Genomic DNA, 144,179 nt, shown 5'->3' with positions numbered 1-144,179 from the left:
TTAGTGTGTGTATGAATTGTGCGAATGAGTGAGAGTATGAATTAATCTGTGGATGAATTGTGTGAATGAGTGAGAGAATGAATGCATTAATGTGTGGATGAATAGTCTGAATGAGTGAGATAATTAATGAATTAATGTGTGGATGAATTGTCTGAATGAGTGAGACTATTACTTAATGTGTGGATGAATTGTCTGAAAGAGGGAGAGAATGTATGAATTTGTGAGAATGCATTAATGAATATGTGTAAATGATTTGTGTGAATGAGTGAGAGAATAAATGATTGTGTGAATGAATTATGTGAATTAAAGAGTGAATGAGTGAGTGACTGTAAAAGTGATTGTGTGCATCATTGATGTATAATTGATTTGTGGAAAGGCAAAGATGGCACAAGCAGGGTATTTGAGCCTTGGGGACAAAGATGGCGCAGACAGCGTGTTTATGGGACAAAGATGGCATAGGACGGGCTGTTTGGGGACAAAGTTGACTCATGCTGGGCTGTTTGGGACAAAGATGGCAAGTCCTTTGTGTGTTATCTGGGTGCTGGTCAAGTTCTATGTGGGCAGTATGGATGCCAGGCTTTGGGATTTTATCTATACCTTTAATGCTTTTTATGTGAATTTCAATTGATCTATACCTGCAAAGTTGGGTTTGTGTATTATTCTGTTGATCCGTATCTGCTATGCTATGTTTCCATACATTATTTATATATACCTGCAAATACAGGGTTTGTATGTCTTATTCAGTTGATCAATACATGCAATGATGGTTCCATGTGTTTATTTGATCTATACCCCCAGTGCTGAGTTTACAAGTGATTTCCAGTTGATCTATACCTGCAATGCTGGGCTTGTCTGTTGATCTATACCCGCAATGCTATGTTTCCATACATTATTATTGTATACCTGCAAATACAGGATTTGTATGTCTGATTCTATGCCTTCAGTGCTGAGCTCACATGTTAATTTCAATTGATCTATACATGCAAAGCTGGGTTTGTGTGTTGATGTGTTGATTTATACCTGCTATGCTGTTTCCATACATTATTTATGTATACCTGCAAATATAAGGTTTGTATGTCTTATTCAGTTGATCTATACATGCAAGTGCTGTTTTATGTATTGTTTATTTGATCTATACCTATTTTCTGGTGCGGGAGCGGAGGGAGTGCTAGGGAGCGTGGAGCGGGGCCTAAGAAATTCAATATAAAATGTATTGTCAGCAGGGGTTAATATTTATATACCATATTTGCTAGATTATAAGATGACCCTCAGTATAACGACCCCCCAAATCTGAATATTAATTTAGGAAAAAAAGAAAAAGACTAAATATAAGACAACCCTATAGGAAAAAAGTTTTACTAGTAAATGGAAATTCATGTAAACTATTTTTTTTAAAATAAAAGCTATGATTGAGAAAAATATTTTTTTTGTTTTTATTTCCTTTTATTTTCCAACCTGCCTCCCAGTTATGCACATCTGCCCCCCAGGCTTGCCACTCTGCTCCAGAAATGCCTTATACCCCCCATATACCAATGTGCCCCATGATATGCCTTTTAACCCTCTAAATGCCACTGTGCCCCATGATATGCCTTTTAACCCTCTATATGCCACTGTGCCCCATGATATGCCTTTTGACCCCCTATGTGCCACTCTGCCACCAGAAATGCCACCCGCTGCTAATGGCACCTCCTTCCGGCTGCAGCGGAAGTTGCCTACGCAAATCGCGTAGATGTCTGCCCCGACTACACACCAGGGAGTCAGAAGCACCGGTAGCTTTGGGGGGGTGTTAAATGGGGGGGCATAACACAGAAGGATCCAGGTCCCCTACAGCGCTGCGGGGGATCTGGATCTAAGTCTCATAGTCAGACCTATTTGAGGTCTGATTATAAGATGAGGGGTATTTTTCAGAGCATTGTCTTATAATCAAGCAAATACAGTATATATATTGGCAGCAGGGTCTAATATTTACCGTATTGGCTCGAATATAGGCCGCACTTTTTTCCCCCACTTTAAGTTTTTAAAGTGGGGGTGCGGCCTATATTCGGGGTCTAGCGCCCGACGCCCGGGACATGCAGTCCCGGGCGCCGGGCAGGCAGCGGGGTTAAGATACAGATCCCCCGCAGCGGTGCAGGGGACCTGCATCCTACTCCCCGATACGCTCAGACAGCCTCCCCTGCCAGCACTTCCCACGGGGGGGGGTGCCGGCACGGGAGGTTATCTAAGCGTTTTACCTCTGCCCACCCCCGACTTACCGGAGCAGACTCCCGGGTGTCTTGCGGGGCCGGCGGGAGACATTTACGCAATACGCAAATGCAACTTCCGGTAACGGTACCGGAAGTTGCATACGCGTATTGCGTAGATGTCCCTCGCCGGCCCTGAAGACACCCGGGAGTCTGCTCCGGTAAGTCGAGGAGGGGGGGCAGAGGAGGACAGCGGCAGCGTATCGCGGGGAGGGAGGACAGCGGCAGCGTATCGCGGGGAGGGAGGGCAGCGTATCGCGGGGAGGGAGGGCAGCGTATCGCGGGGAGGGAGGGCAGCGTATCGCGGGGAGGGAGGGCAGCGTATCGCGGGGAGGGAGGGCAGCGTATCGCGGGGAGGGAGGGCAGCGGATCTCGGGGAGGGAGGGCAGCGGATCTCGGGGAGGGAGGGCAGCGGATCTCGGGGAGGGAGGGCAGCGGATCTCGGGGAGGGAGCGCAGCGGATCGCGGGGAGGGAGGACAGCGGCAGCGTATCGCGGGGAGGGAGGACAGCGGCAGCGTATCGCGGGGAGGGAGGACAGTGGCAGCATATCTCGGGGGGGAGGACAGTGGCAGCATGTTTTTTTTGGTGCTTTTTTAAAGAAAAAAAACTTTTTCTTTAAAAAAGCACCAAACTTTTAGGGTGCGGTCTATATACGGGGGCGGCCTATATCCGAGCCAATACGGTATATATTGGCAGCACTGGCTAATATTTATATATATCGGCAAGAGTCTAATATTAATCTATAATGGCAGCAGGGGCTAATATTAAAGAAACAGCCAGTTCAGCTGTTATTTTGAAATCATATTTCAATCATAGTCTTTACTTCAAGGAAATAAGTACATATTATGTAGTTAAAAATGAATGTCTAACATACATATATATATATATATATATATATATATAGTATGGCACAAAAGTGAGTACACCCCTCACATCTTTGTAAATATTTTATTACATCTTTTCACGTGACAACACTGAAGAAATGACACTCTGCTACAATGTAAAGTAGTGAGTGTACATCCTGTATAACAGTGTACATTTGCTGTTCCCTTAAAAGGGTAACTCAACACACAGCCATTAATGTCTAAACCTTGGCAACAGAAGTGAGTACACCCCTAAGTGGAAATGTCTAAATTGGGCCCAATTGGCCATTTCCCATCCCCGGTGTCATGTGACTCATTAGTGTTACAAGGTGTCAGGTGTGAATGGGGAGCAGGTGTGTTTAATTTGGTGTTATTGCTGTCACACTCTCTCATACTCGTCACTGAAAGTTCAACATGGCACCTCATGGCGAAGAACTCTCTGAGGATCTGAAAAAAATAATTGTTTCTCTACATAAAGATGGCCTAGGCTATAAGAAGATTGCAAACAGGGAAAAGAAAAAATGTCGGTGCGGTAAGCTTAGCGCACCGACATTTTTTCTTTTCCCTGTTTGCACATATTTGAGGTTGTTGGCTCCTCATCAGTCTGGTTGCAGCTTGCTGTTCAGGGGTTAATAGGGAGGAGGTTTAATTGCACCTCCCCCAACACATTAATAAGGTTTTGGTAGCAGTATAAACTGCTTTGTGTGCCCACTATGTAGGAGGTGAGAGTAGGTTCTCACCCTATTGAGATTGTGCCTTGACGTGGCGGGTGAGCTTAATTATGCTTTGGCCAATTCATATAACCAAAACCTCTCATTTATACCGTATTTGCTCGATTATAAGACAAGGTTTTTTTCAGAGCAAATGCTCTGAAAAATACCCATCGTCTTATAATCGGGGTCGTCTTATAATCAGACCTCAAATAGGTCTGAAAATGTGACGACTAAGATCCAGATCCCCCGCAGCTGCAGGGGACCTGGATCCTCCTGTCTCCCCCCCGCCCCACTTACTGGTACTTCTGAGTTCCCGGTGTGTAGCTGGGGCAGCGTGTAGATGTCTACGCGATTCGCGTAGACAACTTCCGCTGCAGCAGGAAGGAGGTGTGGCTAGCAGCGGGGGTTGTGTGCGTCCATCGCACAGATCTTCCCCGGCTGTCAGAGATCAGAGTTCCCCGCACCAGTCACCGATTGCGGGGAACTCTGATCTCTGACAGTCGGGGAAGGTCTGCGCGATGGACGCAGACAACCCCCGCTGCTAGCCACGCCTCCTTCCGGCTGCTGCGTAAGTGCGTGGGATCTACACGCTGCCCTGGCTACATGACAGGGAAGTCAGACGCACCGGTAAGTTTTGGGGGGGGCGGGGGGAGTGTTAAATGGGGGGCATAAGGCATTTCTGGAGGCAGAGTGCTCTGTGAAATGCCTTTTAACCCCCTTAATGCCACTCTGCCTCCAGAAATGCCTTTTTAACCCTCTATACGCCACTGTGCCTCCTGAATGCCTTAAACCTTCCTATATGCCACTCTTCCCCATAATATGCCTTTTAACCCTCTAAATGCCAGAGTGGCATATAGGGGTATAAGGCATTTCTGGAGGCAGAGTGGCACATAGGTGGTCAAAAGGCATATCATGGGGCACAGTGGCATATAGGGTTAAAAGGCATATCATGGGGCACAGTGGCATTTAGAGGGTTAAAAGGCATATCATGGGGCACAGTGGCATATAGGGGGTATAAGGCATTTCTGGGGCAGATGTGCATAACTGGGGGGCAGGTTGGAAAATAGAAGAAAATAAAAACAAAATATTTTTCTCAATCATAGCTTTTATTAAAAAAAATAGTTTAGATGAATTAAAATTTACTGGTAAAACTTTTTTTCCTATAGGGTCGTCTTATATTCAGGCTTTTTCTTTTTTTCCTAAATTAATATTCAGATTTGGGAGGTCGTCTTATAATCAGGGTCATCTTATAATCGAGCAAATAAGGTATTACGTTTATATATTTGTTGCCAACTTTATTAGGGTAAGAAGCGCAGACAATTTTTGTTTTTTGTATACATTGTACAGCCAATACACTGTTTTTGCAGCATGCTTACACCTGTTTGGTAGGCCTCGTATTATACATTTGTATTATTTGAGCCTGTGACTAGCTTAGCGCACCAACATTTTTTCTTTTCCCTGTTTGCACATATTTGAGGTTGTTGGCTCCTCATCAGTCTGGTTGCAGCTTGCTGTCCAGGGGTTAATAGGGAGGAGGTTTAATTGCACCTCCCCCAACACATTAATAAGGTTTTGGTAGCAGTATAAACTGCTTTGTGTGCCCACTATGTAGGAGGTGAGAGCAGGTTCTCACCCTATTGAGAGTGTGCCTTGACGTGGCAGGTGAGCTTAATTATGCTTTGGCCAATTCATATAACCAAAACCTCTCATTTATATTATGTTTATATATTTGTTGCCAACTTTATTAGGGTAAGAAGCGCAGACAGTTTTTGTTTTTTGTATAAGAAGATTGCAAAGACCCTGAAACTGAGCTGCAAGACGGTTGGCAAGACCATACAGCGGTTTTACAGGACAGGTTCCACTCAGAACAGGCCTCGCCATGGTCGACCAAAGAAGTTGAGTGCACGTGGTCAGCATCATGTCCAGAGGTTGTCTTTGGGAAATAGACATATGAGTTCTGCCAGCATTGCTGCAGAGGTTGAAGGGGTGGGGGTCAACCTGTCAGTGCTCAGACCATACACCGCACACTGGCTGACGTCTAAGAAGGAAGCCTCTTCTAAAGATGATGCACAAGAAAGCCCGCAAACAGTTTGCTGAAGACAAGCATGTCCTGTGGTCCGATGAGACCAAGATAAACTTATTTGGTTCAGATGGTGTCAAGCGTGTGTGGCGGCGATCAGGTGAGGAGTACAAAGACAAGTGTGTCTTGCCTACAGTCAGGCATGGTGGTGGGAGTGTCATGGTCTGGTACTGCATGTGTGCTGCCAGCACCGGGGAGCTACAGTTCATTGAGGGGGCCATGAATGCCAACATTTACTGTGACATACTGAAGCAGAGCATGATTCCCCTCCCTTCGGAGACTGGGCCACAGGGCAGTATTCCAGCATTATAATGACCCCAAACACACCACCAAGATGACCACCAGCTATCTAAAGAAGCTGAGGGTAAAGGCGATGGACTGGCCAAGCATGTCTCCAGACCTAAACCCTATTGAGCATCTGTGGGGCATCCTCAAACAGAAGGTGGGGGAGCGCAAGGTCTCTAACATCCACCAGCTCCGTGATGTCGTCATGGAGGAGTGGAAGAGGACTCCAGTGGCAACCTGTGAGGCTCTGGTGAACTCCACTGCCTAAGAGTTAAGGCAGTGCTGGAAAATAATGGTAGCAACACAAAATATTGACACTTTGGGCCCAATTTGGACATTTCCACTTAGGGGTGTACTCACTTTTGTTGCCAAGGTTTAGACATTAATGGCTCTGTGTTGAGTTATTTTTAAGGGAACAGCAAATGTACACTATTATACAGGCTGTACACTCACTACTTTACATTGTAGCGGAGTGTCATTTCTTCAGTGTTGTCACATGAAAAGATATAATAAAATATTTACAAAAATATGAGGGGTATACTCACTTTTGTGAGATGCTGTATATATATATATATATATATATATATATATATATATATATACAGTGGGGCAAAAACGTATTTAGTCAGCCACCAATTGTGCAAGTTCTCCCACTTAAAAAGATGAGAGAGGCCTATAATTTTCACCATAGGTACACTTCAACTATGAGAGACAGAATGGGGGGAAAGAATACAGGAAATCACATTGTAGGATTTCTAATGAATTCATTGATAAATTCCTCAGTAAAATAAGTATTTGGTCACCTACAAACAAGCAAGATATCTGGCTCTCACAGACCTGTAACATCTTCTTTAAGAGTCTCCTCTGTCATCCACGCATTACCTGTATTAATGGCACCTGTTTGAACTTGTTATCAGTATAAAGGATACCTGTCCACAACCTCAAACAGTCACACTCCAAACCCCACTATGGCCAAGACCAAAGAACTGTCCAAGGACACCAGAAACAAAATTGTAGACCTGCACCAGGCTGGGAAGACTGAATCTGCAATAGGCAAGCAGCTTGGTGTGAAGAAATCAACTGTGGGAGCAATTATTCGAAAATGGAAGACATAAAGGACCACTGATAATCTCCCTCGATCTGGGGCTCCACGCAAGATCTCACCCCGTGGTGTCAAAATGATCACAAGAACGGTGAGCAAAAATCCCAGAACCACACGGGGGGACCTAGTGAATGACCTGCAGAGAGCTGGGACCAAAGTAACAAAGGCTACCATCAGTAACACACTACACTGCCAGGGACTCAAATCATGCAGTGCCAGACGTGTCCCCCTGCTTAAGCCAGTACATGTCCGGGCCCGTCTGGAGTTTACTAGAGAGCATTTGGATGATCCAGAAGAGGATTGGGCGAATGTATATGGTCAGATGAAACCAAGGTAAAACTTTTTGGTAGAAACTCAACTCATTTTGTTTGGAGGAGAAAGAATGCTGAGTTGCATCCAAAGAACACCATACCTACGGTGAAGCATGGGGGTGGAAACATCATGCTTTGGGGCTGTTTTTCTGCAAAGGGACCAGGATGACTGATCCGTGTAAAGGAAAGAACGAATGGGGCCATGTATCGTGAGATTTTGAGTGAAAACCTCCTTCCATCAGCAAGGGCATTGAAGATGAAACGTGGCTGGGTCTTTCAGCATGACAATGATCCCAAACACACCGCCCGGGCAACGAAGGAGTGGCTTCGTAAGAAGCATTTCAAGGTCCTGTAGTGGCCTAGCCAAAGTATTGATATGAACTATTGTTATTGACCACATTTTCCACCATATTTTGCAAATAAATTCTTTAAAAATCAGACAATGTGATTTATGGATTTTGTTGTCTCATTCTGTCTCCCATAGTTGAAGTGTACCTATGGTGAAAATTACAGGGCTCTCTCATCTTCGTCAGTTGGAGAACTTGCACAATTGGTGGCTGACTAAATACTTTTTTGCCCCACTGTATATACACCTGTGTGTGTGATCTCATGCGGTTCATAGTGTGTCCCTGAATGGCAGAAATAAAATGTGGCCGTCCATACAATTAAAAAAAATATATATCACGCATTACACTTACTTTATGCCTAATCCGATATTACTGGGGGCCTCACAGTACCTGTAGCCCAGGGGCCTACAATGTCTTAATCTGGCCCTGCTCACGGGCTTTGTCAGTCGGTTTTGTTTGTTCACTGTAATATAGCCTTTATATGACTGTGATGTATTTACAGGCATACCCTTGCTTTACGAACACTCAGGAGTAAGGACATAGTTGCAGCGCAACCATTCCCCGGTTTACGTACGTTCGCTCCGTGAGAACTGACACATAACAGCATGAGTTTTTTGCATTTTGTACTGGAAATGAGCTGATTGCAGTGCAGTACATGCATTCATAAGTGAAAAGAAGGTAGTGCTTCACTTTAAGTACATTTTCGTTTTACAAATATGGACACCATTGTGTATGTTAATGTGGGGTATGCATGTATTGACAGAATGAAATATGATAGGAAAAGACAACACATATGTGCTGTCAATGACTAAAGCAAGAGTTTGCATGGGAGTCATTGTTCCAACTTCACTTTGCATTATAAAGGGACACACCAAATAAGCTCCTTTTACAAGGAGGGCATTGCATTTATGCAGTTATACAGGGCCAGCTCAGTCCTTCTTATAGGACATGTTTATTATACTTGCCTTTCATAATGTATAGTTATGCCTCTAAAAAAGTAATGTCTACAAAACGTTAAATGTGGCATTTAGACCAACCAACTATGCAGGTCTATGTCTAATTTTGCCAAAATGAAATAACAAAAACAAGTATAAGCTGACCAGATGAAAGACTGCATATACAACCACCGTGTTATTGGAATGAGAGCAATGTACAGGTGAGTACATGAATATCCAGTCACATATATATATATATATATATATATATATATATATATATATATATATACCGTATTTGCTCGATTATAAGACGACCCTGATTATAAGACAACCCCCCAAAATCAAAATATTAATTTAGGAAAAAAAACAAAAAGCCTGAATATAAGACTACCCTATAGGAAAAAAGTTTTACTAGTAAATATTAATTCATGTAAACTAATTTTCATATTTAATAAAAGCTATGATGGAGAAAAATATATTTTTTATTTCCTTTTATTTGCCAACCTGCCCCCCCAGTTATGCACATCTGCCCCCAGGCTTGCCACTCTGCCCCCAGAAATGCCTTATACCCCCCTATTTGCCACTCTGTCCCATGATGTGCCTTTTAACCCTCTATATGCCACTCTGCCTCCAGAAATGTCTTATACCCTCCTATATGCCACTGTGCCCCATGATATGCCTTTTAACCCCCTATATGCCCCTCTGCCCCATGATATGCCTTATACCCCTATATGCCACTCTGTCATATAGGGGGTTAAAAGGCATATCATGGGGCTGAGTGGCATATAGGGGGTTAAAATGCATTTCTGGAGATATATATATATATATAGCAGTATAGCATACTGGCAAGGCAGCCAGTACATGCTGGAAATATCATAATCACGCTCAACATAATACATATATATATATATATATATATATATATATATATATATATATATATATATATATACTGCTAACAGCAATCACACTCCTATCAAGCCAAGGCAGCCAGTACATGCTGGAACCTGGGGATGTTAGAAGTGTGATTACAGCCTCCCTATGCCATGCTACCACCCCCACCCCCCTTACACATCCATGCTATCACACACACACTCATTCACAAACATTTAAATACTCATTCATTCCATTAATCACACATACACACACACGCTCAAACCCCCCCCCCCACTCCCTTACCTGAACTGCAGATCTCCCACTTGCAGACTTCTGCAGGGGCCCGGCTGTGCGAGCAACTTCTCTGGCCCCGCCCACAGAGGAAGGAGGGGGTAGGTAGAGTTATGTGAGGACTGTGCTAGCTTCCTGTTTCCTGCTGCTAATAGCAGAGACGCTGCTCGCGATCAAAGCCCGGTAAGCAGCACGGCCGAAGCAGAATGAGGTCTGATTGGAAGACGACCTCGATTATAAGACGAGGGGTATTTTTCAGAGCATTTGCTCTGGAAAAAACCTCGTCTTATAATCGAGCAAATACGGTATATACAGAAGCCTCTAGGGGTAACAATAGCTCAGCTGTTAAGCAGTTGACCACACAAACTTACAGAGCGGGGATGCTGAATACTGAAGCATGTAGTGCGTAAAGATTTCCTGTCCTCTGTAGCATCACTCGCTACAGAGTTCCAAACTGCCTTTGGAAGCAACATCAGCACAAGTACTGTAGTTATAGTAGTTATAGTATAGTAGGTTGAAAAAAGACTTCAGTCTATCAAGTTCAAACTTTCACACATACCGACTTCTAACGTTCTAATGTTAATCCAAAAGAAGGCAAAAAAACCCTACTTGAGGCAATTACCAAATTCTTATTGTTCTTACTGTGAACAATGCTATGCTGATGCTGAAATCTCCTTTCCTCAAGTCTCAACTGATGACCCTGTGTCTTTTGTAGAGACCGCTTGGTGAATAGATCACTAGAGAGCTGTTTATACTGACTTTGTATGTATTTGTATCAGATCCCCTCTTAGATGTCTTTTTTCAAGTGTAAACAAGTTCCCTTACTTTGCTTTAATTAGGCTGCCTCTGCACTTTCTCCAGCTCTATAACATCCTTCTTAAAAACTGGTGCCCAAAATTGCACTCCATATTCAAGGTGAGGCCTCACCATTGCTTTATAAAGAGGTAAAATTATATTTTCATCTTGTGACTTAATACTCCTGTTTATGCATGTCAATACCTTACTGCCTTTTGCAACCATTGTTCGAAGTCTATGGTCTACAATTAACAACTCTTTGCACCCTGTTACTAATCCAAACACAGGTATTTTCTCCAAGAACGATTTGTCCTATACAATAACCACTGGTGTGGAACAGTGTCAAATGCTTTTGCAAAATTTAACTAGACAACATCTACAGCAATACCCTGATCTACACATTTACTCACAACACAATTAAATTGGTCTAACATGATGTCCTTCATAAAACCGTGCTGACTCCTACTGATAATATAATATTGTTCGCAATATATTCCTTTATGCCAATTTCCCCATCGCAGATGTTAAGCTTACAGGTCTGCAGTTCCCAGGGTCAGATTTGGATCCTTTTTAAAAATGGGAACCATATCTGCTTTATGCCAGTCCTTTGGTATAATTCCCGACTGGAAAGAATCTTTGAAAATCAAAAACAGTGGTATAACTATTTCCTGACTAACTTCCCGTAGTATCCTTGGGTGTATCACATCTGGCCCTGGAGCGTTGTCTACTAAGTTTACTTAATTGTTTAAAAACTTTTTGAGTCAGCCTTTCCCACGATTGATTTATGGTTTCTGTAGTGCTGAATTGCCAATCAGCAGGTAGTGGCTCTTCCTTGTTATATACAGAGGAAAAAAAGGCATTTAGTATTGCCTTTTCTTGATCCTCACTAGTTAACTTACCGTCTCCAGATTTCAGAACACCTACATTGTCACTCCTAAATTTGTAGAAAAAGCTGATCTTTCATATCCTGGTTGCTGTTTGGGGGGTTGTAGCAAACTCCCAAAATTAAGGAATTACCCCTTTTATTTCTAGTGGGTATATTCTTCTCCAAGCATAGGTCCCTCAACCCAAGTGCTAGAGCGGTATACAATAAAGCCAAAAAAAAGATTCAATTGCTTGGAAAAGGAACAGTTAATAAATGGACAGGATACATAAAATAGATGTATGAAACAGCTTTTATTTCATCTGTAAAAATCCACAATATGCCAAACAGTCTCACGATCAAGCTGCCAAACAATGAGTTTCAGCTGATTTTATGGTATGCAATGTGACTGATATACCGAGTGCGATCACGAGTTTACCTCACTAAAGATTGAGTTGAAGGAAGAGTTGTGGTTTCAACTGCGTAAATTCAATATTGGAAATGGATGGGGGATTCTGCAGAAACCCTCCATTTGCATTTGCTCCTTTCTCAACCCCCAGCTATTTACTGTGCAGGAGAAGTATTCGGTCAAACACATCTTCTGACACCAGGCCCAGACTGCCCATCAGACATGCCAGGCAAATACCCGATGAACCGCTGGCCAACAGCTCTCCATACTCGCCCACTCCAGCAGCAGATCAGATGTGGCAGTGTCTCCGTAACAAGTAAAAACTTTAAAGTGCCAGGGCCACCCAGTCATCATGTGTTACTTGCCTACCAGTGCTGGTATGGCAAATGTTGCATATATGGTAACTGTTCCCATAGATTTCACAAAGTACCATACTTTAATACCCAGTATTCATTGGTGAAGCTGTCTGGGACATTAAACGGTTCCTTTAATGAAAAACATTATGCGAGTGCCAGTGACAGTGATGAAAGCTTAAAGAGGGCATCCATGGAGCGCATTAAACATAGGACAAAATATGAAGACAAAGAGTGAAATTTACAGTGGCAGACAGAGAAGCTTAATGTATTAATGATGAACATTAGAAGTGAAACAACAGATTGAGTAATTTCTTGTTGTCAGAGAGTAAGACATATATGAGCAATGAAAGGCACAAGTACAGCTGGCTTGTTTTTATAGGCAGTAAGACATCTAGGAGGAATGAAAGACATAGGGACAGCTAACATAGCATCTGAGATACAAACATGTGGGGGGACTTCAGTGTGGCTATGACAGGCAGTGTAAGACAGGTGGCAATGAGTCAATGAATCTGAGTGATGGGTGAATAGAAGAAAATGAAGTGTGATACTGATGGGCAGGGAGATAGCATGGAATGAGGTAAAGCATAATAAGATAAGACAAAGATTGGAGACTAGGTTGAAAGAGGGTTGGTGGCTCCATCTTGCGCTCAATGAGTCTCACACAGAATCGAGGAAGCATAAGACCTGTCACAAGAATCTGTGATAGAAAATGTGCCGTCTCCATGGAAACAGCCATCAAATGAGGCCTGGAAGGGGCAGGGAGCCAAGACTAGAGTGTATTAATACCAGATGCACATACATATATAAAATACATCACATCCTGTTCATTTAAAAAATACACAATCAAGGTTTTTGTATTTCATGAAGACTAATGTGTGTGAGAATGAAATAATGCAATGTTTTATAGAGACCTGCAAACATAAAAAGGGGATAAAAGAGCAAGTGAAAGAAAAACAAAAATAAGCATGGATGATTGGGTGAAAAAGAGGCAAAATGTATGAGCGGATATGAAGTTAAGGGAGAAATGTGTTTGAATATGAGCAGAAGATGTATATTATATAGGCATATTCAGCTTTGTTAAGAGAGATAATAACATAAACATAAAACTGTTCAAAAACACAGTATTTAGTATGCCGAAAAGGTGGAAGTCTGCCAGAAAAAAAGGAATATGGAGGGCGGGTGACTAAATGTGAGAGAATTAAAAACCTTTCAGGAGAGAAGAGATAATCCAACTAGACTTGTGGTCTTATTAATAAAGGAAACAAAATACTGTACTAATGCCTTATATTTTGTTGCTAACATTGTGAAAGCTCAATAGTAATTTAGCGAAGCAAGTGCGTGGAATTAACGACATAAAACAGAAAATGCCTTTGCATGGCGAAATGTCGAATTGGTGCCCTTTTATTTGTGCGGTTTTGAATTTTCTAAATAATGCTCAGCTCACGTCATTCTGCAAAATGTGTCTGCATATTGTGTAATACACACAGGATTAACAGACAAATGTGTATATGTGCATCAAATGCACTCAACAAAACTGAATTGGATTTGCAAAAATGAGCATCTGATTTAGCATTACTAATGCAACAAATTACACCCACGGCTCACATCTACACAAAATATAACCCATACCAACATATTTCTTAGGGCTTCACACTGCTAGACAACGCACAAGCACCCTAAGCTACACACAAACACCTTGCAGCTACACAATCACTTACTGTACAACTGCTCACAGATGCATTGAATAGAAAGGAGGATGAGATAATCTATGATGCTTTGGGGAAAAAATGGCCAATGGGCAGTATTTTTTGTTTTTCTTTCAAATAAATCAAATCCTGCAATAGGATATGTGATGAAAACAGAAAGAAACTGATTGCCAATGTGGTCCATTAACCCATTTTTTAAAAATAATATCACCTCAGTATTTACTGAAGACCAAGAAACCATAATAGCCACAGGAAGACCCTATGTCTTCTACAACCTTCCACAAAACCCACAAGCATCCGAATTGCATTGCAAGGTGTTTTTCTTGTTCTTGTGCATTGTGGCCTCCAAAGGGTTAAAATCGATTTGTACAGATACCTGTTAAGCCAATGGCCCTTAATCGATTCCTATAAACAACCTGTAGAACAAGCCATATTTCCCATTTGAAACGGAATCCCTGTAATTCTACTTGATCCCCATCAAGGAGACTACTTACCCCCTGGACAGTCTCTCCGAGCTGCAGTTGCTCACTGTCTTTCTCTGTTTGGCTATTCAATGTATTCTCTGGGAGGGTGAAATGCCCCCCCCCCTCTTCCAACCTTACTGATCCTGTCGCCAAGTGCAGTCCCCCAGTGACACCCACTGCCCTCTTTCTTTGGCACTGCAGACTCTTCTGTCCCTCTCTTTTCACTGGAAGATGTGAGTGGGATGCAGAAGCAGGGGAGGGAGGGAGGGAAAGAATGATGGGAGGAGGGACCGCTTTCCTATCCAAACCCACTGATTAGAAATCATACACAAAAACACAAGGTAGAGGCAGGGGCAGTGGTAGCCTGTGGCAAAAATCAGTACAGTGTGATTTGGGATACCAACCTATGGCAATAATGTTAACTCCTTGCCCTCCCAAGAGGCCCTTGATTAAAAAAAAGAAGGGTGTCTAGGAAACTGTGATTAAGGGCTGTAAAAGTCAAAATGTTTCTATTTTAGATTTTTAAAACCCCTCATATCCACAAGCTATGCAACTGATTGACCAGTAGTACCATTATCCAACCCTTGTGCTGACATAAAGATTACTGCTTCTTTTCGATTTACCTTTAACCAATTATTACCTGGGACTTTACAGATAACCAGTTGTCTATTAGGACAGTTCTACATAATCTATCCATTAACCCTTTTCTCCACAGTGTATGCCATTAGCAATTGTTTTTTTCCTCTGCTCAACCCCAACCTAGACTGTAGTTGCTAGGAAACCAAGTGATAATTTGTAGGTGAGAGATGACAGAAAACCTGTGGAAGAGATGATGGGATTGATTGACAGCATCCTTATCCGTTATCCTTTTCCCATACTGTATGGGAGTGTATGCACTCCTCTGCTCTTGTGCTGTGTCTGTATGGGACACATGAAATTAGAGAATCAGTATGCAGGAAAGCCAGAGATAGGCCTTAATCCACCAGTTTCAGTGGAGGCATTGGCACAATGTGCTGTACGGTGTTCAGCTTTGCAGCGAGAGTGTGTGCTGCTGGGTGTGCAGTACCGAAACAGATTATTATGAGGCGATGCCACATAAAGAGGGCTGTGTGGTAGGGATAGATCAGACATTTAAATGTTTTAAAACAGGGAATTTCATTAAAATATATGGTAACGGTATTGTGACAGAGAAGGAACAAAGTAGAACGTAATTTACAATTACTATATATATACTGACAAATAAAGAGGGCATGCATATTTACACAAACACAATATTGTTCGTTAATGAACAATTTGATATACAGCCACATATAAAAGAAGAATGTATATCTGCTCTATAACTGCAGTATGACAGAGTTTCATGTCAGTTGCACCACACGGTTCCCAGTATCTTCTTGCTATCTGCTGGCAGAGCCCTTAGCACTAACTCTACCCACACATTTACTGTAATTAAAGATCGATAACCTCTGGCACTCATTACTATCAGGAATAAAAAAACTTCAAGAAGGAACAAAGCATTCATCCATACAAGGCCAAATGCGGCTCCTGGGCTTTTTCATATGTAACGCGTGGCTTGTGGAAATATGTCAGCCAAACCAACATATTGTTCATATCACCTCACTCAGACCTCAGACAGACCTCTTTTAAGCGTGACCGTGCACTCTCAAATGCTCTCTCTCGCTCTCTCTCAATATCTCTCAACCGTCTTTGCTTGCTGATTACTTTCTTGTCCTTGTCTCCTTTTCTGCAGCTCTACTCCTTCTCTTGCCTCCTGTCTTCTCTCTTTGTTGGTTTCTCCCCAGCATCAGCTATGTTATCCAGGTGCTTCTGCAAAAGGACGGAAACTCCGTGCAACTGGAGAACTTGGGAGAGGCTGTCCGCGTGGTGCGCCTTGGCTCCATCCTTTTGCGGAAGTACTCCAATAGTAGTGCGGACAGATTTGCATAGAAAGAGAAGTGTTTCTGCGCCTCTCTTTCTCCACAAATACGTCCACATTAATCTGGCTTAGAGTACTTCCACAAAACGACAGAGGCACCACATGGACATCCTGTTGGGACATCTCCTTAAGATTGGGTAAGAGTGTGAAAGTGTAAGACTGAGAGTATGAGTATGAGAGAGAGTGAGTGGGTGAGCGTCAGTAAGAGTGAAAGAGAGCGTGAGAGTGAAAAAGCAATGAAATGTTTTATTTTTGTGTTCGTCCTTGCTTTGTACAAAATTAGCGAAATTGGCAAATTTTGTTAAAATCAAAACAAATTCGAATGTACAAGTCTAATTTGGACTAAAAAAAATACATGCATTTCTAACATTTTGTTGATTTTGGACGAAGGGAATATTCTTTAAATTCACCAACAAATGTTGGTTACTCACAAGGCCTCTGCTATCACTAACTAGCCTTTGAAAATATGTGGTGTGTATATGTGTACTTTGTGTTTATTGGAACTAATAAATATAACAGATTATATATGAATTAATATAACAGATTATATTACTTATTTATAAATGTAGTTTATAAACCATATAAACTACATATGAATAAATAATGTTACCCACATGTAGTTCTTAATATTTATATATAAGTTTTGTAACAAAATGTGCATGTCTTGTGGCTCTCAAACATCTGAAGTCTATCGTATGTGGCTCTTACAGTAAGCAAGTTTGGCCACCCCTGATCTACACTATACTATACAGCAGTAGTATTTTGCACAATACAAAGTATTTACTTACAAAGCACCAACATGAAGTAGAGCAAGTCATTTTTCAACAGCAAACAATTGCTCATCTTTTGTTCTAGTGATGGGTAACTGGGCCATGCAGAATCTCCTGGAAGTGTGTGAATTATAGAGAAGCTTTCTATTGATGTGGTAAGGGTCTGTTAAAGTAGGTCACTCAAGATCCTGGTTGGATTTTTAAACCTAGTATTTCACACCAAAAATGCCTATGTCAATTAAATATTTTGTTTCTGGGGAACAGAGAACCTAGCAAAAAAAAACAAATGTTTATAAGGCCTCTAAAATCTTCCCCTGTAATAACTAAGAAGGTTTTGGCTTAAAAGTGCATTGTTAGTAGTAAGTAAATTTCAAAAAGAAATTCATGGTAACTTAAGGGGAAAATGAGGCATTTATTTATGGGTCAGCAAGGTGTTCGAAGCACAAGCTAAAGATTATATTATTAAATGGTTGTAGAATATTCATAAAAATAAGACAAATGCCTCAGAATATAATAAAAATGGCCATATATGCCTAATATTGTCACCTAATGCAGGTCTACTTTTTGTAAGTCACAATATATCTGTCTGGAAGAACATTCTACCAATTTTCAGTTTAGTAACCAAGCTCAAACCAAAGGCTGGGAATGGGAATGTGATGCTTTAAAACCACACTTTGTACATGCAATCATTTATATGCCAAGGCAATAATATTAAGGGTGAGCTTAAATCCTGAAGTCATCTACAGTACAGTGCACATCTGTGTTAATAAGATCACATCTGCAGATTTTAATTTTTAGGTACTTGATTTAATCTTTTCAGTACAATGGAACAGAAGAAAGGCCATTTTTTTTAAACAAAGCAGAAGTCATATCGCTTCAGACTGCTTTGCTTTATGTAAGTTTTAAGAAAACAGCAGGTAAAAGAATGACAAATACCGGTATATGCCTAAAAATCTCTGCCCCCACAGAAATGCTGCAGTCATAGCTCATTGCTGCTTACTGTACTTCTTTCTGCTCCTGAGCATAGTGTGTAAAAGTGTGGAATCTAGGTGTATCACCTACCCACTTTTCCACCATGTGGATCTTGGGTTGCTGTTTCCTTCGGCCTCTCCTTGGCCATGTTGTTCCTGCGTACTCTGGACACACCTGCCCCTCGTTCAAGCAATTGAGGCCTAATATAAACTGGGCATTATCCTAACCTCAGTGCTAGAGCATTGTGTTGCTGGCCTTGTATACTGAGCTACTGGTTTGCTGCATTTGATCTGTCTCCCGTGTATGACTCTTGGCTACATGCTCGATCCTGATTTGTGTACCAGACCCCAGCGTGTCCCAGACACCGTGTCCCAGCTTCCAAGCTGTGTGTCCTGCCGTGTGTCCTGCCTGAGGGCTTTCAAGCCGTGCTCCTGTCATGTGCCCTGCCAGAGGGCTTCCAAGCCATGCTCCTGTCGTGTGCCCTGCCAGAGGGCTTCCAGCTGTGCTCCTATCTTTTGCCTTAGCGGTGCGCTTCCAGTTTCCTACCTGTACTGAGCTTGTCACCCCAAGGTTATATCCTGCTCGTGCTCAGAACACCTATAGATGGCGCCCAAGAGAAGGACTAAGGCTAAAGTGGAGCGTAGCCCTGAACTGGATGCATAAGCCTGCCTACAGCCATGCTCTGAACCCGAACCTGCCCCTGCATCGAGACTCCTACCTACGGTGCCCTTACACTGTACCAGTGAGAGGGGTTTGATTGCCCGCTAATTGTAGTATAGAGAATTTAGTACAGTAAATAGTCAACCCTGGTAAAAGCAGGATACATTTAAAATCATTTGCAAAAAATTGTGAATAATAAATAATAATTGAGCTTTATTATTAATTCAAATTGATCTCAAGTTTACCTTGGCTGTTGGGAATCCATCCAGGTTTCAAACACGTCTGAACATCTTTAAATTAAATTCTACATGTAAATCAGGAGTCAAAGGTCCGTAAGAGCGACTCTAACTTGATATGTAATGTCCCATCTTCCTATATTGACATTGAGTTTGTGAGTTAAGCCTCACTGCATTTGTACTGACATCACAGATGTACTTTTGCTTGTCCATTGGTTTTGTCAATCAGCAGGTAGCAAATCAAAGAAGTTATAACACAAGCTGACAGAGATGTAACCTAGCTAAAAAATGTCTATATTTGAGAGCGTAGTAGTTCTGCCAGGGTGTCACAGGTTTCTACACATCATCCGTGTGGGGTGCTTTTCTAGGTGCAAAATTTCTTATTTACTCTACTGCCTGTGGCATTATATCTAAGATGGTTACAATCAACAAGCTGCACAGCCCTGTTGGGAAAATGAAATGAAACACAGGTTAAGTTGCTCCAGGGGAAAATATGATCGAGCTTTTTCTAACTTGAGGCGAAATTGGTTGTAATGTGGATGCATGCTTTTTTTTTTTGTAATTTACAAGATCAGCAAAAATGTTTATCCCATTTAATAATATTTTGTACACACTTCTATGATTTCTGTGTAGTAGGGGATCTTCTAGTCCCATTATTTTATAATCTTTTTCTTTCCATATACCGTTCCCTGGTATTTCCAAATCTGTTTCAGGGCAGGATCTTTGGACCACAAAGGCTGGGTAAATAAGACAAATTATCTGAACAGTTGTTACATTACAAAAATCTTACACTGGCTACTGGAGTTAGTGATGAAGTCATTGTGTATTGGTCTAATTTTTTACAGTGCACTGTGTTTAAATAGCACACAGGCTCTAATCAAGGTCCAGACAGCATAAAAAGGTCAGTCAGGAGTATGATAATTTGTTCTGGGACAGCATCGTAGTTATTATCATTTCTGAGACAAACTGAGGAGTAAGCATGGGTAAAGGTATTATATAATTGATATTGCAACCTATAAATTCAGCAATGCAGAACCATCTTCGTTGTGACTCTGTCTGAAACATAACAGACTGCAGCTCGAAACCACTCTAGCAGAGGCAATGACTCATTTAGCCATCGGATCTTAGGGCTTTTTTCTTTTATAAATGTGCCTGTTCAGAAAGCATTAACTGGTGGTTTTAAAAAGGAATACTGTACTAGCAAAAAGATGGAATATATTTTAAAATTTTGATGGACATTTCAGTAGGCTATACCTGATGAAGCTTCTACCTTGATCATTCAGAATTTTGTTTCACAAATTTAAGCTCTGTAAGACAGAATAGGCCTAGACTAGAGAGTCTTTTTTTTGGGCACCTACTCCTGAATATGATCTTCCATTTCTAGCACTCCTTTTACCAGCTTTATGTATAAATTTGTCTTAAATATGTTATGATATTCATCTAATTAACATTCATGAACAAACATAATCTATTTTAAATTATTGTATTTTCCATGTCCATTTTGAATACATCACTTTAACATTCACAGTGTGGGTTGGAAAAGTATGTAAACCCCTTGGCTAATCACTTCAACAAAAACAAATTGGAGTCAAGAGTTAGCAAACCTGGAGTCCAATCAATGAAGAGGGATTGGAGCTAATTTGACATAAAAAAAACACATTTTAAGTTTAACGTCACAAAAAAGCATCTCAGAAGAACTTTTGATTTGCATAAAGCTGGGTTTACATATTTATCAGTTGTTGTGGTCGTGGCCTGTTTTATGCAAAATTATGCTAATATTTAAATACACAATTTAGACAAAACACATCTAACAATACAACAATAAATTTGATTGAGGAATACAGTTAAATTATGTAAAGACGAATACCAACAGATGTTATGATATATAATGATATACTTTATTAATACCTCTAGCGGTAAAAACAATATATCGAAAAAGGTTACCATAACAAAGTTACAGACAGTCAACAATTATATTCTAATAACATTGTAATAACATATGTACTTAACTTCAGAGAGTATCAGCATATCAAATGACTCCTTTGGTGTTCAGTTTCCAAAATGGCTCTAGATACCAGGATCATATAGAAGACTTTAAAGGATTCTTTCAGTAGTTGTTTTCTAATTCTTAATTACAATACTAGGCACTAAACTAGTCCTAGCTTCTTGGCACTTAACTAGCCCAAGATGGAAGAGCAGCTTTCTATTTCATACTTTTTCCCTGGCAAACTTTCACAGCTCCCTTAGCTTCTGCCATGCTGCTTCCTTTCTGTCCTTCCAGTCTCCTCTCCTCCTCCCCCGTCTTCCTGGCGTTCCTGATATCCCATTGTTCCTGGTATAGCCCACAGAGTAATGACTCTACTATATGCAAAATATTGAACAGGCTTGGAGTCCATGGCAGGTCACCACGGAGGAAGCTAGACCTGAGAGCAGACCACGGCAATCTCCCAGAACAGAAACCAGTCACCTGTACAGTAGCAGATATCCAACAGTGGGTCAATAACATAGCCTACTGGCTGAAGAAATGGACAGCGGTACATCAATGCCTGGCAGCACAGATAAACCACCTGCTAGCAACAGGCTCCCACCCAGACTGGCTAACACAAAGAAGGACAGTGCTGATCATGAAAGACCCCCATAAGAGTACAACATGTTCCAACTACCGGCCAATAACCTGCCTCAACACAACATGGAAAGTCCTATCAGGCATCATAAGCCACCAAGCTACAGGGCCAGAACATGAGCACAGCTCAGAACGGCATTGGGAACAAGACCAGAGGCTCCAAGCACCAGTTGTTCATAGACAAAGCAGTTGCCCAAGACTCAAAGTCTAGACAGACCAACCCGAGGACAGCCTGGATTGACTACAGGAAAGCCTATAATTCAATGCCACACACATGGATCTGTGAATGCCTGGAGCTATACAAAGTAATCAGGACACTAAGAACCTTCTTCAAATAGGAATCTGGAAGCCAACACTGAAAGCCAACTCAAGACAGCTAGCATAATTGACCATCAAGTGTGGCATAGACCAAGGTGATGCGCTGTCAGCCACCTCCTCTACAAGGATAACATCAAGCTGTATGCCAAGAGGAAACGCGACGTTGACTCACTGATCTACCTGACAAGGATTTGGGATATTGGGATGCCATTTGAACTGGAGAAATGTGGCTTGCTTGTGGTGAAAAGAGGTAATAGCCTTACGACCGATGGGGTGGACCTACCAGCAGGGCACATAGCAAACATACAGACCAGCTACAAGTACCTTGGTATCCTGCAGTGTCAGATATTTTATGATACAAAACATGTATTCTATATATATGTATTTTACATGAGCACAAAATGGAGTCAGACTGGCGCCCGAGGCTGCTGTCATGACTTCCCCCTCCCTAATTTGGTTGCTTTGTTGTTCCCTGTTTGTTTACCTCCCTCGTCTCTCCGAGTGGGCTCGCAGCGACTTTCTCTGAGAGTGATGTGTACTTTGCCATGTCTCACTATGTACCTTGCACACGACTGCTGATGCTCTCCTGCTCAACTGTCATGATGTTTCTCATTTTGTTACCACAATGCTGTCTGGTGCCTCTTCACTGGCACCTTGTGTTGCTGTTCTGACTCCCCCTCCTCCCTAATTTTTCCTTCTGTACCCTCCATCCACAAAAACAATTTAAAATAAAGAAAAACTGATTTACCCTAAAATGGAGTCAGAGCCACTTTATTTTACTTAATCATATAGTGATTATTTCTTTTTGTCTTTGTTCCCTCTATAATTGAGAACAAAGAAGTATTCATGTATATAGATGCTTCAGTATATATGATCCAATTAATATTATCTTCCATGAGAAAGTTAAGGAGTAGACACTACATATCCTTAGGAATGTAAATTGGAATGGGGGATACGTCGTAAGACCACCAAAACCTAATTTACTACCTAGGAGGCAACGTCTGGAGATATGGGTGACTACAAAGACCTGATTTACTATCTAGGAGGTAACATCTAAAGATAAGGGTGACCATGGATAAATTCCAAACACATATGTAATGGTCTTTAGTTATTTCTTAGACCAGAGCGTCTCTCAGAGGTAAATTAAGAAATTACAACGGTGTAAATAATAGTAGAATTCCTAATTATAATGGGTAAAACCCACCGTTATGATTGGATAATTCCAATCAAGAGGTGGAGGCTATGATAATAAGCCTTGTCTTTAAAAGCTTATGTCTTTAATAATTTTAAAAGACTCACCTAAACCCTGAAACAAAGGCACCCTGAAACAAATTGGACCTTGACGGACTAACTCACCAAATTTACCCCAGAGAATTGGAATCTTAACATCCTGGCACCATAATTTTCACTTCTAACATATATAATTTTTAGAAAGTTATATTTCTTCCCACTTAATTTCTTGCCACTGAACCTGGATTAATTTCTACAAAGACCAGTTGGGCCACAGCAACAAGTGATGGTAATTATAATTGTTTTATTATTCTGAATAGAAATGAATTTTGTCTTCTTCGTATAGAATTCCCTGTTTCTGGGAAATAGTATTTGACATTATTGTATATGACGGCTTGTGAGACTGCAGCTTATAACCCGTGATAATAACAATAATGAAAAGGTATTTTTACCTATAGATGAAGTTTGACATTATTTGCATCTATTAGGAACTTCACTAATACTCTTAGACATTATTAAATTACTTTTAAATGCCATATTAGTTGAACTAATATATAGATAGAGTTAGTGATGTTTTTATTACTGCCCTGATTATTATCATTTTTGGTTGCTGAGTGGACTGAAAATTAATTGTGTGTGTCAGACTCATAAAGTAGTAATTCATATTGATAACTTTCGATAATATACTGTATTTGGTCTGATTCAATTTGACATGTTTTAAGAATTTTCTGTTTTCTATTATGCACTGTGTGACTCATATAGATATTTTATAAATTGTGTTTACAATAAATAATATTTTTTTGATTGATTATCGTTGTGATATATATCTAATTTGTATGATAATTTTCAGCGATCTGAAAGAATTTAGGATCGGAGATAAAATATAGGGTATCTCCTTAATTAACATTGTGGATGTGGTTCTACAATATTTGGTAGCGTCGTTATTTTGCGTGTGTGATAAAATATTGGTTTTGCCTATTTTGTCTCATTAATATCCCTAACAGCAGTCACATATAGACCATGATGTTGAGTAAAGGAAGGCCGGAACACCCAAGTATCCCCAAAGGATAAGGCAGATCCTGAAGACCCAGCTCAATGGGAAGAACAAGATGTGCGCCATCAACACATACGCCCTGCCAGCCATTAGGTACCCTGGCGGCATAGTGAGCTGGCCAAAGGAGGGCATGGATGCCGACATGTGTGTTTTTGTTTATTATTTTTATCACTATATTTTGTTATTTGGTCCAAGGTTTGCCCCAAATTGGGTATCTTTGATTAGTTTAACTTGTCATGAAAAAAGGAGTCTCTAGGTAAAACTTAAGCAGTTTATAAGATTGTCACCTAACAATTACTATAGCTAAAAAATGAAAATTGCACTGGCATCCCACCAGGGTTGCCTCCTATGTTTCGAGAAGTGTGGTTGGGGTGTAGTTTTATAATTGATGTGACAGAATGACCTGTCATACAAGGCCCCAAGGTAGTCAGAGATGGCTCCAGCCTGGCTGCCAGAGATTGCACAGGCAGGAACTCCATTGTGTAAACTAATCCCATTAACAGGATGGCTGCCAGGGGGATATTGAGTAGCTAAAGGGGATTAAAGGTTGGGTTGTCTACATGTACCTGTTTATCAATGTTAATTTATGTTAATGAAGTTCTGTGGCTATATGAGTCTATGTTTTACATCAATAAACTGTTCATTCCTGCTGTACTCAATTCAAGGTAGTTGTGTCTACTTATTGGGTACACATAGCAGGGTTCCAAGGTGTGCATGCTGGCTGGTGCTGGAAGTGATTCCGGGGACAACAGGAGGATACTGGGTGATCTCTGAGAGTTACTACAGCTCTCTTGGTGAACCCGTTACAATTGACAACACCAAAAAATGTAATTCTATTTATTAGTGAGAAAGGAGAGAGGAAAAAAATGAAAGTGGAGGGAGGGAGACTAGGGAAAAGGAGAGATGTAAAAAGAGGTAGGAGCGGCAAGAAGGAAGAGAGAGACAAAAGATGGAGATGAGAGATAGAAGAAATGAGAGTAGGTGGAATGAAGACACGAAAGAGAACACTAACAGGAAAGAAGAGAATGGAAGTGGAAAATGTGGGTGGAGCAAGAATACAAGAGGAATGCAAGAGAGAAAAAGTCACTAAACACTGCAAAAATGATAAACTGAAGCAAAGGTTGCTCTGACAAACTGGAGGCAAAGATGGCTCTGACAAACTGTGTGGGCACAAATGTGGCCAGACAAGCTGTTTGGGGACAAATATGGCACTGACAAACTGTTTGGGGAACAAAGATGGCATTGAAAAGCAGTTTGGAGCCAAAAATGGCACTAACAAGCTGCTTGGGGCAAAGATGGCACTGACAAGCTGTTTGAGGGCAAAGATGGTACTGACAAGCTGTGAGTATTGCTCTTCGAAGTGCAGATGGTTTGGGGCACCAGTTTTGGGAGGGCATTGATGGGCCAAATGAACTGACTGACTATGGGGTCAACCCGTTTGGGGTCTCCTCCTGGGTCAGTCCCATTCAGAAGTGGGGAAATGTGACAGAACCCTCCATAACTGGGGCCACTGGAGAGGCCTGAGAGCCAGCCTCCAGCCTTACCGACTATGGGCCCTGGCTTTGTAAATACTTCTGTGTCTACCCCTAGAAGTATCTCATCACTTGCTGAGGGGATTATCTCCGGCATTAGCCAGGATATGCAACCAGCGAGTCACTGCCATTGTTGCAGTTTTCAGTACACTGATATGTTGTATAAGTCAGTCTACACCCCCCCTCCCCCAGTTCCACCACTACAGACATTTACCCCGGTCAAGCCATCCCTGGAACTGATTTCGGCCAGTAATAGATAGTGGAGGGGGGGACCCCATTGTGTTGTTAATCCCTTTACTGACCCTATTGTCTCTGGGAGGCAGATCAAGGGGTCAGCTGTATCCCAATATCTTGATTTATGTTAATGTGTGCTTTGCTGGCTATATCCAGCCATGTATGTGAAAAATAAAGCAGTCTTCATTTTGTTTAGGCTAAGGGAGCACAAGTCAGTAGAGGTAGTCAGTTGGTCTATCCAGCGTGACACTTTGTACAGAAATAAGACTACTACCAATCTAAAGGAACTCAGATCCTTTCTTGGAAAAAGACAATTATTCCAGGAAATTTATTGATAACTATGCTGAAATTAATAAACCACTGGTAATGCTATTATAAAAGAATCAACTTTGAAATTGTGGTGAAGCACAAATGGAGGCCGTCCATACATTGAAACAAAAGCTAAGTCAAGGTCCATGTTTGGCTTATGTACAAAAAGGAAAACTTTCTACTTGTCACAGTAACCCTTTATATGTTTGAGTTTGGGAGGGGACACTGGAGAATTTCCTGGGAGACTCCTTACCTGCCTGCCAAAGTACCCATGTGCTCACTGGGGGACACAGGGTGGCCAGGAACCCCCGTCTGGTCTGCTCTACAAGCCAGGAAAGGCTTCTGACTAGGACCTAGCCGCAAATTCATGAAACTGTGTGGTGGCTAGGAACCTCACGATGCCCACCGACAATTTGCCCCAACACGTCACTCTTTTCAGGGTACATTAAGCTTGTGGTGGTTCCAAAGAGGGAGCTTGTTCGGGAACCCTGGGTTTTATTACCAATCTTTAGGACCAGGGTTTACCCAGCCGCGGCTATGGAACTCTGGCCCGACTACTGCATGAACTTGAGCACAGAGTTTCTCAAGTGGATTAAGTTGTCTAGAGAGTTGTGGATCTTTAAGTAACAGTCAGGTAGTGCTTCAGGTAGGGTGGTTCTGCACCAATGGACGTCTTAAACATTCAGAGAGCCAAGGGACCACTGTAATATGATAAGAGGAACAGATGTTTTCTAGTTGAACCCACTACTTTGGACCATTCAATTCTTCTTCTCATATGGGAGGCTAACCAATAGCGTTCTATATTAGGGACTGCCATGCCACCTTTGCACTTAGGTCTGATTAAGTGGAAAAAAGAGAGTCGTGCAGGGTGGATCCTAAAACATCTTTAACAAATACCATGTGGCATAGTTTAAAAAAGGACCTAGGCAGAAATATGAGTAATGTTTGTACAATATATAGTTGCGCAAGATTCAAGCGTATTTTCAACCCCAAATATGTTAAATAAGAATCACACCATTTAAATGGAGACTTCTGGATAATGTTATTTCTCATGGTTTCTGATATATTAACTCCTAAAATTTCAGATTTTTGAATGTTTATTTTATAATTGGATATCTCAAGAAATACCCCTAGCTCTGTCATAGTACTGGACAGTGGGCTGTGGGATTCGTGTATAATGCCGTGACAAGTTTGTAAAAATAAGGGCCCACGGCAATGTGTTTAAGGGCACTAAATAGGAAGAGCCAGGCCACCCTTTCACAAGCTTTTTCTGCGTCCTGAACGATGGACAAGAAGTAATAGATTGAGAACTCTTACAGTGTTGTCTCTGGCTTCTTTGACGGGGACAATCTGACGTGGTTGAGGTGTTAGCATAGGAATAAGAGGATTAAGTCTTAAAGCAAGAGTTTTGGCTATAATCGTAAAATCAGTATTAATCAATTATAAAGGTCTGTGGGAGCGCAGGAGTGCTTGAGTGCCGGTTTTGGAATAATATTAATGTGGGTTAGGTTTGAATGTGGATTGAGGCATTGTCCCTGTGACAGTGCTTCAATTGAGGACAAGTACATGAAGAAACGTTTTATAGTAAGTTAGCCTGAAGCCATCTGGTCCTGACCCTTTCCCGTGTGGGAAGGATTTAAGAGCAATTTCAATCTTTTCCAGTGATATTGGGGAGTCCAGTCTCCCTGTCTTCCAACATAATTTTCTTTGTTAGATATTTATGCATATAAGCGTCTATTAATTGGGAATTTAGCCAATCCTCCTGGCATGAATGTGGTTATTAAGGTTTTGATAGTACTGGTGAAAACAATTTGAAAGAACAATAAAAAAGAATAAAACACTCAAACTGGCAATGGATGTATCAAGTACAAACCTAATTACAGGATCAGTGTGACTCAAGAAGAGGTAAAGAGACATATAGTTTGTGATTCTGGCAAAGGATAAAGCTGAATTGTTCTGTATTGTAGCACCACATTGTTAAAGTGCAAGAACATTGGAATTTGGCAAGTTGCAGATTAATATGTTGAGTACATTGACACTTCTCGTACTGTAGCCTTGGCGACCATGACCGTGATGGGTCTGTCAATAGAAGAGGTGCCGTAAAGGACATTTCCCAGTCAGAGGTTGATATCTTGGGGAGAATGGTCTTCTTCAAAAAATCTGGTACGTCTGCTACTTGCCGTAATGTGACCGTCTCTGATCCCTTTCTTGCTATGAGTGCAAAGGAAAAGCCCCATCAATAAGGTATACCTGCATCCCAGAGGGCAGATGTAATCAGCCTCAGATGTCACCTGATTGCTAGTGTGTGCGGAGAGAGATGTGGGAAAAGTTGTATGGTGTGGCCTTCCCATGAGATGGATTCTCTGGATCTATATTTACGTAAAATTTCATCTTTTAAAGTGTATGCATGTATGTAGCAAATGACATCCCTCGGAGGCATGGAATCATTAGTAGCACACGGTCTAAGGGCTCTGTGTGCCCTGTCAAACTCAATACGGGTGTCAGTCGGCCATTGTAAAAAGTATTAAATATGGATTGCAGAGTTAATATGGGTGTGTCTAGCGTGATGTTCTCTGGGAGACCACGGATTCTGAAAATTGTTCCGTGTTCCTTGTTGTCAATATCGTTTAAACGTTGTCAAAGCTGCACCAACATACCTGTTTGAATTGGATTGTGACCTGATCCCCAATCTGGCAGATATCATGTTTGATCTCAGTCAGGTCATCACAAAGACCTCTAATCGCATGTCTCCATACAGACATGTCTTCCAGAATACTTCCATGCATGTGATCACCTTCAATAGACAAAGGCAATGCTAAGGAGTTAGTAGAATTAGTCCCGGAAGAATGAAAAAAGAAAGAAAGAAAGAAAGAAAGAAAGAAAGAAAGAAAGAAAGTGATACAATGAAAAAAGAAAGGGTGAGAGGAAGGGATATAAAGAAAGCAACACAGAACAAATGGTAGGGAGGAGACAGCTAAAAAAATAGAAAACAGAAAGGGAAGCGAGAAAGATAGAGGGGAAAGAGAAAGAAAGAAAGAAAGAAAGAAAGAAAGAAAAAGAAAGAGAAAGAAAAAGGGAAGAGAGGGAAAAAGAAACAGGCAGGGGATAGTGAATGAAAGGGGAGAGAGAAAGATAGAGGGAGAGAAAGAAAGCAAATAAATAGGGCTAAGAGAGAAGACAAAAGAAAGAAGAGAAAGAAAAATAGCGAGGGAAAGAAAAAAGAGAGAGAGGGATAAAGAAAGAAATAGTATAGAGACAGAGAAAGAAAGGTGGTGAGGGAGGAAGAGGGAAAAAAAAGAGGGATAGTGAGAGAACAAAAGAAAGGGAGAAAGAGAGAGGAGAAAAAACTGCATGTAATTTTATTGAATGGCATACACTCTAGTTTTTATTTTAATATTCATAATTAAAAGTTACATTTCCTCTAATCTCCATAAAAAATCTACAAAAGGGCTTGATCTAATTTTATCAAAACTCCTCAATAGTAATTGGCAGTTTTTTTTAAAATTAGCCTTTACATTAATGTTTAATTCCAAGGCTGTTGTCTTATATTCATCTGGTTATAGTATATTTTTCCACTTTCCTCTTTTGCCATTGCATGATGTGATATGCCTTAGCAGCAATATTCAAACTGAGGCTATGTATCTCTATTACTTGACAAGAAAATCTGAATTTGGATATGAAATCGAATTAGCATCTATGAAAACTGCTGTTCATAGTTCATTTTGCTGCTAATTATATTGCTGCAATATAGTAGTTTTTGAAATAGGGCTGTTTCTCTCTATTTGTTCCAATTTAACAAATCCAAAATATATTTAATTTGTATTAAAAAAAATAGCTGGGCACGATAATGGAGTTTCTGCTTCATTCTCCCTATTTCTTTTTTATTAATTGTGACCCATATCTTTATAGTAGCACCCCATATCTTTTAACCCTTTACATTTTTTAAAAAAAAAAAATACTAATAATCATGCATTTCAAAGTAATCTCCTTAAATCTGACATGTTTCCGTTCCCTTAATATTTTATGCTCTCACTGGGTTGTTGGCACATATCATTTCGATTCCATGTATCCCTTCAAACCAAACTGCAGGGCATGATGTCACTTTCTAAAACATACTAACGGCAGTAGGTTTTTTTCTGTAGAGAGCTTAAATAGAGTTATTTCTAATATTTATAATAGCAGAATTAAAACATTCTTCTCCCTCTCCTGCATGTCGCCTGTCTGGTTTCTGCTTAAGGAGCTGTAATCCCTTTTTAGAGAAATGGGACAATTAGTGGATCAGCACTAGACAAGCTCTCAGCAGTCATTTAATCAATGCACCGGCAGCAGAAGAAACCAAGATTATGCAGTCAGGGTGACAAACACGTGCCCCCACTCCCTCCCGCTTCATCCCACAGCTTTCACAGGTGCTGTCAGCTTGTACAATTTCACTGAAAGGTGCAATCCCACTTAGCTGACCAGACAACAACCTTTTGTGAAGAATTTTACAGTTTAATTGGTTCCTTAGGATAATCTAGACAATAGTAGTCTCTCTAATTCTGTTTTTACATTTACTATAGTAATTATAATTTAAATATCTTCAAGTCATATGTTTTTTGTTTTGTTTGTCAGTAGTCATCTCAGTTGTCATCATTGTCTATAACCAATAAAAATAAGAGGTACCAGGAAGAAGGAGAGTATGAGGCTTGCATATTCCTATTCTTAATCCCCCCCCAACCCAAGGGCGCCTGCTGGCTCATGCACACTCAACAGTGCAGACTGACACGAACTGAGCAGTTCCAAGCCCGCCACCCTGCTGGTGGGCCATGCAGGGCCGGCCCGACAATGGAGCTGAGTGGGGCAACAGCTCCAGGTGGCACTTTTGAAGGGGCGGCACTTTGCCACCCCAAGCCCTTTTTTTTTTTTTTAAAGCGAAAGACAGAGAAAGGGGCGCCGAGTGGTTTTCACTTACCAAGCTGTCAGTACCCGCTCGGCGCCCCTCTCTCCTCTACAGTGAGTCTCCCTGTTCGGTCTCGGTGCCGGCTTGTAATGCTGAGTGCCGGGAGATTACCTCATTTCCGGCACTCATCATTACAAGCCGGCACCGAGACCGAACAGGGAGACTCGCCGCAGGACTGCTGAAAAGTAAGTAAAAGGGGGGGGCGGCGGCAGGGAGAGGAAGGGTAGATAAGGGGGGGGAGGAAGGGTAGATAATGGGGGGCGGCAGGGACGGAGGGAGAGGAAGGGTAGATAAGGGGGGGCGGCATTTTAAAATTCGCCCCAGGCGGCATTTTGCCTTGGGCCGGCCTTGGGGCCATGACACTCACACTCTCACTTGCTCTCTGGAATGCTTTGATATATATATATAGAAGGTACAATAAATAGTATAAGGCAAGCACTAATTAAAACTGCACGGAAAACAAAGGTGCATGTAAAAAAATATGTATATATTTGTAAAACTCGATGCAATAACACCATAGTGCAAAATACATAGAATATGCAAAATAAAATGGAAAATTCAGTACAAATAGTACAAGGACAGCACAGGGAGACACCTAGTGTGAGATCCTCCAATGTTTTGGCTGTATAAACCTTTGCTACTCTCTATACTCTTGCTGCTATATAAAGTCCATTGAGTACGTTCTTATGTTTCAAAATACCTGTTTTTGCTTGTTTTTTTTTATCCCTTGGACTGACACCCACCTGCTTTAGCCTTCGATTCCAAAAGGTACTATGCCATTGACACGTAGATTCACTTCCATTGACCTCAAAAGTCTTAAAAATGGCACTAACAAGATAGCGCTGACAAGCTGCTTGGGCAAATATATGTATTAACAAGCTGTCTGGATACACAAATGGCACTGACAGGTTGTTTTTCTCTAGACAGCTTATCAGTGCCTTCTTTGTGCCCAACCAACTTCTCAGTGCCATTTGTGCCTCCAAACAGCTTGTCAGTACTAGTTTTGTGCCAAACAGCTTTGTAGTGCCATCTTTGTGCCCAAACAGCTTGTCAGGACCATTTTTGTGCCCAAAGATGGCACTGACAAGCTGTTTGTGGTCACTTTGGGATGTGGGTGATTGTTACTTGTTGAAGTTAGGGGGGGCAAATAGGTGGAGTGGTTGTCATAAGAAATGGGTGTGGTTAGAAATGTTACATTTGTTAAGGGGAGGGTTATCAATATAGCCACACCCACCTGTGGTGCCAAAAAATAATTGGACTAAGGTGTCAGTGACCCTAGGCTCATAATGTGTAAAAAATCTGAATATGTGCTTCCTTCTTTACATTGTGTAAATAAAAGTAATTCTGCCCTGCTGAATTATGGCAAGGCTGAATTGAGTGTCTTAAAATATGATAGAGCATATGCAGTGAAACACAAAATAGTGTTTATTTGCAGTATCTTCATTTAATAAATAATAACATTCTTTCACCAAACCTTGTCATGAAGTCATTCTTCCACAAAGAGAAATTGCTTAGTTGTCTTATATATTTAAAGTGCACTACATATTCAAATTAAGGCATTCAATTAAATTAGATTTAGAAAAAGGAATCTGAATGAGTTTGATAAAACTCTATAAATTGCAGTTCATGTCAATGGTTTGCAAATCTGCAGTGATTGGCAAGAGTCTGCTTTGGTACTGGAATGACACTTTAAAACATAATACATTTAGAAGGCATCTGGGCAGAGCTCCAGCAGCTGAATAGTTGACTGATAGTAAGACTGATTCATATCAGAAGCGATCTCTACCTTTTTGATGCCTGAAGATCTGGCACTGGGTGCAGTCATAGAGTAACGGAATCACACGTTGCTGCCACACTCAACGTTCTTACTCAAACAGGAAGTTTTATATTATGTTTGCCAAGAGGTGGACGTTATTGTGTTTATATGGGAACTTCCTTGGTTTGATGGCATTAACGATCCCCTAAGGTATACTAAATATGAAAAACAATAAAGAAAAACAATTTCTTAATTGTCATCAGGGGGATTTCAACAGTTGTATTTGGAAGAGGTTACGCAAAAATGGGTGCTGTTCTGACCATCCAAAAGCTGTCTAAGAATTTGCCTTTGTTGGGCTTCTTAGCTAATTCTTGGACTTCTTGGATGCATGGTTAATTGTTTGCAAAGATATATGCAAAACGGGCATCACAGCAGTCCCAAGAGTCTGAAACATATCTGTTTGAAGCCTCCTCTAATTGCACCAGGGGCAATGCCTCAGTGCCTGTCCCTTTTTTTCAGCTGGGTAAGAGCCGCCCCTCCAGATTAAGCTAAAAAGCGAGACAACTGAACTGTTTTCATCACAGCATCCCTAAAGTAGGATTTGTGGCAAATCTATAAGTAGACAAAACTTGTTGTAATACCCACAAACCAATGTTGTTAAAAATGTCTTTTTGTAGTATGTTTTAACATCACTGTTGAGCAAAAATGATTTTTAGTTGCAGTCTTTAACACAGAAATATCAGAAACCCTTCATCCATCGTTAAACTACAAGTACGTTTTACATTATTACACCAATGGTTCCTCCTGTCAGGGTCTTTAACAGGGTAAAAAAGAAAGCAAATATAATGAACAAAATTAGCTTTTTTTTTAAATAGCTTTAGATATGTAGTCATTGTAAACAAAGACGTGTATGGCACAAGCCACCAAATTCTTAAAAGGTGAATTTTAAGTGTCCTTATTTTTATTACCAAAAGGTGGTAACCCTTAATAGTCCTAAACCTGTACTAAATATATATTATATATATAATGTAATATATTACAATTATTACATTATGCTTAATGTTGCTTCACAGACTTTTTTAAATATCCAGTTGACGTGTAGGTAACATTTTAGACAGAAGTCTTGCACACATTTTTGAAGTGCAGGATGTCTTTGTAAATTTGTTCTTGTATTTTTTTCAAGACTGTGGTGAAAGTGGTGAAATAGGAAATCAACTCACATATGTGTCTCCATTGTGTTCTACTTAGGATCCTCTGATGGTCCTTACAGTAGAAAATATACAGTAATCCCTATATACAGTATACATTTTACTCACTGTCTCCTGTGCTTTCAAATGCACCAAAGCAGTATGTTGTTTTAGAGAAAGCAATACAGTTTTATCACCTCCAAGATCTTAGCTTGGATATTTTATCAAATCCAAAGAAGCTTACTGTTGCTATACAATGGCAAAAACAAACTGTACAGGTGGCACAGTACTGTCTCCCTGAGTCCAGAAGAGTTTGACAGAAAGTATGTCACCCCTTTCTAGCCAACTTGCAGAGATATCTGAGACGGAGACCAGTACTCTGAGTGTTCACCCAAGCACTAGTCGAGACTTAGTGTATGGTGCAAACAGAACTAGGTTTATCGGGAACAGCACAGATATTTATGCGCACACACGAACATAATCAGATCAGGAGTATAATCCCAACAACTACCAGACAGCCCACCACGGTTTCCCAAATGAGCTCCCTCACTGTAATCACCTCCGATTGTGACCCACCAAAAGCCTAGTATAACTCCACAAGAACAACGTGGTAGCGCAACAGACATCCGTAGCAACTCAGTTCCAAATGTCGGTCAGGCGCATGAAGCATGCCCAGCCATGTAGAGCCCCCATCGCCAGCTAGTCCATGGAAGTCTGGTTAGGGCAGACCCCCAGTTAGGACAGGGTGACTTGGACATAAGTGGGGAGGCAGGCAAGGAGTCTCCCTATGAATCTGTTATGGCCTCCACTCCAAACTCAAACCTACCTCCATGTGTCCTCAGGGGGATACCGTGACAAGATCTAGCCTGGCAGGTTGTGCACAAGTGTTTGCCTACTAGGCCAAAATAGTAGTATTTTTAATTAGTACCAACTGAGCAACATTTAAATGCGACAGCCCACCCAGTATTGTTGCTGACCATGTCCATCTCTTTATGACCACAGTGTACCCATCTTCTGATGGCTACTTCCAGCAGGATAATGCACCATGTCACATCATATTACATTGGTTTCTTGAACATGACAATGAGTTCACTGTACTCCAATAGAGCACCTTTAGGAAGTGGTGAAACAGGAGATTCGTATCATGGACAAATCTGCAGCAACTGTGTGATGCCATCATGTCCATATGGACCAAAATCTCTGAGGCATGTTTTTAGCACCTTGTAGAAAGTGTGCCACAAAGAACGAAGGCAGCTCTGAAGGCAAAAGGGGGTCTCACCCGGTATGAGCAAGGTGTACCTAATAAAGTGGCCAGTGAGTTTATATTGACATATAAACATTTTACTTGAATTGGTCTGATATTCCTAAAGACTGCTTTTATGTATTTATTGTAATTTTATGTAAATGTTTTAAATTGTTTTATGTTTAAATGTTCCATTATATCCTTTGAAATATTTTAAATGTATTAATTTATTGTACTGTTGCTTATAGCTAATAAAAGTTGCCTGTGCTTTGGACTTCGATCTTGTTTCTGTTTTTGCCTTGTGTACCTCGCCTGATGGATTATCCGGACTGTGACTATTCTTTGGATCATTGTTTGGTTCCTTGCATTGTTTAACCTGTGTATGACCTTGGCTTGTCTGACATGGTTTGCCAGCCTCCGCCAGCCATTAGCCTGCTGCTGACTGCCAGTGACCCGGCCCACTGCTGTCTGCCAGTCCTGTTGAGATGGCGCCTAGAAAGAAGCCTTTGAACACTAGGTGACTATATGTAGGTATGTGGACTGATCACACCTATATGAGCTCGTTGGAATCCCGTTCCCAAACCATGGGCATTAAAATGGAGTTGCCCCCTTTCCCTCTCTGTAGCTAAAACAGCTTCCACTCTTCTATGAAGGCTTTGCATAAGATTTTGGAGTGTGTCTTGTGGGAATTTGTGCCCATTCAGCCAAAAGATCATTGTAAAGCATGGATCAGACATTGATGCTGGACTAAAAGGCCTCACTCACAATCTGTGTTCCAATTTATCCCAAAGTTGTTCAGTGGAGTTAAGGTCAGGGCTGTGTGCAGACGTCTCTAGCTCTTCCACATCGGACTTGTCAATTCATGTCTTTGTGGACCTTGCTTTGTGTACAGGGGCATCGTCATGCTGGGACAGCAAAGTGCCTTCCCCAAACTGGTGCCACAAAGTTCAACACATACAATAGTTTAATATATCGTTGTATGTTGTAGCATGAACATTAACCTCTATGGTAGGCACTATGCATTCCAGAAGGTAGCATTCTCCTAGCATCCGCTAATCCCAGATTCATCCATCAGACTTTCTCTCCTGTTGATGCTTGTCATAGTGCATAGCGATGTTCGTCTTGTGTGAAGCTGCTTGGCCATTCAAAACCCATTTCATGAAACTCCCGATGCACAGTGCTGATGTTGCTTCCAGAGGGAGTTTGAAACTCTGTAGTGAGGGCAGGTGAGCTTTATGCACTACTACTGCACTCAGGAGCCCCTCTCTCTTACAAAAAATAGCAGTTACAGTGGAGCAGGGCAGATCTAGTAGGGCACAAATTTCACGAACTGACTTGTGACAGTTCCATGTTTAAAGTCACTTCAGTACGATGTTTGTCTATGGAAATGGCATGCCTGTGAATAATTATTTACTTACACTATTTATTTTGAAAAGCTGTTTCTGGATACATTATTATTGTGTTGTTTAGGGCTATAGAAAACTTATACACAGTAAAACATTCCCTAAGAAGATACCACAAATAGACATTTGGAAGGTATGTAGAAGAGGAAAATCTTCCACAGTGGAACTAATTCCTTTAGACCCAAAGCACATGTAAACTCTAAACCAGGCTGACTTCTAACCCACATACATATAGTATCTTCAGAGATTTATTGCTTTATAACTGTTCTGGAGAACATAATGTAGTTAAGGGATTATAATTATGCAGATATGAAGCTGAGAGCTGTCTTCATGACATCATAAAAAGAGAGACATTCATACAGTGATAGAATATTAAATACTTGATGGAAGGTTTTGCTAAAAAGCCTGAACACCTTCATATAGAACAGGCAATTGGCACTCTAGTAACAATAAGGATAAAAATACATATTCGTAAACAAGAATAAATGGAAAAAAAGCTTACTGCTCAAAGAGAGCTAAGATCTTCTAATAGAAAGTGGAAAATCAGAGTCAGCAGTACCAAAGCAGTGAGTGAAGTAAATGAGCATGATAGGAAATACAGTATAATGGCCTTTATTGTGAGTAGTATCAAGTATTTATATGTCATTATATTTGCATTATAAAGAAATCTATTCAATGTAGAGCCTTTTTAAAGGGGAAATCCTACAGAAAAAAAAATTCTTCTTAAACATAAAATGCGCTGGTGTATACAGAATTGTAGGTTAGACAAAAACTGTGATTTTTACTTTTTTTCAGGGAAGTAAAGAAATTAAATTTTTGTGTTCCAAAAAACAAAAACGAAATATTTGTCCAAATAATTTTGCTCGCCATATAAAAGGCAGTACGATACAGAGTCAAACTGACTAGTAGATTGGGCTAATAGAGCTAAAACACATACAAATGGCCAATATACAGTTGCCCGAACAGAGTCCTCCTTTACAGCTCCCTCATGTGCCTTTGCAACACTAGCATCATGAGCTGGCTGTTCAGGTTTTCACGCTTCCAGGACAGGTTTTTCTCACCACCCTCCCAAGCCCTTGTCATACAACCTCAATATAGGCGTCTTAATTTAGATGCTTGATATCTTGGGGGCTATGTTTCACCTCACTTCTTTAGTTTTTCACAAGGGCCAGCTCCAGTAGACCCTGGGTAATACTTCCACGTTGGGCAGCTATTTGCAATGTTTTCATAAAGGAGAGGAATTGTGTGATGTGCTATTACCAGGTTAATACTTAAGGAGTTTCAGGATAAACTAATTTATAAAGTTTCCAGGTACGATGATGTAAAGGACATTGATTGTAGTAGGTGTCTTTATCCTGGCTGGATATAACCCACTTAAGTTGACTTCCCCCCAGCCAACCACAGACCACTGAGCCTCTCAATAGTTCCTTAGTTGTAGTTATTAGGGGACATGCAGACATATTTATACCGAACTATCCCCCCAGACAAAAAAGGATATCCTTGACATTAAATACAACAGTACAAGTCCCAGGATAAAATTACATCAACAAATAAGCAAATAAAGGTCTTAGAGGACAAGATTTTCACACTCCAGGAGAACATTAGTACTATAGATTCCTTCCTGGCACCTAGCAGCCGGGAGGTGGTAATACAGTCTAGTAAGATTTTACAGGAACTGATTGTTCTCTCACACCAGGGAGTGATTATCTTAGTAACCTAATGACGGTAAATATTAACAATAGCTGATGCCGGGAGACCTGTACAATAAAATTCAGTTTCCCATAAATTCAACCAGGTGCAAACCCTTTTCAAAACAGGGGTACCCGGACTTTGTATCCAAGCTTTAGAGTCTTTAAAGTCTCTAGCAATTGGGGAAATGTACCAGGGGGAAAGTAGTCTCAGTGGACCCCTTGTACCCACCTCTCCAAAAACAGAACCCTTTCCAAGGCCAGAGACCCCTCCAGGGTCCCAGGGCATGGAGGCTTTCGTGACAATTACATTTTGGAGAAAGTCTAGAGGAGCATTACTAAAATTATGAATGGTCTGCAGAATAAAAATTGTCAGGAAATACTAAGGGGTGTTAATATGTATAGCTTGAAGGAAATAAGAGAGCAAGGAACTGTGAAACATTTAAATACTTGAAGTACAGGACGAAAGTTTATTTCAAAAGGAGAAATAGAGAGTAAATGGGTTGAAAATTAGGTCATAATCTAAAACTAGTGGACCAAAGGGTTAAATGTAATGTAAGTAAGTTTTTCTTTACCGAGAAAGCGATAGATAAATGGAACAGCCTTCCAGCAGAAGTAGTAGAGGCACATTCATAGAACTGCTGTTTCTCTACTAAAACCTAGTAGTAATTTTGCAAAACAAGGACCACATAAGTGGATTGAATTCAGTTTGCTGTGAAGCATGAATCACTGCAACAGGAGGGGGCTGCGGAGTCATATTATTTCACAGGTTGACAGGTATTCAAGCAATGGAACAAAACAATAGCAGGAATAAAATGCCTTTTCCTGTAAGGAAAAATGCTAAATTTTTTTACATTTCTGTAGGGATACACAAAGACGGGTGCTGCAGGTGCATGGCACGTGGTAACTGAAGCCCCTATGGGATCGCCTAACATGCGTTACAGTATGCCTGCTATTCAGGAGAGTGGGACATATAGATAGATAGATAGATAGATAGATAGATAGATAGATAGATAGATAGATAGATAGATAGATAGTTCGATCAAGTCAAAATCTGTGACAAGCTTGTCCTTTAAATGGAACGTTGGTCCAACAAAAAGGTATTATTTTATATTGCAAAAACTCATTTCTTTTTTTTTTTTTTTAATTTACAATACTAGACTAACATCTAAATATATATATAGTTTAGACTAAACTTTTATAGAGCTTTTCTGGTTCGGAAACAGAATTTGTTGTAATTTTCTCTCACAGGCTCTCTTTCACATGCTCACTCTCTAACATGCACACTCTCCGTCACACGCTCTCTCTCATTCACTCATATGCTTTTTCACTCTCTCTACCAATGTCTCCCTACCTTCTCCATGTCTCCACTTCTAATGTTAATTTTACTGAAATTTGCCAAGTTCCTCAATTCATAGAATGTTCGAAAATGAGGAGGGGCCACAAAGAAACAAATGAAAATAAAGCAGAGAGCTCCAAGTTATCATTTGCATCTCAATGGGTTTTTCGCTCTCATACACTCTCTCCCCCGCTCTTAGTCACACACTCACTCACATGCTCTCTCACGTTCTCTGTCAGTGTCTCCCTACCTCCACCACTTCTCCTTCGCCCCGCTGCTTGTCTGAAAAGACACATTTTGCACATTTCGTCTGTTGTAAGTGCAACATTTTACCTTATCCACATGACCAAGTGATACTGTGCCATTGCTGCTGTGTTTTTATATTTTTTAGCCACAAAGAATTAAAGAATATTTTATGATGAGCGCATTTATGTCCTTGGAAATGCGAGTGCACTATTTACTTGCAGTATTGCTAAGCCTTATTTGCATACAGAGTCACACTATATTTTTTTCAAAAATCGTTTTTCCCCTATGTGGATGTGCGCCCCATTTGGAAGAATTGTATTCATAAGAATTGACAACATTTAACAAATCTGAATGCGCAAGTCTAATATTTTATTACACACCTTTAAACATACGGTGCAAACAATATGATCTCATGACTTAATTCTCAGAGGAAGTCAGGTGGATCACACAATGATGGACTCCTTTGTGCTACTGTATTGGATTACATCTTAATTGCTATTAGCAATCTTACCATTTTATATATCACTTACAAATTTGCTAACATGCCACCTTAACTTCAAAAGGAATGTTTGTACCTCGCATTTAAGTGTATATCAGCATAGAAAGCAGTAACAAATAACTTAAGAGATAAGTAAATGGGTGCCTAAAATGTCTGGTTCCTTTTGGAGTTTCATTCCTCACTTTTGTAATGTTAGTCTGTGAACTTTCATCTACGCAGGAACACATTTTTCAGTGAAAAGTGGTGCTGAAATATGTATCCAGAGGTGCAATAAATGTAAATCCCAGACACGGGTGAACAGTATTCATATCTATAGTATATAGTAGATAATAGTTCATGATGTAGAGCATTTGAGTTTATACATACTGCAGTACACAATGGGTGCTTAATATTTTCACAGCAAACATTTGCATATGAATTTATTAGAAATAATGGAAGTGGAAGTTGGGGAGAAAACCTAGAAACACAGGATGTATACATACTGTAGACAAGGAATTGCTGCTGTTATCTATTGACTAAACTATAGCCATGCTATGTGTACCTCTATAGTACCAAATACACTTAACTTTCTCAGATTTTTTGCTACACAATAGCCCCCCTGCTTCTTAAGCCTTTTATACCCTCAACCCTTTTAGCTTCTATATAGAGTCCCCCCCAATACATTTACCATATATATTAAAAACACATTTGTTTTCCTCCTGTTTTATGTTCTCTAACCTTCCTACCCCAATCTCAGAATTCAGCTTTGTTTCTGTCTTCTCTACCCACTCCTGAAAAAATGAGGGTCCTGCCTCACTGGCCTGCCTAGAAATGAGAGAGGAATATGTTACCAATGTTGAATACATTAGCAGACTCAGCAAAGAATGTATAATTTGAAAAATGAATAGAGATTAGAGAGTAGAAATCTTGTTCTAAAAATGGAAGATTGCAGCTATGAGGAAATTTGATAATAAATACGCACTCTGCTCTAAAAAGGATGCTGGATTCATGAAATGTTGCAATATGTTAGAATAATTATGTTTGATTCATCAAACAAAATGAGGCTTTACGTTATTAAATGGTACAAAAATATAATTTTACCCATGTATTTAATGTTACTGTTTTTAAGGTTGTGTTTAACTTGTCTAAAGAATGGTACCAGTTTACTCTGGGACGTGACCCCTGTGACCACTTGTCCTCCCATTTAAAGCCGTTAGGTGCAGGTAATACCAGCAGCCAGTGGCACGGAGAGCAAGGACAGACAAGTCCCTCCAAAACTCTCAAAAAAGGCAGAAGTGGGAACGCGTGAGGGTCATGGCTGCTTGCCCACTGTGTAGGAGAAAGAAGACTCCGGGACAGTAACGGGGTGAGGGTGAGAGTATGAGGGGTGAAAGAAAGGGTTAGTGAGCAAGGAATGAGAGAGTTGAAAAGAGATGGAGTTAGAGAGTATGTATGCATGCATGTACATTATATGGACAAAAGTATTTTGTCCACCTGCTCATTATGCCAAGAAGGACCCTTATAACATCACATTCTAAATAAATATACATTAATATGTAGTTGGTTCCCAGTTTGCAGCTTCCACTCTTCTGGAGTTGAGGTAAGGGCTCTGTGGGGGGCCACTCAAGTTCTTCCACACCAAAATCATCCAACCATGTCTTCATGGACTTTCCTTTGTGCACTGGGGCACAGTCATGCTGAAATAGAAAAGGGCCTTCCCCAAACTGTTCCCACAAAATAAGAAGCATGGCATTGTCAAAAATGTCTTAGTTTGCTAAAGGATTAAGATTTATCTTCACTGGAAGTAAGGGGCCTAGCCCCACTCCTGAACAACAGCACCATACCATTACCCCCCTCCACCAAACTTTACAGTTGGCACAATGCAGTCAGACAGGTAAAGTTTTCCTGGCATCCACAAAAGCCAAACTCAGCCATCAGACTTCCGAAGAGAAAAGCGTGATTTGTCAGTCCACAGAACACGTTTGCACAGCTCCAGAGTCCAGTGGCGGCGTTCTTTACACCACTAAAGGAAGAGAGATAAACCACTTCTTTAGGTACAGTAAGTGGTGTGGGCAGAGGCACAGGAAGGATGTTTTGGGATGCAAAGATGGCACAGACAAGCTGTTTGAGGGGCTGACAAGCTGTTTGGGGATAAGGACGGCACAGATGAGCTGTTTGGGGGTACCAGCAAGCTGTTTGGGGACAAAGATTGCACTGGGAAATTGTTTATGGGCACTGACCGAATGTTTGGTGGTAAAGATGGCACAGGCAGGCTGTTTGGGGCACTGACAATATATTTGGTGGTAGCAATGGCACAGGAAGCTGTTTGGGGACACAGATAAGCTGTTTGGTGGCAAAGATGGAAAAGGTAAATTATTAGGGGGCACTGACAAGCTGTTTGTGGACAAAGGTGGTGTAGACAAGCTGTTTTAAAGCTAAAATGGTACTGATAAGGTGTTAAGGACAAAAGTGGGACTCACAAGCAGATTGGGCCCCATGGGTAATTTTTGCACTGGGGCCCTATGGTTTCTACTTACACCCATGAGCTTACTTCAGTTTGGAATGGTATGGTATCAAACACTACTGTATGCAGTTCTGCTGGGTATAATACATATTGTCTGCCCAGCTACTTACCAAGGAGCAGTGTTGTCAGGCCTAGGACAGCTGCCAAGATGCCCCACTGCTACAGTCCTGTCTGTTAAGCACCAGGATATTATGCGATATCCCAATGCTCTGCCTGAGAAGGAAGAAAGATACCAGAAAAAGTAATTAGAACGAAGCAAGTCAGATCTATGATCTCCTGACACCAGGTCACTGAACAATCCACTAGTAAGGAAAGCCACTATAAAATGCTTTAATATATTTGTAAGAAGGTGCACACGGAAGGGGTAGCCTGGGACATAGTTCATTTAGAACTGCACAGTCCCTAGTCTGCCTGTGATATTATGTGCACTTGGCTGTCCTAGGAAGAGAACATCTGAATATTGGTAAGAATAGGTAAGCAACACATTCTATTTACTGTATCCTAGGGATGTGTTTCATATGTTTTGATGACAGGACACTAAAGCACACTCAAGACATTTCTCCATGAAATGTCAATATCTTTTTTGATTACACATCATTCATTTCTGCTCATGAGCTGGCCTTTTTCTATCTTTTCCACTCATGTAACTTTTTACTTTTTAACATTCTTCACCCTGTGCATGAATCAAGATGGCATGACACCTTATCACTGAGTATTAAGCACTGGTAACACATGACTGCATGAATATTGCAAGCTAAGGCTTCTCATATTCCGTTAAAATGCATCTACAGTTTTCCTGGAAGCAGGATCATTCATCTTCCAGATTCAATATCTGTTCGAGAAACTGCTCAATATTTTGGCTTGTGGTAGTCCGTGTACACATATTTTTTACCATTATATGTAGGGTTGCCATATCGTTCATTTCTGTCCAAGACACATATGCATTTCACCTGTTACTTACCAGCAAATGCGTAGTACTAACCTGCAACATTTGAGATGTATAAACTCACAAAAAGAAATCAGTTACTGATGTGGAGTCACACCAGTATATTGTCTGTGTAGTATATGTGTATATTTTTGTTCTGTTTCACTGATCTTTCTCTCTATTTCACAAAATATTAATGGTTTTACTTATAAATGCAGCTTCTTCACTTTACTGGAACAATCCAAACAACTGGAAAGGGAACCAAGAATGTTGGCCGCCATCTGGATGTAGCACGTCTGTGCATGCTAAATGTGGGATTTGTACCCAGAGTGTATCTCGCATAAACACAGTGAACAAAAAGTCTAGGGAAGCACATTTTTACAATAAATGTGAACATAACACTTTAAGCTACTAATATAGTTCAACTATGCAATGACTAGTGGTACTATCTAAGCATCTGCTCCCTTTATGATAATAATGCATTGAAACATTTCTGCATACTGTATTTGCACCCAGATTTTTTTTTCCTGTTAGATGAGTTTCATATCTGATGTCACTAGGTGGCGCTGCTTAACAATTAATTTGATTAATATCTGGTAAAGCACTTTAGAGGTTAGACAAATAATTTGTATTCTGTAATCGTTCATTGAAAAACAATTTTAATCCAGAGTTACTGGGTGTGATGTAACCAAATGTGTGGCAAATGTGTAGTCCAAACAATGCATGTGCATACACATAGCAAAAAGAAATAGAAGTTAGATTGAAATTTTTTACTACTAGTATCCTAACACCCAACATACAATAAATTAAACATGTTAGCACAACTATATAGGCATATAAGGACATTTTCATTGCATGTGCACTTGCACTCATCTATATAACAAAGCAATCCGGTGTACATCTATAAGCAGATGCAAGACCCATTAATGACATATTTCAGGCAGCCCACTGCAACTCCCTATCAGCAACAAGCCAAATTTGTGCATGGAAGAAGACGAATAGGAGGCGGGAAAATGTGCCTGGTGTATTGCACAATGCACCACTGGGGGGAAACGTAAAAAAATTACAGAGCTACTGTTGATAGGGCCTAAGGGACACCTACTGTAGGTCATACTCTAAGAGCTGCTCCTTTTGGCCTACATTAAAGAGAGCTCTGAGAAGATATAGCTACTTATGACAACTGACAATGACAGCAGGGAAACAAAAGAAATTCTGCAGCCTTTATAGGATTTGTGAGAAACACCCCCGATATGAAACTGAAAAGATACGCTGAGCTCTTTGTTGTAATAGCAGCTGTCCTTCTTGCCTATCCCTAGTTACTTCTCTGAAAACTAGGACAGATAAGATGAACCAGCAGGCCCACAATGGTTTCCAGTTTCAGATCTGCAATTGGTCGGTGTGCAAAGAACTCGGAGGACAGGTACGACATGTCCAAACATACAATTTATTTCAAGATATTGTACTTTGTACACAAACGTAACACAGTCTGACCCTGCATAGTTGACTGTTTAAGTTTCTAATAAGAGACAAAATGTACACAGTGAGTCTATACAGTACATTAGTGCATCACATACCTGTGGTATGTACAGTTTAGTGACACTATTTATAAAAAGCTGCACACAACATTGATTCTCAAAAAAAAAACCAAATAAACTAAAGATGTTCTGGGCTGTTTTGTGACAGTTTGAAATTTTAGCCAATCATATCCAAAGAGCTCTCGAAGACAACAACATATGTGCTTGGAGATAGATTTTGGGGTATATTCACTGAAGGGGAAATTGGCAAGAGAGTAACCAGGAGTATTTTGGTTGCAACATCATACTTTATAAAGAGCCAACTCCAGTGAGCTTCTACTTCGGAAAGAGCTTGGCTAGTCCTGGATAATGCATAGTGAGATTTTCTCAAATCTGGGCCAGCTCAGTCTTTTTTTGCGGGAGAAACTTGCCAGTGTTAGCCCTTCATAATGAATGGTGAAGAGATGGAGCTTCTTTTCCTAGTTATCCTAACCAGACCACTAATTATCTTAATAATGTTGAAGCAACTGCAACACTGTACTGAGCATGGGTATATGTAAGCAGTAAGAATAGCCTGGTAAAGGTACAAAACTTTGCAAAACCAAAATATTTTTTTGCTATACGTTATTATACATGTGCAGTGTTTTAAAAGAGGATCTAGTCAGAGATGGGAAATCAATTCAGGTGATAGGATGAAATGTACATGTAAAATTTAAGGAAGATGTACTGAAATGTAGAAAAGTAAGAGAACACGAACGTCACAAAATAACAGAAAACAGAGAAGCTTCTTTTTGGTATATATATATATATATATATTATTTTTAAATTATTTCATTGAGCTTGCTATAACTGAGATACAATAATTTGATGACATTAAAAAGTACATACATTTATAATCTGGTAATTTATGTTGTCAGTGGTACGCTGTATAATACATTGGATTTTGTATTGTCAGCTCATGATTACTAGGTATGCCTCTTACTACCAGGCCAGGACCACAAGATATGGACATCATGGCAATATTTATAAGATTATGGTGGTGTTTGTGGGGGATGGGCATATATTCTATGTCAGGACTGGATAGAAGAAGTATGGGACTCCTAGGTGGAGGAGGGTGTCTCCTTTTGTGAAATCAGCTGTGCATGCAGAGAAGATGTGTGGGGGATGGCAGAGACATCCCTCAGAGCCTTGAGTGTTTTTTCTGACAATGATGCTGCTTGTGTTCCTGTAACTCTTATGTGAACTGACCCTTTTCAGTGTTATTAACCCTGTGTCCCGGACAATTAGACGACTTGTCTTGTGGTACTCAAACACAGTATACACTTTCAATGGCTTCCTGGTTCACTCATTATACATAAATCTCTCGCTAGAATATAATTGTATAGAACAAAATCTGAGGCAATGAAAGCAGCAGTGTCTATGTGACTGTGCCAGCACTGTGTGTCAGTGTGTATATCTCTGCACTGCTATCACTAGAGGCAAAACATTTATTTTCTCCACAATACTACATATAAAAAGCTGAATGGCCCTTTTTTGACACTTAACATTTAATTGCTAATACAGATGAGTGATTAGCATCAGAAATACTGGCCTTACACCACACATACTATACATAATTGTGATAAAAGGTGACACCATGTGCAATGGTGGTTTCTTTGGACTTGTTATATTGCAATTCCCAAAAGAAAATACATGTCTTAAAGAGTCTTTCAAAACATGATATCAGAAAATGACATTTTTAGCTTAAATATGTGTCTGGTGGTATGAAAAATTAAGATCATATATATGTATTGTTTTAGATATGAGTCATTTTTATAAATATGACCAACAGTAGGCACCCAGTGTTTTACTCCTTCTTTTGGGTGTCAGGATATCATGGGCAGCTTCTTAGACAGAGAGTGACATGTTTAGATGCTACAACCATTGGGTTAGATTTGAGCTTCAAAGCTATTTTATAAATATTATTTTACAGCTGAAATACCGATGGGAATACAGGTGACCAACTCATATATATGACCATCACACCTCTATAAGCTTATTGGACGTCCCATTCAAAAACTATGAGCATTAATATGGAGTTCACCCTTTGCTGCCACTGAATCTGTGCCTTTTCAGCCAAAATGACATTTGTGACATAAGCCCCTGATGTTGCATGAGGACTGGCCCACAATTAATGTTCATATTTATTCCAAAAACGTTCAATGGGGTTAAGGTCAAGGACAGGGCCGGCCCAAGAAAAAATCCTGCCTGGGGCGAAGTTTAAAATGCCGCCCCCCCCATTATCTACCTTTCCTCTCCCTCCGTCCCTGCCGCCCCCCCATTATCTACCCCCCCCTTGTACTTACCTTTCAGCAGTCATGCGGCGAGTCTCCCTGTTCGGTCTCGGTGCCGGCTTGTAATGCTGAGCCCCGGAAATGAAGTCATCTTCCGGCGCTCAGCATTACAAGCAGGCACTGAGACCGAACTGGGAGACTAGCCGCAGAGGAGAGAGAGAGGGGTGCCGAGCGGGTAGTGACAACTTGGTAAGTGAAAACCACTCTGCGCCCCTCTCTCTTCCGCTTTAAAAATAAAAAAAGGGCTTGGGGTGGCAAAGTGGCCTGGAGCAGTTGCCCCACCCAGCTCCATTGTCGGGCCGGCCCTGGTCAAGGATCTGTGCAGGCCACTCAAGTAAAACCATGTGTTAATCAGTGGCGACTCTAGAAACAATATATAGGGAGGGGGGCACACAAGATACCACAGTCAAACTGGGGGGCATTCATAATTTCCAAAAGTAATGTGCTATGGAATTATACTTTCGTTATTGGGCTAAAATAATACTTGATCATTCAACATGGGAAGCCTGAAGCCACAATTGAGTGTGACTAATCCTTGAAATAAATATTATAACACAATAAATAACTTTTCCACTAAATTATTTCAGGGCCTTGAACGTTTTGTCCTCTGAAGTCACTACAACTTCAGGAGGGAATTTTATCTCTGGATAAATAAAAATTAAATAATTCCTACTGTAAGTTAAGTGCCAGGAAACAGATGACCAAACACATACACCAACACAGGCTCTGTCACACCGACACCCAGACACACACACCAGGACAGGCTCTGCCACACCGACAACCAAACACACACACCAGGACAGGCTCTGCCACACCGACAACCAAACACACACACACACCAGGACAGGCTCTGCCACACCGACAACCAAACACACACACACACACACCAGGACAGGCTTTGCCACACAGACACCCACACACATCAGGACAGGCTCTGCCACACCCACATCCAAACACACACACACCAGGACAGGCTCTGACACACTGACACCCAAACACACACCCTAGGACAGGCTCTGCCACACTGACAACCGAACACACGCACCAGGACAGGCTCTGCCACACCAACACCCAAACACACACCAGGACAGGCTCTGCCACACCAACACCTATACACACACACACACCTGAGGACAGGCTCTGCTACACTGATAACCAAAAACACACAAATAGCAGGACACAATCTACGTCACAGACGTCTACATCAGGATGGATTTTTCACACTGCATTGTCATTTATACCCCCCTTAGTGTTTTTCCCCCTCGTGTATTGATGCCCCTGCTGCCCATATATATTAATATTAGCCCCAGTTGCCAATAGCAGGTATAGATCAACACATTAACACACAAACCAAGCTTTGCATGTATAGATCAACTGAAATTCACTTGTGATCTCAGCACTGAAGGTATAAATCAAATAAACAGAATCAGACATACAAATCCTGTATTTGCAGGTATAGAATAGTATATGAAACGTAGCATTGCAGGTATAGATCAAATAAATACATGGAAACAGCATTGCAGGTATTAATCAACTGAATAAGACATACAAACACTGTATTTGCAGGTATACATAAATAATGTATGGAAATATATAGATATGGATCTACAGAATAACGCAAAAACCCAGCTTTGTAGGTATAGATCAATTGGAATTCACATAAAAACACGTCATTAAAAGGTATATTTAAACCCCCCTAAATTACAGACATAGATCACAGGTTGCACACCCCAAAGCCAGCCCTGGCGTCCACACTGCCCACACAGCAATCACACTCCTATCATACCCAGGCAACCAGTAAATGCTGGTACCTAGGCATGATGGGACTGTGCTTGCTGTGATTGCTGTTAGCAATCACACCCCTATAATGCCAGGTCAGCCAGTACATGCTGGTACAGGGTGGCTGTAAATTAATCTGTGAATGAATGAGTATATGAATGAATGAGTGTGTATGTGATAGCATGGATGTGTAAGTGCTGGAACCTAGGCATGATGGGACTGTGATTGCTGTTAGCAATCATACTCCTATCATGCCAAGTCAGCCAGTACATGCTGGTACAGGGTGGCTGTAAGTGATGTGCAGACCCCATATTGCTGGCAGCATCAATACACAAGGGGGGCAGCTAGCTAGGTTTCAGCATGTACTGACTGACTTGGCATGATAGCGTGATTGCTAACAGCAACCACAGTCCCATCATGCCTAGGTTCCAGCACTTACACATCCATGCTATCACATACACACTCATTCATTCATATACTCATTCATTCACAGATTAATTCCCTCAATCACGCATACTCATTCAAACACCCTCCCCACCCCCTTACTTGCACTGCTCCTCGATGCACTTCAGCAGAGGGCGCGGCCTCCCTCTGCGTTCTCTGGTACGGCACAGAGGAAGCAGGACTGGAGCAGAGTCATGTGATGTCACGTGAACTCTGCTGGGTTCCGCTTCCTCTATGCAGTACAGAAGACCCTCCCACAGGTAAGTAGCAGGGCTCGAGATGCGGCCCGCGTAAGATCGGTTGCCCTGGCTGCTGATCTTATGGGGGCCACACCCTCTCTCTCCTGCTCATTAAAAATAAATAAATAAAAAAGACAGGATTCAAAGTCGCATTGCGACTTTATTCCAAATTCGGCAGGGGGGCAACAGGGGGGGTTAACCTAGGGGGGGCAATTGACCCTCCTTGCCCCCTGTAGCGACGCCACTGGTCTTAATGGACCTTGTTTTGTGGACCAGGGGCACAGTCTTGCTGGAACAGAAAAAGGCTATCCCCAAACTCGTGCCACAAAGTTGGAAGCATACAATTTTTTGAAATATCTTTATTTAATAACCTAGGGTAGGCCAGTGGTACAATGCTTTATACCACTCCAGCTGACACTTGGCATTGTGCATACTGATCTTCGGCTTGTGTGCAGCTGCTAAGCCATGAAAACCATCAACGGTTGATGTTGCTTTCAGAGGCATTTTGGAACTCTGTAGTGAGCTGATGCTAGAAAGGACAGGTGATTTTTATGTGCTACTCAGCAGCCACACTCATGCCTGAGCCGTTACTCAAAGACGCTTCCGCTTCACAATAATAACACTTTAACCCCTTAATGACAAAATGCATTGTTTCCAATGGGTTTGGGGACTGCCCATTGTCCTTAAGAGGTTAAGTGTGTCGGGGGAGATCTAGGAGATAACAAATTTCCAATTTCTAGTCATTGAGCTCTTCAGTACAGCCCATTCTACTGCCAGTGTTTTTCTATGGAGATGTCTATCAATGTCTTTGATTTTATACATCTGTTAGCAATGAATCTGGAAAAAAAATATAGTGTACTCTTCTTGACAGGACTATTTTTCATATTTTGTGACCAAAGTTGTTTTAACATTTTTGCAGTGTTTGTTTCTAACTGTAATTTTCTTCTGTACTTTTAGTGCTCCCGCACAAATTATATATTGTTTTTTTTTCAGGACAAGAAGGGCTTTCTTTAAATACTCTTATTCTGATCATACCATACAATGGTATTATGAAAAATAATAAAATATAGTGAAAAATACATATTTCAATTTAAAAAATGCCCTTAATGCTTAAAGTGCGATAAATAATAACCTGATTTTTTTAAAATGACAAATCATCTTGTAAAGGCTAAAAGCATATAACATGCAAAAAAAAGAATTGTAGTATACACTGTGTTAGAGGTGTGCATGTATATTATGTTATGTTGATTTTGCTGCACTCACAAACTAGATATAAAGGGGCACCTCAGATGTAAGAGAAGACTTTTTTCAGAAAAATCATAAATTGTACATACATTTGTTGAAATGCATGACTGAACCCAGTCACCAGTCCACAATTGCTAAGCGCTTCTTAAAAGTGAAATTCTAATATTTGTACTTTGAAATATCCATTGTTTTCATGTATTTGTGCTTTTTTTTGCAAGGTTTTGCCCCCTTACATTCCACAAAATTTTTTTCTTATTTTTGTATTTTAGGGGCAAGAAAGTATTTTTTTTTATGTATAATTCTAGCCGAAGGGCCACAAGCAGTTTGAGCAGCTTTTTTAAATTATTATTATCTTTTTAACATTTCTAGTTTACATTTTTTTCAGTTTTTTCCAAGAATTGTAAGGTTCCCGTTATGATGTCATGGCACCATTACTGGGGTGTTTTTATTTATTCTTTATCTATTTTTACATTTTGTTATTTTTGTTTTATATATATATATATATATATTAGATTTACATAGCTTCATTGCCTTCCATTGCTGATTGCAGTACCGGTAATAAGTCTACAGGGGGACCTCAGAGGTCTCCAGAGGGTCTGGACAGAACGTTTTACATTCAGTGGTTCCAGGGCACCACCATCTTGGTAACAGCATGCTGCCTTCCAGTATGAAGCTTGTGATCCCTCTGGAGAGCTGAGCGATTGAAACAATCAAGCTCAGCAGCAGGGCGCTGCCATATATGTATATATAATCCAGCAGCAGGGCGCTGCCATATATGACAGGCATTTAACCTTTTAATATGACGAATGTGATAGCTTCGGAGAGCTATCATATGATGCCCCTGCAAACTTTTTTGGGTGTTCCTGAATACCTTGATATTTTGGAATGTAACTCCAAGGTGCCAGGAAGGGGCCATGTAATGTCATATGGTCCCACACAAGACTATTGAGACTGGGCCCTGGATCCACCAATACATCTTTCAAAGGTTAATTAATGAACATTGATCACTGAAACAAGTAAAATATTGTTAGATAGCCACTCTAGCTAAGAAAGCAGGGCCGTAGGAATGGTGAGGCGAGAGAGGCACTAATCCGATCAAAATCCCCATTTAACAGGCCCATCATTAGGGAGCGCTAGGTCTGTCATATCATACCTTGGCTTTCGTGCTCCCTAATCACTATGCACCACCAATTGATGCAGAGTGCCAGGATATGACATCATACCCCTGCGCTCTGCATCAATAGCCGGCGCATAGTGATCAGGGAGCAGTAAAGCAGAGGCCTTTAGTGACATGTTGAATGGAAAGTGGAGGATGGAAGATGAGAAGAGATGAGGTAAGAGATGGGTAGAATGGGGTGTAAGTGCAGTGTATGTGTATATATGTGTGTGTTTGTGTGTGCGTGTATGGGCAGGTGTTTGTACGAGCAGTGTAGGTATTTGTGTGTTTGTAAGCTGGTGTGTGCATGTGTATGTGCATATGTCTGTGTAAAGGCAGGGTTGTGTAAGGGCAGTGTATGTGTATATACATGTTAATGAGCACGTGTGTGTAATGGCAGCGCGTATGGGCAGGTGTGTGTAAGGGCAGTGCATATGTATATGTGTTTTAATGGGCAGCTGTGTGTAGGGGCGGTGTATGTGTATTTATGGGCAGGTATGTGTAAAGGCAGTGTGTAAGGGCAGTGTATGTGTATATGTGCGTTTATGGGCAAGTGTGTGTAAGGACTGTATATCTGTATATGTATGTTTATGGACAGGTGTGGGTAAAGGCAGCGTGTAAGGGCAGTGTAAATAAAATAGACTCTGTAAAAAAATTAAAAAATTATAGCTGGGGGGCCACAATTTACCATTCTTGCCTCGGACACAAAAAGAGCTAGCAACGGCTCTGTAAGAAAGGCTTGGTATTTTGAATGTTTTCAGGGAGAGTTCATTTAGGATTTTTCAGACATTAAACTGAGACCTTCTGGCATACAGGGTGGTTGGCTGTATCGGATTTAAGGTTTGCTGCTGTGCATGTAGCCTGGGAGCTTTTGTAAATGTCCGTATTTGTGAAAGTGTTACATTTTTAATGTATTATAATGTTACAAAACTAGAGCCTGTTTTCATACAAGTTTTGCATGAAGGTGTTTTTACTTATTCAGTTTATTACACCTGTCCTGTTATAGTAGATCTCCTGTTATATTGAGCATGTTTAGCTCCAGGTCACTCAAGATGTTTGTTTAGTACATTTTTAATTAACTTTAAATAAATACCGTAAATCAATAGTGTATGTGGTGCTATATCAATGCTGGTTTTAGAACTTTGGCATTGAGTGGCTTCACCACTTGGGATGTTACATTGTTTCTCTACGGAATGAATAATGATGCGGACCGAACATCATTCACTGTAGCGCAATATCCTTCTAAGGTAAGTGCATTTATTTTAATGCCACTTGCTTTAACATCTGGCCGTCTAGGAAAGGCTTATAAGCCAACATATCCTAGTTATGCGCAATGGGCACCCTACTTACAGGAATACCCATGGTGGATTCACGGGAACGCGCGCAGTGTGTTCGTGGAGAGAAAGAGGGGGCGACATGTGAACGAGCTTCATAGTGTGAGGCGCGCTCGAATATGTGCCGGGGTCGCGCACGCAGGTCTCTGCCCTAATGCGGAGCAAGAGGGGAAAGAAAAGCAGCATTCTGTCAGACTGTCACCTCGGGCACATAGCACTCAGCCACACAGCACCTTTCCTCACACATTATACAAAGAGGACCTGTCTGACTGCGTCCTGTCTACCACGTTATAGCGCCAAGAACCAGGGGCACCTCTCTCCGCCTTCATCACCAAACCTGCACATCCTCTGCATCATCCTTCCAGCACACACATTACCTGAACTCTGTGGCATCTGAGTCATCTATACCTATGATGTACCGAGAATCCCTGTGAGCTACAGAGCCCCGTCTAAACGTAGCAGTCATCTTTAAATACCCAGTTTGTAGGAAACATCTCTTCTGCAGCCAGCGCTATCCCACGAGCACGCTGCGGGGACCCGGCATTTCCTTGCACCACCCACCATATCTCCATATCATCATAACTCGGTGCATCGCCTATCCAGGAGCCAAAGGAGGGAGGATACCTGCAGGCCACCTGGAAAAGATCCGCACCCTGCTAGCATCCCGCGTTCCACGGGCTGCGCATCAGCATCAGCACCCGAGTGTGTTCGGCGAGAGCAGCTCCCAACGGAGGGACATGACAGGTCAGCACTGCAGGGTACAGGGCGGGTGGAGGCTTTCTCTATCACAGGGATAAAAGTGGGGTTTCAGGCCTTGGGTCTTTACCCGGCATTCACCAATGCATATTAATATATTTATATATACAGTAATATAGTAACATTTACGTAGCTGGCCTTGTGTAGTATATGTCTGCACCACACACAAGCTAGATATTGAGTAGCCTTTCTAGTGTATACACTTTCCATGAACACCTTCACAGCAGTATGTGAACTGGTCACTGGCACCTGCACTGCAAACCCTCATTGTCACTGTTAGCCCCTTTGTGTCAGAACCTCCCCTCTCAGTCTCAGTGCACACATGTCCCCGTTAAAACACAATTGTTATCTTGCCTCCTTTTCATTTTACTTCGAATGAATGAATTTATAGCATACCTGTTTTAATGCCCACTGCCCCCCATTTTTATGTCCTTGCCATTCCCACTATGCTTTCTCCTTCCCTTTATTGACTCAGTCATGCTCTGTTCCTGCAGTGACTGGGCTTTGTGTGTCCCAAGGCCTGCACTATCTCTTCAAAGAACAAGCTCTTGTCCTCTGTGCATTGTATACTATCGAGAAGTATGTAAAAATTAACATTTGTGTGGGATATGAGCAAATATAACTAAACCTAGTAAGTTAAAAAATGCTTAAATGGATATTTTTGAATAAAATATTTACCTTGGCAAGGGTAGTTATTTTTTTCTGGCAAAAAAAGATTGTCAAACGGCTGTATTTATATGTAACCATTACCATTAAAGTAACAGATGTTTTAATGTATCCATTCTAGCACTGAGTGGTTTGAAGCGCTTCTTTTTTTTTGTTTTTTTTTAGAGCATCTACACATTAAATCCATATTCCTAATTACAACTAACTTGAGGCATGCATTATATGTTGGAAAGGTTTGCAGCCATTCTTGCACATTCGGACGTTTAAATCAAGCCACAATACTGTGTTAGGTCATATTTGGCACTGTCTCTATCAGCCCTTATAGCCCATATTATAAAATATGCCATTTACATTTGAATTTGGGGATAATGAGATGTTTTAAGACATTTCTGGTTTTGTGTAATAATGTTTTCACAGATGTTTAAGCGTGTTGATAGAACCTTGTTAAATCTTTTAGGTTAATACTTGCATGATATTTCAATTTTTTACATATAATTTTGTATGTGGCCCACAAGCAGAAAAGTCAATATTGATGTTTGCCAATGCAGGGTACTTCACTGAGCCTCTTTATTATTGCATGTATTATGAATGGATTTGTAAACCAAGAGATTTTTGAGGTAGGGGGGTATACATCCTATATTCTAAGTATAAAAGCTAGAACAGTGACCTTGGGATGTTTGCTGACTGTTATAGGAAGGCAGTGCATGTAAATCTGGGCCCCAAAGGCTACTTCACGTTCTTATCTGTACTTTCTATGCTGCCCTGGATCTCGGTTATCACTCCACAGTGAATTTTATCTGGTCCTCCTGTTTGCCTTAGGACAGTATATGCTTTTCTACACATTACAATATAAATCTGGCTTCTAAGCTTCTAGGTAGAATAGGATGGACTGCACAGAAGCAAATGAAACAATAAAATACTTTTGGAGTTGATTTAGTAACATTGTTTAACCCTGAAAATGAAACATTGTAGTACACAAAATTCACAGTCAGCAAGATCATGAAATTCAATGGTAGAACCATTGACTTGTATGGGTTCATTGTCACCTCTATGGAAAGCATTCTGTTGAGAGGAAAATTTATTTTCAACTTAAGAATAACATAATTTACCAAACAGATGGTGGTATTTCCAGAGTAAGCTGTTTGTCTCTAACTGTTCCAGTATCTGGTTTAAGGACCCAAAGTGAAAAAGCCACTTTCCTACAAAACATTGTCCTGATATACAACATTGTATACAACAACAGTTGTGGTAGCGGCAAATGAATAGGATTAGTGGAAAGGAGAAATATAGATATAAAGGGTCCATTCGGTCTGAGGTATGCCAAAACTGATGTATCAAAGAAATGAAAGAAAGGACAGAGAAAGGAAGAGAAGATCAATAAGGGGAGGGGGGCAACCACAACATTCTGCAACGTAGCTGTGGGAGGACCAGGCATTGGTTAAAAAAACCACAGCTCCTCCCACAACTACAGGCTAATGCAGTGAGCCTAAACATATATAAATATTATTAATATTAGTGTGTAGTAATCATATATAATAGGTACAAACAGCATAAATGAAGTCTGTTGAATGTTTTATATATATACATATATATATATATACATATATATTAAAAAATCCCTTCTCCCCTCTATGGATGGTATGAGTCTTCCTCAACCTCAGGTCCTCTACTTGAGGAGTTTGAGGGTTCTGCACAGTATCTTAGCTGTTCCTAGCACTGCACAGTTCGTGAAATCTGTTGGAGCCACTCTCCCAAATTAGGAGTCGTAGCCCTGATTGCTTCTATGACCACTGGGACCTTTTTGGTCTTCACTCTACACATTTTCTCTATTTCTTTTTTGAGGCCCTGGTACTTCTCCAGCTTCTCATACTCCTTTTTCCTGATGTTGCTATCACTTGGCGCCACTACATCTATCACCACCACTCTTCTGGTCCTTGTCTACTACCATGATGTTGGGTTGATTGTCCAGAACCTGCTTGTCCATCTGGATCTTAAAGTCCCACAGGATATGTTTATATATATATATATATATATATATATATATATATATATATATATATATATATATATATATCAACATGTCCTTGTTTCAAAAAAATAAACACATATTATGTCCATTAAACATTAACTGGGTCAGAAATTTGGACTTTTCTTAGCTTGACTTGTCTTAGCTTGACTTCAGCTGGCACTCCTGTGCGCTGGGCTTTAGCCTGTGCTATGCCACTATACCCAGTTACCAGTATGGAGATATAAATATGTATATAATAATATGGACTGAGAACACATTTCTCGATCTGGACTGAAGATGAAAAACCTAGGGCATTGGTTTGCTAAACAATTACATTATTTGTACGTTAAGTGGGGAAGGCATGTGGACACTGAAAAGCTGAGCAGCATACCTAGTGTTATTTTTACTGTCAGGTTTTTCTCCCAATATCAGCATTTAACCAAGGTCTAGATAATCAGTGTAAGGTTATAAAACATAATATTTTTCAGTTGAAAAAGGATTGGCATTCAACTATAGTAGGCAAGCACCTTGAATAGTTGGAGTACTTAGAGTATACCTTGAGTGTTATTATAATACATGATTTCCTCAGTCTGACTGGATTAGTAAAATCTTCCAGTGTCCGCATCACAGTCATCTGAATACCGTGGGGCGAAAGTGGGATTTTACAGATCATGACAATAACAGGTTATGCCAAAGGATGTAAACAATTTGTTTGCTTATAGTTGCCCTCATTGTTTTGCTGATATAATTTAAAGCACATCTTAAAGAGACAGTAGAACTTCTTAATGTATTTTATATTAAATGGCACCTTTGGTGCATACATATGCTCAAAGTTAAAAGGTATATCATGGGGCACAGTGGCATAGAGGGGGTATGAGGCATTTCTGGGGCAGAGTGGTAAGCCTGGGGGAAGATGTGCATAACTGGGGGGGGCAGGTTCTCAATCATAGCTTTTATTTTAAAAAATAGTTTACATAGTTTACATGAATTAACATTTACTGGTAAAACTTTTTTCCTATAGGGTCATCTTATATTCAGGCTTTTTCTTTTTTTGCCTAAATTAATATTCAGATTTTGGGGGGTCGTCTTATAATCGAGCAAATACGGTAGATTCGGCCAAAAGAACCTACTGGAAAGCATTTAGCATTTGGGGGTGACTCTGCAGAATCCCCCCATGCATTTTCAAAATAGACCAAACAAAAAGATAAATGGACCACATAAATATCATATGCAGTAAAGTGCCACTGAATGTGTTTGTTAACAATTCTTAGGGGATATTTTTCTGCATCGGTGGTATAATTACTTGTAGTAAGTCATAGGAAATATTTGCTAATTAAATGTTAGCTCCATGATTTAGAAGAAGTGTATACGATGTTTAATAAGCAGTGAGTTTGGATTCTTTTTACAGTGACAAAAATTGACATATAGGACAATTGTAGTGGTGTTTATTGGTGCAGTTAGTATTTATTATTTGTTGTCAGAATTTGCATAGTTGTTTTTAAAAATAGCAAAAAAAAAAAAAAAAAAATGAAAAAAGGTGATTACATTAAAAAATAACCATACAGTCGTGTCACCATCAGGGGAACCATCCAGTTCCAACAAAAAAGTCCAAAAGATGATGGAAGGTTTTCTACAAATTTGTCCAATGAATGGGGCAAAGCAGTACTTTAGTAGGAAGTAATATTTATTTTATGTACTATTATTGTTTTATATGGATGTATTCTTTCTAAACTGTTTTGTATTGATCAAGTTCTACTTTGTTTTGTCCAAAATTCTATGTTGATTGCTACAGAGCCAGGGCTTTTTACACTACAGGACCAGAGCAATTTTTGTGTTTTTGTGTTTTTTCTTCAAGCCTAACCCTAATCCTATGTAACCAATTTCCCACTAACTAACCCCCAATATCTGCAAAATATAAACTTAAGAATACATTAATGCAAAATTTGGGACCCAGGCAACACTGTTTCTTGTATTGATCTAGTTCTGCTTTGTTTTTTCCAAAAGTTTAAAAGGAGTTGATTGCTCCAAAATCAGGGCTTTTTACACTACAGGACCAAAGGATAATTTGTATTCTTGCTGTCTTTCCTCAAATGTATGAACGAGTATGCGTGATTGAGGGAATGAATGAATGTCTGTGAATGAATGAGTATCTGTGAATGCGTGACTGAATGAGTCTTTGTAAATGAGTGAATAAATGTTTGTGAAAGAGTAAATTAATAAATATGTGTGTGATAGCATGAATGTGTAAGTGGTTGGGAGCATGGCACATGGAGGCTGTTTGAGGCTAGGATGCCCCAGGCAGGCTGTTTGGGGGCAAATAGGGCATGTTCTATGCTTCAGTAGGTCCTGTGGATGCAATCTGGGTGCCAGGGCTGACAAGATACTAAAGGGGGGGTATGCAAGGGCATGAGGGCTGCTAGCTGGGTGCATCACATAAATCAATTCTAAAGTTGGTTGTTGGATAATTATACAATATGGGGCTAGCTGGGGGAAATACAAAAGGGTGTGGCCTTGTTTTCCAGGACACATATAACTTTTACATATTGCTGACCAGCCCAGATAAAATGCTGCCCTGCAGTATGGGGTATACTGCAGGACAGCATTTTATCTGGGCTGGTGGCATCAATACACAAAGTGGCAGCTGGAGCAATTACATAAATCAGTACTGAAGGGAGGGGCAGGCTGGGGCATAAATACACATAGTGCTGGCCGGAGGCGATACACAAGGGGGCTTAAACACAAAAGGGGGTGTCATTGACAAAGCAGTATGGAAAATATATATTTTTATTATTGTTGTAGCTTAGCCTGTCCGGGTGTGGGTGTCAGTGTGGCAGAGCCTGTCCTGGTGTGTGTGTCTGGGTGTCGGTGAGGCAGAGCCTGTCTGAGTGTGTTTGTTTGGGTGTGGGTGCGGCACAGCCTGTTCTAGTGTGTGTGTTTTGGTGTCCGTGTGGCAGAGTCTGTCCTAGTGTGTTTGGGTGTTGGTGTGGCACAGCCTGTCCTAGTGTGTGTGTTTGGGTGTCTGTGTTGCAGAGCCTGTCCGAGTGTGTTTGTTTGGGTGTCGGCGTGGCACAGCCTGTCCTGGTGTGTGTGTTTGGGTGTTAGTGTGGCAGAGCCTGTCCTGCTATGTTTGATTTAGTGTCGGTGTGGCAGAGCCTGTCCTGGTGTGTATGTTTGCGTGTCGGTGTGGCAGAGCCCGTCCTGGTGTATGTGTTTGGGTGTCGGTGTGGCAGAGCCTGTCCTGGTGTGTCTTTGGGTGTTGGTGTGGCATAACGTGTCCTGATGTGTATTTGTTGGCGTCCGTGTGGCAGAGCCTGTCCTGATGTGCGGTTTTGGGTGTTGGTGTGACACAGCCTTTCCTGGTGTGTGTGTCTGGTTGTTGGTGTGGCAGAGCCTGTCCTGGTGTGTATGTTTGCGTGTCGGTTTGGCAGAGCCCGTCCTGATGTATGTGTTTGGGTGTCGGTGTGGCAGAGCCTGTCCTGGTGTGTGTGATTGAATGTCGGTGTGGCAGAGCCTGTCCTGGTGTGTGTGGGTGTGGGTGTGGCAGAACGTGTCCTGATGTGTATTTTTTGGCGTCCGTGTGGCAGAGCCTGTCCTGGTGTGTGTTTTTGGGTGTTGGTGTGGCAGAGCCTGTCCTGGTGTATGTGTGTGTTTGGGTGTGGGAGTGGCAGAGCCTGTCCTGATGTGCGTGTTTGGGTGTTTCCTGGCACTTTACTTTACTGTAGGAATAAATTGAACTATTTAATTTTTACTTATCCAGGAATAAAACGCCCCCTCCTAAATTTGTAGTCACTTTAGAGGACAAAAATCTGGGAGTTCTAGGCCCAGAAATCAGGGAGAGGAAAAGTAAAGGTTTTGTGTTATTTACTTTATTTCAATCTGCATATCTTATTAAAGGCCATATTTTCTCTTAGTTAAAAATGAGTGCAGCCCACGCACATATACATTTCTGATGAAGTGGCCCACTGCAAAAAAAACTTGGACACATATCGATTTCACATATATATATGTCGAGGACTCTATGAAATAAAAACCCTTTACTTTTGATACATTTAAGTAGATGAGGACAACCCAGGTCTCCTTGCAGAATAGTTTTATGTGAAGCACTTTTAAATAGGCTTACATGTGCTGCCACATGGGCAGCACTGTGTTTATTACTATACAGTGGACATAGAAGTGGGAGGGCATACACGTGTGCTCCTGGTGCCTGGGCAAAGACTCATGCTCCTGACAGTTAGGGTCATGTTCCTCATAAATGTTTTTTTTCCCAATATTGCTAGATTATTATATTATTCTGTGTTAATATGGAATGCATCTTAAATAAGCGAAACATACCATTTTGCTGTATTTTCTTGTTCAAAACATTTTAGTTGGGGCTCTGATAATTTCTGACATTGCAGAAGGGGATGCTACCTTTAAGCACTCCTAACTCTCATATCACCTATCACCTCATTCAATCACACTCACTGGCCATCACTGTGTAAATGTGGATCTGTAAAGTTTTGCTGTTTCACATGCAGGAGCATGAAACGGCAGGAGACTGCTGTGATGTATTACATAGGGGTAGACTTTGGAGGAATGACAGGGCACTGTTTCTAGGCAATTGTAGTATTTAAATATACTTTGATAAACACGGTTTTTAATAGAGGGAGCATTTAAAGAAAAACAAATGATAGATAGCTTTCTTTTATTTCGCCGTACATTATGCAAACCTTATCTGAGAATATTTTAAGAGGCTCCCTTGGTAGAAAAGCTCCTTCAAACTACCACTGGTTGAGTAGCTGAAACAGCGCTTCTCAAGAAAGACTGATTGGATGGCAGTGGGGGACAGTTTGCTTTTCTGGTAAATTAATAAAATAAGTGTCAGTTTAAGCTATGGAATCTGTTACATGGGGATGAAAGGTTCTGCTCCATCTTTATATCCACTGCTCTGAGTGGTAGTGCCAGGTCCAGCTGGGGTTTCCCATTCAGCTGCATGATCAAGAGATACTGTACATGTTGAAGCAGGCTCTGTGGAATAACAGAGTAAAGAATGAACCTCTGTTATCTACACCCCTACTTCCTACAATCTTCTGTATCCTAGATGTTTTGATTTATCTGTGCCTGCATTTTCTTCTGCATCTGATATCTATCTTTTTAAATAGTATTTTCTCTTGGTTTTTTTAAATAGTGGTTTCTCTTCTTATTCTGGTCTTTTAATTTACCTTGCCTTTTCTCGCTCTTTATGGGATATATTGCCGTATTGGCTCGAATATAGGCCGCACCCACATTAGTGGGATGGTAAAACAGTATGTTATCTAATAAACAGGAATACATGTATTTTAACATTTTTGGTATCTATTATACAGTTTATCAGCATATGTTATATACAAACAGATAACCAATAGCCATTTTAAGCCCCCCCCCCTTAATTCATAATGCACCTTACTTATAGATATGCCCCTCTGCCCCCTGATATGCCACTCTGTGCCCCAGATATGCTTTATATCCCCTGATATGCCACTCTGCCCCCCAGATATGCCACTCTGCCCCTAATATGCTTCCTAGAAGTGCAACCCCCCCCCCCGACTTACCAGACTCTGGACATCTGTGTGATGTGCGCAGACAACCTCCGCTGCCGGCACTTTCGCCGGGGCATCTATGACAGAGAAGCACCAGTGGAAGTGCCGGCAGCGGAGGTTGTCAACGCGCAATGCCGCAGCCGGTGAACGTCTGCGCGATACGCATAGTCAACCTTCGCTGCCTGCACTTCCACTGGGGCTTCTATGGTGGAGCTCCGGGAGGTCACGCCGGTGCTCCACCATAGAAGCCCCGGCAGAAGTGCTGGCAGCAGATGTTGTCTAAGCGCAGTGCGCAGTCGTCCACGGCTGCCGGAGAGGAGGATCCAGGTCCCCTGCAGCGCTGCGGGGGGTCTGGATCCTAACCCTGCTGCTTACCCACAGCAGGGATAAATGAAAAAGAAAAAAAAACACAGAACTGTGCATCCCTGCGCTAAACCCCGATTAGAGGCCGCACCCCCACTTTAAAGAGTTAAAGTGGGGGGGGAGTGCGGCCTATATTCGGGCAAATATGGTAAAATATATATATATATATATATATATACATACACACACAATATATATAGAAAAAAAGTATTGGGACACACTCTTAATTATTGAATGCAGTTGTTTCAATGGGGCAGACCCATTGCCACAGGTGTATAAAATCGAGCACCTAGCCACGCAGTCCACATTTACAAACACTTGTGAAAAAATGTGTAAATTCAAGGGTAGTACTGTGATAAAATGCCACATTTGCAGTGAGTCAGGTTGTGAAATTTCGTTTCTGCTACATATTCCACGGTCAACTGTTAGACGTATTATTGGAAAGTGGAAGAATTTGGGAACAGCAAGTTGTATTGAGTGGTGTAAGGCACACCGCCACTCGACTCTGGAGCAAAGGAAACAGTTCTGTGGCATGAAGAATAACACTTGGCAGTCTGATGGGCCAGTCTGGGTTTGACGAATGCCAGGAGAATGTTACCTTCCTGACTGTATTGTGCCAACTGCAAAGTTAAGTAAGGGAGGGTAATGGTATGGGGTTGTTTTTCAGGGGTTGGGCCCCTTACTTCCAGTGAAAGGAAATCATTTTGGGCAATGCTATGGTTTCAGCTTTGTGGAAACAGTTTTCAATTTCAGCCTGACTGGCCTCAGTGCACAAATCAAGGTCCGTAAAGACATGGTTGGATGAGTTTCGAAGAACTTGACTGGTCTGCATAGAGCCCTGACCTCAACCCCATCTAACACCTTTGAGATGAACTGGAACGGAAATTGCGAGCCAGGCCTTCTCGTCTCACATCAGTACCTGACCTCATGGATGAATGGGCAAAAATTCCCACAGAAACACTACAAAATATTATAGCAGGCATGTAGAATGCCTGTAATCAGTATTTGTGTGGGAATATTCATTCTTAATCCTGTTAACATATTCGGGCTCATTCGAAAATGTTTATAATTTCAAAAACGAAATTGTTTTCTCTTGGTGAACATTGATCTTGGTTAAGTTTGTAGCAAACATATGGTTAAGATTTCCTCCAGCTTTAGATACTGATATCATAAAGTACCACCACATGATCTTTGAGATCAACATTCTTTCATGCCTCCTTTATCAGAGGATCTATTGTCTTTTACTTGTAAATCAACAAACATTTGCAGGACAAAGATCACTGCATGTTCTTAGTGATGCGTCTCCTTTAGAACATTTTAGCAAATACCAAACAACAAACAAAAATTAAAACAGAAAACAGTGGAAACTTATATTGAATCCATTGAGAGAAATGGCTTCAGGTTCTCAGCTGCTTTATAAAACCTAGATACCGAGCTGTGTAAAATACATATTATATATATATATATATATATATATATATATGTAATGAAGGTTATAACGACAGTGCCCTCAGCCACATGATGATAATCAAGGTAGGCCCTGCCTTAGCTTTGCTTAATCACAAATGTTTTTACTTAGGCCTTTAAAATTGATCAAACTATATGTTACGGTAACCCCCTGAGGCTGAGGACACCTGGGAGTAGGTTTGAGTTTGGAGGGGATGCCATGATGGATTCCTTTCTTGCTTGCCCAGTCCCCTCTTATGTCTAAGTCACCCTGTGAATTCCCGAGCGGATTGGAACTTTGCTACAACCCGCTACAATTTAAATGACTGTAGCTTGTCCCCCCTGCAGCGGATTACGGAGCTTTTTGGACAGTTAACAGAGGGGTCAGGAGCTTTCAAATGGCACCTCACTCCACAGGGAAACCCGAGAATTATACCTTTTTTTCTGCCTGGGGGAAATAGAGTCAATCACCCTGGAACTCCTCAATGGGTACTTTTCCATCTGCACCTGCTAAATCTTTTAAGTGGTGTTGCTCGGGACATCAATGCCATATTTGGACTAGAGACAGTTGGGGTCTATATAATGTCAGCCCTGTAAGATTCACTTGCTCCTCTCTAGCATGCAATATGTTTTATAAAGTAATTATCTATTATTTGTCCTGGCTTTTACATTTGAACTGTGGTTATAAATATTTGGCCAGAAGTTTCTTCTGGTGAAGCCATGGTTTTGTGGATTTGAATGTGTGCTTTGGGTCGCTGAAAGGTGAACTTCCTCTTCCTCTTCAGCTTCCTAATGGATGCCTGAAGGTTTTGTGCCAAAATTGCCTGGAAGTGTTCATAATTCCCTCCACCCTAATTAAGGCCCCGGTTCCAGCTAAAGAAAAACAGCCCCAAAGCATGCTTCACTGTGGGTATGGTGTTCTTTGGGTGATGTTCAGTGTTGTTTCTGCACCAAACATACCTTTTGGAATTATGGCCAAAAAGCTCAACCTTGGTTTCATCAGACCATAACACATTTTCCCACGTGCTTTTGGGAGACTTGATGTTTGTTTTTGGGAGACTTGGATGTTTTTCTTTGTAAGAAAAGGCTTCCGTCTTGCCACCCTACCCCATAGCCCATTCATATGAAGAAAAATGGAGATTGTCGTCACATGAAGCACACAGCCGGTACTTGCCAGAAATTCCTGCCGTTCCTTTAATGTTGCAGTAGGCCTCTTGTGAGCCTCCCTGACCAGTTTTCTTCTTGTCTTTTCATCAATTTTGGAGGAACGTCCAGTTCTTGGTAATGTCTGTTGTGCCATATTTTCTCCACTTGATGATGACTGTCTTCACTGTGTTCCATGGTATATCTAATGCTTTGGAAATTCTTTTGTACCCTTCTCCTGACTGATATCTTTCAACAATGAGATCCCTCTGACGCTTTGGAAGCTCTCTGAGGACAATGGCTTTTGCATTTTGCAAATGTCAGGTAAATCCTACTAGAACAGCAGAACTTTATTTGTGATTAATCAGAGTCACTTTAAATGATGGCAGGTATGTAATGACTTTTATTTAACATGAGTTTGAATGTGATTGGTTAATTCTGAACACAGCCACAGTTATAAGAGGGTGTGCATACTTATGCAACCAGGTTATTATGAGGGTCCCCCCCCCTCAAAGATTTCAGTTTGTTTTAAAAGAACCCGGCATTTTAACAGGGGTGTGTAGTAGAGCCCTGCGCGGGACTGCTTTTTTAATCCCGCTCCCGCTGATTTTTTGCCCAATCCCACCCGCTCTCGCAATGTGGGTGTTCCACTCCCGCCTGCTCCCGCCACATTTGTGGCCAATCAAGCCCACCTCCTTACCTGAACTGCTGATTTCCCGCGCAGTCCCGCAAGGCTGCCCTCGAATTGTTCCCTCACAGCTTCTCTTCTCTTGCTACGCCCAGGAACGTAGCGGAGTCACAGGAAGTGACGTCACATCACGTGACGTCACATCACGTGACTCCGTTTTGTTCCTGGGCGGAGCAAGAGAGGAGACACTGTAAGAGAGCAGCGAGAAGGCAGCCTTGCGGGACTGCGCGGGATTACCGGGACCGGCAGGTACAGTGCCTGACCGCCTGCTCCCGCCCGCAACCCCAGCAAGACCGCCCGCAAGTTTTTTTGGCGGGACCCGCCTCCCAAGCAGTCCTCTAGTGTGTAAATTTTTTATAGCCACTGTAAAACAAGATAAGTAGATTCTGTACTACTTTAGTATGACATCTGAACCTTCGTTCACACTTTGCATACCAATGGCACAGTACATGCACCACATGCATGTGCAATTGTCAAGGCTTTTTGAGGTCATTTTTGCCTTCAAGGCAAATTGCAGAAATGTTTCGTCTATGGTGCAGAACCCCAAAGTGTCATTAACAGTGTCTAATAATTGAGCAAAGTTTTAACTACCTAATGTAACAGTCATATTCATGTATTGCTTTACTGTTCCTTTCTGTATTATTAAATATAGTGCCCCCACGCTCCTTCAGGTGTCTGTGTAAAGCAGCCCCATCCCCTTACATACGGTAATCAGCCACAGACGTTAGATGTGATCAACCCTGAACAGAGTTGCTATATAGGATAAAATGAGCGGGCTCAGTGTGAGAGACTCAAATGCCTCTTTTCATTTGTTGTTTTGGTTCTTGCAAACATTCGTACTGTGTGACGTTGTCCAGTTATGCTATGTGCATAGTAAAACCAGTGCCTGATGTCTGGGGTCTGAAACTATTGCTTTAAGGGTAGAAAACTTAAGCAAAAATATAAATCTGGATTTTGTATATATAGGTTATTCTAACATTCTATGGGGAAAAAACCTGTATTAGCAGTGTTAAGTGTTTTGCCTGTGTCATGGTCTCTGTAGGCATTGAACATTATACATTTTCTTACTGTAAATAATCTTTTATGTTCCTGGAATCTATTTAATTGGCTCACAAAGAAGTGATTACTCAGTGTGACATCTGTGGCGCTTAGCTAACGAACGAGGCTGTTACTCTTTCCTTGAATTAGCTTTATCACCATATTTATTCAGACATGCACCTGCTTCCCCTGTTGCCGGAATTAAACAATATTCTGTATATTCTGCTACAATAGATGTTTATGCATCAAAATGTCAATATCCACCCCTGCATAAAAAAGACGGTCATACCTTAAACCTATAATATAGCAATCAGCAATGTATTTATCTGGGGTAAGCATCCAACCCCCCCCTGAGCAATACCTAGCTCCAGCCCGGAGCCCCGCATGCATTTTCCCTGAAGAGGGGCTTTGAATTGTTTTTATGGTAGGTAGTTTTAATGATAGGATTGGAGATTGGCTCTCATCCATATGTTAAATCACACCCCACAGCTTACATTGTGAAAATGCGTGAAGAACAACTCATGTTAGTCAGTGCCAGATGGCACAGATATGTCCTTATTTGCAGGCAGGCACCTTGAACGTTATCATGCAGCCATTTGTTGAACGAAGCATTTTTACGTCACTGCTTACATTGCATCTAACTACATAAAAGCCTGCAGTTTGTGAAAAGAACTTTGCTGCAACTTGGGTGGGCTGCCATAAACTCAATGTTACGGAAGCTCATGCAATTTTTCAGAAGCAGTATGGTCTGTCAGGTGTGTCGCAACTTTTTTTAAAAGGCTGTGCACTGTGTGCTACATAATTGCTGGCAGGCCTCCTGGGTTGCCGGACCCAAGTTAGTTCTTATCAAACTCTATTAATAGATTACTTGATACTAGATTATGATACTGCACTAGGTGACAAGGAGTGTGCATTTGTATGCTTTGGTAGTTGGTTGATGTTTACAATGAATAGTAAGAGAAAAAAAAAATTCTCATATTTTCTAAATATTTTTCCTATATTTTACAGCTCGATACATATGTAATGGTATGTACTTACTAGAAAAGGCCATAACCCACATTATTTCGCCAGCCCATCTTAGCTATGGACCCCATTGTTCTTTAGTGAGTCTCCTACTAATCTGGGCATGTATCTTTCTCATAGTGGTCTTAACAGCAGTGACATGTTCGTATTAGATTTTATTTATTTTAAATTTGTATAAAATGGTCTGTTTGTTACATCACCTGTTTGCAAACAGGATTGTAGGGTTTTAATATATACACATTCTCCATCTCTCCATCTTTGTTTTTCTTTTCTTATATTTCTTTTGTTCTTTTAGTTGGTTTACTATGTACTATGCATGATGGGATTTTATGCTGTAGCTATATGCTTTCGATAAATCGATACAAGCTCCAAATGAAATCCTAATGTATCTGTTGGTCATACCCTTTGAAAGTATGTAATGGATGAAGCACTTTATAAATTGTTGGCGCTATATAAATAAAATATAGTTAAAATTGTACTATGGATACTATTTTCCTCTTATTGCCCTCTTGTTAAGCTCCTAACTGAATATAGCTGAAACTGCGACTGATCCCCTTTTAGGTACGCTCCTGTGCATGCGCACTTGAACATGCCAACAATATGAATAAGGTCTCCTACCCTCCCCTCCTGTCTTTACTTCGGACAGATTCTTTAACAGTCAGGAAGTTATTTTTGCTCAGGGTAGGTAGCTCAGGGTTTTACTTTTTTAGTATGACCTGTGGTTTCATAGACCACGCTTAAAAATATATCTAAAAATATAGTGATTTAAAAAAAAAATGCATAACTGTTCAGTAATGCATTCGACCTCTATTTCTTTTATGGTAAATTGTAGTACACATCATGGATAGATTCATTTGCCAAGATCAGATGAAGGCTAATTATATTAGACTTTTGTTTTGGCAGCTATCTCTGTCTGTTTCATTTACAAAGACAACCGAAATGTTCAATCCATTTCAAGGTTGTTTATTAACAAATTTGTACTTTAGATTGCAATTCACATGCTTCATGCATTTGTAATATTGTATCTATTGACATTTCATTAAGTATCTTTTTAAAATATTCATAGTTTAATAATGTTTTGAAAAATCTGGAAACAAGCGGGTTGGATGTGCTGATATGCCCCTAGCAGAATGTGCAAGTCGCTCAGTAAATTTGCATTTACTGCTTATGGGAAGGTTGACATTTTCCAGAATATATGTTGAATACATTACTGATTCAGTTTTGTGAAACAGTAATCAATACTAACTGTTCATCTGCATAGTTTAGAAGTTCTGTCATTCAATGCATAAGGCCGGATTAGGGACAGATGTCCAGCTGCAGAGCAGACAGCTGGAGCCCTTTATGGGATTTCATTTCAGAATGCAAGCAGAGCAGGGACTAAAACAGGAGAAAGCAGCTGCTTCGAACATGATGAAAGGTAGATTGATGGATCAGATAGCAGTATATTTAAAAAAGGGAGACACTCTATTTATGTTTATTTAGTCAATATTGTAACTCTGACCGTTTGATTAGTGTTCTATGGATGCCATTATGTGGAAATTTGTTAGCTTTCAATGGACAGCCACATTAAACGTGGTTTTTATGTATTATTTTTTTACAGTCCCTGGACCTCTTTCATCTGAAACATTCTGCAGATTGGGCCGTTTGGGCCTTCACTTTTTTGGGCATGCACATTAGACCAGGTCATACTAGGGTCCGTGCAAAAAAAGCTGCACACTGTCACTAAGTGAAACACCACTGTTCACTAAAACATGGATATCAGTGAGGCAAACTCTATTTTGTTTTAGTGATATCTAAAAATAGCTTAGATTTTACGATCTGAAATCATAACGTGCTGTGTAAATTAAATGTGTTCTGATGTGCATGTTAGATAAATAGCATTTACTTTCAGTGAGTGGGGTAAATAGTGGACTATGAAAAGAATATTGATAATATGGGTTGTGCTTCCAAAGATCATTGTAAAAGCTTTCACAGGCATAGCACCTACCAATTACTTAGGTTGTTGGCTGGCTATTAGTGAACAGACCCCTAAAGATGTACTTTTCTGTTGTTCACGTTACTGTTATGCATTGCAGGACTAAACTGTTTTATGGAACAGTTGCAATATTTTAGTATTTCTCTTTTGGTTGCATTTATTGTGCACTAAGTAAGTATTTTAAAATGATCATGGAACTTCAAACAGCAATTCTTTCTGCCATGTGTACAGCAGATGTAGGATTACACTGAAATTGACAGCGATAAGAGGCAGGGGTGAGAGATGAGCCGTTTGCGGAGCAGGCACCAGACTGGTACCCAGTACATGCTGGCACAGAAGGCAGGGTGCCTCATGTGTTCACATAATGAAGCCAAGGAAACAGTGACAGCTTGCCTTGGGAAATGTACATGGAAGCATCATGGGCACAAATCATTGAATTTACATTACACATATTCACTCTCTACGTCACATTACTTGCCATTGAAAAAGATAAACACTTGTATGCTGCTGTGAAGCCGAGTTTCTGTCAGAAGCTGTCTTCTAATTACATACATTCTAAACAGTAGCTAATGCAGGGGTGTCCAAGTTTTTTCTGCAGTGGGCCACTTCATCAGAATTGTATATGTTGGGGGGCCGCACTCATTTTTCACTGTGAGAAAATATGGCCTTTAATAAGATATGCAGATTAAAATGAAGTAAATGACACAAATGACACTTTTCCTCTCACTGATTTCTGGGCCTAGAAAGTTTTGTGACTGCAAATTCAGGATTCTGTATTAAGTAAAAATGAAATACCGTATTTGCTCGATTATAAGACGAGGTTTTTTTCAGAGCAAATGCTCTGAAAAATACCCTCGTCTTGTAATCGCCGTCGTCTTCTAATCAGACCTCAAATGAGGTATGACTATTAGACTAAGATCCAGATCCCCTGCATCGCTGCAGGGGACCTGGATCCTCCTGTATGGTAACCTCAGCTGCTGCCGGCATCTATCACCGAGCGCCGGCGAAAGTGCCGGCAGCAGCCGAGGTTGCATACGCGCGTACCTTCCTGCTCCCGGGATAGCCCGCCCACTGCGGGGAAGCAGAGCCGCTTGGGGAGATTCCTCCAGAACCAGGACCGGGACCCGGCAGCACTGTGCCGTCCCAGAGCGGATCCAGTAGACCTCTTGAATTTTCTGCAGGAGGCGGGGCCTAGCGGGGTCACACAGCGTCATGCCGTAATCCCGTGGGAGCTGCAGCAAGCGCCTGCTGAGGCATCGCGGTGAGTGAAGTGTCTGGGTGGGTAGGTACGTGTCTCAGTGGGTAGGTAAGTGTCTGGGTGGGTAGGTAAGTGTCTCAGTGGGTAGGGAAGTGTCTGGGTGGGTAGGTAAGTGTAAGTGTCTCAGTGGGTAGGGAAGTGTCTGGGTGGGTATATTAGTGTCTGGGTATGTAAGTGTCCCCCTATATGCCACTCTGTCCCATGATATGCCTTTTAAAAGGCATATCATGGGACAGAGTGGCATATAGGAGGGTATAAGGCATGCCTGGGGGCAGATGTGCATAACTGGGGGCAGGTTGGTAAATAAAAGGAAATTAAAAACAAAACAAATAGTTTACATGAATTATTATTTATTTACTAGTAAAACTTTTTTCCTATAGGGTCGTCTTATAACCAGGCTTTTTCTTTTTTTCCTAAATTAATATTCAGATTTTGGGGGGTCGTCTTCTAATCGAGCAAATACGGTAGTTCTAATTATTCTAGGGATGCACCAAAATTCACGGTTCACAAAATTCACGGTTAAACAAATCCCACACTTATAAAAAAAAGTAAGTTACACACCTAAATTGTACAAAAAATTTAATAACAATGTTATATCTATATATTATTATGATTAACAGCAATCTCAGGCATACCCAGATTCCAGCATAAACTGGTTGGCTGGGCATGATAGGAGTGTGATTGCTGTCAACAATCATATATAAATTAATATTGTTATTGTATTTTTTGTCCAATTTTGGTGTGTTAACCACACTTTTATTAAAAGTAAGTAACACACCACAATTGGACAGAAAAATTCAACAATATGACTTGGCATGATAGGAGTGTGATTGCTAACAGCAATCACTCTCTTATCATACCCAGGCAACCAGTAAATGCTGGAACCTAGGCATGATGGGACTGTGATTGCTGTTAGCAATCACACTCCTATCATGCCAAGTCAGCCAGTACATGCTGAAACCTGGCTAGCTGCCCCCTTGTGTATTGATGCTGCCAGCCACCACTTACAGCTACCCTGTACTATGCCCCCCCACTTACACATCCATGCTATCACACACACATTCATTCATTCATATACTCATTCATTCACAGATTCATTCCCTCAATCACGCATACTCATTCAAACACCCTCCCCCACCCCCTTAGCGGCAGTGCAGCTATCTCGATGCCGCTCACAGACTTCAGCAGGGGGCGCGGCCTCCCTCTGCGTTCTCTTGTACTGCACAGAGGAACCAGGACTGGAGCAGAGTCATGCTGGGTTCCGCTTCCTCTGTGCAGTACCTGTGAACGCAGAGGGAGGCCGCGCCCCCTGCTTAAGTCTGTGAGCGGCGTTGAGAGAGCTGCAGTGCAGGTAAGCAGCAGGGCTCTTGTGATCCTGGTTGCCCTGGCTGCCGATCTCACACGGGCCGCACCTCGAGGTCCCCGCGGGCCGCATGTTGGATGCCCCTGATATAATGTCAGCACTATTTTTGGAATTGTCCTATATGAGCCTCCCCTATTAAACCAACTTTAAAGGGCTGCACAAGTCCCTAGAGACCGGTCATGAATACTTACATTTCATTGTTGGCACCCAAATTCTATAATATGTAATTGTATGTTCATTCATACAAATTAATCTTATCCTGGCTTCTAACAAAATAGAAATCCTAACTAAGCCACACTGTTTAATTTAGACTAACTCTAAGCTCTACTGACCTTTAGGTTTTACTTCTATTATACCTACATAACCTTGCTCTTTTCAGATTAAATAATACAATTTTTCAGCATAATTCCTTAAAACATTTCTCCGTTACACAGTTTGTCAGGGAGAGGTGACCTGTAATTTTGGGTCCCAGTGTTCTAAAGCATTTGCAAGTTTTTAGTTATATGTACTGTATATAGAACATACTAAGCTTTCTTTCTGAAACATTTCTGTATGTAGGGCTGCAACTAACGATTATTTTCATAATCGATTAGTTGGCTGATTATTTTTTCGATTAATCGATTAATCGGATAAAAAAATAAATGTAAATTTTTAAATAACCCCAGATATGCCACATACCCTCAGATATGCCACACTGCCTCCCACATATGCCACTGCGCCCTCTCCATATATGCCTTATATACCCTATATGCCGTATACCCCCTGATATGCCACTGTGCCCTCTGATATGCCTTATACCCTAGTATGCCTTATGCCCCCAGATATGTCACTCCATCCTCCCCAGATATGCCTTATACCCCCCAGATATCCCATAGTGCCCTCATAGATTCACAGACTCTTTCATGTGTGATCATGTGTAATACACAATGATCTTGTCTGTAGTTTTTTGAGGGGAGGACAACTTTTGTGTTTTCAACTGAGAACAGATTATTCCTAGACTATCATATCAGAACTATCATATGCTTGCATGTAAACAGTGGTGTCTATTCACTAGCCGAAGGAATATTTACATGTAATAGGTGGCAAATGCAGAATGGATGTTAATTTGTCCCTTCTTTGTGACGGAGACTCTTACTCGGACTGGAGATCTTCCTTGCCGCTGAAAGCTTAATTGATCAAGAGATTAACCCTTCATATTCCCTAGCCGAGACTTAGTATAGGGGTAAAACAGAACTCTGTTTATTGAAGACAGCACAGATATTTATACACAGGACATGATAGGATTAGGGGTATAATCTCATCAACCACCAGACAGCCCGGTACCTCCATGCAGTTTGGTGGCCAGCAATGCCCACCCAACTATTTTGGGGTGATCCAGAGGGAGCAACGTCAATCCCAGGGGTACCAAATGAGAGCTCATGGAGCAATGGAGTGTGCCGGGAATCCTCCGTGTGGTAGCCGGGCCAGAGTGTCATTGCCGCGGCTGGGTAAACCCCGGTCCCAAAAATTGATAATATAACCAGGGTTCACAAACAAGCTCCCTTTTCGCAACCACCACTGAGTGTTGCCACCACAAGCTTAATGTAACCTCAAAAGAGCAACATGGTGGAGCAAAAAGCGTCCGTAGCGACTCTGTTACAATTGTTGGCGGGCATCTCTTCAGTTTCTAGCTGCCGTGCAGTTCCATTAATTCGTGGCTAGGTCCTGGTCAGGATAATCAAGCATTTCCTGGCTTGTAGAGCCCCCCATAGCCGACTAGTTCATGGGAGTCTGATTCCGGCAGACCAGACGGGGTTTCCCGGTCACCCTGTGCCCCCAATGAGCACAGAGTTACTTAGACATAAGAGGGGACTGGGCATGCAGGTAAGGAGTCTCCACAGGTCCCCATCAGTGCACCCCATTCAAACATACCCCCACGAGGCCTTAGAAGGTTACTGTGATAACCTTCTTTTGTATTCCTAAATTTTCCATGTACCAGATGCTAGAGCATATATTTTGAGTTGCAAAATTACATGTCTGTTTCTGATTATTGTTTGTCTTCCTGATTGCCAGTCTGTCTCTATGTCCATCTCCCTGTTTGTCTCTTTCTAATTATATATGATATGGAGGAGCCTTCTTCACATTATTTGTGCTTAACTACAGTCCGCTGAGCGTGTTATTAACTAACTTGAGACCACTCTATCTGGATATATCTATATCTGTAGTCTTACCCTCTGATTTGGGGATGACCCAGGGAGTCTTTAAGGACTTTGAGGATCTGGGCATCGTCAGGTCCATGGATATACACTATATAGAAAAAAGTATTGGGACACACCTCTTAATTATTGAGATGTTTCAATCAGACCCATTGCCACAGGTGTATAAAAGCAGAAGACCACGTAATTAAACACCATAGGTTGAGTTTTTAAAAATCCAAAATGCTAATTGTTTTTATCCTTCTATCTTTGTTTAGAATATAGTGTGTACTTTGCAACTTTTGTATCCCTAGCTAATCAACTTCAAGTTTCCTAGTGTTCCTGCATTTCACTCAAGAAGCTAACAACATTGACAGGTTATTGCCAAAAAAGATCACCAACTTTAGGAGTAGTTAACAGCTTGCCATCTGTTGTACAGCTGCCAACTCCCATGATGATGCAGCTGAATCTTAAAGGAATGGATTTGCCTTGAGCTAACTGAGCATCTTAAATCTTAGATGTAGTTCTGTAACTGGAGGACCACCTGTTGGCTGCCCTTGTTTTGTTCTAAGCAATTTTGGGAAGGAAGGCCACAATAGGGCATAATTTTGTAAAAGATTCCAATTGATTTTTTTTTTTAATATTTTCTTTTTATAGTTTGGTGGCACTTTAAAGGGAAAGTGAAAAACGTCCCCCTTTACAGCAAACCGTACAATGCATCATCTGTTTTATTTTGGTTAGTTATATCAAAGGGGTTTTGCATTGACAAAGCAGTGAATCCTGTTAGGAGCTGTGCTTTTGTGACTTCCGACTTTTTCATCGCATAAATCTGTCTGTGACACTGGAATCCCCCTCAACATTTATATTTACCTCTGATTCTTTTCTCTCTCATACTACATACATCCACCAATCTCAATATTCATTTTTACAACGGTGATCTCCCTTTTAACAGACCCATTTGCAACTTGTCATGTGGCAGATGAGCTGCTGCCCCCTGGAACTGCATTCTAGGTCTAGTCGGCCTAGGCCAGAATAAACCACTGGTTTGAATAACTCATGGGGTGAAAATGAGAATTTTCGTTTGATTTATGACATACATAAAAATATATACTGATGTTTGAAAGGACTACCATGTAGAGTATGGTGGCAGATAGATCCTGAATCAGAATTTACAAGCCTTTTAGCAGCATCTGTGATTGAAATAGACAACTTAAATTTGTCCTTGACTATTCCCTGACCAAAAACGTAGATTTTCCAGAGCCTTGGCACCAGGGCAACTTAAATTTACAAACACCAGGCCTTGTCCATTTAAGTGTTAAATTATGTTCTAACAAAGGAATTATGTGTAGCAATTCATAGACATGTACACAAAAGCGTATGTATGTCTGCTCGGGGCAGAGGTATATGGTGCAAACCATTATGATGATTGTATCAGGTAAGTTCCCAGCAAAATATCCCAAATAGAATAGACATTTCTAGGTGAAGAACAGCATAATACAGCACAGTAGTTCATATTGCCCTGGCTAATTTAAGATTTCGGCAGCTGAGCTTTGCATGAAATTTTGTAGGTGATCAGAATGAATAAAAGAAGTGGATTACAGTGTTTCATTCAAAATGATTTATATATAAACAAAGGTAAACAGGGTATTTGTCCCACTAAAGCGGTAACAGTATGCTTTTTAATAGGGCCTTTGCAGCACATCTATTGGACTTGAATGACGTCTTTTAGTTATTTCTTCTGCAGAACGACAAAGGGCCAGTCAAAGTACTTTGATATGAATTCTTCAAAAACAAACGATTGTAAAGGTATCATGCAGCTATCATTCACATTAAAGTGCATATGATGCCTGAAGTGTCCTTTTCAAAAATTATTTCTTTTTCACTAGTCACCCTGGAACGGTCGAATTATGGTGCCAGATTAGTCGTAAAAAACATCATCAGTTACTTGGCAACAGCATTACTTCTCATATAAAAAGTCTGGGGTATATTCATTAAATATAGAAAGAAAATAACAGGGCAGGTAATATTTACAATTTATTTGGTATTCATGTACGTTTAAAGCAAAAAGCAGCAGCCAAGTTTTAACATATGTCTTTTTGCTTTAGAAACTGAAAAAGTTTTAATAATTTGAGTTGTTATTCTTTTGTAACAGCAGTATTATCTGGAACCTATGCTTTCTTTGTTCAAAAAGTCATTTTAAAGTGTCTGAATAAGCTCCTAAGTCAGTGTGTGTTTTGTTATTTGGTTTGGAAATATTCGCTAACAAGTATAGATCAAAAGTATATGCTTTAGTATGCATTTACCTTTACAGTCAGCTATTTTGGCTATCTTAGCTGTGGCTTCAGCCAATTACAGCTTGGATAGTAGATTCTGCGAAGCGTAATGTCAGCTATATGTAGGTAACCTCTATTTGCTGCATGACAGAATCTCCAAGTTTGTTCTTGAGACTTTCTGGTGGATGAAGGGTTAACATGACAAAGAAAAGCCCTATTGTAAAAAACAGAATATGAGATGGGAGCTCAGTTCCATGCTCAGAGAGAGATGCAAATAAAATAAAAGCTCTTTTGTACCAAAGAAATGTAGCTCTTCTTTATAAATATTTAAGTCCCCCAGACTCCTAAGGATCTACTTATGACTGGATATTTGTGTAACTGCTATGCAAGGAACGTATCACGGTGTAAAACAAAAGCAGTAGCTTATTAACATTCACACCAACTTTGACAATACAGCATATGATTGTTTAGAAGCTGTGGACATTCAGAAATGTAGCAAAACAGGCAACGATAGCAAAGCTGTATTTAAATTAAACAAGAAACTAACTGAATATGTGTCAGGACTGCTGTCACCCAGGAGCACCTAAAGCCTGGTTAGGTACACCACGCCAAGGTCAGTACATGGGGGAGGTAGTCAGACAACCCAGGTATAGTACAAAATCACTAGGCAGAGGAAGGAAAGATAAGCCAGAAGTCAAAGTATAATTTTGAGGGATCAATTTGCCAAATAGGTAATACAGGACCACACTAGGGTAAAGCAGAATAGCTTTAAATCATGCTTGCTTAGCCTCTTGTTGAGTAGCACAGGCGCACCCCCTAATGGGTGTCACAGATTGCTTACCAGCCCGAGGGGACCGTGCTGGCAGCCATCAGGCAGGTAGTGACCTTGCTCCGGCTACCTGCTATTTGGCTAATTTTCATAGTGTTCCTGAACAATTTTGTTGACACCTGGTACATTATAAGGCTTGTGTAATATTTGTTCATACCCCATTACTTCTGCACATAAAATCGCCATCATCTTTTTTTTGTTATGCACATATTTTAAGTCTTACACATACCTGGGAACTTTTTAAATGAGTTGACTCTAAGAATATTGAAATATTAACTGTCATGAAGCTAAATGTGTTAACTAAATTAACTTGTCATTATTTAACCCCTTAAGGACAATGGGCGGTCCCTAAACCCATTGAAAACAATGCATTTTGAGGCCGTACATGTACGGGCTTTGTCATTAAGGGGTTAAAGATGCACTTAATTGAGTCACCTGCATTCAAGCAAGGATATCAAATTGGCATACTGGTAGCAAAAGCACAAATTATGATAACAGAAGTGTAGAGAGTCAGTTCCGGACAGTGTAACTCTGAGAATCTGCCTCTTCATCCTGAGACTGGTGGAAAGACCCAGAAACTCAGGGTAAAATCCTGAGAGCTCCGAGGTATGGTCCTAGATTTAAATAAAACACATCTTTCCATATTTATTTTGCAAGTCAACACAAAGCAGAAACGTATTTTTCTGAAATGTAAAAAGTGAAAGTAAGAAAAAAGGCCATTATTCAAAGAGAAAATTAATAAGGGATTTAGGTATGCTCAGTTCTCCTACACTTCAACATATTTCCAGGGACAATTTGTTGTGAACTGATGAGGGTAGGTTTGATACAGTGGTTCTAGATGTTCAGGGGCATAAGCAAAAATTCATTCATTGTGAATAGATTAATTAAACATTAAATATGAAACAAAATATGTATAATGAAAGTTATTTCCAAAAAAGTGAAAAATAATAATTGTCTCACACCTCCCACATCCCATTGAGGGGACCACACAAACCAACAGGGTCCTAAACTTGCTCATATGGTAGTGATACCTCTCTAATGAAGACACATGTGTGGTTTCTGCACGGTAATGAGATGCCAGTTCATTTTTGGAACAATATGACAATAACATGTACTACCAGAAATTGGTATATAGAAAAAATAGAATAATATAATTTAGAGGACAGTTTTAACTTCTGTTCACCAGGCATTATATCCCCTATGTCTGCCTGCAGTTATGTCTTTTCTTCCTCAAAAAGGGTTCAAAAAGGTTTTATTTCCTAAAATGTATTCTTTTTTTGTAATTGAAAAGGAGGATTATAAAGACATGTTCTTTTGTACTTGTATACAATGTCAGATTTCCCACTTTGTCTGTAACATATTAAAGAAAAATGCCAATGTATGCAGGTATGGTATACATATAGTTTTTTTTACATGAATGTATATATGTATACTGTATACATATATACATATCTACAGCTTTGTGTTTCTGCACAGGGTCGATTTATCTTCTTGCGTCTTGTATCTTCATCAGAGAAATTGAATGTGTGTTGCCACAGAAAGTGAACAGGTCCCCTGGGGGAGTTTGAGGTTTCATGGAGGGTACACAGTTGGCCGATTTATTTGTGAGTGCATGCAGCCAGAAAACAGCAGATTAATCACTACCCATAGGGGACTATCATTCCCACTAAATGTTATCTGGTTAGACACTGAACAAAAACATGAAGAGGGTAGATGTGTGTATGAATGCATTTGTCAGTGTTTAATGTTATTATCTGTTAAAACAGAACAACATTACTTAGATAGATATATAGGATGTGTAGTGTTTTTCTTCATGAGCTCCAAAATCACCTTTAATATTGCAATTCACAGTACAGAAGGGAAAGAGATAGTGTACGCCCTTCATATCTGTAAATATCTGCCACCACATATAAGTAACTTCCACTTTGGCTTTTCCTGTTCCCTGCGCCAGGAGGTAATACAGTAGATGCATCTGGTCACCCTCATATAATTATTCTGCCCTTTTATTTAGATTCATCCATGTATATCCACGGTGATGGGATGGCAAATATATAACAGATAATGAATTTCATCCCACACTTGGTGTAAATACAAATCCATATAGATGAGTATAAGCACTCTGTAGGGACAGGGTGCTAATTCTCAACTCATCTGCATATTAACTGGTCAGCCTGCTAATCTCCTGCTACCAAGCCTGGCTGCCATGTAACCTGTACAGATCACACTTTGGGTTTTAGAGAAGAAGCCTTTCATTTATGTTTCGTGGCTGGTGAAAGATAAGTATTTGACAACATTCAAACGTTGCTGCATGGTAAGCCTGTGTGACACTAGGAAGCAATGACTAACATAATGAAACAGGGGGTAAACAGTTATTAGTTTGACATAATTAAAACGTTACTCCTATATTTTTTGTGTAGCTTGTGCTGCTTTAACTATGCTGATGAAACACTGAAGAGGTTTAATTACAATGTGTAGGCTGCTGGAATGTGAGAGTCCTTAGGAGCAGAAGTTTGTGTTTTTGAATGCTCCGAGTTAAAAATAAAAAGTGTTAAAACATAGATGGGTTGCTGTGTAATGCCAGAAAAATAGGAGTTTATCAGACAGGGTTTGGTTGGTCCCCAGTGTATCTTACCACTTAATGTTATATGTTAGGCAGTATAGCTTGTGTAATCTAGTTATCTGTGTATCCATCTGTCTCATACCTTCCAAACATCCCATTTTCATGCACAGTCACAGTTTTCGGGCAGTACCCCGCTGAGATGCCTAACTGTCTTAAAGTTTGGGAAGTGGGAAACATAGGCCAGTTAAGGAGATGCTCTGATCTCCCCTAAGCGGCTGTAAAATTGATGAAGGTCTGTGCTGTTGCAACTGAGACCTAAATTGTAGCTATTTAGAATAAAGTAGGTTGAGTCAACGCTTGTGCCCAACTCTGACCACACCTCTCCACATCCTAGGTTAGATACCTGAGATGTTGGGAGTTATGCTTTCCCATCTACCTGTCCATTTAAAGGATTTTTGGAGCAAGAGTGCAGACCAAACTGAGTCAGTAAAGGGGCTTAAAACAGGAGAACTAGGAATCCAGTGGTCTGTAGCGGGGTTAGAGGTCCTATCCGTCAATGGTGTCACATTTGCTCCTGGAACTGGAAATTAATTGGCATTAAAGTGTTCCCCTCACTATATGGCACCCACAGCAGCTGCCCACTTGCCCCAGGAAGCTGCTGCTTTGCGTAGGTAGTTCCATCTTCTGTTAGTGTGAGGCTGGTACAATTTAATATCGGTTTGAAAAAGCAATAGGAATCATTTTCATATTTTTAGGAATGAGGAATCAGGTACATCATAATTTACATAATTTTAGGGACCGATTCGGTTTCCTGATATGCACAGTACACACTACAGCATATTTGCTTTCTTCTGTGCTGGGCAAAATCAGTGTGACGCATTTTCCTAAAGAATATTTTTCTTCCTGAATATGTTGCTGTTTCAGTATCTGCATTTGCCAAGGCCCTGTTTATATTGCCTGATTGCAATGATGTCAACATCATTTATAGGAAACGGTCAGCATAATGGAAACATGAAAGCTTAACACAGATGGACTGATAGGTGAGCTACAGGAGCTAACCTTTTTATAGAGCAAGAGAAGCATTTCTTCTTCCTATTGGATGAAGTGTGTATATGGATTATTTTTTTTGCTTAATGTACTGACTTGCTGTATTTAATGGTACACTAAGTGCTTATTCTGTAATACATGCACAGTAAATATATGTTAAACTTTGTCATGGCCTTACCTCTGGCTGCTCAATTACTTTAGGTGTCTCATTCCTTGGTGTGCCTTGGATGCCTTCCTAGTTGATGGCTAGTCCCCAGGAGTGGGTGTATGTATTATGTGACTTTTATAGCATACTTCTGCATGTTCCAATGTCCTGATGTCATAGTTGTGTCAGGCATTTCATACCCAAAGGACTACTCAAACTACACGCAAAATACATATCATCCCCTGTGTATCGAGTCTTTTGGTAATCTTGCTAGAACTCCACCTTCCCCTACCCTTTGGCTTGATTCCAGGACTTTATCTAAACTGCCCTGAACCTTTGTCTTGATATCAGTACTTTTCCTGAACTCTGTCTGGGGTATGTGAACGTTTCTGACCTGAAGTCAGAGTTTCTTTAGTGAACTTTGACCAAGGGTCCATCTGCAGACTTTGAGTTTGTTATTATTATTATTATTATCTTTTATTTATATAGCGCCGATACAGCGCTAAATACAACACATATCTTCAAGGGGTATGACACGACGGGAATTGACAGACTAAGACAAAATGATACATTAGGTCAGCGGTTCTCAACCTTTTACAGGGGTCGCCTAAGACCATCGGAAAACACTTGAAAAATTCTTTGAAAAAGACCACTCGTCTTATAATCGGGGTCGTCTTATAATCAGACCTTAAATAGGTCTGACCATGAGACTAAGATCCAGATCCCCCGCAGCGCTGCAGGGGACCTGGATCCTCCTGTCTTATGCCCCCCCAAACTTACCTGTGCATCTGACTCCCAGGCGATTCGCGTAGACAACTTCCGCTGCAGCCGGAAGGAGTTGCGGTTAGCAGTGGGGGTTGTCTGCCTCCATCGCACAGACCTTCCCCGGCTGTCAGTGAGGAGCGTTCCCCGCACCGGTGCAGGGAATTCTCACTGACAGCCAGTATAATATGGTATAATATAGTATTAATATGCCAATTGGGGAGATCAATGATCACTTTAGGGAGCTCCTGGTTTTGTAGGAGAGAGCTGCTGCCTCCTTGACATGCTGCCCTACTCCATAAAACACAATTGGTGGTGCAGTCATTTCCAAAGCCATTAACTAGCCTGTTCTAAGTTCACTAGTCCAGCCTACCTAAAATGAATCCTACACTCTGTATTTACCACTATGATGCAGGATTGTATTAAGATCTACCTAATGGACTATCCAATGGATTTTTGCCCTTTAACTAATAACCAGCTATATATACTTAATGACCTTTCCATGCACCGTCATGTAGTTCTTGCATTATTTCTTAATTCCCAGTCTGAGTTAATATGGGATAATTTTTTGTCATTGATTTAACTATGCATCTTATGTTAGGTAAGCTTTTAATGTAGGAGAAGCTCTTGTGTAATGCATAGGGAGGTAAATGAATTGACATGGAGATGACCTCTGTATGATTTTTTTTTGTACTTGGTGCATCCCTGTTAATATCCCTGGTAAAATCTCTGCTTTAATCCAGGTGATTTAACTAAGGTTATATTTAAATCTTGGAAAGTAAGGACTTCTGTGTGTACAAGTTTTCTTAGCACAACGAGACAGTGGTGACACAGAATCTTTGTGACACCGAATCTTTGTGATAAGCTAGGGTTATTATGTTATGCTTTTTTTGCAATATGAGAACTCTTTGAATTATGCCTAGCTTTATCAGTTTTCTGTAACTAGGTAATGATCTATCATCTAATTCTTCATATTAAATAAAAGTCTATTTTGATACACAAACGTTATTAATACATTTTTGTAGCAGGTCATGTAGCTGGATCTGTAAAGGACATTCCATTCCATTGATGGCCATAGTCGTGGGTAGCACAGAACATTTCCCAACCCACGGTACAACAGATGGAAATTGTTCAATGAAGTGAAACTTGTCCTTTGTGTGAAAGGTCAAGGTTGAGGAGGAGGGAAGAACAACATATAGGAAAAACAGCTGTGTTTTGGAAAATTTTTAATCCTCATATGTACACCCTATCAAAGCATAGTGAAAGTGACGTATATGAAAATGTGAAGAATATATGTTTCTCCTAAAATATATTTCATCATGAGCTGATTCGGAAAAAAAAAAAAATCACACTATATTTAGAGCAGATTACCTTTTTTTTATTAAAATAATGAATATAGCCATATTAGTCCAAGATACAATGAAGCATTTAGTTGAAGTAGACTTTTTATTGGGCCAACAAAGAAAAATATGTAAATCTAATTTTTGTAAAGGAGACACTTTACAATTTAAGGACCACGCTGTTTTTATCTTTTTGTACCCTTCATGACCAAGGCTGTTTAAACACTTTTGCAGTGCTTGTGTTTAGCTTTAATTATCATCTCTCCCATTTAGTGTACCCACACCAGTTATATATTTGGGAAGTGCACATTTTTCAGTTAAGAACTTTGACATCTGGTCCTTCTGCCCCATGTCTTATTTGGGACATCTTTGAAGCCGGCTAGTCTTTTCTGTGTGTTTTTTCACACACATTTAGGTATGCATTTACAGACTTTGGTATATGTAACTGTCAAATAACACCCCAATAACATCCCTTGAGTACAGTGATACCACCCATGCATGGGGTTGTCAGGTTTTTTGAGGGCTAAAAGGCCACATTTGGGAGGTACACTTTTTTTCTCATTTTGACATCTGGTCAGTCTGCTCATATGCCCTATTTGGGACATCTTTGAACCCGACGAATTCAATTTAGCCCATCAAACAATACATTTTTTTAAAGTAGACACCCTTGAGTTTTCGAAATGCTAATATTTTAACATTCGGCTCAGATAGCCAGTTAGAGTATGTTTTAAAGGGATTACATAATCTATAGTCACAACTTGGTTTTATTTGCTTTGGTTAAAGTGACACTTAATACTGCTTTTCCAGTGGTGGTTTCATAATGGTGAATGACTTATGACATTGGAAATGTAATGCACATAAAACCAGTGACAAATGCCAAGTGTACCTAGTCCCATCATGGCACACCATGAAATAAGGCAGTTAGTCTCCCACTAGGTGTGCTTATCTTAGAACGCACCATTGGTGATGTTTGGTTGACAGCCAACACTAGGGCCATTGGTCACATTCAAACGACTGCTCTAATAATAGTATAACAACTTAGTTTAACATAGTAAAGCCTAATATAAGTGCATGCCAGGTTCTTTCCTGTAACCTGATGTCCTCACATTTCTGTGAAGATGGCTCAAAAACAATTACTCATGGTTTGTTGAAGTACACCACGATCACATGGTGGTTTTCACGCATATTGCATAATGGATTTTTGGAAACTATTATATTTCAAGAAATATAGAATACTTGTTTTGAAGTAAAATGCCACCGATTGCCTTGTCTTGTATTATAAACATTTAAAAAATATCTTGCTAAACCAATGGAAATTTTTTAAATATGTATATTGCTAAACCAATACCATCATCTGTTCTCTCCTACAGCCTGAAAACTACTGTGTATTCAAGAAAACAGGTGAGTTTCAGCTCTATGTCTCTTGGTCTGTTTCTCCATCTACAATCTTGATTGCTTTCAACTCATGTTGGCGGTATTCTGTTAAAGCAGCTACTCACTATGAAATTGTTTGTGGCTGTACACCTTTAATTTATTGCATATTGGCCATAAAGTGCCAAGACTGATTTTCGGGTTTTGGGCAAGGGGCAATAAAGGATGAAATGTAACCTCTGACCCTCCTAAGATGCCAAATGCGAAACATTGCCCAATTAAACAATTCGTCAAATGCCTGTGACGGCTTCAGATCAATCCATAACTTACTCTGCGGACCAACCAATTACTCCAGGGCTCGAAGCAGATGTGTGGCCTCATAATATTTTAGAATATCCAGCAGAGTTAATCCTTCTCTCCGCTTGGGAAAAGTCAAGGTCCTGACCTGAACCCTTGGCAGTGATTGGCGCCAAATAAACCTGAGCAACGCTAAGTGAAGGTCCCTAAAGAAAGAAGAAGGAATATACATTATATTGGTATTGTTTGAAACAATAGAGGAGCCTAGAAATGTATTTTAAGGGCGTTAATACTTTCATACCAGAGAGATGCGGAATTGTCCATACTCTCAGATCTTGCTTAAGGGTGAGTAGCATCGCCTCAAAGTTATCAGGAATAAGTTAGACTTATTGGTCTAAATTCCTAGTAAAGGACTGCATCAGGATTGGGATCCCGCGGTCGGTATTCTGTGTGTTGTGGGGGCGGGAGCGGGCGGACACACAATATACCCGCGGATCCCGGTAATCTTGCACACTCCCGCAAGGCTGTCGTGTTTTTTCTTTTTTTGCTTCTTCACATTCAATTTCAAAGGCGGTCCTAGCCTTACTTTTATATTCAGCCTCCTTTTCGTAGAGGCAGGAGAGAGAAGAAGCGGGAGTGAGTGACTCATGCATGCAGAGCTGAGCTGAGGACAGGTTGATCTTAGACACCCAGCCTGTTTTGGAGCAGGCCCATTTCAGGCAGAATTTTGTAAGTCCCAATTATCTGTAAATAAATGTATTGGAATACAAGCTTGCTGGAGTGGAACACACACCTTGCGGGAGAGGGAGGTAATGGTCAGAAATTCAGTGGGAGCGGGCGGGATTAAGAAAACAGTCCTGCGCAGGGCTCTAGTTCCTAGTAAGCCAAATACCCAAATAATTTAATTTACCCTGATACCAGCGGAAAAGATAGGTGGAGCAGAGTGAGGACTCCAAAGAACTAGTGCAAGTCAGGTTCAATACTTCTGACTTGTCCTTGTTGATTTTTTAATTCGATAAGTCCCTGTAACGACCCAGTTCAGCTATAATGTTTGGAATGGTTGGCAGCGGTCATGACCACAAACAACAGGTCATCAGCATATGCCATGATGTTATGTTATATATATCATATATTGTGGAGGTTCAGATTATCCTTTATAGCCTACAAGAAGGGCTCCAAGGTGATAAGGAACAGCAAAGGGAGAAGGACACATTATTAGATTTACAAGACATCCATTATCTGAAGTTGGGAGAGTAAAGATCTGCTCTGCTTGGAGCATGTAGAGTCCTGTTTTGATGAGCTGCTTTTCTGTGGAGTGCTAAATACGTAGTGTGTTTGCACAGGATTTTACTGAATTCACAAGGATTTAACTCAGTATTTAAGCATAAAATAACACATGAGCTGGAGGTGTTTCTCTGGAAGAAATACTTCCTAACATGTAACACATTTATTCCCTGTGTGCGCCAAGTAACTTGGAAGGTGCCCCAGTCTGAGGGTGTACCAGTCTGGCTCACATGGAAAATATTGTATCCTGGTTAGCAGCAGACAGTTCGGAAAAATGTGATGTCTGGCACTTCATAGCTAATGAACACATTGCCTTTAATAATGTGGTTTGGTAATTCTGAAAACGGGAGGATGTTACAGTAAGCAGTAAGTTTTATTTACTAAATCATGAATTGTAGGTAAAATTACATGCTTTCATCAAAGGAAGACCCCTGCACTAAGGGCAAGTGTGACCTTGCATTATGAATTCTTAAATCCTGAAATCCTTGAGTTTCATCTCAGCTGACCTACAATGTACCTTTTATAGAATAAATACCAATATTGTGTTGTAAGACTACAATAGGTTTTTAAAGTAGGAAACAATTGGCAGAAAAAAATCTAGTAGTAGTTAGCCAAAGGAGAAAAGAAAATTATGATGAAAAGGCGATCTATGTATGAGTTTTATTCGTTTCACAGTTGTAATGTGCCAATTTGCCCACTTGCTCTGTCATGCCAGTATATTGAGTAGAAAAAGAAATTGCAAATGTTAAGGATTCTAAGAAAACCATATTGATATCAATAAGAAAAAAATATTTTACAGTTTTTTTCTTCTTAGTTGACATAATTGTTGGGGCATCATTATTGTTCTTAAATGTTCAGATTTTATTAGATTTTTTATACATGAAAATGTCAACGAAAGTGGTAAGCAATGCATTGTAAAACTTCCTAAAATTTCTATTATGTACCCAATGATGCATCTTCCTCCCCATAGTGATTATTTTACCTTGCAAAAACCATACATCCTAATTGGTTTGTATTACTGTGTCACCAGATGGGCCATGATCCTTTTCTATTCTATTCATACGCAAAATAAATGCCAAGGCAAAGATTGGGTTAATACTGAGGAATGTTTACCTGAGTGTCACAACTTATATCTTTCTGCATGTGTTTCCATTTGGGGGAGTGTGTCTTAGCCACAACACAAGGCAGATGGACTTCCGGGGCAAACTGCATTACAAAAGCCCTAAGAAGAGAGCCATAAATAGGTGAAATGACACATGTACCAGATGGGCTATCAGGCAGATGGACAGACTGAAGAGCCCGAGGCTGCATACTAAACATGTGCAAATTAGAGGGGGAGGAGAGGATATTGGGAGAGTGAACTGAGGAAAAGGCCATGATAGTGTAATGGACACTTAATGCATGATTAACTGCAGTACTGTGTATCATTTCTACATATGTGTATAAGTGTATTCCATGTTCAGTACTGAAACTCTATGCCTGAAGTTATGCACCCATACATGCATGTTCTTGAAATGTATAATGTTACTTGTATATTAGCTTTTGGTTACGTTAAAATTGTCTCTCATTCTAGATCTGGCACCCAGTAGAACAGCAAGATGTCACAGCACTCTATATTGAACATCTTCATTTTTAGCTTTTTCCATCTAATCTTCGCCATTGATGTGCCTTTGGACCGTAAGTTACAAGGGGTTGATAGATGCTCTATAGAGTCGGAGAATTACATGCCACATAATAATCTTAGTTTAAGCCTTTTACATTTTAAGCATCTTGCATACATTCTTTTGCAAAGAAAAGCATTTCTGGATGCAATTTATTCCTAAGTACAATTACTTGACTGTTGCCTTCAACCCCTTAATATAATTGTTCTGCTGTCACAGGCCATGATGTGTGTGTATATATATATATATATATATATATATGTATTTACCGGTTTCCATTTATGTATAAAAGTCTGTACATTATTCAGATACTGCTGTCACAAACTCTGACAGACAGCCTTAACCCTTATCCGTGGCTGCTGCCATCCACACAATTCCCATATGACCTTGTCACATCCAGTTGGATGGTTATGGAGTCCTGAAGAGCTCACACAATGAATACTGAGACCATGCCTCACTCCAGGTGGTAGATAAGAATTCTTATAGCAGCTGCCTCTCTGCTGGGATTCTATTCAACTGAATCCCACAATTCTATATAGATATAATTAGTATAACCAGGATGCAGAAACTAATACCTTTGGTAATTTCATATTCAGCCTAATAAATATTTCTATTCTGACAAAACAACAAAGGAATTTAGAAAGTTGCAATTTAGAGTTTATAAGAACATTCATCTTATTGTATTTTTTTTATTAGACATAAACAGCCCATTTGAGTGCTAAACTACTTCTGTCCTTTAATCTACCCATCTAACAAACTAGAAATTGATTCATAACAGTAGAATGGCAAACACATCAACTGTTAACGTGTGTTATTTATGTGAGCTACTGCAGCCTACAGCAGCCTTCCTAATCCTTTAATTGAGCTGCAGTTTTTGTCCATCTTTGTGCTCTTCTTAGACTTTTAGTGTGTGTTTCACTAACCTTGTCTTTTTTCCAACTTTCCAAATTGCTTCCATGGAAACTAACAGCAAACATTCAGAAAGACTGTAAGTATTGCTTGCTGGTAGTGTAGTCTAGAGAATGAGTGGTGGAGTTGGGAGGAAAGTAACTAAATAGTTAAATTATAATTGACTGCACTCCTTTATAAACAATTGCAGACAGGGAAAATGAGGAGATGGCTGTCATTTATGTATGGGGCAAAGGGACATATAAGGATTTGGGCATAAGAGAACTGATAAGCAGAGAAAATTTAAATAATCTGTAGCAGTAAGTAAAATGAAAGGACTAAGTGAAAAAAAAAATAGAATGACTAAAAGACATTGAAATGCTAACATTTCGCTCATTATAATTTATAATAAACATTTAAACAAAAAAACGTTCTAGAGAACAGAAAAAAAATACACAAATATACTCAAAATATATACGCAATACAGTTTCTGATATTAGAAGAGGGAAAAAATAAGGAAGCATTTGCACAACCTGCAGATATATTCCATGTGTTTCTATAGTGATTACCCCACTTTTAACCCCTTGCTTTGTTTCTTTGTAGCGATTCCTAATTTGTCTTATTCCATATGTTTTATTCCATATTCCATGTGTTTCTACTTTAACCCCTTGCTATATTTTTTACATAATCTCTACATGATACTAAAATTTTAGTACATGGAAGCAGATGTGAACTGTTAATGTTTGAGGAAAGCAATGGAAAGCTGCATGCATATTTGGTTCCATTATTAGCACCTGGTAGCTCAGACTTAGCCCTTAGACTTAGACTTAGACTTAGACTTTATTTCTTTCCTGCAGTAATTCAGCCCCCCACCATCACCAAACAGTCTGTGAAGAATTATATAGTGGACCCACGTGACAACATCGAAATTGAATGTGAAGCTCAGGGGAACCCATATCCCACGTGAGTATCACAGACCCAGTGGGGTGCTCAATGCAAATGTACTTAAATACTTTAATAAAAACATATAATAACCATTAAAAACAAAGCAAACTGAATCTGCCGACCTCTTGGTTGAAACCAGCAGGCTATAAAACGCTTGTATTGTGGGAAGTAGTTCCTAGAATTATCAACATTTTATGTGAAAGAAAAAAAGGTCATAATGAGAATGAATAACATATACAGGGCCAGATAGGCCTAGTGCTGAGGATTTTGGTGGGCCTTTTCGTGGAAATAAAATAAAAACAGAATCTTCTCAGCATCCATGTGTACTTGATAAAGATGCTAGGCAGATACTATAGGATATATTCTTACGTAAAGGGATTCGGAGTATATCAGTACACTAAAAAAAAAGTCATCATACATGAGGCACCTGAAGCTACAATTTAGTGCAACTAATCCTTTTAAAAAAGATATGCAGGTTGAAAAAGTGTAAGTAATACAATATCTTTTCCACTCACTGATTTCTGGGCCTAGAAAGTTTTGTCCTCTGAACTGGTCTACAAGTGCCAGGAAATGGATGACCAAACACACACCAGGACAGGCTCTGCGACATCGACACAAAAATACACACACCAGGACAGGCTCTGTCACACCCAAACACACACCAGGACACATCCGGACGGGCTAAGCTACACCAATAAAAAATAAGTATTTTTAAACACTACTTTGTCGTTAACCCCCCTTTTGTGTTTTTGCCCCTTGTGTATCGGTCCCAGCCAGCCCTGTGTGTATTTTTCCCCCCAGCCTGCCCCTCCCTTTAGTATTGATTTATGTTATGGCCCCAGCTGCCCCACTTCTGCATTAATGCCTCCACTCCCCATGTGTCCTCCAGCCACCCCCATTGTGTATTTATTCCCCCAGCCAGCCCCACATTGTATAGTTATCCCACCAGAAAGCCCTACATTGTTCCCCCTAGCCAGGACACACATTTTTAACATATTGCTGACCAGCCCAGATAACATGCTGCCCTGAAGTATGGGGATGTATATCTGACTAGTTGGTTCCCTTCCGTGAGTCTATACATACACCATAATGCAGGGTAGAATTTTTTATGGGCAATATGTAAAAATTGTATGTGTCCTGGAAAAAATGTGGTCACCCTAATGCCCCCACACCCTTGTGTATTGCCCCCAGCCATCCCCACTTAGTATATTTATCCCACCACTCAGCCCCCCTTTAGTATTGATTTATGCGATGACCCCAGCCAGCACCCCCTTGTGAATTAATGCCCCCACACCCTTGTGGATTGTACAAGCCAGCCCCACATTGTGTATTTTGTGCCACCCAGCTAGCCCCCCCTTTTAGTATCATGTTATGTTAGGCTTGGCACTCAGATTGCATCCTCAGGACCTGCCTGGCATCCAGATTGGAATCATCAGGACTTGCCATCTTTGCCCTAAAACAGGCTTCTTTGCCCCTTAAACAGCCTGTCTGTGGTATCTTTGCCTCAAACAGGCTCCCTGTGCATCCATGCTATCACACATATATTCATTCATTCACAAATATTAATTCACTCATTCACAGATATTCACTCATTCAGACACTCATTCATACACCATCTCCCACCCCATTACCTGAACTGCAGATTTCTCTGTACCATTTGCAGGGACCCACTGCTTCCTTCTGTGTTCAACGTTTTCTTTACCACCCAGGGCAAGCAGGAACACAGCAGGGTCAAGTGACCTAACATTACATGATTTTGCTGTGTTCCTGCATTCCCTTGGTGGTACAAGAGCAACGCACAGGTAGGCAGCGGGCCCCTGTAGAAGCGATCGCAGGGCTCGTCCGGGCCCCTGCAACCACAGTTGCTTCAGGCTGCCCCTTTTGCCCCATGTTGAAGACGGTGCTGGCAGTCGTGCAGCCGCATCGCCCATTTCCACCAGATCCGAGACCAGCTGGCGCACTGTGGAATCTGCTGGTTTTGCTGGTGGGACAGTCCTACCTTGACAGCCTATTTTCAGGTAGGGGCCTGGAATTGCAGCTCCATTAGCCCTTACGTTTATCAGCCCTGAACATATATATATTATCCACTACTTACATGTCAGTAAATGGATAGAGAGCTGTTTCACCTAGAAAATGCATGAACTATTTGTTCTAGCATTTTAAACAAACACAACAAGCTGCCTAGTTTTAAACAAATAAGACACTTATAAAAACTGCAAGGAGCATTTTAAATTGACATGGCAAGAAAATCATTAATATAGATGATAATTCTTGGACCATTTGATTATACGAGTAAGAGGGTTACATGCAGTATTTGGAACATGGAAGAAACTTTGATATTGTCTTACTGAGTCTATTGCAATATGTACGATGCAATGCAAATTTACCTTGTTGCAGCTTCCCCATAGCTACTTAGCTACCATGATATATCTTTATTCTAGGTTTTCGTGGACGCGAAATGGAAAGTTTTACAATGTAGCCAAAGACTCCAGAGTTTCCTACCGCCGGTATTCTGGTACACTTGTTATTGACATTCATGGAGGAGGACGACCTGAAGACTATGAGGGGGATTATCAGTGTTTTGCCCGAAATGAACATGGGACAGCCCTTTCCAACAAGATTCTGTTACAAGTCTCTAGTGAGTAATGGAGCTGAAAGTCTCATATATCTGGGGAATGCAGGTCATGAAGCAGCTGTACACATGGGTTGAATGATTTGCAGGAACCCAGGTACAGTGGATGTTAGGCACGTCAGATAGTAGCATGGAGTAGAAGATTCATAATGCACAAAGTAATTCACCGTAAATCAATAGGATACAGCAGAAGATCATAGGGATGAGAGTTTTGAAGGGCATAGTGCACTCAAGGGAAAAATAACCAGTAGCCACAGAGCAATGGTGACTCTGATAATTGTCAGTTTAAACCAAAAACACAAGAAAAGCAAACACACACCACTGGTGTAAATGAATAAATAATACTTTCCCTGATTAGGCAGCAGCACCCAAATAAGCGTCCCTCCAACACTTAATAATCTATACAACTCTTCCAAATGGGGCGCACATCCACATAGGGAAAAAGAAATATTTGACAAAAAATAGTTTAACACCATATCCAATTTTTTTATAGTATAGTCAGTTCATTAAGAAACGCAAAACCACAAAATAATTGACAGATGGAAAGTATCATCAATCATAGATTACAGTGAAGGAAGTGCAAGAAGTGAAAAAAACATCTCTTGAAATCCACTTTATATTTTATATTACATTATGTTATACTTTGCTTTCATCTCTAATTTACAGAATCACCTTTGTGGCCCAAAGAAAATCTCGATCCAGTAGTTGTAAATGAAGGTGCTTCCCTAATCTTGCAGTGTAACCCTCCACACGGACTCCCACCTCCAGTCATATTTTGGATGAGCAGCTGTAAGTGGAATATACTCGTGTGTTAATCTAGAAGTTAGAAATTGGCTGAAACACAGAGCAAAATGACCACTCTGAACTAGCTATCATTATTATCTTTGATCTGTGGAATTTCATTGTATTCCCTACCATTAGAATTACATTTGCCTGTCAATACATCACTTTCTCATAATTTGCCATGGCATTCTAACTTCTTCTGAAACCTTCATTGTCATAGATGGTATGTGCCTTACACATTCATTTATCAACTGCATTTGTATAGTGGGAATAATACTCAAATTAGGAAATGTGTTCTGATCAATCCCTAAAAAGTGATGTAAGGTTAAGTATTCAATATATCTTCATAAACGTACTACACTCAAAAAGGTAATGCATATATGATATTCCATAGACCATTACTTCAGAACACAAAATGAAATGTCATCATGTTAGAAAATATGCATTGATTGATAAAACCAGCACAAAATATTACAAAGTACATTGAATGTGCCCTTGGCACAAGGAAATAAGTATGCCAGTATTTTGGCAATAACCTTCATCATTTCTAACAATGGAAGCCAGTAGTGCCAGATTTTGTTTCTGAATAATACAGTGGTCTGTTTTGCTTCCCTACAGCTATGGAACCAATCACCCAGGACAGGAGGGTGTCTCAGGGTCTGAATGGGGATTTATATTTTTCTAATGTTCTGCGCCAGGATGCGCAGACAGATTACAGCTGCAATGCTCGATCCCACTTTACACATACAATCCAACAGAAGAATGCATATACTCTGAAAGTGCTGACCAGTAAGTGTTTGATGCAAACATATATGTTTAGTAATAGGACAAATAAATTGCCACTAAATCCCATTGCTTGGACACTAGTATAATCTGGAGTAAATAGCTCAAAGCAACATTAGCACTTGGGTTCAGGTTTACACGTATGCATATCACAAGCATCTTTGTATAATAAGAATGGATGCACACCATGCCTCAATAGATTTATTTGTAAATGTATTACAATCCTTGAATTATTCAGTCACACGGCTTGTATCTTCTCAATGTTCATTAGGGTCTTTTATATGAGATTTTTAATGGTCATAAAGTTCTACGCTACAGTTCAATACAAGGGAAAATCTGATTTTTTTCCCCTATCATCTACGTATCAGATCTATACATTGGTGCAGAAGAGAAATGGGGCACAACGTTGTGCAGCAACATATGTAACTGTAAATTGTTCTCTATTAAAGTCATTTGTTTACAAACAGCACATCATGGTGAAGCCCTAAGTATGGGACAGTGGAACTAAATAAAAAAAAAGTACTATATATTTGTTAGCACAATGTATAGATAACCCGATATGATTTATGCTCCCCATAAGTACATGTTAGATGAAAGTCACTTTACATTTACGAATGGGTTAAAATTTGAGTACCCATGAGAAGTACATGATTAAGTAAGTAACCTTTTTAGTTCCCAGGGCACTGTGCGCAGGAAGCTGCCAGACATTTAACCAAAATGCACCCTGTCATGTTCTAGAGCAGAATCATAATATGACATCTCATTCACATCTCTTATTAATTCACACAAGGATGCAGAGAACCAGACTTGTAGACAACGCACCACAGGAATGGGTAAATGCTATAGTTTCCTGTCTCCTGCTGCCATTTTTTTACTGCTTTGCCAGCTATGTATAGCAGGTATCTTAACACATTTTGTGTGAAAGGAGGGGCAGTTTTGCTCAGCATTGCAATGTGCTTAATTTGTTTGTTAACTGTGATGTTTTGTTTTGTTTATATGTTCGTGATTCAGACTCTGCTTTAAGCCTATGCTATATGACTGTTTCTTGCTCTTTCTCTCGTTTTACCTTGACCCAATTTAGCTCACTCCAACTTTTTCTTTACTTTCTCTCACTCATATAAACCAGCACTTTTTCTCATGGGTGTGTTACCTGTGCAAGACTAACCTCATGGCTTTAAACATCCTCGGCATTCTTGATATATATTTAAATCTTTCTATTGTTTCACTACTATTGTATTACCATCTGTTCCTTTGTGAAATGCTCTCTTCTACCTGACATCCTACAGCTGCTGATCTGTCTTTTCTTTCCCAATTATGATTTTGCATTGACTTACTTATTCCATGGTCCCGGCTATACTTTCTATCTTTTCTCAGTTTTCTGATTCACTTACTTTCATCTTTATATTCTAGTGGGGTTCTCACCTTGTCTTGTTTATTACAGAGAATTCCCGTACTGACTCCGCCATATACTTCTATATGAACCTCACTATTATGTATCAGGGTGAGTTTTTGAGGTCACTAGAATTCTTTATGCCCTAACTCACCTTCTAGCTAACCCCACTCACTTTAATTATAATATTATCTGAGGACAGATGCACCAGCTATTGTAGTATGTTTTTTTCGCACACTTTATCTTAGGCCAGTTCTTTCTAAGCAGGTGAAAAAAACCCCAAAACATATACATTTAGACCTACATAAATGGTTTACTCTTGACATTAATTTTTATGTTGGGTAGAAAAAAAAACATATTTGTTTCCAAAGGAATATATTAGCTTTCCTCCCCATGTTTTCAGAATTATACTAAAGAAATTCTGCATAAATAATGGTGACTCCAAAAAAATCGAATTCATTCATAACTATTTGTAGGATGACCCTTGTTATATTCCAGGAAATGCTTGCGACATTTCTTTTCAAAAGTCAAAAGGGCCCTGCATTTCCCCACATCTCTTTTTTGCTTAACCTTTGTTTGGATGTTGCTTGTTGTGGCTTTATAACACAGACTGGCTTCGCGTATTTGACTTTGCGCTTTCCACCTTTGTTTGCAACAAATGCAATTCGATTTAAGGCAGCAGGATGTTAAACTTCAATGAACTATAGCTGTTCTTACGATTTGAGTAAGCATTAAAACACAATTTACCAGGGACACGTAAGAAAATTGTATATTGCAGGATTTCATTGATATCTTTGGTATTCTGGGACCATAAGCATAAGAATTACCAGATAGCATCTTTAACTGGGCACACCTGTAAGAAATGCATCATGCAAGACAAGAGCATAATGGAGCCCTGCATTATACATTTTCTATAAGGGCCTCGGGTTAAAAGAGCCAGCTGGTCACCGTACTCTACAGACACCAGTGTGTTAATTATTGCCCTGACTTGAAACCTCCTCCACGACACCATCTCTCTGGATCTCTCATTACAAGAAAAAGGCAAAAGACAGTTTAAACAGGCATAAAATATCTGTGCCATATAAAACATAAACCTACTGGTGAATTCTTACTAATCTGCAAGTAATTAACTAACTCTCTCTTCCCCAGATCCTTATATTGTCCCCAGGGTGTCTTTCTGATAACTGAAAGCAGGTGTTCCAGAACACAAATTGAACTCTTATTACCAAAGGGATTTCAAAAACTATTGATCCATAGTGGCAGTAGGGAATGGAACAGCAGATGTGTGTTTTAAATAAATATCTCTTATTTAGAAATAACTGACATTTAAGAACTATATTTACTTTAATAGTCTGTAATCTAAAGGGAAACATCCTTTAAACATTTACCGACTCTTTATGGCAGTGTTTTGGTATTACCTGCTCCAATGTAAATTGGTTTTCCTTCACCCATATGCTACTCTGGGGCATGAATTGACTATACTGGTGTTTATTCAAGAAGCCTATTTCTGAAAAATACAAACACATTTTAATAAGAGCTTTACTGCAGATACAGTCTAGAATTGATTATAGACTAGGAATGTTAGATCGACACCTTTTTAATGCCTAATGGCCCCTTTTAAATACTTTTTCCTCATCTCCTGTTTTGGTATTACCTGTACACACCTAAGCTGGCTGTGTACTATTGCCAGAGAAACATTAGAAAGTTACGAAACATTTTAGTGCAGACATGCTGTAATCAGGAGAATTAAAAGTGTTCATTTTCATCGAAGAAAGATGATAAATGATGTATCGGTTAACATTCAAATTGCATTCAGATTATGATATTATTATAGATGGTATTATTTGAAATAATCAGTTTTCCATTGCAGGATGTATTCATAGGTGATGTATTAAGAATGTGGAAGCTGCCGTGGTTTTAGTGGCATGGTCTGGGCCTTCCACATTAAAACAGACACTTCAGAGAGAACGCGAGCAGTCCTTGCTACTTTTATTCTGTATTATTAGGCCTGTATGCAGTATCCATGCAGAGCTGTAGGCATAGACACGTTCATACATGTGATATCACAGCAAAATTGTTTTTGCATAGTCATCTCCCACTTTCGCAGAGCGAACTTAAATATTTGAATTATTGATAACACTGAAATGTTTAACATGGACATATTTTGTCTTTTCTAACAAACCTTTTTTTTTATTTTTGCGTTTCCAGAAGCTATTATGCCTATTTCTTTGATCTAACTGTTCAGTGTACTTCTTTATTCACAGCGCGAGGGGTGGCAGAGCGGACCCCAACTTTCTTGCTGCCTACAGGTACTTCCAGTAGTAAGTTGGTGTTACGTGATGAAGATCTGCTTCTGGAATGTATTGCCTCTGGAGTGTAAGTATGATAGTTGTGCTTCCCCACATGTATGGTACTCGTCCACCAAGCTTCATTCACTGGAAAACACTTACAAATGACGAATGAGAACAGAATAAGGGTTTATAAAAAAATCCACAAAAGTTTCAAACCAGACGTTGCACATTATTTAGATGTTTTTCATTGTTAGTATTTATCTGTAGTCATTTTTTTCTTCAGTTTACCACCATATTGAGAATCAAAAATACCAGTGGTCACAAAAATCTAGAAATACCAGTGGGGTAGTGGGGACCCACCTGTTTTATCGTAGATATTTATTTACATTTTATGTTTCTTTACAGCCCAACACCAGACATCATGTGGTATAAAAAAGGAGGGGAACTTCCTAACCAGAAGCTGAAATTTGAGAATTTTAATAAGACACTCCGCATTGTTAAGGTGTCCGAAGAGGACACTGGCGAGTATTTTTGCCAGGCATCTAACAGGATGGGGAGCATCCGCCACACCATCTCCGTCCGAGTAAAGGGTAGGAACCATTGTTTTAGTATTTCTACACATTGAAATATAGAATTTATTTAATGGCAGATTACGGCCATTCGGCTCATCTATTCTGCACATTTTTTTTCAGTTGTAAAGATTTAAACCTAAATCAGTCCTTGACCTTGTTCTGCATATAGGATAACCATATGCCTATGCCATGCTTGTTTAAACCCTGCTGAGTTGACTGACATTAACTTAACCGCCTGCCTGGGGGAAATTTTGCTGACTAAGATAAAAGCTTGGTGATGTATGTTAGAACAAAGCCACGCACACCTTTGCTTCTGTCTACTGACACTGATTACAGAACAAACTAGGCCAAAACAACCTAATCCACTTGAATGAAGAATGCAATGCTTTATTACACCACTAAGCATAACTCTACCGAATTAATTTATGAGGGTTGCATTTGAATTAAGTTTTGGATATACCTGTATTTCATCCCACAACTTAACCAAAACATAACTGTTGAAATAACATACGTAGGGTTCAAGGACAACTTGATCTTGACATATTAAACGTTGGACAGTGATGCTTATCGTCTTCCCTTCACGAACTGGAGATTGAGGATCCTTGAGAAAACTGCTCTTATGTCTTATATGGGGAACCATAGGCATATGTCATCATAACACCTCTCCGCATTTAACACTTTGCGTTTATTTTTGTATAGGAGAATAGTAACTAGATTGTATTCTAACCAAGTAGGATCTTCCAGTCCCTCCACCGGCTCTATGGATATCAGGAATGAATCAGCTGTGTGAAACATAATTATTAAAGCAGACAAAAGATTTTGATGATAATTATGTGCTATTGTTGTCATAGCGTAATGTTTGTCTTCTAAAATAATGCTTGTACTGATTGATTAGACAGAAAAATATATATAAAAGTCATGAGAAATATTGGATCGGGAAAGTCTCTATAGTTACCAAAGCAGAAGTTTAAAGTGGAGTTGTATTTTCCACTTCATTACGTACTTTGAACAGCAATCGCTGGCCGTTTTTTCTAAGGAGAATGGCCGGGCTGGCCCTGCATAATGCGTGGCTCAGTCTGTGAGATGACTTTAAGGCATATCTGATAATTAACTAAGCATTAGATGAACCTGCAACTCTGTAAATTCCTGCTTTAGTAAAGTAGTGTTATTGTGTTTAACTTTAGCGAATTAACCCAATTTTTTCCTCTTTTTCATCAAAATCTTGATTCTGAGTTAATAATCCACAAAAAAATAGGTAGGATACCATATAAAACTTTTCTGTGCTTTTGTTTTCGACAAAGCAGAAGCAAATGGTTACTTTCAAATAAGCTATAAATGCCTTTAAACAAATCACAAAACACATGCTAATTTACCTTGCAAGAGAGACCGAGTCCAATGAGTGTCCCCATATTGGAGTCCAAAAAATAGTTCCTGGTGCCATTACTGACTACAAATACAGGCACATTTGCGAGTATGGACATAGTTGCAGCACAACCATTTCACATTTATGTACCCCTGCTTCGCGAGAATAGGTACATGACAGCATGACATCAGCATGTCAGTTCGTATTTTGTGCCCTTTGCAGATTTTGTGCTACGTGGTGGAAATGACCTGTGATTGCAGTGCAGTACATGCATTGATAAGTGAAAAAGAGTAGTGCTTTACTTTAAGTACATTTCTGGACCTCATTGTGTACATTGATCTGTAATCTTTCATTTGAAACAGATGCAAAATATCAGAAAAAAAACTATTAAAACTTAGCAATTTATGTTACCTGTCTCTTCAGCGGCACCGTATTGGCTTGATGAACCCAAAAATCTCATTTTGGCACCAGGAGAGAATGGGCGTTTGGTGTGTCGTGCCAATGGCAGTCCCAAACCCACCATCCAGTGGCTGATGAATGGAGAACCCATCACAGGTAGGTGTATAAAAAAAATAAAGAATATAAATCACATTTTCGATAAATAAACCATTAAGAAATAATATTTAAGGATGGAAATAATATATATATATTATTTAAAGCTTTGGTGTCAAATGTATTATAACTTTGTTGCTAAAACTATTTTACTGTTAAGATGAGCCATTTAAAGATTAAAAAATAAATAAATATAAATATATATATATATATATATATATATATATATATAAAATGCTTCTTGTGATTTTGACGAGTAAAAGAAACTATGATATTGCCATGTACTGTGTAATATACTGGACCCATCCAGTGTCAGGCCAGCTCTGCTGTCATTGAATGTAACTTTAATGGCATGGGAATGGATTGATGTGGGGTTAGGTGGCACATGAAAGTGCAGGACAAGAAAAATATGGAAAAAAATGGAGGGAGGGTGGAGGATTTCTGGAAAAATGCAAAGAAGAAGAGGAAAAAATATTTGTATGAAAAACCTACTTTTCTTAAAGAGGCTGGGCGTGAATAAGCATTAACTACCTCATGTGCCGTTTTAAACAAGCTCTGCTTTTGTAGGTACATTTTGGGATCTGAAAATAGCACCTGACCAAAGCTGATTAGATCACAAAACAAGTTGAAAATTGTGCATTAGACAGTGCCCTCTTGTGGTTAATATGTAAAATGCCACTTTCAAATTTTGTTGCACTGTCCAATATACTAAGCAACTTTACATGGAGGAACACTATATGACCAAAAGGATATGGGCATCCTGCCATCACACCTGTATGAGCATTTTGACCTCCCATTCCAAAACCATGGGCATTAATGTTGAGTTGTACACCACCCCCCTCCCTGCAGCTGTGAGAGCCCCACACTATTGGAATGCTTTTCACAAGATTTGGGAGTGTGTCTGTAGGTATTTGTGCAGTCAGGCACTGGTGTTAGATGAGAAGGCATGGCCATACCAGAGGTGTTCAATGAGGTTAAGATCAGGTCTGTGCAGGCCACTCGAGGTTCCTCAACACCAACCTTATCAAACCATGGCTTTATGGGTCTTGCTTTGTACACATGAGCCATGCTAGAAGAGGAAATAACTTTCTCCAAACTGGTGCCGCAAAGTTTGAAACATACAAAGTTTGATCCGCAATGTCTTTGTCATCTGATGCATTAACATTACCCTTTACTGGCAGTACCAAACTTTACAGTAGGCACTAAACATTCCGGTGGGTAGTGTTCTCCTTTGTTCCAAACCCAGGTTTGTCCATTGGACTTCATTAAGAATCAGGAATTTTATTAACAATATCCTGATCACTGAGTATTGTAGAGACTGATAATGTGCTATATCACAGCACCTAATGTAGGTCTTTGTATTGATTAATTCAAATGGGAAAGCTTTTAATTAGATTTGTGTTAAGTCTTTTTCTCTTGCATGCTGCCTCTGCAGTTCCGAACCCCAATTTTGAGGTTGCTGGTGATACCATCATTTTCCGTGAAGTACAGAGTGGCAACAGTGCAGTGTTTCAATGCAATGCCTCCAACGACCATGGATACCTGCTGGCCAATGCTTTCGTCAGCATTCTTGGTAAGAAGTAGTTATGATAGATTACATGCATTCCATCTAGGTTTTGTTTCCTGTTGATTAGTCTAGTTCTTTCTTTTTACTTGTATTTAGCTCTTGAAAGGTTCCTGTACATATGCCAGCTAGGTTGACTAGCCATTTCCATCAAATCTTTTTACCTACAGAGCTTTATGTTGCTTTTGTATATGAATATAAAAGGCTTAACTCCGCACAGCAAATTAGGAGCGGCTTTTAACATTTGGGAAGTTTCAATAAATTTATATTTATCGGTATAACACTAAATACCACCAGTGTTGCAGTATGGACACAAGCAAGCTCTATAGAGTAGTTTTGTACAGAGATGCTTCTGATTTTGGATTTATATTCGAGATGATCTTAATATATATCCCCTCACTATTCCCTATGTATAAATAATACCACATTTGCTAACTCACTTTTCTAACCATAACACATTTCCAGCATCCATTATTATAAATCCAATTGTTTTTCATATAATAGAACGTTTGTTTCAGATCACAAATTATATCAAAAACAGTTCCCATTATTTGAATTTTCTACGCTTGGTTCTCTTATTTCATGCTACAGATGTTCCCTCTCGGATGTTGGGCCCCAGGAACCAATTGATAAGAGTAATTGAATACAACAGGACTCAGCTGGACTGCCCATTTTTTGGCTCTCCGATACCCACTCTTCGGTGGTAAGCATAGAAAAATGTTTGTATAGGAGACGGACACGTGCATTTTATTGATAAATACATATGTTAATCTTCTGTAGTTAATGAACTCAAGAAAATCATTAAGCATGTCAAATAAAACCTCCAGTTCGTTATAGTGCTTTCGATATAAACGGCTACAGCTAATATTGCAGAGTTTGGTGAAATTGGTTTGTTTTATTTTATTTACCGTTGTCATTGTTGCTGGAGAGATGGAGTAGGTAACTGATAACAAACTGCATTCCCTTCCCTTATGTGTGCAGGTTTAAGAATGGGCAAGGCAGTAACTTGGATGGCGGGAACTACCGGGTGCATGAGAATGGTACACTGGAGATTAACACTGTACGCAAAGAGGATCAAGGCAAATACACATGTGTGGCTACCAATATTCTGGGCAATGCTGAAAATACTGTACGGCTGGAGGTCAAAGGTAAGGGAGCCTGTCAGAGCAGAAATGTGGCTGGTGCTGTCATTTCCAATGGATTTCTTCACATTGTCCCTGTTTCTCTTTGTTCCTTCTGCTGTACTTATACTTCCTTTCTATCATTCTTTCTGTCCCATTTTTTGTTTTCTCTTTCTCTTTTTAAAAATGTTCTCAGTGTGAATGCAGTGTGGCACCACATTTATTATGCTTTCGATAAGACAGTTGCAATTGTTACTTTTAAAGCTTTAGAAATATGGTGGTGAAGAATTGTTTGGACAATTATGGGCACCAAGAGAAAAAAACAAACATTTACACAACTAACATCTTTATTTTGTTCCTTAGAACCTACTCGCATTGTCAAGGGTCCAGAAGATCAGATTGCCAAGAGAGGCTCCACAGTCCGCCTTGATTGTCGAGTGCGGAGTGACCCATCTCTCAGACTTACTGTGACATGGATGAAGGATGAATCTCAATTGTATATAAGTAACAAGTGAGTAGACACAGAGCTTGTTCTATACATAAGTAGTGAGCACAGAGCTAAGAATACAGTTTTGTAATCTGGGGACTGGGCAGTTGTCTTAATTGTGACCTCTGAATCCTGTGTTCCTGTCCTTTCTGTTAGGAAAGGGTAGGGGTGTTGGTAGGCTCATACTAGTTTGGAGGCTTCAGTTAATAAATTAATTAATAACTTTTAAGCAGTGCTGACCACCCAGGGTTCATATTAATAAACTTAAATCATCATGGCAAAGGCATTTAAACTCAATATAATGCTTCCAAAAACATTGTTCTTTATAAATAGCATTGTAAATAACAACACACAATTTTTAATGTAAAATAATAAGTGATCTGGTAAGCACTACCTATGGACTGCAAGAACAGTGGATACTTTTAAGGATAAGCTGATCAATGTAATAGGGGAGAGGTTAGGATAGGATGAAATGATGGACTTTTACCCATTTACGTAATTGCCAGTTATGCATTAAAATCTCTATCTTTCTTATTGTCAGGATGAAGAAGGAGGATGATGCCCTTACAATATTTGGAGTAGCAGAGAAGGACCAAGGAGCTTACACATGTGTAGCTAAAACAGAGCTGGATCAAGACTTTGCAAAAGCCTACCTCACTATCCAGGGTAATTACTCCCCCACACAATAATTGCAGGTCTATTTCAGTTTAGTAATATTGAGAAAAATAGAATTTGATAAGAACCGTTGTACCCATCAAGCCTACTCATGTAGGGACTCAGTCCTTAATCAGTCCTTTCTCTTGTCTCAGATTCAGGATAGCTTTATGCCTACCCCATATAATTTTACATTCCCTAAATGTATTAGCTTTTACCACTTCTGATGAGAAGCTGTTTCATTTGTCTACCATCCTTCTGAGGAGCATTGGCTGTTCTAAGCTGGAAATCAGTTAACCTAGCAGAGCTGCAGGGGACCTGGAACCTCCTGTCTACGCCCCCCCCCCCGCCCCACTTACCGGTGCTTCTGAGTCCCCGGTGTATAGCCGGGGTAGCGTGTAGATGTCTACGCGATTTGCGTAGAGCTCTATACGCTGCCTGGACTAAGCACCATGTAGCGTGTAGAGCTCTACACGATTCGCGTACACAACTTCCACTGCAGCCGGGAGGAGGTGCGACTAGCAGCGGGGGGTTGTCTGCGTTGTCTGCGTCCATCGTACAGACCTTCCCCGGCTGTCAGAGATCAGAGTTCCCCGGACCTGTGCGGTGAATTCTCTCTGACAGTCGGGGAAGGTCTGCGCGATGGACGCAGACAACCCCCGCCGCTAGCCGCACCTCCTTCCAGCGGCAGTGTAAGTTGTGTACGCGAATCGTGTAGAGCTTTACACGCTGCATCGGCTACATGACAGGGGACTCAGTAGCTCAGGTAAGTTTGGGGGGGAGGGAGTGTTAAATGGGGGGCATAAGGCATTTCTGTAGGCAGAGTGCTCTGTGAAATGCCTTTTAACCCCCTTAATGCCACTCTGCCTTCAGAAATGCCTTTTTAACCCTCTATATGCCACTCTGCTCCTGAAATGCCTTAAACCTCCCTATATGCCACTCTTCCCCATAATATGCCTTTTAACCCTCTAAATGCCAGAGTGGCATACAGGGGTATAAGGCATTTCTGGAGGCAGAGTGGCACATAGGGGGTCAAAAGGCATATCATGGGGCACAGTGGCATATAGGGTTAAAAGGCATATCATGGGGCACAGTGGCATTTAGAGGGTTAAAAGGCATATCATGGGGCACAGTGGCATATAGGGGGTATAAGGCATTTCTGAGGCAGATGTGCATAACTGAGGGGGGGGCAGGTTGGAAAATAGAAGGAAATAAAAATATTTTTCTCAATCATAGCTTTTATAAAAAAAATAGTTTATATGAATTAACATTTACTGGTAAAACTATAGGGTCGTCTTATATTCAGGCCTTTTCTTTTTTCCTAAATTAATATTCAGATTTGGGGGGTCGTCTTATAATCAGGGTCTTCTTATAATCTAGCAAATACGGTACATGAGACATAGTTAATAAATGTCTGTGTATTCAGCAGTGCTCTGTAGTGTTATACTTTTCATAGGAAGAAATGTGCAAGGATAAGAACAGACCAAACAGACCTGTTAAACGGATATTATTATCTCACAAATGCACAACACTTCTTTTATGAGGATTCATAAATACATTGACGTCAATTAAAGGAATATTTTGAGTGCCCTTTGCAAGTTTTGTTTGCATTGACTTCTACTGTAACTGAACTCTAATGTCAAAGTAACTCACGTAAAAATTGGTGCATAGATAGACTTAAATTTTGCAAATTACATGCAATTCTAATTTCCATTTTAATCAAATACTGGGTATGTTAATGAATATTTAATATATTGAGGGATCCAGTCTTGTGTTGAAGATATGTTTAAAAGAATACGCTACTGTGCTCAGCACAGCAATGACGTGAATTAGACTGTGTCACCTCTGTGGCAGACACTTCATATTCTGTTATTTTGAAACGTGTACACTTAATTTCAAACATATTAAAAAATAGCCATAAAACATTTGCTTTGTCTGCCAGAGATACGTAAGACACAAAAAGCATGCAAATCTCACACCTTTCACCTACCTGTTTGAATTGTTTAAAGCTATTTTTTTATGGAATCCATAATGAATTAAACATTTATATTAGGGTATTACCAATTCATGGCTTCAGGCATGAAATATTACCGTATTTGCTTGATTATAAGACGACCCTGATTATAAGACGACCCCCCAAATCTGAATATTAATTTAGGAAAAAAAAGAAAAAGCCTGAATATAAGACGACCCTATAGGACAAAAGTTTTACCAGTAAATGTTAATTCATCTAAACTTTTTTTTTTTTATAAAAGCTATGATTGAGAAAAATATTTTGGTTTTATTTCCTTCTATTTTCCAACCTGCCCCCCAGTTATGCACATCTTCCCCAGAAATGCCTTATACCCCAGAAATGCCACTGTGCCCCATGATATGCCTTTTAACCCTCTAAATGCCACTGTGTCCCATGATATGCCTTTGAACCCTATATGCCACTGTGCCCCATGATATGCCCTTTGACCCCCTGTGTGCCACTCTGCCTCCAGAAATGCCTTATACCCCTATATGCCACTCTGGCATTTAGAGGGTTAAAAGGCATATTATGGGGAAGAGTGGCATATAGGGAGGTTTAAGGCATTCAGGAGGCAGAGTGGTGTATAGAGGGTTAAAAAGGCATTTCTGGAGGCAGAGTGGCATTAAGGGGGTTAAAAGGCATTTCACAGAGCACTCTGCCTCCAGAAATGCCTTATGCCCCCCATTTAACACTCCCCCGGCACTCCCCCCCTCCAACTTACCGGTGCTTCTGACTTCCCTCTCATGTAGCCGGGGCAGCGTGTAGATCCCACGCACTTACGCCGCAGCCGGAAGGAGGCGTGGCTAGCAGCAGGGGTTGTCTGCGTCCATCGCACAGACCTTCCCCGACTGTCAGAGTCGGTGCGGGGAACTCTGATCTCTGACAGCCGGGGAAGGTCTGCGTGATGGACGCAGACAACCCCCGCTGCTAGCCACACCTCCTTCCTGCTGCAGCGGAAGTTGTCTACGCGAATCGCGTAGACATCTACACGCTGCCCCAGCTACACACCGGGGACTCAGAAGTATCGGTAAGTGGGGCGGGGGGGGGGCAGGAGGATCCAGGTCCCCTGCAGCTGTGGGGGATCTGGATCTTAGTCGTCTCATAGTCAGACCTGGACAGTTGTAAATCTGTGCCTATGACCAACTGTCATGTTGGAATAAAGTTCTTAGCTTTGTAGTTCCCATCAGCAAAACTGAGTTTAACTTCAGTTCAGCAAAATATAGTAAAGAGAAGTAGTAGCATTAAGAACAGATTTTAAACGTAGAAAATTTTTATTTATTTTATATGGCTCCTTACCATAAAATCACAAATGATTTATATATGTTCGTTATTTCGGATCTAAAGTAACTTGATTCTTTTCCCCGTGACATAATGAAATAATACGTCCTTTTAGTTAACTAAAAACAAATGTATAGTCATGTGACATTACTAGGGCTGAAACAACTAATCGATAAAATCGATAATGAAAATCGTTGTCAACAATTTTCATTATCGATTAATCGATTTTTATCGATTATAAAAATTATGATCCGACCTCAAACAGAGATCGGATTATAACACTAGAATCCAGATCCCCCGCAACGCTGCAGGGGACCTGGATTCCCCTCACTGTCGGCCGGTCTCTCACTTCCGTCTCTCTCCCCCTCCCATACACCCCTCTGACTCCTCCCCCCTCCCATACATCACTCTGCCTCTCTACCCGGCTCCGTTACTGACTTCATAGAAGCCTCAGCGTAAGTTAAGGGCAGTAACGGAGGCTGTCTGTGCGCATCGTGCACACCCCCACCGGCTGACAGAGGATCATCCTCTCTGTCAGCCGGTGGGGGTCTGCATCGCACAGACAGCCTCCGTTACTCACCTTCACTTACACTGAGGCTTCTATGAAGCTGCAGTGAAAGTTCCTGTCAGTAACGGAGCCGGGTAGAGAGGTAGAGCGGTGTATGGGAGGGGGGAGGAGTCAGATGGGTATATGGGAGCCACCCTCCCATACACCACTCTGGCTCCTCCCCCTCCCATACGGCACTCTGCCTCTCTAACCGGCTCCCTGGTGTCTTGTGAACCTCCGTTGCTGACAGGAGGCAGAGTGGAGTATGGGAGGGGGGAGGAGGCAGAGTGGAGTATGGGAGGGGGAGGAGGCAAAGTGATGTATGAGAGGGGGAGGAGCCAAAGTGATGTATGGGAGGGGGAGGAGGCAGATGGTGTATGGGAGGGGGGGAGGAGCCAGAGTGGAGTATGGGAGGGGGGAGGAGGCAAAGTGGGAGGGGGAGGAGGCAGAGTGGTGTATGGGAGGGGGAGGAGGCAGAGTGGTGTATGGGAGGGGGAGGAGCCACAGTGGTGTATGGGAGGGGGAGGAGCCAGAGGGGAGTATGGGAGGGGGGAGGAGGCAAAGTGGTATATGGGAGGGGGAGGAGGCAAAGTGATGTATGGGAGGGGAGGAGCCAGAGTGGTGTATGGGAGGGGGAGGAGCCAGAGGGGAGTATGGGAGGGGGGAGGAGGCAAAGTGGTATATGGGAGGGGGAGGAGGCAAAGTGATGTATGGGAGGGGGAGGAGCCAGAGTGGTGTATGGGAGGGGGAGGAGCCAGAGTGGTGTATGGGTGAGTTATAGTGGTGTATGGGGGGTATTATGAATTTCAGGGCATATAGGGGGTATAAGGCATATCGATATTAGGCATATCGGGGGGCATAAAACATCTGGGGGTAAAAGGTATATCAGGGGGCTCAGTGGCATATAGGGGGTATAAGGCATATCGATATTAGGCATATCAGTGGGGCATAAAACATATCTGGGGGGCAGAAAACATATCTGGGGGTAAAAGGTATATCAGGGGGCTCAGTTGCATATCACTGGCATATAAGAGGTATAAGGCATATATGGGGGCAGAGTGGCAAGCTGGGGGTCAGATGTGCATAACCGGGGGCAGTTTGGTAAATAATAAAAATTTAAACAAGGCTTTTTTCTCATAGTTTTTATTTAATATGAAAAATAGTTAACATATGAATTAATATTTACTAATAACTTTGTATTAAAACCTAGTTTGAGAAACACTGTGTTTGGGTTCATTTTATTATTATGTCAGTAAAATAAGAAGGTGAATAGAGAGAGGCCATTGCAATAAAGAGATGAAAGTGTAAATTGTACGTTTTTTATTACATTATTTTAAATTGAAAAAAAATTGAATTTTTTTAACCGATTAATCGAAAAAATAATCGGCCAACTAATCGATTATTAAAATAATCGTTAGTTGCAGCCCTAGACTGTGTCATGATTTATTCAATACAAATGAAGCCAAAATAGAGAAGCCAAAACTAGGCACACTTTATGATTCAATAGCTTGTATAACCACCTTTTAGCAGCGATAATGTAGTAATCATTTTCTGTATGACTTTGTCAGTCTCTCACATCCTTGTGAAGGAATTTTGGCCCGCTCTCCTTAACGATGTTGCTCCAGTTTTTTAAGGTTCATTTGGTTATGTTTATGCACAGCTTTCTTAAGGTCGCGCCACAGCATTTCAATCAAGTTGAGGTCTGGACTTTGACTGGGCCATTTAAATCCCTTGATTCTTTTTCATTTTTTAGCCATTCTCTTGTAGATACTGGTGTGCTTGGTATTATTGTCCTGTTGCATGACCCATATTTGGCCAAGCTTCAGCTGCTGGACAGATGGCCTCACAATTGACTCAAGAATACTTTGTTATACAGAGGTGTTCATGATTGACTCAATGACTGTAAGGTTCTAGGGTCCTGTGAGATGAACATTTGTGCTGATACGCAGATTTGGTTTTTGCCAAACGTGGCATTTTGCATCTTCACTTTGGTCTCATCTGTCCAAAGGGCATTGTTCCAGAAGTCTTTGCAAACCTAAGCTGTGGTGCCATGTTCTTCTTAGAGAGAAAAGGCTTTCTCTTGGCGACCCTTCCAAACAAGTCATACTTGTTCAGTCTTTTTCAAATTGTACTAGCATCAACTTTAACATTTAACATGCTAATTGAGGCCTGTGGAGTTTGAAATGTTTTTTGAAATTTCTCTGAGCATTGCACGGTCTGACCTTGGGGTGAATTTGCTGGGATGGGCACCCTGGGAAGATTGGCAACTGTTTTCCACTTTTTAATAATTTTTCTCACTGTACAATGATAGACTTTAAATTGTTTGGAAATGGCTTTATAACCCTTCCCAGATTGATGGGCAGCAACAATTGCTTATCTAAGATCATTGCTGATGTGTTTCCTAATTGGCATTGTGTTAACCAGCAAACTGCAAAAGTTGTGAGGTGGTCACACTTGCTGATCATCAATGAATCAAGGGCATTTAATGAGCAGCACTTGTCTGCTACTTAGCATCTTAATTACAATGGAAGCAGTAAAGATGTACCAGTTTTTCACACATGGCTTCTCCATTTTGGCTTTATTTTTGTTGAGTAAATCATGACACAGTATAATATGTCATGTGTTTTTGTTCATCTGAGGTTAGATTTACCTCATGTTTATACCTACTAAGGAACAGATGATTGCTATTATGTCCTGATATGTAAAACCATAGAATTCAAAGAGGGTGCTCTTTCTTTTTCACATGACTGTATGAATTTGCTTACCAGATGAAACAGCTTCTATTAATTCTATTATTTTAGCACGTAGCAGAATGTATTTAACTTATGCACTGTAACTTATTTAACTTATGCACTGTACTGTGTACCCATTCTGTCTTTTGATGATTAACTAATTAACCATAGGTCTGGTCCTTACAAAATGATATCTTGAAGGGTGATATTAACACTTTAACCTGTAACATTTTCCCTTTACAGAAACTTCCTCCTCACCTACTAGTCGACTGACTTCCACTCTTAGAGGTAACATTCCCTACTAATACCTAATACGTCCTAATTACCTGTACAAGATGCTATTGGAAAAAGCGAAAAGGTAGTTAGCCAAAAGAGTAAGCTAAGTGTAGTGTCAACAGGCTACGTCTACTCTTCTGAAAATAAGGAACATTTTACTATAGTGGACACGGATTTTTTGTGGAATGTACAATATAAATATTTGCAGGGGGCTGTTTTGAATTAGAACAGGTCTTCAAAATCAAGATACTTACAGATTTTTATACAGTAACAATTAGCAGCTCATCATTAACCAATCTGATTAAAATGAACTTAGTTCATGTATAGGTTCACCTGATCACGTTATTTGTCACATATACATAATGATTCATCAAAATTCATAAGACAAGTATCAGCTAAATATTATTACAATACATATCTTAAAGGGGAATGTTGAGAATAGAAAGACAGACTAAGACAAACCGATAATTTGGGCAAGATGGCCTTGCTCGCAAGTTTACAATCTAGAGGGAATGGGATCAGGAGAAACATAAGATGTGAAGAAAGGTGAGAGGTATCATGGTGCTTGTATTAGTGAGAGGCAAGATCTAGCTACAGAGATGATATGTTCCTCTGAAGAAGTGAGTTTTATAGATTTTTATTGAATATTGAGAGGGAGGGTGAAAGCTGTAGATAAGGTGGAAGGGAGTTCCAGAGGTATGAAAAATAGTAATAAGTGAGGAGAAAAACCACGTGAAGAATGTAAAGATTGAGTAGAGGAGTATTTTATTATGGGGGAAATAGGTATGAAGGGCAGTAGTATGGAGGGTTTTATGTGTTAGTCCTGGGGGTTTTATAACAAAAGGACTAGAATATGATTCCTCTTTTCCATATTTGATGAACCCAAATTATACATCATTTAGTTCAGGAAAAGTGGGGCCTTCTTTGAAACTAATATAAATACATGAAACATAATTATTAGTGATAATAGATTTATAAAAAAAATCACATTTCTACAATGTTGCTTACGTTTTTTCTATACTGTGTCACAACTAAGCAGTGACCGAATTTATCTTCAGTAACATTTCCTGATTACAATCAAAGGCCACCTACATATTTTGTTATGTTACAGATGGCTAAATCCATACTCTACATATTGCCCCATATTACATATTTTTTAGTACTGCTGACTGAAAGAATTTGAGGCTAGTGGTTTTTCAATATTTGTTTAACTTATAGGGGAAGGGGCACAATTTTTGGGATCTGTCATACATTTTTGTGCCAGTAATGTCACTGGGCTCCCAATCATTTTTTATTTAATTTATATTAATTTTTTTTACCTTAATTTTTTTACATGTTTTGAAAGGAGGAGAAACTATTTTCCTCCCTCTCCTCCTTGTAGTTTGTTTGTGGTGATCACAGTGTGATCAGCAAGCAAGACTGAGCTAAGAGAATTACACCTAGGAACATCATTTATTGACCAAAATGTATAGTATATATATAATTTAGAACATCTTGATCAATTTTCAAATTAGGGTTCCAAGTAAACAATCCAGTAAACAGGGAGGGAAATAAATTGACCAATCAGAGTTAAGGGAAGGGAGAAAAATATAACCAATAGCAGAATAGATCGAATAACCAATAAGAGTTGGAGGTTGGGGAAAAGGCACTACCTTTCACACTTTGCATCTGGCACACTCGGTATATGTTGAAAGGTGCGATAAGGGAAGAGAAAGATGCCTACAACTACTCTTTCTATAACATGTTTTATGGTCAGTAGATTAAGTGCCAGATCTCCAATTTATGTTTCCTGTATCAGTCACCAGAATACCTGTTAGTGAGCTGGTTTCAAGTTAAGAACATTTTTCTTAATTCCTGATAGATAAACCAGACCCTCCTATGGACCTGGAGCTAACTGACCTGGCAGAGAGGAGTGTCCGTCTCACCTGGGTACCTGGTGATGACAACAACAGTCCAATTACAGGTGAATATAATTTCTCATTGTGTTGAGTACCCATCAGTTTTTTAATGTAGCTTACCGTTGCCCAGTCACATGTCTTTCCCTCTCTTTGTTTCACACATTCTCTTGATGCCTTCTGTACCAAACTTTCTAAGGTGTTAAATTGTATCTTACACTTTTATCATGTGTTCTTTTATGTTTTAATCACATTTTTTTAAACTGTAGTTTTTCTTTTTTATATACCCCCCTCTAACTAAGGGGGTCAGTCACATTCAGGATTATCCCCATTCCTAATTTTATGTGTATCTACAATATATTAATCATGCTTGTGGTTCCTTTTTACTTCCCTAGATGTAGTTTTGTATGTGGAAGCAGGGGCACTACACAGTTGTAAATCCCAAATGCCAGAAGCTTGTGTAAATTATTTTTTAAAAGCAGAGACACATATTACATCCAGGGGGATCATGGAAAATTATAGAAAATGTGTATTACATGTCCTGTCTGTGCCTGTGATGGGGGAAGATGTGATATCAGATCTGAAAAATATAAATAGAACCAGCTTCCAGTGCTCAGATGTGTTACTTCATTTTTAGTCTTCACCACTCATATCACCACCAGGTTTCATTATACAATTTGAGGAGAACCGTTATCAGTCAGGCACCTGGCACAACCTTGCCTCCGTTCCTGGTAATGTGAACACTGCAGTCCTTCGGCTGTCACCATATGTCAATTACCAGTTTCGGGTTTTAGCACTGAATGAGCTTGGAAGCAGCATGCCCAGTCCTTCTTCTGAACGCTATCAGACCAATGGTGCTGGTAAGTGACCCTGCCCCAGACTCATGTGTATCCACCAGTAAATTTAATTTATTCTTTACAATGAATTTTTTTCCCATGATTTCAGCTCCAGAAATTAACCCAAGTGATGTTCGGGGAGTAGGAACGCGCAAAGACAACATGGAGATTACATGGACAGTGAGTATGAATTATGTGTTGTTTTCTCCTTTTTTATTATGTAATTGTAGTATGTAGTGCCAGGTGTCATTGATGACAATTCAAAAGTGGTTATTCAGCTAGGAAAGGGGCAGGATAATAGATCTGTCATCTTAGTAATATTTGGAAGTTCATTAGCAGTCCTTTGCACTGGAGTGTTTGCTCCATTGGGCTATTGCCAAATGTGCTATTCATGCCTGCAATACACCTACATACCAATATAGATATATATATTATATATTTATATTAGTTTAATTGTCCTTTTTTTTTTATACCATTCATAGCCACTTAACTCTACGCAAGTGTATGGGCCAAACCTACGCTACAATGTCAAGTGGCGTCAGCGTCACACAGGCGAACCTTGGAGCAACGTCACTGTATGGGGCAACAGGCACGTGGTGTGGCACACTCCAGTGTACACTCAATACGAAATACGAGTGCAGTCTGAAAATGACTTTGGGAAGGCTTCAGAACCTGGCACTGTGTTTGGATACTCTGGCGAGGACTGTGAGTAGGAAATCACTGATAAGTGGCTATTGTTGCATTTTGTTGAATCTTATAAAAAATTGTGGTTGTGAAAAATTTTAAGCAGCAAGGTCCCCTTTGCAGAAACACTGCAGGTTTTAAGGCTCCTTATTCAAAATTTATTTTTTAAGGAAATAAATGTATACAAGATTTCTATGAATGCCCTGTAAATTAGTGTAACATTTCTCATATGAAAAGATATACGTATAGGATTTAGCTGGCTATTCAATTTATTGCAGTAGTGCATCAGTGATTCACATTTATTATAGTAGTGCCTCAGTAATAAAGGAAAACAAAGTAACTTTCTTCTTCCATTTATGAAATTTTTTCCTGCAACATATAGTAGTTCGTAGTTTTTGTTAAAACTGTATTTTTACCCTTCTACAAAATGCTAGCAGTTAATAAAACACCACTACAAGAAGACATTAGCAATGGATCTAATTGAAGTGGGTAAATTAGATCTCTTTATTGGCTCTTCCCATGAAAAAACACCTATTTTGGATGCCATGTTGAGTTAGTTGAGGTACTGATTGATACTGTATATATTTTATTATAAATGCATGTTATGTCTTATTATTACGTCATGTCTAAATCCTTCCATCTTCCCTAATCTTTTTGTTTGAAACACCAGCCAGAAACACACAGTGACCATTGTATGGTGCATGTTTTACAGTTTGTTTTTTTTTATCTCATATACTATAAGTACAGTGGGTTAGCTGAGTTTGTGTATTCAATCAAGGGGAAATGGAAAAACAACTTGATTTGATGATGAGGGTCAAGCACTGAAAAAAGAGAACAATGTGAATATTATCATGGGTACATAAGAGGTGGTTGTCTTGATACACGGAGGATGTTGCAGATAGATATAATTAGGGAAGCAGGGGTGGTACTGAGAAATTTAAGTATATACATAATCCATGTCAGGACTGGATGAAAAAAAAACAGAATCATTTTTGGTATAGGGTTGTTAAAGATGGCTACAACTCTTAGTTGAAGGAGACCTCAAGTATATCAAGCTGTAGCTCTAGAGGTGAGTTTTGTTATGGAATACTTTGGCCCTGTATTGGATGCACACATGCATTGATACACAGTTTGTTATCTGGGGAGTTTGCTCCTGAACAGGATGAGGGGCTAATGAGCACTGAAACAGATATACATATGGGGATAAGGCATCTTGAGCTAGCCAGCCATAGTATCCCAGCCCAATAAGAGGTAAACAAGGCTCTGCTCACAGCTTCCTCTGTTCCCAGATCCTAAGGCTGCACCCACTGACATAAAGTTGCGAGTCGTCAACAGCACTGCCATCGCCCTTTCATGGACACGTGTGGCACCAGCATCTATTCGAGGAAACCTTCTGGAATACAGAGTGAGCAGACACACAAGCCCACCCTGCTAATTACTGTCTGCTGATGGCTAAACAATTCCTAATCCAGTGTGACCAATTTCAAACCCAACCATAATCAATGCCTAATGTCTACACAATGTCAAAACAATGCTTAACCACCCTATAAAAATGTCTAATCAATACCAAAAATACTACATATTAATCAATATTAAACCATTACCTACCAATACCTAATCACAGATGCAATCTCTACCCAAAGTACTTTCTTTAAGCAGAGTTAAAACTTTTATTTTTGGCTTTCATTGTGGAATGAATGTATTTACCAAACTTCCTCAGTACATCCATGAGTGACCACAAGAAGACAGCTGATCTGTTTTTTTGGTGACATTTGGTAATGCCACTCTGTAGTGGAGAGAAGACATTGGAGGAACATTGATTCAAGAGAAAAAGAGTAAAGTCTCCATTTTCCCCAAAAAATATGTTACTTGCTCAGCTGTTGGACTGTGCAGAATGTCAATATAATTCAAATATGTGACTATCCTATTTAATGCCATCATCATGAGAATACAATAAAACAACTAACCAGATACCCATGCTTTAGCATGGCATTAAACTGAGTGGAGTAACCCAAGCCATTAACCTGTATGCAAAACACCCCTTGTTAAAATACAAAGGTCCTAATTATGAAATGCATGGGTTGTGTATTTTAAGGCCTATTACTGGAGGGAAAGTAGTTTGCTGAAGGGACACTGGGTTTCCCAAAAGAAGCAACATCAAAGTTTTATTGGGGACAGAGTGCGAGGGATCGTGTCGCAGCTAATCCCGTACAGCAACTACAAACTGCATATGGTAGCAGTGAATGGGCGAGGAGATGGCCCGAAGAGTGACACTAAGGAGTTTACCACCCCGGAGGGAGGTAGGTGCTCCTATATGGAACACGGAGCACTAGCAGAGATCAATTTAACTCATTTAGCTCTTTTTTTGAAGGAATGTGAAGAATTGTTGCTGCATATGATCCCAGATTAGCTGGGAATCTGGGACATAATAGGCAGAAATAGACTGTAGGGAATCACTGGCTTACAAACTTACAAAGATACACGTCCATTGGCCTGCCTTTCACATATATATATATACTCCTTAGTTCTATCTTAAGATCTATGTTCAACAATGTCGATCCTATGGATTGTTTAGTAAACGTCACAATATGTGTTTATGCATATTGTCATAAATCACACATCTGTTTGTGTTATCTCCCTCAAAAAACAATTGCCTTTACTGTTTATGTAATGTGTGGCCTAAGACTAATTCCTCCCATAGCCTTTATATCTGTCCATTTTGCCTAGTGAATCATTTATCCTTTCTTCATACAGTGCCCAGCGCGCCAACAAATGTTAAAGTCTATGAGCCAAACCGGGAGACTGTTGTTCTGGAATGGGGACCACCAGAGCATCCTAATGGGAACCTGACTGCATACACCCTACGCTACCAAGCATGTATGTACTCTTCCGTTTTGACTGCTGGAGAATAAGTTAAATGTATTACCTTCAGGGATCTAGATCTATTGATAAGGAGAAATATTATACTATTGTAAGAAATCAGTATATTAAAAAACTGATTTACATATAACATATAAATAATCACTTTTTTTGCCAGAGTGACATCATGTAAAATTATGATTGAATTTATTTGAGAAAGCTCTTTTTTATAAAACTGCAAAAATTGGAACCTAAGTTGTGATATTTCTTGTGTCTATCCTATATGTGTATATGTCACAAACCTGCTGGTTGCAGAAGTACAAACATTAGTCAGATAACCTTTATCACAGTGCTTTCTTTCCTCATGCAGTCAATGGGACACGACTGTCGAAAGCTGTGGTGGAAACACTGTCCCTCAACCAGACAAAGTATATAGTACACAGAACAGACCCAGTGTCCAGGTATCGCTTCTTCCTCAGTGGGCGCACTCAGGTTGGCGCCGGAGAAGTCAAAACAGTTGAGTCTCCCATCAAACAGGACGAAGGTAAAAAAATTGTGAAATTGTACAATAGCCTTAAAACAGACTTGGGTAGTACAACTTATTTGTGTTTTTATGTGTCACATTTTCTTTACTAGAATATATCAACAATATCATGTGAAGCATGAAGTGAAACAATCTGATAATTTGGACCATTTTGCTGAAAACAGGCTCATGGCAATCTTTGCGTGAGCAGCTTGTGATTCCCATGATTGTATGCTATTAACCTTTTCAAACCCATCGCACACTAGATAACACTTCTAAAGATTACACTTCTGTACTGATGATGTCAGGCTGATGACGTAAATATATAATTTGAGATAATTATATATTTAATTTATTTATTTAGGTATTTGTCCTGATTTTGGAAACATAATATGCCTGGTATTTTCTTCTATTTTGGTTGTTTCCAAACTTTTCTAAAAATATGATGTTGGGAGGACCACAATAGCTACTAGAAAAAACTAAACCACTGAACAAAAGTATATATTTTTGACATCCCAAAGTATCACTAGGGGATTTTAACACTTTTTATTTAACCATTTTAGCAGTTATCTGTGCCAAACATTTTAGTAAAAATATTTTTTTTCTATTGTTAATAAACACATTGTAGCATTTCAGTAGATTTCTTTACTAGTGTCACAACCACCCACACAGACGGCACTCACTGCGGACGTTTTTCTGCCCAGTATACCGCTACCAAGAGAGGAGCCCTTAGTAGCAAGCAGTCATGACTTAGATGATCCCAACAGCAAGGAGGCCTTAGTGCGGGCAGGTAAATAAGGGTACTGAGTGTAAAGCCAAGGTGAAGAGACAGCTCCAGGCAGAATAAACACAGGCAACTCAGAACTGAAAGGATAAACTTGAACGGGAAAGTCAGGATAGCTGGGTCTGTACACGAAGCAGGTAGTTCTGCAAGCCAAGGGTCAAAACACTAAGCGGGAAGTCAGACAGGCCAAACTGGTACACAAATATCTAAGCAGAGGTACAGAGAGTAGTCAGGCAGGCAAAGGGTCAAAATAACGCAGATCAGGAACACAGGCAACGATACTCAGTATAGGACCACAACAGGATTTCCGTCCCACCCCCTCGATGACGTCGCGGCCGCACATCCAGACCTCCATCATGACCGAGGCCGCGTGGGAAGACTCTTCTTTTGGGGATCCCTGCAAAGACGACTAGCACTGTGCTCACCCGTAGTGGAATCCCCAGACTTAACCCCCTGCCTCCCATGCCGGCGTCAGGAACTCTGCCCGTCTGTAACAGAGTTCCAAGACGGTATCTTGGGTACCCCGCGTGTGCGGGCGGCTGTCCACTAGCTAGTGACGGGACCCAAGACGGTGACAGCTAGGGTATGTGCAAGTACACCGGCAGCCCATGACTTCTATTCATTACCCTGAAATATAAGGTAGTAACAATAAATTATGTATTAAAACATAATTATTTTTTTTACCTTGTATGAAGCCTTCTCTCTCTGTGATCATCAGCCCACTCTTGATTGGCCCTGCGGCAATTTGAAGTGCTGCGGAAGACTTTCTTAAACTTTAATGTGGTCCAAACAAGCTTATGGGGACAGAAGACACAAGCATGAAGGGCTTAGCACTACAAAATTGCTCTCATTGAAGCAGCAGGGAATGGTTGAGGCTGGTCCAAAGAAACTCAGGGCTTTGTCCCTGCATGACTGCTCCCTTAGGCACAATCAAAGGCTCAAGGGGCTTTGTCTTCCAGACTTCCAGGCAGACAACAGCAGCAGTGCCCCAGCGATCACCGCAATTGGGTAACATTTTTTACCCGTAATGTACCAGGTACGTCACAGATGCTATAGGGACATTTTCAAATGATGTACCTGGTACATCATTGGGGCAAAGGGGTTAATGAAGTGGCCCTGTGGATCCCCACTCCTTCCCTTACACTGTATGTACAGTAATATAATAAACTGGGCAGGAAACATTTATAGCATTCAGCAATAAATCCTGCTGGTGTAAGCCATCCCTCTCATTCACTATATTACAAAAAACTAAATCAAATACCTCCTAGCTACCTCAAACGAAGCAAAGAAGTGGTTATCTACCTAACCCAAAAATATTGGTCTCGGTTCCAGAGATTTGCCATGCATTGGTACCAAAACCAAAAAATGTTTCTATTAGTGTGAAGCAATGCCATTAAATCTTAATGTTCAGGCCCAGAAAAGAGTTCTTGCAAAAAATATTTCTTGGTGTGTCATTAAAAAAAAATCAAAAAAAAATCAACTTATCGATGCCTATAATCAAATTCTAGGAAAAAAACTATACTTTTTCTCATGTTATAAAATATGTACATATATAGGCAGAACACATAATTTTAGGAAGAACAAGCATACTGGCCCTTTTAAGCAACAGTATTGAAGTATGCTCTTCGGCTACCTTGGTGTTTATGTGTGATCTATGTTTATAGCTACAAAACAAAAAGTAAGGACACACTCTATTGTTGTACAGCTTCCATCTAAAACAATAGTGTGTACTTCATTGTTAGGTTATGCATTCCATTTTGATCCCTCCTCTTCGCAGACCCCTCTTCATCTCTTTTTCTCAGATTCTCTCTTTGCTGTGCCACAGATTTTGCCATTCTTTCTCAATGACCTCCTTTTTGTATGGCCCAGACACCCTCTCTCTCCACAAGGTCATATATATCATATCTGTCCCAGACCCCACCTTCAACTGTTTGTGTTAAACGTCCACATCCTCATTATCCTAGATCTTCTCTCTTTTTCCAATATCATAACCTCTCCAAGTTCACTCTTATACGTTCACTGCTTCAGACCCCTTTCTCTGTATGGATTATGAAGAGGGTTCAACACTTAGAGGCTCTATTAACACTGATGAGGATATAGATCTCGGCAGACTGTGGACATTGATAAAGGTACCGTATTTGCTCGAATAGTAGATAAGTTTTTTTCAGCAAATGCTCTGAAAAATACCCCTCCTCTTATAATCAAGGTCGTCTTCTAATCAGACCTCAAATAGAAGACTAAGATCCAGATCCCTGCAGCGCTGCAGGGGACCTGGATCCTTCTGTCTGGTAACCTCCGCTGCTGCTGGCACTTCCACCGGGGCTTCACCGAGCGCCGGCAGCAGCGGGGGTTTTCTACGCGCAGACCTTCCCTGGCTGCCAGAGAGCGGAATTCATTGCAGCGCTGCAGGAAATCCTCCTCTCTGGCAGATGACGAACGGATGGACGCAGACAACCCCTGCTGCTGGCGCTTCCTCCAGGGCTTCTATTGCGTCACATGACCTTCTGGTGCTCAGTCATAGAAGCCCCGTCGGAACTAACGCTGGGATCCACCCGCTGCCCCCACTAGACACCAGGGAGTCAGAAGCACTGGTAAGTCGGGGGGGGTGTTATTTGGGGGGCATAAGGCTTTTCTGGAGGCAGAGTGCCCCGGAAATGCCTTTTAACCACTTATATGCCGCTCTGCCTCCAGAAATGCCTTTTAACCCCCTATATGCCACTATGCTCCATGATAAGGCATATCACAGGGCAGAGTGGCATATAGGAAAGTATAAGGCATATCAGGGGGGCAGAGTGGCATATAACTGGGGGGGCAGGTTGGTAAATAAAAGGAAATAAAAACAAAAAAAAATATTTTTCTCAATTGTAGCTTTTATTAAATATGAAAAAAAATAGTTTACATGAATTAATGTTTACTAGTAAAACTTTTTTCCCATAGGGTAGTCTTATATTCAGGCTTTTTCTTTTTTCCTAAATTAATATTCAAATTTTGGGGGGTTGTTTTATAATCAGGGTCAGCTTATAATCGAGCAAATACGGTATTTTGGGGACCACTGTGAAGTATAGCTGGGTAAACCGGTTATGGCTCAAGACGATCTTGGGCGCAACACCAGGTTCAGCACCATATTGTGAAGAGATGAAACACATGAGTCGGAGCCTAGCTAGCTCAAACCTTTCCACTGTTTAGGTATTTATTACAGACACGTCTGCTTTAATCCTTTTTCCAGCTGATCCCATGTAACAGCTTTTTTGCCCATCTCTACTGTTAAATCCATACTCTGTCGCCAGGCATAAATAGGTTATACTGATTTTAAATATATGATTGTCAAAGACCTAGCTTTATTCTTTAAAGTGTAATCAAATACATAGCAGCATACATAGTTAATGAAACATACAACACAGCATGCCGTTATCAAGCAAGTGTACTGTGTAGTACAACTATAAACCAGTGGTATATAAAAATATATGATATGCCTAGATTAGTTCATTGGATATAGTTATTTACATAAGCAGAGTTTACGAGGAATAATCAATACATTTCTTTGCTAAAACAGTTGATTTAATGTTGTTGTAAAGCAGACTCTACTATAGGTGTCTGTGTCTGTCACCTTGTGTCTCTTGTCCTTGTGTTCATGTCTCCCTCTCTTTCTCTCTCCCCCTTTTATCCCTTACTCTTCCCTACACTCGTGAGGTCTGCAGCTTCACCCACATCAGGTAAAGTATTGACACAAAAAGGTAACATGCACGTGGGTTTCATGCATGATCAAGGTTAACTTCTTCCACACAGTTGCCTGGCATTTATATTAAATAAAACGTTGTTAATTGCAATTCATAGGGTTGACAGAGGCCTCTCTGTTATACACCAATCCAAAAGCTCTCCTTCGAAATTTTATGTTGGACTAAAGTGGTGTCACCATCAGTCTGATGATCTGCCATATGTGCATGAACAGTGTAGCTGTTAAGTTATTTACCTTCCTTAGAGAATATGACATCGTATTGCCCACCTTCTCATGCAGACAGCCGTTGTTATGTGAGTCTTGTTTGTCCTCATGTTTTATACACTAAATTGAAACATAAGCAGCCGAGACTACCACCATAACATATTTATATACACCGATCAGCCATAACATTATGACCACTGACAGGTGAAGTGGGATATATTAGGGATCAAGTGAAAATTTCATCCTCAAAGTTGATGTGTTAGAAGCCGGAAAAATTGGCAAGCGTAAGGATCTGAACGACTTTGACAAGGGCCAAATTGTGATGGCTAGATCATACTACAAGCACTCCTAAATCTGTGTGTATTTTGTAATGTATCCTCATACAAATATACATTTCCATCCAATCTTCGGAGCAAGCTCAATGCATGGTGCGGGTGCATGGTGTTTACCCCAGTCCATCACCCAGGAGCCATCAACGTCATAGCTGTTAAACTACCTAAATGCCCTCCTGTAGCTATATGTGGAACTGCAATTAAGTTAAAGGAATTTGGTCTGAAATATTCTTGTCAAATAAATGTTCAGTGCTTCACCCTGTTGCATTTTCAACATAATGTCCCTATGTGCGTGTTTCTACACATGGGCAAACCAAAGCTTTAGTTTTGGTGAGTGATCACTATAGTATCCAAGCAATCCTTGTTAAGGTTACAAGACGGGTACCTGATTACTCCTTACACTTTGGAGTTAAATATTGTGGTTTATGAGCAGGGATTTTCTTCTTCCATTAACAAATGTTACACCTACTCCTGAGGCAGAGCATGTGTTTATTAGAAGGGAAAGCCCTGCATCGTCCAATATATTTGTAGATGTTAGTCTTGTGTGTACACTGCCTCTTTCCCAGCTTTCCCATACAAATCGTCGCTTTATTTGGATATCCGTTTATTTTAAGTCCCCTGTAATCTAGATCGGTATGCGTCTTCATTTCCAGTCTGTTATGTGAACGCTCTTCTCTTTTGAATGTGTTCTCCGCTTTTTCTCCCAGTTGCTCCCTCATCTCCTGTACCTGTAACAGATGTTCCCACAGAAGTTCCAACTGTTCCCCCAACCACTACTGGTGCTACCAAAACTATGCCCCCTACTACTATCAGCGCCACAACAACCGTCTTTGCTACCACCACTGGCACTGAGAGCTCGCTGACAACAGTGACTAGTGTCCATGAATTAGGTATTAAATGTGCTAATACACTATTCATTTTACACTTACTTTAAGGGGACCAAAACAGATTCATTCTTCATTAGAAAACATTGCCACCTAGTCGATAGTTTTAATTATTAAACAACAACTTTTGGGACACATTTTGTCAATGAAAACACTGAAGTAGAGAAGTAGGTTACTGTCAATCCAAAAGGCAGTTTATCCCATATACCATTCCTAGAAATGCAAGCTGCTGTAAGCTGTAATGTGAAGTGAAAAATTGTAAAAAATAAATAAATAAATAAATAAAAAGCTAATTGAATTTATTTTCTCGATGAAGGGAAAAACTGTAAAACTATTTGTCCAAGGTATGAAAACTAATATTTAATTGGATTTCTTTAACGTCCATAAAAACAAGAACAAATTAAAGATATCAGAGCATTGACTGTGTAGGAGATAAAGTATTAAGAGTAAGTTTCACTTAATCAGTAAGTTTCTTGGAGTAAATTTAATTATTTCTTAAAGAGAGCTGATGCCATATAAAGAATGTATCATATAGGTCAGAAATGATGACGTGAAGCTAAAGGTGAGGATACATGTCTGTGGCCCTTACTGGTCATTAGATATTTAGTCATCAATTTATCTTCCACCTTAATATACATTAGATAATTACACCATTAAAACATCTTTTGTTCGGCGTGCAAGTTCATGTAATTAAAGGGAATTGGGAGTTTTGTAGTGTTGTTTCAGTGACCTTTAGGAATGTTTCCCTGTGCCTAGAAAAGTTATGTTGGTTCTAACATATGCTATGAATCACCTCCTCAGCCACCTTTGGACATCTTTTGTGGAACGTCACGGCTGTGCCCAACAGCTACTGGGCAAACATCTCCTGGATGCATAACTTAGAGCCAGACTCTAAGTTAATGGTTGAGTATAAGGACAGTAAGCATCACTTATGCATGTGGAGGTGACTGTAACCACAGATGTGACATCACCTGCAGCCTACTATCGACCTTTCCATGCCATGCTTGACTGTGCTTTGCTCAAAACAAAAATCAGTAAGGCAGTGCAGGAGCTGGTACTTCTCAGCCTAGTTTTGAACGTTATTTGTTTGGCCCGCCCTGAATGGCGACTCGTAATTATTTTATGTTCAAGTATGTTTGATAGGCCTTGTATTTTTTTTCTGTTGTTGACGATGTTATGGCTATGACCAAGTGAAAAGCATCTGGTACAGCTTTAGTGCAGTGCTACTTTTTTATTTGTTAGGCAGAGCAGTTTCTTTTTTCTTGCAGTGTTTTTTCGCTTTTGATTTTATCTGCAAGGTAACTTTTTAAAACAGATTTTGTGTTGTAATAGCTAACCCAGCTCCTGCAGTGCTCGTTTAATATATCAGCAGCTTGTTATGCATAGCTCAAGTTATATCATATTAATAGGCATACCTGGGAACATTTAGAGTCTACTAAAATATCACAGTCTCAGTGTGAAGACCTCTTCTCACTGGTTGAGAAGGAACCCAAGCCAGTATTTTCATTTCTGTAAGTAGGACATCTGGTTGGTCATATATGTACTAGGTGTTTCTATCAGTTGGGTTAAGCATTTCAATGGGTGTGGTATACCTTACCAGCAGAGATTTAGTTAACGGGAAACAATAGAGTATTTATTTTAAGTTATGAATATGGTAGTGCCATGCAATCTAAGAATAAGGAAAACATGAGCCGCCATTGTATGTTGGAAATATTTACATACCCTCCCTTTCTTTTCATTAAAAAGAATCTACCGAGCAACAGTTGTAAAACCTCATAACCATTTATTTTACAGCTTTATGGCATGGTTTATTCAAATAAATTGGGTTTTCACATCACACTGTAAATGTATGATCTATCCTTGCTGCAGAGATTTTAGAGGTTCATTTTCAGAGTAGTAGATGAAAGTTCCCAGGTACGGCCCATGTGTATTTTTTCATGTTTTAAATATCTGTTTATCAGATCTCCTGTTTAATACATCTTGCTTTGTACAAGCCCAGTATTAAACAGAAGGCCTGGTTTTCTTACATAATACATAAAGTGGCATTACGCGAGCATTACTTGTGGTTCTGGTTTCACCTATCACTGAATTGGTTTGCTCTTGTGCTTGCAAATTGTAAGCCAGTGTGAGACTGGAGGCCTGCATGTGCTTTGTCCATTTACGCTATATCCATTAGCTATTGTTCATGTAGGACTAGTGGAGGAGAACGGAGAATGGCTCAAATCGTTATAAAAAGGAAGTTATAGTGCAAGGCATGGCATCATAAAATTTAAATGCAGATTGTGCAATGCTTAGCACCCTCAAGCTGTATCCAACCTTTTTATGCAAAATGTTTTGGGCCATACATATGTATACAAGTGTGTAGAGAAAAATGTACGCTCCATGTAAATTTTGCTATCAACATGGATAGTTAATATATGGCAGTCAAAGTAAATAATTAGAGAAGCTTAAAGAGTGCAAGTACTAAGGATATGCCTGGATGAATGAAATAGAGTGACGCAAAATGTGTGTTTAAGAACTTTTCTTTTATTTTTGAGTGGTTATCAGTTGTTTACTATATCCACATATGTCTTTTAGGATTAAATACAAATGTATATAAGTACAAATGTGTATATAAAATGCGCGAATGGCTTGAATTGTGTGGGGTTTTTAAGTTGAATTTTAACCTTTACTACAAGGTGTGCCTGTGAATGTATGTTTGGCACTGCCATAACTCTTGGTCAGCAAAAATGAGCTTCCACTACCTTATGTTAAGGTGAGCAGTCAGGGGACTGATATCATGTGATATCATTAGACATGCTTACACATCATGGTGTTTCCTTTGTAAAAAAGGGGCATGTGTACGCTACAAATTACTAATCCACCTTCAAACTTCTGTCCTACAATACACAGTTGCACCCTATTACTGATGATGGGGACAATGTATGTATCTTGGTTGTAAAGCCCAGGTAATATATATTAGCTATATCCCTTGAGTATGTAAAAGCCCCAACTCTGTTATTCATTAAGGGCGTGGAAGAAAAATAGAGGTAGATGAAGATCCTGGCTATTTCTGGAGGTCTTCAGTAAAACCTGTGCAAATTCATACAACAAAGAACAATGGGGATTGTGTATTTTCAGCAGTTGATAAATTAAAGCTCCCCAATCAACATTCTTATTGTGTCTCACCTTTGTTTAAAGTTTCCAATGTTTTTAAATGTTGTTTTTATCTTGAAGTAAAAAATATGCAGTTTTCATCAGCTGTCTAGAATAGAGAAGGTAAATCAGAACCCAGTTCAGTCTCATGAATAGAATTGATAATCCAAAATGATTATCAATAAGCAAATCTGAGATGATTTCTATTATGATGAGTAATGATGTTTATTATATAGAAAAGAAACCTGTGGAGTTGGTTGTCCAAACTCTGTAATTTGCTGACCACTATAGGTACCATACCTGTGCTGATATATGGCTAATATATGTGCCATTTCCTTTTGGAAAGTAACATGGGCTTTGCTTATGCCTGTTTTCCCGAATCCCTAAACGAATATTTTTATTATACCGGTATATTAAGATTAGCCAGACACTCTTTACTAGTTCCTAAAGCTGTATTCATATATATTTTCAGTTGATGTTGCATACCCTGCTTTTTGGATTATGCAACCAACATAATCCAGACATAATCCAGCAGCTGCTTTCCAATACCTATGACAGTTGTTATGAGGGTGTATGAGGGGATTTATGGAAGTCCTAGATATCTCTAGGCATAGATCTGAACCCCATTTTTTTGTGGAAAATAGAGGATAATGGTTCTGGCCCATATAAGATTAAATTACAATATAGTTTACATGGATGGTTCTTTACGGGATTGGTGGATGTAGCTAGACCTAAAAAAATGTTACTCAATGTCCTCAGAGGGCTCATTTCAATGATTTTGTATGTATGTGTGTGTGACTGTGTGTATACTTATATGTACAGGGATATACAAGTGAGTCCTGATTTTACTTTTTTCTGCTAGCTTATATATTCTGCTTAGTGATAAAATGAAGGTGCCTTCTAAAATGTTATATCTGGTTCTTAAATTATGTATACATTTGTCCAGCCCTGTGTACATCAGTGTATTATAATCATAAGCAGAATGTTTTATTATATTTTGTATGATAGTACATGCAATCAAGCCAGTCATATATGATTAATGTTATGACTTGGATTGTTTTAATTTACGGCTCTTTTTACATAATGTGTTGTGTGATCGAATGCATGATGTGTGTGACAGCAGTGTGAAATGGCATCCTATATAGAACAGCTAAACATTTTATTAAGGTTTAAGGTTATGGCTCTTAATGTTTGTATGGGGCTGTTGCATGTGTATAGCTAACTATTATAATACTGTGTTTTTAAAGTTCATCCTCTATATAATTATAGTTTGTGTCTATAGTCTTGCTGGACATAAATAACGTGGTTTGTGCCATGGTTTCCAGTTCATTTGCATGTAGCGCTGGCATCCCTGTCCATTTTCTCACCTATCGTCCGGTGTTCACCCTCAGCTCTCTCCTGTCAGGTAATGAAACAAAGATAGGAATTCCTGTTAAAGCTCACCCCCCATTCATCCAGCTGACTGACCTGATTCCTGGGATGACCTACAGGTTACGGGTGTACTCCCAGGAAAATCCCTCAATCCAAAGTCCATTATTGACTTTCCAGACAAGCTCAGGTGAGGGGCCCTAATGTTCCTTTAGTAAAAGTACAATCACTCAAATCACAAAAAAGAAACTAGAACCATATTTAACGAAAAGGAATCACTCATTAGATGCATGAGCTGTTTTGGCATATGATAATTCTGCCAAGGTTTCCAGACATTTGTAGTTTACTATGATTTTGGATGACTATTGTATGTTTGGGGAAATATTATTATTCAGAAGCATTTACTAAATATTAACTATTATGGTACAGTGCTGCAAAACGAGAGCATGTGTTAATGGTTGATAGAGTCCTACTATAGTTTAGACTACAATTGCAATCCACTTATATAGGTGGTACTTCAGATGTAGCTGAATCAGCTACACTGCTGAAAACACATTTGTGTTTCTTCAAACCATAGTGATTTTTTAAGGAACGGATGACATCTTGATTGTTAAACATGATATAACTCTGTGATATCCATTGGTTATTGGTGGAATTTTGGAGGAATAATATCAAGCTGCAGTTGAAAATATTATAGAGTCACCACTTGAAGAAGGACGCTACACCTGAAAAGATTCAAATCGTTGTGTGCTTTGTGACTTTGGACCTAGTCTAAAGATGCACTGGACTTCTTTTTATCGAGAAGATCTTTAACTATGTGACATATGTGTGGCATAACCAAATCTTCTGTTGAATCTAATGAAAATATCTAAATACGTGTTATTATATCATACAAATACATAATATATTTTCAATCTATATGTATATCTGTATATGCATTCCTTTTATCTGTTTATTTGCAGTCATTGCCTTTATTTCATTGTTATACCAGAAACGCCTCTCTGTTCTGCATTTTATCACCCGTGAACATGCCCGTCATGGTGTTGTCCTTAAAAATGTAGTATGTAGTAATTGTTGTTGTCAGTTTATTTCATGTGCACATTTTGAAGCTCCTACGTTTGTTGTGTCTGAATACTGGTCCTTGCTAAAGTTTCTACCGCTGCAAAACAATCTATAACCAGTTCTATGCTTAACCTTGACAGCATATACCAGGAACCAGGTGGACATCGCCACCCAAGGCTGGTTTATTGGGCTGATGTGTGCAGTTGCCCTTCTGGTACTCATCCTACTCATTGTATGCTTTATCAAAAGGAGTCGAGGAGGAAAATACCCAGGTGATAAGCAAATGCCAGGGATGTTTGTGGGGAATGACCTGAAATTACAGGGAACTGCTGCTGTGAAATTACATTTTAAGTCTGCATATCTCTATAGGATATGCTTTTAGATTATACTATTACACTATCCTTACTGAAGATGTAGTATATGTTACATAATAAGTTTCTCTGATTAAAGGAGGTATGATTTAAATTCAAAATAACGAGTATCGCAGTATGAGTTGATACCATTTTTATTGGACGTTTAATTTTCAAGACAAACAGTAAAATTCCGAGACCATGACATGTCTTGAATACATACAGAGTATTGCAATATTAGAACAAGTTCTCAATGATTATCTTCATAACCATCTTTTGCTCCTGTTAGTGCGTGAAAAGAAGGAGGTAGCTCTGGGTCCAGAAGATCAGAAGGAGGAGGATGGTTCTTTTGACTACAGGTAAAGATTTCAAAGTTATTTACTGCATTCAGAAACTCACCCAAAGATACATGTGTGCTATATGCACCTCATAAATACAGTCCAAAATAAACAAATTATTTGACCAAAAGTGTGTGGATACCTGACCATCGCAGTACTGGACATCCCATTACAAAACCCTGGGCATTAATATTGAGTCACCCCCCCCCCCCACCCTCATGACAATAACAGCCTCCACTCTTCTGGAAGGCTTTCCACCATATTTTTGAGTGTTTCTGTGGAAATTTGTGACCATTCATCCAAAAGAGCATTTGTGAGGTCAGGCACTGATGTTAAACTGATAAACGAGAGTCTTCCTCTCAATTTGTTTTCGGATTCATCTCAAAAGTATTCAGTGGGGTTAAGGTCAGGGTTCCGCGCTTTGTTCATGCTGGAACAGGAAAGAGCCTTTCCCAAACAGGTGCCACAAAGTAGGAAGCATACAGTTGTCTAAAATGGCTTTGTATACTGTAGCATTCCCTAGAACTAAGGGTCCCACTCCTAGCCCAATCCCTGAAAAACAACTCCAGACCATTATCCTTTACAGTTGGCACTATGCATTCTGATAAATAGTATCCTCCTTGCATCTGCTTGATATGGCTTAAATGCCTAAATTCTTTTGGTCATATAGGGTATGTCTAAATATTTGAAAACCTATACACTAGTAACTTGGCGTCACATGCTATTTTACGATGGAGCCTTTGTTTAACACACAAAAGTAGAGCTTTGTTATGGTATCATACCTGTTCAACACTCCCTAAATGGGGTTACAGTATAACATAATAATTCCCTACAGCTTTATGAGATTGGCCTACACAGGTAACATCTATGATTTATCTCCCTCTTGCTATCAAGCAAGAAGTGCAGGTGAAACAAGTCACTGCCTACTTGTCATCCTCTGTGCTTTATGTGTGGCAGTCATTGCCCTATAGTCCAGAGAGCATAGAAGCTGCAGTCCCACTATGCAATCAGAATCAAAGTCAAAAATGTCTTGTGATTTGAAAATGTATAACTCCAACGCCTGTGTAAAATATATGTGTAAATATATATAGACATCAGACAAAAACTAATACTTTAATATTAGTACAACTGGATAATTGTTCTGGGTAATCTAGAAGATTGTAGAAGACAAATATATAGGGCAAGTATCAAGAAATGGGTCAGAAGCAGATCTGGTTTCTTGTAGAGCCAAACTTGTCTTTGCTTAAATCCTCAATACTTGAAAACATATTCTGTATGGTGGGTGAGGTGCCAAGCTGCCAAGTGATAGTAGGCATTGCATTGGTTGTTGGTAGTAATGCCCTTGCCATATAGGATTTAGCATCTTTGCCCTGCCTCATTTATATTATCTCTATTATGATCACAATCTGTGCTTTTCTCTTCCACCTTTTCACATTCCTCCTGTCTGTCTCTACCCCATTTATGTCTCTCTACCACACTCTGCACTCTTAAATGTAATCACGTGTTTGACTGTTTCAACAAGGTTTTTTGGAAGGTAGGAAGAAAACATTTATCTTCTAAAGGATTTTAACTTCTCTTCTTGCAACTAATCTTAAACTATTAAACCGTAAGGTCTATCAGTTTTTTTTTTTTAGGAAAATGGTGTACAACTAACTAATTGCTATTTGTCATTAATACTGGGACAAATTAATTCTACCTCACTAGAGCTTTAAAGCAGGGTCACAATGTTTATCTTACCACAAAACCCCATCTAGGAGCTGAATATATGTTGGTATATAGGGGTGAATGCTTATTATTTACAGTCTGTGAACATTTCTGCAGAAAATAGACTCCGTTATAAAGGATGCCTTTTTATAGAAGTAGCTGAAGATGGGCAGCACTGCAGATTGCACTGCAGAGATCAGGGAACTACATAGTACTGAGTCATTGACATATACGGTATATGCTACTCAGCAGTTTATTTGCATGTTTCTAAAGTATGTTGAATCAGCACTGTGGGCCTGCTCAAATTAATGTGATATGTGTGGCTACTAAAATTAAGGATGGTTCTGACGTCACCAAGATGTTCTGTTCACTTCTAATACTTTACAAAGGGCAAGTTAACACCTCATACTGACACAATGCAGTGTAAATGATTAATGTAAATAATACATCCTCAATAACCCTTTCTTCTAGAACCATGACCCTCAGTATTGTTAATTAACACAGAGCAATTTTCTAACCTATTGAGTGAATGTTTTTTTCTCCCTTCAGTGATGAAGACAACAAGCCTCTTCAAGGTAGCCAGACTTCGCTGGATGGAACGATAAAACAACAAGAGAGTGATGACAGCCTTGTGGATTATGGGGAGGGAGGAGAGGGTCAGTTTAATGAGGATGGTTCTTTTATAGGGCAGTACACTGTGAAAAAAGACAAGGATGAGACGGAGGGGAATGAAAGTTCAGAGGCCACCTCACCAGTTAATGCCATCTATTCACTGGCATAGGACACTGCCAACCCCCTTCCCTTATCCCTTACCACCCCCATGTCTTAGCCTCTGTTATACCTACTGGCAGCACAGATAAACCCTTTACCCTGTTAGGTTCTGATGGGACACCTACAGCTTGACACCCTTTGGAACTCTGGGTTTTAAAAATCCAGGAGGACGTCCTAGAAGTCTGCTATCTGTTGTGGCTGCTGCAAGCCAATACCAGTAGTACTACAAGATGGGATCTTTCTCTCCACCCTGCCTTGCAATCCATATACTACAGTTTCAAGATTGTCCACCAGAGGGATTCAAGGTTCTTTTTGTTTGGAACAGTTGAATTGTAAAGACTAACTGGGCATGCAAATAATCAGAGAAAAAAAAGGATTGAAATTTCTTTTTTCCAAGGGTCAGTATTTGCATGAGTAATGGAAAATTCTACTTTTGTTATCAATGGAGCATTTATATCAGGAAGGCAACAGGACCAAGTATGGAGGAGCTATACAAAATGCATTGTCACTAACCCTACACTAGCAGAAATGTTGTGGTTTTTATTAATTTGCCCCTTCCCCAAACATGGACTATTTTGATGTAGGCAATTTGTCCTGCTTAATTTTCAGTAACAAATACAGGACAATAAGGCACAGCTACACCATTACATCTCCTGGAATATAATGGATATTTCACAAGGCTAACGCCTTCAAGTGTGTCCCTCTCATTTGATGTTCTGCAAGACGAAAGGCTTATGTGCATTTTGTGGAAATCTATCCAGTACAATGAATGCACCTCAAGTTCCATAGTACCAGCATACATGTTTTCATATCTCTTGCCATCAACCACTTGACTTGATCCTTGCACTGCCAGAGGGTGGTGGGCACCACAGTAACATCACCAAACATGGGGGCTGTTCCCATTGTATACATTCAACCTGCCCTTTGTGCCACTAACAATCTATGCAGAAAATATGTTTGTTCCTGTCCTGTGTCGTGTCTGCTCACAAGAATACATTTTTGTTTGCTCAGATATTATTTCTGTGAAGCAATAGCAGGGCACAGAATTAGTGCGAGAGCTAGCATTGACCTAATATCTGCAAAATTGGACCTGGCTAACTGCTAAGAATTCTGTGTGGAATAGTTGTGAGCACTGCAGCTGTATAATGGTACACAAACCACAGTAAAACCACAGTCCATGGCTATTGTGAGTGGGAAGAAGGCCATGATGCCAGACAGCTGTATTTGTGCACAATATACCTTGATCTAAGTATGTATGTATGTGTGAGTGGGTGATTGTAAGATATGTCATGCTGTATCATATCCAACTCACTGTTCTAATGTGTTGAGAGAAGGCTGACAGGTCCATTGCTTGTGATGTATATATTCCGTGCATACATATCAGGTTTTAGCATAGTGTGTACATGCTATGTTTGGAATGACAGCCTTAGTTTGGACCAATTTTCTGTTACTTTGAGGCGTTGCCAAATTTGGTCCTTATCAATCTGAAAGTTATATTATTATATACCCAGGCCTCATGTTATTTGGTACTCCATCCTCACCACTTACCTGACATGCACTCTGTCTTGTATCTCCTTTTGCACTAAAAATACCTTCATATCTTCTATGTGAGTCTTACTTGTAAATATTAATTTATATTCATGTAAAAATATCAGAGAAACACTAATATATTTGTACCCCATGATTTTCAGTTAACACTGTACTCACCAGAAATGTACATGGAGAGGGGTTTAAATGGTCCCAAAATATGTCAATGATGAAAATTAGTTTTACTCACTTAGTGGATATTGGTGCTGAAAGGAAAATCTTGTTATATAAGGCTCTATAGAAATAGATAGACTAATATTTAAGATACTGATGTGCATCTCAGTATGACTTTGCTCAACTTGAAAACGGTTGAAATGTCAGTGTTTTCCCCCCCAAAATATGGCCCTATTAGATTATTATAATTGGTTTGGAGAGCGCAGAGTGCTGCATGAGCATCACTAATGAGAGTCTGTTGTCTGTTACTTGTTTTGTCTTTTTTAATCACTGTAAAATAAACTCTCTTTTTCTTTTTGTTTCTGGCTGTAATGTTATTATTTTGCTCACAATGGAACACGTGACATGGAATAATAATAAAGTAATAATTTTACATTTTAGGCCACCTTTTCTTAGGGGTTTACCCAGCCAACCCATGAAGGAAATTAACAAGCATATCTCTAAACATTAAAGCCTATAATAAGAGATACATACATTTTCATACCCATACACTGGAGCTTTTACCATTAAAGCATTTTCTATAACTAAACCTTAAACTTGCCTTTACATTTTTATTTATGGTAATTGTTTGAGAAACATATGTTTAAATGATTACTTAATGGAGCTGTATATCGCAAATCCAGCATTATGTAATAGATTTTGTCCTAAATGCTCTCTCTTCTACTTACAAAAGCTCTGGACCAATCAAAACCAATCAGCAATTTATCAATAGCAGAAAGATAACCTAAATGCCTAATTCTGTCCCGTGTTTTTTTTTTTTTAAAAAAACAATAGAGTCCAATGCAGTTTTTACATTTTTTCATGCGTCATATTTTTAGAATGAAATTAGAAATAGTGAGGTGGACTCTTATTTCAATCAGAGTTTTTATTTCAATGAAAAAATAAAAACAACATTCTTGTATATGTTAAATTTTTATGTAAGTTCATTGGAGTGAAATGGTTACTTTCACAGCATTTAGCGTAAGTAAACTCATTTATTGAAACTACCAAGAGCGTCAACTTTTTATTTATCTTTAAGTCTAATTGTCTTGAGATATATGTCAATACTTCTCAAAGCCTAACCACTAATGTTAAACAGCTGAACCATACACTATTATAAAGAAATTCCACTTTCATAAAATTTCATGAAAGAACCCAATGGGAGTTGCCATCTTACAGCTTCAGCCACCAAGCACTCTCAGTTTCAGAGTTTTATTAGACAGATATCATAACGTCAAACACTGAAAAAAACCCAACAAGGGTTAATAAAGGCTCATAAAAAAAACACTGTGCGTGATTCTTTGCATGCACATAATATCTTTCAGGCACTTAACTAATATAAGGGAGCCTACTTCCAGTTGCTTGCCAGGGTAAGTGTATTTTAAGACTGAGATTGAAGGCAGCATGTGGCAAAGTTCTTCTTACTCGTATCCTTCATCACCATTACAAAGGGTGCATGGACCCAGGGCCGGCCTTAGGGGTGTGCGACCTGTGCGACCGCACAGGGCGCCATGGTTGCAGGGGCGCCTGACCGGGACTTAGATTAAAGCATCGGGTTTTTTTTTTGGTTTTTTTTTTTAAACTTTATTTAACATCATTGATGTTAAATAAAGTTTAAAAAAAAAAAACGATGCTTTAATCTAAGTCCCGGTCAGGGGCGCCGAGCGGTTGCTCGTGAAGTTCTCGGCAACCGCTCGGCGCCCCTTGCTCTCTGTGACTCCGTCGCGGTGCCAGCATCTCATGTTGAGCGCCGGACTATACCGGCGCTCAACATGAAATGCTGGCAGAGCGAGAAGACGGACGCCTCCCGCTCTTACCGCAGGACTCCGGCAACAAGGTAAGTGGGGGGGGAGTTTGAAGGGGGAGTACTTTGAATGGGCAGAGGGGAGGGGTAGTTTGAAGGGGTAGAGGGGAGGGGTAGTTTGAGGGGGGGTAGTTTAAAGGGGCAGAGAGGGGGGGTAGTGAGGGGGGGCGCCAGAGGAGTAGTCCGCACAGGGCGCCACAACGCCTAAGGCCGGCTCTGCATGGACCAATCAACAGCAATCAGAAAATAACAATGGGACAGAAATAACTTAATGGGGAGGAACAGTCATGCATCTTGAGAAAGAAAGTTAAGATAACTGTACCCATCGTATACACATCAAGTGGTTAATACATATATTAATTAGCTTATATAACTGTAAATTGGAAAATATGGGTAAAGCGACAGATCTATGTAAACCATCAAACAGTTATTTTAAAAACGGATTCCGTACCTTTTCTGTCTCTCTTATTTGTGTCTATTCACTGTGAAGTTACCTGGTCTTGTCGCATGACTATATTTTTCAAGTCACCAGAATTAGGAATCTGCACTCACTCCCCACAGGAACTCAGGTGCTTAGCTGTGCCAGGAAGGGCCAGCTCCCCAGTAAATCAAAAATAGAAGAAGGCTCCAGGCACGCAGGGGTTCCATCAGACAGATTTATTGTAGGAAACAGACAACAACGTTTCGACCTCACAATGAGGTCTTTATCAAGTTATATTTTTCAAGTCACAGGCAAGGACATAAACCCGTATTAGTCAATGGTGGGGCAACTATTGCCATCCCATGTGTAGTGAAGTAGGTATAATAAAATCAGCCTACAGGGGGTATTGACCCTACCTACCCTACCCCTCGCATTTTTGTAAATATTTTATTATATCTTTTCATGTGACAACACTGAAGAAATGACACTCTGCTACAATGTAAAGTAGTGAGTGTACAGCCTGTATAACAGTGTAAATTTGCTGTCCCCTCAAAATAACTCAACACACAGCCATTAATGTCTAACACATTGGGAACAAAAGTGAGTACACCCATAAGTGGAAATGTCCAAATTGGGCCCAACTAGCCATTTTCCCTCCCCGGGGTCATGTGACTCGTTAGTGTCACAAGGTCTCAAGTGTAAATGGGGAGCAGGTGTGTCAAATTTGGTGTTATCGCTCTCACACTCTCTCATACCAGTCACTGGAAGTTCAACATGGCACCTCATGGCAAAAAACTCTATGAGGATCTGAAAAAAAAAGAATTATTGCTCTACATAAAGATCACAAAGGGTGGCAGCAGTGTATTAATGGCTCAGGCTGGTGGTGTAATGTTGTGGGGGACATTTTATTGTCACATTTTGGTCCCCTTAGTACCAATTGAGCATTGCTTAAACGCGACAGCCTACTTGAGAATTGTTGCTGACCATGTCCATCCCTTTATGACCACCGTGTACCCATCTTCTAATGGCTACTTCCACCAGGATAAGGCACCATGTCACAAAGCTCACATCATCTGGGTTCTTGAACAATTAGTTCACCGTACTCCAATGGTCTCCACAGTCACCAGATCTCAATCCTTTGGGATGTGGTGAAATGGGAAATTCGTATGATGGATGTGCAGCTGACAAATCTGCAGCAACATGTCCATATGGACCAAAATCTCTGAGGAATGTTTTCAGCATCTTGTAAAAAGTATGTCACAAAGAATGAAGGCAGTTCTGAAGGCAAAAGGGGGTCCAACCCGGTATGAGCAAGATGTAGTTAATAAAGTAGCTCGTGAGTGTAGATATGTTCAGAGAAGGGCTACTAAAATGATTTATGGATAACAGGATAAAGCAGGAGTGGTTTATATATATATATATTTTTTTTTTTTTGTGACAAAATACCCCTTAACTTGGTATTCTGTCCAGGAATCTTTGCTCACACACAGTCTTCCAGGTTGCAGAGACAGTTCAGACCCAAGGATGGTTAAATAAAAGGCTGGTGCATGTTTTTATTTTTTTAAAACAGGCATAACAGAACAAAAGAAATAAAAAAAACAAAATCCTTGCTCTTATGAGTGCTAACTAAACAAAGTTCTCCAGTCTAACTGCGGAGCAAGAGAAGAGACTGCGGGACTGCGCAGGATTACCGGAAACTGCAAGTACAGTGTCTGACCGCCCCGCTGCAACACCAGCCAGACCGCCCGTGGGACCCGCCTCCCAATGCAGTCCTCTATTATGGTGTACCACCATCAGCGTCTTGTTCAGTATATAGCAATTGGAGTCATGCTCTACCATAGTCTGTGTTTATTTCACTATATAATAACAGGAGGTATGATGTACCACCATCAATGGCTGGCTCAGTATATAGTGATGGGCATTATGCTGTAATGCCGCCTATGTGTGTGGAGGGGTTCGCCCCTGGTGTCAAATACTCTAGTTAGGCTCCTGGCCTCAACAAACAAAACTAAGCTAAGGACTTCAATGCAGAAGTGGAGACCAATTCCAATTCCAATGAAAATTAAGTATAATAAAAACATCACAAAGAAAGAAATATTTATGGTGAAAATGTAATTTTCCTTGGAAATATGACAACTAATTAAATGTAATTGATGTTAGGGGCAATCAATATACATAAACATTGATTATTATTTTTTTTTATTATTCTCTTGACAAATAGTAAAGCTGTAATGAAAAAAACAGACACATGATCCACATTGTGTAATCCATCACCCTATACAGGGACAGCTGTTACATATTGATGTTATCTCCTAATGTTCAAGAATTACATGGCATGGGCAATAGGTAACACTATTAGTGTCAATAACACTTTATTTAGCTTGGAATGACACGTTATTGTGTTGTATTTCTGTCTGTTAATGTACATTATCTGCTCTTCGTAACTGGACACATTAAAAGTCATTTTAATTAGAAACTGTCACTATTAGATTGTAAGCTTCTCTGTCTGTACCGGTATGCCTTAATTTTTAATTTTTTGTGTCCATTTTGTATACTGTCTAATGTAATGTTGGGTAAATTCAATCCTGCTCCAATGGGCTGCATGTGCCTATGGGGGATCAATTCTTATTTTTTCAGTATGAGGTGTCGGCCTTTTGGCAGGATATGTCTGTCTGCTGGTGCCTGGCATGTCCTGCCCTGTTTTCTGCCCCTGCAACTCAATTCCCTTCCCTACTCTTTTTTTACCGCTTTTACTGATTTTTTTTACTGTATTAAGTCCATAAGGAATGATTTGAATATATTTGCAGTTCCAATCAATATAGAGGGGATATACGTATTATGCACAAATGCATACCTCCCAAATTCCCTTGTAGTCATATGTTTTTGGCAAACCAGTTGATGGTTATCAGTGGCCTGTACTGACCATGTTGATCCAAGCTATCAGTGTTGGAGCATTGTTTCCTTGCCTTTAGTTTGTGATCATGTTATAGAGTTTGTTGTTTGGTTTTTACTTCCTTCTGACACTAACTGGACCCTTGTTTTATCTATACACCTTCTCCTTTGGTAGTTGTAAAATGCTATTTTCTGTGGCTCTACACCCTAGCCTGGACTATGGTTTTGTGGGCCTGTATTGTCCCTTGGTACCCATGTTACTTTCCATATTGTGTGTAGGAATTTTGGTCTGTGCTCTATTAACTTGTCTGCTGCTTGGTACTTTACCTATGTTAACCTATTATCTGCAAGGAGACTCCTGTAGAAAACTCTACAGACTACTGCCAACTACTCTACAGACTACTGCCAACAGTCCAGCTATCCCGCTCAAAGTCCTTACAGTCTCTGTACAACTCTACAGCTTTATCCAGCATGCCTTGTCTTGTTTGTCTCGATGTCTGCAAAGAAGAGGGACAGTCATTTTCCTCTATTTCGTACCTGTATCAATCTATCCATGTATCTCAGAATGTTTGCTGGATACAGTATTCTACAGACATACAAGTCACTGTATAGAAAATGCATAATTGCATAAATTACATGTTTAAATGTAATAATAATAATAATAATAATAATAATAATATCAATAAATTCGACACAAAGTCCCATAAGATTTCTAAAAAACTCATTGCCTCCTAGCCATGCCACTTAGGTTACCCTCTTACCAAAGAATTTGCCATTAACAACAACTATTTGCACCCTGTCACTATGCCAATTTCTAATCCAGACACAGGCATTTTCTCCAAGACCTCTTTGTCCTAGTTTATACAATAACCGCGAGTGTGGAACAGTGTCAAATGCTTTTGCAAAATCTAAATAGACCACATCTACAACAACACCCTGATCTATACATTTACTCACAACATCATAGAACGCAAATTGGTCAGACATATCTGTCCTTCACAAAACCGTGCTGACTCCTACTGATAATATAATTGTTCACAATATATTCCTGTATGCCATCTCTTAAAAAACTCTCAATTTCCCTACCTCAGATCTTAAGCTTACAGGTCTGCAGTTCCCATGCTCAGATTTGGATCCTTTTTTAAAAAATGGGAACCGGCATCAGCTGTCCGCCAATCCTTTGGTACAATTTCCGACTGGAAAGAATCTGGCTATTTCTTGACTAACTTCCTGTAGTATCCTTGGGTGTATCCCATCTGGACCTGGAGCTGTGTCTACTTTAAGTTTACTTAATTGTTTAAAAACTTTATCTTGAATCAGCCATTCCCATGATTGTTTTAAGGTTTTTGTAGTGCTGAATTGCCAGCAGGTGATTGCCAGCTCTTCTTTGTTATATACAGAGAAAAAAAGCATTTAGTATTGCTGCCTTTTCCTGATCCTCACTAATTAAGTTGCCATCTCCAGATTTCAAAACACCCACATTGTCAATCCGAAATTTTGTAAGCATGGTTAAGTGTATTTGTTAAACCTTCCAGCAATCTAATAGGCATTTGATGTTAACATGTACGGTATTTTTCATTTCTTTCCTCTCAAATCATGCATTTGACTGCAGAGGCAACAGAACTAAATGGATTTCATATATATAAATGTATATTTTCACTCTGAATGTTGGTAACTATATGATTAGAAATGTGGCCAATAAATTATAGTGATATTACCTACTGTAGTCACTAGCCGAAGGTGCTTTATGTGGATTTTTATGTGTACTTTGGAGAAATGAATATGCATTTACTAGAAATCCTTCATATTTCAGCTTGTTGGAATTCAAACATGTTTTGTGATTTGCATTCAGGAACAAATCAATGTGGCTCATTTGTCCTGTGTTCTAGCGTACTAAGCAGTGCTGCATTCTACATAGGGACAGTTTACTAGATTATTCTATAAACTGGGAAATCCGATAAAAAGAATCATGCAGACCAGTAATGATTTTAATAACACCTGATACCAAACCATTTTCAAATGAATTGTCGGTTAAACAGAGATAATGTTCACCCTGAAAAAAAGATAACTGAGGTATAACTTTTTAGGAGCCCCGAATCCTGTTTTGACCTTATCTACCTTTTCATGCATTTTTTATGCATCTTAATCCTTAGAAAGATTTTTTATTATTATTTAGATCATGGACAGCACCAGTAGCCCTAGTGTTGAGAAGCACCTGGAATATCAACCTAATATTGTAATTATCCAGCACAAGAAAGCAATATATTGTCATAATTCAAATGAATTATCATGTCAGAAGGATCTTCCCTACTTTCTGAAAAGATCACATGGGCTGATAGTTTAGAAGTTTCCATCTGTTGCAAATGTAACATATACTCTTATGTAGAGATTAAATGGCCAAATCTCAACCTTTATCAATTTAATTAATGAAGATGATTCACAGATCAGTCTAATTAACCCCTTTAGAGTCATTAAATGCCTCCGTTTCCATTTAGCTAATGGCTTCAGTGATTGATTACTAGACTTGTCACAGATAAATTGTTAGTGTAATTAGAGTCCTAGGAGACTTATGAGGAGTATCAATATTCTTTGCAACCTCTATAAACATTAGTCCAGTTCTGTGGTCCTGGAGATGAACTTCAACAAGCAATTTTTGATAACATGATGTACAGTCTGGGGATACAGCATTGATGTAAACTGTCAAGGAACTGGGTTGGTAGTGGGTCAGTCGTAATTTATGGAAGTCACGGGTGACCAGACCTGGCTCAAAGTCAGAATGTGTGACCATGGGCACTATGAATGCTGACTAATATATTTTACCCTTTGGTTAAACTTGCTAGTAATAAAATATGTGAAATTTTATGTGCAGAAGGATAAAAAAAATGTGGATATATATATTAAAGAGAATCCATGTAATGGAGACAAAACAATATTATATATGTATTATATTTTTATGCGTATTATATATATTATGGTAGGTAAGGTATCCCCTATTAAGTTGCTAATGTTAAATGGTTCAGTCGCTGTTAATAAGGGGGAAGGTATCCAGGTGGCTAGATATGAAAATTCTGTCACAAATAAACTTTCATAAACTTCAATAGTCTCTACTGATGTCTATAGTCTGCTGTAGAGGACTGCATTGGGAGGCGGGTCCCGCGGATCCCGCGGGACCTGCCAAAAAACTTGCGGGCGCAGGCGATCTTGCTGGTGCTGCAGGCGGGAGCGGCCGGTCAGGCACTGTACCTGCGGGTCCCGGTAATCCTGCGCAGTCCCGCAAGGCTGCCTTCTCAATGCTCCCTTACAGTGTCTCCTCTCTTGCTCCACCCAGGAACAAAACGTTTCTGTTTCTACTACAACAGAAAGGATGATTAGATTCAGGACTAGGAAAGGCAAATACCAGTCTTTATGTAGAGCAAAATTCATTAATGTTGCATTTGTTGCATTATAGCACTATGAATGCAGTTGTTTATACAGTATATACACCGATCAGCCATAGCATTATGACCACTGACAGGTGAAGTGAATAACACTGATAATCTTTTGTCCTCAAAGTTGATGTGTTAGAAGCAGGAAAAATGAGCATAAGTATCTGAGCGACAAGGGCCAAATTGTGATGCCTAGACAACTGGGTCAGAGCTCTTGTAGGGTGTTCCCGGTCTGCAGTGGTCAGTA

The 144,179-nt window shown here is 40.0% G+C and overlaps 1 protein-coding gene across 8 annotated transcripts; it reads left to right on the top strand.

Moving 5' to 3' along the window:
- Positions 1-54,405: 54,405 nt before the first annotated feature.
- Positions 54,406-134,325, top strand: NFASC (neurofascin). 8 transcript variants are annotated; one of them, XM_053454338.1, is made up of 32 exons: positions 54,406-55,029; positions 86,071-86,101; positions 89,226-89,329; positions 90,284-90,301; positions 91,059-91,164; positions 93,588-93,784; positions 94,445-94,567; positions 95,180-95,350; positions 98,999-99,110; positions 99,431-99,615; positions 101,384-101,515; positions 102,948-103,085; positions 103,668-103,779; positions 104,058-104,224; positions 104,561-104,708; positions 105,226-105,350; positions 112,153-112,197; positions 114,047-114,148; positions 114,743-114,940; positions 115,026-115,096; positions 115,399-115,621; positions 116,890-117,005; positions 117,696-117,900; positions 118,355-118,477; positions 118,830-119,003; positions 123,465-123,479; positions 124,746-124,928; positions 125,724-125,840; positions 129,463-129,615; positions 130,628-130,759; positions 131,127-131,196; positions 133,429-134,325. In XM_053454338.1, exons 3-32 carry the CDS (start codon positions 89,251-89,253, stop codon positions 133,658-133,660), a joined length of 3,972 nt encoding a protein of 1,323 aa, XP_053310313.1. In that variant the 5' UTR covers positions 54,406-55,029; positions 86,071-86,101; positions 89,226-89,250; the 3' UTR covers positions 133,661-134,325. The 8 variants fall into 8 exon arrangements, with proteins under 8 accessions (XP_053310313.1, XP_053310314.1, XP_053310315.1 ...); XM_053454339.1 differs by lacking the exons at positions 116,890-117,005; positions 117,696-117,900; XM_053454340.1 differs by lacking the exons at positions 124,746-124,928; positions 125,724-125,840; positions 129,463-129,615.
- Positions 134,326-144,179: the final 9,854 nt, after the last annotated feature.

The sequence above is a fragment of the Spea bombifrons genome, chromosome 2, assembly GCF_027358695.1.
Source record: "Spea bombifrons isolate aSpeBom1 chromosome 2, aSpeBom1.2.pri, whole genome shotgun sequence".
NCBI classification, from domain to species: Eukaryota; Metazoa; Chordata; class Amphibia; order Anura; family Pelobatidae; genus Spea; species Spea bombifrons.
The sequence above is the reverse complement of the archived record's forward strand: the minus strand, read 5'-3'. Positions and strand labels throughout refer to the sequence as shown.

Excerpts from the sequence above, each read along its gene's own strand:
- NFASC (XM_053454338.1), top strand. The coding sequence starts at position 89,251 with ATGTCACAGCACTCTATATTGAACATCTTCATTTTTAGCTTTTTCCAT. Across the intron at positions 95,351-98,998 it reads TACTCTGAAAGTGCTGACCA|CGCGAGGGGTGGCAGAGCGG; the intron begins GTAAGTGTTTGA and ends CTTTATTCACAG. Across the intron at positions 129,616-130,627 it reads GACTTTCCAGACAAGCTCAG|CATATACCAGGAACCAGGTG; the intron begins GTGAGGGGCCCT and ends TAACCTTGACAG.